General features: G+C 42.5%; 1 protein-coding gene across 1 annotated transcript; it reads right to left on the reverse strand.

Annotated features, from left to right (window-relative positions):
• Window positions 1-48,340: 48,340 nt before the first annotated feature.
• On the reverse strand, window positions 48,341-118,650 carry LOC309351638 (cadherin-related family member 4-like; the record flags this gene model as incomplete). Its single annotated transcript, XM_081879426.1, has 24 exons — window positions 48,341-48,615; window positions 51,224-51,260; window positions 52,683-52,752; window positions 54,069-54,161; window positions 56,036-56,166; window positions 62,285-62,538; window positions 63,909-64,050; window positions 78,159-78,304; window positions 81,874-82,089; window positions 87,782-87,887; window positions 88,886-89,036; window positions 91,063-91,243; window positions 92,812-92,957; window positions 96,110-96,222; window positions 98,457-98,570; window positions 103,053-103,144; window positions 104,438-104,623; window positions 105,044-105,189; window positions 106,483-106,586; window positions 107,778-107,900; window positions 108,171-108,265; window positions 109,043-109,207; window positions 118,261-118,428; window positions 118,605-118,650. The coding sequence occupies 24 exons, from the start codon at window positions 118,648-118,650 to the stop codon at window positions 48,539-48,541; spliced, it is 3,102 nt and encodes a 1,033-aa protein (XP_081735552.1). The 3' UTR covers window positions 48,341-48,538.
• Window positions 118,651-144,179: the final 25,529 nt, after the last annotated feature.

Genomic DNA, 144,179 nt, shown 5'->3' on the forward strand with positions numbered 1-144,179 from the left:
AAGGTCAAAGGTCAGGCCAAATGGTCAAATGGAGATGACAGCAATAGTCCACATGACGAATAATCCACACGCTGGTTCTCTGTAAACAAAGCCTTTTTTCCCTTTTCACCTTGACAGAAAGAAAAGTTACTTCACCCAGGGAAATATATTGATTTTCTCTTTATCGCAGTAAAAATGTTCTTATAGTTGTTAAACTTGGGTAGGGGCAAGGAAAGTTCAGACCAGTCCCATGCTGAGAAAGTTCTTTAACGCTTAAAAATATATGGTTGATGCCTAGTTCTTATTTTTTCAAAAAATAAAATGTGATCTGAGTATTCAAAATCCCAGAAATGGCAGAATAGTTATTCATGTCATCATAAATAACCAAACAGAAAGACAACCTACAGTATATATCATGCATGAGGAACTGAAAGAGTCTAAAATCTAAATGTTTCATCCTGATCGCACCAGATATGCAGGCACCTTTTAAGGACAGTTAAGTCTTGCCCCCTCTCTTCTTGGTGTTAAGGAATATCTGCCCTCCTGGAAAAGTGGCCAGATGGATGCCTCAAGGGAGCCCAAGAAACAGCAACCCGGCTGGGGTCCAGCCTGATGGACTTCTTCCTCAGAAGCACCCATCTTTTTGACCAGCTCCATGGCTCTGCCTGATGAATGGCAATTATTAGAAACATTGAAGTCAGCCTCTGTGTATTAGGAGTCTATGCCAGAGAAACACATTCCTTTATTTAATAAAAAGGGCTGACGATTTGCCCCAAATTAATAAAAACTGAACTAAAACAGCTGCAGTTATTGTGACTATGGAAAAGAGCATAATTACAGAAAGTCCGTTCTAAATATGTGGTCTTTGCCATTTAAACCTTAATGTACCAGTCCTTTGTTAAATGTTGACTTCCTCTCCCTGACGTCTTGCTTTGGCAAAGTCTAAAGCCTGCCCTGAAATCTACACAACTCTGCCCACCCCAACATAAACATCCCTATTGTCTCTACAAGGCTGGAACCAGAGGGAAGGGCTCAGTGTGAGAGCATCTGTTTTGCATGAAAGAGGTCCCAGTTGCAGTCCTTCACATCTCTGAGCTGGACAGAGAAGTTGTCTGTCCCAGTATAAGGCAGCACCATGTCTCCGTCTCCTAGCACTGCATAATAATAATAATAATAATAATAATAATAATAATAATAATTTATTATTTATACCCCGCCCATCTGGCTGGGTTTCCCCAGCCACTCTGGGCGGCTTCCATAGAAACCAAAGATACAGTAAAATCACACGTTAAAAACTTCCCTGAACAGAGCTGCCTTAAGATGTCTTCTGAAGGTCAGATAGTTGTTTCAGTGGCGTAGCGTGGGGGGTGCCAGGGGTGCCGGCCGCACCGGGCGCAACATCTGGGGGGGCGCGAGTCCAGAGGGAAGGGACAAGTTCCTTCCTCCGCCGGGCTCCCCGCCGCCACCGCCAGCCTTGCGCCCTAGCGCACGCGTGCCCCCCGCCGCCGCCGCTGCGGCAGCGCTCCACTCACTGCTCGCAGGAGGAGCAGCCGCTGCAGCAGCGCCGACGCCGCCACCAATGCCTGGCCGGGCACGGGCAGCCTCCGCACCCCGCCGCCGCCGCCATCCCCTCGGCCCAGCCACAGGCGGCGGCTGCTTCTGCCGACTGGGAGGGAGGAGAGCTCCGAGGGGCCTCGCCGCGCCCTGCGCTCCCCAAAACCCTCCGAGAGGAAGCCGGCGGGCGGGCGAAGGTCCCCCGGCGGGCGAGGGTCTCCCGCTGGCTCCGGCTCTCAGCGCAAGTCTCAGCCGCGGGGGGGGGGGTGTCGGGCGAGGACAGAGCGCGGCTGGAAGCCCCCGGACCAGGCCGGGGGGAGGAGAGGCGCTCGCCAAGCCCGAATCTGGAGCGCCTCGGAGCGCCACCTACAGCCCAAGGAGAGGAGGGGGCGGGGAGGCGCCCGAGGGGAGGGGGCTTCGGCTGCCTCGGCCCGCGGGGGCTCTGCAAATAATAAATTTAATAAATTCCTGCTGAGCCTTAAGGGGGGTCCTTGGCTCCTTCACTCGCCCCCAGCCCCAGTGGCGTAGCGTGGGGGTGCAGGGGGGGCCGGCCGCAACATCTGGGGGGGGCGCTCGCACTCGAGTGCTAAAATCCAGGGGTTAGGGGGCGCAAATTACTTGCCTTGCCCCAGGTGCTGACAACCCACGCTACGCCACTGAGTTGTTTATCGCTTTGACATCTGGTGGTAGGGCGTTCCAAAGGGCGGGCGCCACTACCGAGAAGGCCCTCTGCCTGGTTCCCTGTAGCTTTGCTTCTTGCAATGAGGGAACCGCCAGAAGGCCCTCGGCGCTGGACCTCAGCGTCCGGGCAGAATGATGGGGGTGGAGACGCTCCTTCAGGTATACTGGACCGAGGCCGTTTAGGGCTTTAAAGGTTAGCACCAACACTTTGAATTGTGCTCGGCAACGTACTAGGAGCCAATGTAGGTCTTTCAAGACCGGTGTTATATGGTCTCGGCGGCCGCCCCCAGTCACCAGTCTAGCTGCCGCATTCTGGATTAGTTGTAGTTTCCGAGTCACCTTCAAAGGTAGCCCCACATAGAGCGCATTGCAGTAGTCCAAGCGGGAGATAACCACACCACTACTTATTTTTCAAAGCATTTTTTAAAAAACTGGCCCTTCACCCACATTGTTCAGGGACATATTGGTCCCTATTTTCACCTCAAAGCGACCTTGTACCTGGAAGATGGTGGCTGGACTAGGCCATCCTGCAACCTTCATGGCTGAGTGACGGCTTGAATCTTGGCCTCGCCAGTCAAAGTCCCAATGTACTATATCCACTGCACCTCTGTGGCATGAGGTGACGTCATTGCACAGTGTTTTTCTCAGCAGCACCCCCCACAAAAAAAAAAAAAAAAAACCTCCTACACAAACCCATGTGGGATATGGCCTTTGCCAAACCTGTTGACCTCCAGACGTTCTGGACTACAAATCCCATCAGCCTGACTGCAAAAGGTGTGGCTGACGTTTGTCAAATCACACTTTTTGCAGTTCAAGACCAAGGATAAGGAACCTGTGGCCCTCCAGATATGGTTGGAGTTCAACCCCAGTCTTCCTTGAAATTGGCCATTCCGGCCAAGGCTGATGACAGTTGGAATCCAACAACATCTGGATGGCCATAAGTTCCCCAAGCCTGTTCCAGACATTACCAGGCAAGAGAGAAGAAGGGTATACAGGACCATTGCCTTCTATGGCAGCAACCCAGCTTCTCTAGCTTGAGTGTCTGTCTATTTCTTATATGTAAATTGGTAAATAAACAAAATAAAAAAAATTCCTTCCAGTAGCACCTTAGAGATCAACTAAGTTTGTTATTGTGCATGCACACGAAAGCTCATACCAATAACAAACTTAGTTGGTCTCCAAGGTGCTACTGGAAGGATTTTTTTAAATTTCGTTTTGACTACGGCAGACCAACACAACTACCTACCTGTAACTAGGTAAATAAACAGATATGACAAAGACACCAAAAGCCTCCAGGGAAGTTCCCTCACAAGGGAAAACGCCCTCTTGGTCCTTCCTTATGCTCTGGGAACACGAAACAATAAGTTCCTGCTGTGACTTCTTAGGAATGCTTTATGAACTTGTGTCTAACAGACAGATTTACTTCAACGATGTTGTCGTTCAATAAAATATTACTTTCTTCCTTCCTTCTTTTTTGTTACAAATGTTATGGTCAGACACATGACAATTGAAGAAGGTGTCTTCAGCTGTTGATATCTGGATGAAATACGGGTCCCACAGAACTTTCACTTGACATTAAAATGGGGGAGGGGGTTAACTGGTTTCCTGGTTATCAGCATCTGATGTTTTGAAATATACGCTTTGACAGGCTTTGAGGTGTTTGCCAAACCAGTCTGGGATATTCTTGGCTGTAAACGTATCTTTCTCAGGTATTTGGCTAGACGTTTCTGTCTGTGGAAAAATGGAAACAGGCTGACTTCAGTACTTCTAAAAATGAGAGGTGTGCCTTGCTTGCAATTGATTTTGCAGAAGTTTCTTAAAAATACAGATAGAATTTCCCATGTGTATTTCCTTTCTTTCCCTCCTGGTTCACTCTGCCCCACATTCCACTCTTCCTGAACTCCAGTTTAACTAGGATAATTTCTATAGTTTATTTCAGAATCAGAGCTTTCCATTCCTTCAGTTCATTCTCCATCCTATTTGCGGCCAGAGAAACTGAGGGGACCATATCTCTGAATTTCTTCAGAGAGAGGAGAAATTCCTCAAAAAGTTTATTGGGCAGGGGGTGGAATTCACCATCAGAAGTGATAGTGACAGCTTCTCTCTTTCGCCAAAGGATACTGCAGGTGGTAGCAGTAGCAACTGTGAGAAATCAGAGCTTCCACAAAGATGAAAAAAAGGTGGTGTATATTTAGAGAAAAGTTTATAAAGGGTCAGAAGAAGAGAAATCTCAGCAATTTTCCTTAAAAAAAAAAGTTTTCTGAAAAAATTCAGCTCAACAAAAGATGATCTAACTACCCATGTAGCTAGGTGCAGAGATGGAGCATAATAAGAGAGGGAATATTCTTGAGGTATCGCTTTAGCAGAAGGTCACAAATTATTTCCATTCCAGTTTTTGTGGGCTACCAAGGCCTTATGTGATTGCTGTATATGTAAGATGCCACTCAAATACATTGCAATGGCTCAGATCTTGGCACAGTCTTGACACGCAGCTCATAATGTTGTAAAACAATTCCTTAAACTGGTTTTTACCACTTAGGACTACAGGGTGGAGGGTTGCACAACTCTAGTACTAAAATATTTCAAAAAATGTGCAGAACTTTCCAACTTTTCCACTCAGCTGTGAAGTTTTCAGTTGAGAATGGAGGGGGAGGGTGTAACACACACACACATTTTGCCTCAGCCTTTGAAAGTTGAATGCTTTAGACACATGTTGGCATCTTCTGATTGTTTTGCCAGGCCTGAAATGTAAAAATCACATAAGCTAACCATTAAATGGCACTTATCAATGTTGCCAGATACCAAAAGCTACTGCATGTGAACAACTGAATACTGACAAGTGCTGCATACTATTGTATGTGAACTGTCAAATCCACACAACTTTGAAAAAACTATTTCTCTTCTACTGATAATTGTTGTCAGGCATGAAGACTGTTGCATGTCAGTTACTATAAACCATGTGCAGAGCAATCCTATGGGGATGTTGGTGAGAGAGAAGTAATTCAAGGTTCAGGAAAAAAATCAAATCTATTGTTCTGAGGATGGAGAGTCATATTTCCCCCTTTTCCATAAACTTCTTTTTTGTTTTGCCTGGGTGAATGGGAGACATCCTCCTTCACACATTTTCCCTTCATCGTTCGTGGCTCCAGAGCGGGTGTACCTCTGTGACGGAAAAGTTTGTTTTTGCTGGGGCAGGTGGGTCCCGAGGTATTTTATTTCTCTTTTCCCCATGCCAGAAAAGGGTTAATGTACAGCAGCCTCTGATTGACCGAGGTTCCAGGAGGGGGAGTTGAAAAGAGAGGATTTGGAGAGACAGGGAGTGAGTTTTGGAGGGAGTGTTAGGAGGAGGTTTTGGAGCAGGTTGGGATTGAGGTTGGAAGGATAGGTAGGAAGACAGGGAGTGAGAGTTGGTTCTGGGTAGAAATATCCACTCCGAGGAATATATCACATGCTAGAGAAAGGAGTCTCTGAGCTTAGTGTGAAGGACAGTGTTGTGTTGTGTTGTGTTGTGGTGTCCTGTAAGAGTAATTAGGCCAGGAATTTTCTGGGAGGCTGAGGTTGAGACAGGAGAAGGACTCTCCTCCCTGGAAGGGAGGGGAGTGGTTGTGGGCGGGAGCCTGAGCACCGCCCCTAGCAGGGGGCGACAGCCCCCTGCCTCCCTCCCTCACCTGGCTGGTGCCACGCCCCCCGGCAGGTACCCAACCAGGTGCCTCCGAGGGGGCGTTACAGCGGCCTATATGCTGCGGCGCCAGCCCCTCCTCGGCCTCAGTCTCCGCTTCGTCGTCCCGTCGCGAGTCACCCACCCTCCACTCCCTTTGAGCTCAGGGTCTTAGTTCCTTGGCCTTGCTATGGACCTTAGGTTGGTCGCCCTGGTTGTCCAGGGGGCCTGGTAGGAATTTTTCCATTTGGCATTAGGCTTTTTGGTTTTTTCGCCTACCTCGTAGCAATCGTCACAACTTTTGTGGTATTGGTGGGTAGGTTAGGCATTGGATAAATGTGTTGTGGAGTCGAAGAGCTAGGTGTGGCCATCGCCTATGCCTTCAATATTTTGGGTATTCCGTTAAAGGAATCTGGCGGTCGTGTATTCTGTCTGATGCCTGCTTGGCGGGAGGCCATGGCACGACCCTCGGTGACATCAGGGGAGAGCCTATAGTTGGGTGAGCATCAACAGGCTCCACCTACTGGTGAATAAACCCCCCTTTGTTTTGACATCCAATGCCTAAGCCAATACCTTTTCACTGCTGTAATCAATAAAGTTGTGGCCTTTTCTTGCCCATTAACCTTATATCTCGTGGCCTTGTGTATTCATTTCACATTGCGGGGGTTGGGTCCTCGAACCACAAGTAGAAGTGGTAAAGAGACAGTCTACTTAGGTCTCATTCCAGTCAGGAGGGGAGAGATTCTTCTAGTAAGAGAAGACTCCCAAACCAGAGATCCCTTGGGTGTGTTACCTGGATGTACTTCAGGAGTAGGGTTGTCTAAGGGGTGTGTCAAAACAAAATAAAAAAAATCCTTCCAGTAGCACCTTAAAGACCAACTGAGTTAGTTCTAGGTATGAGCTTTCGTGTGCATGCACACTTCTTCAGATACCTTCTTCTTCAGAAGTGTGCATGCACACGAAAGCTCATACCTAGAACTAACTCAGTTGGTCTTTAAGGTGCTACTGGAAGGATTTTTTTTATTTTGTTTTGACCATGGCAGACCAACACGGCTACCTATCTGTAAGGGGTGTGTAACTGACTTAAAGTACCACCCTGTTAAGAACCAAAGTATTAAGTGTGAAACAACTGAGAAAACCTTGAAGTGAAATAACATTGTAATCTGAAGTATCCTAAGTTTTATCCACCCATGTCATAAGCTTTCTTGTTAAATAAAACTGTTATTGTTAATTTGAACAAATCCCACCTGAGACTCCTAATTATTAAGTTTTACCTCACGCAAGTCCCCCACAAGATAATCTGAGGTAGTCTGTGGGAATCTGTGGGACTGGTGTTCTGTGAGTTGGGTGCACACTCTTTTTTTTTTTTTTTAAGTGAGAGGACAGGCCCAATGGCACCAGGGGAAAAAGTGCTCTTGTGCCATCGCAATCGCTCCCTCATTCCATGGGCGTGTCAAAAGAACCAAAGGTCCCTGGATCCAGAAGATCCCAAGCTTCTCCTGATCTGCCCTAGTACACCCTCTTTCTGCCATTACTGCTGCCAGAGCACCCATGGCAGAACAAAGGCTGATGGTGCTTTCTGCAACTGTAATAGGGAAGCTTCCTGTGGTCTCTGGAATGCCATCCCCAAGACCCTAGGATTGCATTCTTAACTGTTTACAGTTTATCAAATATTGAAAGCCAATATTGCATCTTTCTGCTAGGGAAAACTATGTTCAAAATTTAAAAATGAGCATGAAAATCCATATGAATATTCATGCAAAACTTTTTTGGAGGGTATGCATGGAATTATAATGGGATGAATCAAACATAAGATTGGGAAACTCAGAAATGAAGAGAAACTGAAATCAACAGATGCCCCCACCCCTACCTTGTATACAATGCCTTACAAGCTATCGCTCATATGTCTAACACTGCTAAAATCAGCACATTAGCAAACCCATGATGAAAATGTTTGACTAATCCTTTCCCATCCCTCCTACTATTTTTCCTTTGTTTTGTTGCTGTTGATTCTCATCTTCCATGTTATTGTTCTCTCCCCCCCGCCCCCACCCCCCATCTGTTCTCCTTTTCCCTTCCAGTAAGACTAGTGTCTGGAGCAGAAAAGTTGAGCCATAAATGTCAAAATGGAGGGACGCGGGTGGGGCTGTGGTCTGAAACACAGAGCCTAGGGCTTGCTGATCGGAAGGTCGATGGTTTGAATCCCCACGACGGGGTGAGCTCCCGTTGCTTGGTCCCTGCTCCTGCCAACCTAGCAGTTCGAAAGCACGTCAAAGTGCAAGTAGATAAATAGGTACCGCTCCGGCGGGAAGGTAAACGGCGTTTCCGTGCGCTGCTCTGGTTCGCCAGAAGCGGCTTAGTCATGCTGGCCACATGACCCGGAAGCTGTATGCCTGCTCCCTCGGCCAATAAAGTGAGATGAGCGCTGCAACCCCAGAGTCAGCCACGAGTGGACATAATGGACAGGGGTCCCTTTACCTTTAAATGTCAAAATACCTGCCCCCTTCCTACCCGTCCCCAATTCAACACTTTTCCTGATCCCGGGGCTGCATTTTTCAGATGCATACAGTGAAAACCAATAGGTTTAAAGGTTTAAGTTTGATGGGACTTGTTTCCAGGTAATTAATAATAATAATAATAATAATAATAAAAATAAAAATAAAAATAAAAATTATACCCTGCCCATCTGGCTGAGTTTCCCCAGCCACTCTGGGCAGCTCCCAATCGAGTGTTAAAAACAATACAGCATTAAATATTAAAAACTTCCTTAAATAGGGCTGCCTTCAGATGTCTTTTAAAAATAAGACAGCTGCTTATTTCCTTGACATCTGATGGGATGGTGTTCCACAGGGTGGGTGCCACTACCGAGAAGGCCCTCTGCCTGGTTCCTTCTCGCAATGAGGGAACTGCCAGAAGGCCCTCGGCGCTGGATCTCAGTTTCCGGGCTGAACAATGGGGGTGGAGACGCCCCTTCAGGTATATAGGACCGAGGTAAAGAATTAAAAAAGAAGTGCAGCCTGAAATTCTGTTGCAAAGGATGACTCAGGCAACAGCTGAACCATTTGAAATGGGAAAGAAGCACAACAATGAAACAAAATCTGGGAACACTCATCTTAAAACCAAATAGTTCACAATAGGTTTAGGGGAAAGAGGAAGCTGCTATTTTCTTTAATGGTCTGTAAACAAAATGTTTGTAATTTGAAAATCCCGCACTAAGGTGTAAATTACAGAATGACAAATCAGCCCCTTGAGGTATGCAAAGGTCGCCATCCTTTCATCTGAGATTTCTTTTTCATTAGGCGCTCCTATTCTATCAGGAGTTTTTAGGGATGACGTTCCGTCTGTACTTATTGGAATAACTTCTTTATAAATACAAAGCAGCATTGCATCACTGGTACTGGGAGCCAAAATGCGTCTGGGGCACAAAAGTGACTTTCCTTAATGCTTAATTGTTTTACTGTCCCTCATGAAGAAAACCAATGACAGATTACTAAGTATCACTTTTTCAACCGTTCCTGGGAACCGTTCCTGGGTCCTTCGTAATCACCATGAACAAAACATACCATACACACATGCACACATGTTTGGAGAGAGAGAAATTTATTTATTTATTTATTTATTTATTTATTTATTTATTTATTTATTTCTTGTGTCTATGTGTTTATTTATAATCTTTAAACTGAATTAGAGCTTAGCAGTAGGTGTTGTGTATGAAACTAAACGTAATGGTATCTGAGGATTCTGTTTCAACACTTGTATAAATCTTAAATCACTCTTAATTGAGTGTGCACATGATGCTGTATGGATCATATTTTATGACAGAATCTTTTTGATAAATCAATCCAGTTTACACTTGAAATGATATCAGTTTTCCTAGCAGGCAGCCTGAGAGACAAAAATATTTTATAACCACAAGACATTGTACTATGTTTGTGGCAGTGCGGTATCTGATACCAGGTTGCTTTTTTGTTATGTTCAACACCGCACACACGCATGCACGAGCACACACACAACCCAATGTGTGAATAAATGAATGTATGCAGTTTCATTATGCACACCTGGTGCAACACCTCCACCTGTGTACACTTTGGGACAGATCATCCAATTGACTTTTACGCTTGTAAAAATTGTTGCTTGATTTCTTGAAAATCAGTTTGGGATTCTGTGTGATTTCTGCACGTATCCGAAGCAGTCCTATCATCCATCCTCGTGTATACGCAGGTATGGGGAGCTGGGATGAGGGGGAGAAGCTTGTGCACTTCAGACATTGGACTGGTTAAGGGAGTAGATATCATCAGAACCAACTCACTGGTTGGCTGAGATGTTGCATGGTCTTCTCAGCCTAATGACAGAGGGCACAAAGCAATCAGCACAGTTCTGATTATGTGAGAAGGGGCAATTGTCAGTCTGGCTGGTGTTAAGCCTTCCTCCCATGAAGGAGAAGGCAATAGATTGATGGTGAGGGAAGAATCCCAGAAAGAAGGGAACCTATAAAGAGAAATCCCAGTGGAGGTGGGGGGAGGGTGAGAGAGAGAGAGAAGGTGCAGAGCATGCAACAAAATGATATACATGAAGCTGCGGAAAGACAGAGATATGAGGGGAAAGACTAATGGATTACAGGCAAGGAAGCAAAAACCAGGCCATTTTTCCTTAGCTCAAATTGTTTGTTTCCATATGTTGCCATACTTTAGCAAACAGGTCGTTAAGGTAAAATGCAAGCATTATCCTGACAAGAAACAAAGTACCTGTATACAATTTAGAAAAGAAGAAATAAAAAAAGGCACAGGCCTGCTAAGGTTAAGCACTTTGAACTCTAACCAACTGTAACTGGAAAAAGTACAGATGTGTGTAATTCTCCAAGTGAAAGCAGTGATTATTTTTTTTTTAAGTCTAGTAAAGCAGATCGGTAGTTGGGTGTCGATTGAGGGTATTTACTGAGCACCAACATGACAGCGATGGGGGATTGAGGATTGGAGTGATTGTTCTGTGGTATTATGGCAGTGGACAAGGCTATGGTGTAATTCTTGATTTTGTGGGGAACGTAATGTTGTTATTTGTTTTAATATTAAAAGAAAAGAAAAGAAAAGAAAAGAAAAGAAAAGAAAAGAAAAGAAAAGAAAAGAAAAGAAAAGAAAAGAAAAGAAAGCTTTAACTTTGGCAGAATCATGCGTCGAGTTTGAACAATGGGATGAAATAAATATGTGCCACACAGGAACTTTGGTCCAGGCTGTTTAGTGACTGAGGCTGGCTGTGTTTGAACAATAATTCACTGTGAAAAGTGAAGGATTTAATCCATTCTTGAAGATGCACTGTGGCGCCGGGACAAAGGTAAGCCAGAGCATTCTCTCTTGCATTGGACAATATTAGGAAAATACATCAGTAAGATGGATGTCTGTCCACTCACACCAATGAGCTACACAAAGGTGCAAGGGGGGGGGGTGGAATACGAGTGATTATATCAATAGCTGCAAATGAAAAAGGCCATCAGCAGAAGATTAATTGCTCCACACCCTCTACCCCTAATTGTCCCAAAAAGAAAAGAGAAGAGAGGAACTTCTGTTATTGGTGAAATGCCTGCTAAAGAGTGGGAAAGTTTGGATTCTGCAGCACAACCCAGCATGCCATTGTGAAACCAGGGATTTTCAAAGATGCAGCTAGGAAGAAAAGGGAGAAGACATCAGAATGCCACTTTGCTGTGTTTTGAGATACACTTTTCCCTGCTGCTGTTCCTACTGGGATTTAGCACTTGGAGTGCCTTTGCCCTGGAGAAAAGTCCATTACATTCCTGCCCCTCTCAACATTCTGATGTTACCTCTCCTGCCTGTTCCAACGGGACAATTCAGGAAGAGGTAGGTGCTCCCTGTTCACTTCAGTGAATGTTGCACTGGTGCATACCTTTGTGTGCATGGTGCCTGGGGAGGTTTTGATTGATCTTCAGATGAGTTGCTTACAAAGCCATCTCTGCAGCAGGCTCTTGTGTGCTGCCCATGCTGTGAGCTGGAAAGGAGGAATCAGGTCCTGGTAAAAGGTGGTACTTAGGCCTATCAGAGCCAATCGGGGACAGAGCCTGGCAGCAAAGGAAGAACTTTAGCTCTGTGCTCTCCTCCTAGGCTATAAGACTTCAGCACCCAGGTTGCTGGTGGGGCTGACAGATTACCCCACACGGCAGTGGACCTGTAAGCCTAGCAGCCCATCCTGGTGCCCAGCTTGTGGACTGGGGGTGAGACATCAGCTAGCAGGTGGGATGGCCAATAGCTGAGGTCCAGCGCCGAGGGCCTTCTGGCGGTTCCCTCATTGCGAGAAGCAAAGCTACGGGAACCAGGCATAGGGCCTTCTCGGTAGTGGCGCCCGCCCTGTGGAACGCCCTCCCATCAGATGTCAAAGAGATAAACAACTACCTGACATTCAGAAGACATCTGAAGGCAGCCCTTCAGGGAAGTTTTTAATGTATGACATATTAGTGTATTTTTGGTCTTGTGGAAGCCGCCCAGAGTGGCTGGGGAAACCCAGCCAGATGGGTGGGGTACAAATAAATATTTATTAATTAATAATAATAATAATAATAATAATTAATCATCATCATCATCATCATCATCATCATCATATCCTTGCACTGTGCCATGTCAGACTCTGCTATGCTGTACCCACACGTGGTCATATTCCTTTTGTAAACCACTTTGAGGTTTCATTCACAATCAAGCAGATATATACATTTTATGAAATAAAAGGAATGAATAAATATTTAACCCATCTCATGCCCTGGTGTGTCCACCACTCCTGAACTAGTCTCTCATTTATGTGCAGGGCAGAACACAGGGAGATAAATCAGTATCAATTCCTGTAAACAACCTGCAATTTAGTTTCTATTTTTTTTTTTAATAAATATTTATTAAAGTTTTTAAATATAAATGCACAAATAATAAACAGTCTTACTTCTATCACAGACATAATTTCATCACTTCTTTGGACTTCCTCACGTCTCCCGCTCCCATTTACATCGTTAAAAGTTTTTTCCAAACAAATTATCAACTTGTTTACAATCTCATGTCCACTCATTCAAATATAATCTAGCACTTCTTCCAAAAAATTTTATATTTTCTTTAGTCTCACTTATCATCAAATTTCAAATCTAATTTAGTGGTGGCCAGTTTTTTATAATCTAGCATCCTTCTTAGCATTCAACCAAATTACAATGTTTTTGTAGATACTTCTTGAATTTCTCCCAGTCTTCCTCCATCTTCTCTTCTCCCAGGTTACGGATTCTGCCTGTCATCTCGGCCAGTTGCATATAGTCCATCAGTTGCATCTGCCACTCTTCCAGTGTGGGTAGATCTTGAGTTTTCCAGTTTTTTGCGATGAGTATCCTTGCTGCCGTTGTTGCATACATAAAGAATGTTCGGTCCCTCTTTAACACCTTCTGGCCGACAATACCCAGAAGGAAGGCCTCTGGTTTCTTAGTGAAGGTATACTTAAATACCTTTTTCAGCTCATTATATATCATTTCCCAGAAGACCTTCACCTTAGGGCATGTCCACCAGAGGTGAAAGAATGTTCCTTCGTTTTCTTTACATTTCCATAGTTTCTAACAGCTATAAAGAAACCCTTTGTCTAGATCGATTAACATCTCTTCCGTTTATGCTTTGGAATCTCTGGAAGAGTACCAGTATATAAGATGTGACAAAGATTCTCTCTTAGTTTTCTTTACAGTGATCTAGTAGAATCATTTTTCCCAGTTTTATCTCTCTGCTTTATGCTCTTCTGAAGAGATGCTAATATCTATGTGGTCAGAATAATTATTGGGTTAAATCCTCCCCCTGCTGGTACATAGATGCAATTATCTAATAGCAGGCAGCATGGAAACAATGAAATGCCGAACACTCCAACTGTCCCTGTTTATCAGGGCAAGCCCCCGTTGCACAAGTGTCTCCATTTTCATCTATGAAATACTGGGAGGTATGAAATGCAAAAGGAAAATGAACTTTCTAAAGTATACTTATTTGTCCTTCGGTCATAATTCCTTACTTTTAAGAAGAATGCTGGCAGAGAGTGGGAGTTGGCAGTAGGAATCTTCCTCAGGTGGAGCAGAGATGGCTATGACATGTGCCATAGGAACAGGATAAGGCCCATGATTTATAGCTCACCTTTCAAACCCAGTGGCAGCTTGCATAAATACCTTCAACAACTTAACATCACTATATTTATTTAAAAGATTAAACTGTTTCATTAGGTTTTGTCTCAACCTTTATGTACTTCGTACCTTGCAAAATGAAAAGCAAAATGAAAAGCAGCACTAATCAAGTTTATCCATCCAAAGTCTTTCTTTGAAAGCATAATAACTGGCTTCTCCTAAAGTCAGAGAGAGGGGAAATGGCTGGGAGGAGCTCCATACCTCTACTGAGAACAAAGTGCTAAACCCAGCTGGGCAGCAGCAAAGCTTACCAGAGTGGTGAAGCCCCTACTGCATCCACAGCCACAGTCCTCACAATGGACAGGAAAAGCAGGTGATTTTGGTGTGGAAGTTCCATGTCTGACACAGCAAAGAGGCCCTGCTGCAGCTTGTGCATTGCTGGGCTGGCTTAGACTCCAGCGGATCCTTGGCAGCCCTGACTCTGTCCCCTCCCCACTTCCAAGATGGGGGTTTATACTAGCTGGTGGTGGTGATGGCTTCTGCACATCCATGCTTTCAAGGAGCACAGCAGGGATCTCAGTCCCCCTGCCTGCAGAGCCAGGTGCAATCAGGCAAAACTGGGAAGAAGGACCACTTCTTCTCATCCAAATTCCTGACAGTGTTTGGATTGCTTTGCTCTGTGAGTTCATAAGTCACCTGGGATTTGAACCATTGCTTCCTTCAATTCAAGGTCTTGGTTGAAAGACAGAGAAGCTAACATAGCAAAGAATATAAGAAGCTGCCTTATCCCAAGTTGGACCATTGGATTTTCTAGCTCAGTAGCGTCCACACTGACTTGCAGTGGCTCTCTGGGGTTTCAGAAAGGGATCTCTTCTAGACTTACCAGGAGATTCCAGGGATTGAACCTGGGACCTTCCACATGCCAAGCCAGGGCTCTACCACTGAGCCACAGCCCTTCCCCACAGCTTCCTTTTCACACTTGTGGAAGGTGACTATGGCAAAGGGGTCACTTATGGCTTTAACTTCCAATGGTGTTTACCCAGCAACGCTTCTCAGACACTTCGGCTGTAGCCACTCCCTTGATGAATATCCATCATCACCACACATTGCAAAGTGGAATTTGGCACAACCATGTAGATACATTTTACCCCATATTGAACATCAAAAAAGGAGCAGTGTGGGGGGACCACACAATGTGAAAGGGCCTTGGTTTCCCTCCCCCCTTCTCCACATTGTCCTTCGGGTTCTTTTGCCCATGCTCCCCTCCACAGACGGTTGTGCCTCTACAGTTGTGTGAAACATTACCACCCGGATTCTATGGGTCCCTGGTAAAAATGAGAAAGAACAGGAAAACATTCCCAAAGTGTTAGATAGCTGAGGAGAAATAGTGAGAAGGTGCAAAATGCGTAACAGGATTATAGCTCATAATGTGCAAATGCTACACATTCCAGCATGCTCATTAAACAACCTGCCTCAGAAAGTGGGTGGAAATTATCTTTCTGGGTCAACTCTCCAGTAGCAAGCTGTTGAAGCGGAGAGAGAGAGAGCACAGCCTGTGTGAGAATCACAATAATATATATTTATTGTTCATTTTTACAGGGAGAAAAACTTGCCTTGACTTGGAGAGCCCATTTGTTGACCACAGGAAGTGGTGGTTTTGTTGTGCAGGTTTGATGTATGAAAATGTGTGTGTTGGTGACATGGGGTTGAGGCAGGGAGAAGAGCGAGTTTTAGCTATTAAAGCACAACTTGGTATTTCAGTACCCTTTAATGATCCACAAGGGATGGAAGGAATAGTAAAGACTGAGGCAAGTGTTGACATAAATAAACAGAAAACATTAAAATGAATGGACTGTATTAAGAGACCTCAACATTTGCATGATCCTCCAAGGCAGATGATCTCCCAGTAACCCAATTCACTAGCCACAGTTCAGCATTTCAGGAGAATCCATCCATTAAGCAGAAGGCTTTCATATATGGCAGGAGCAGCCAACACAGAGCCCTCTAGATGCCAATGAACTACAACTCCCATCAACCCTGTCATGCAAGCTAAGACTGATGGAGGCTGGGGCCCAGAAGCTCTGGAGGTTGCCACATTGACTACCCCGATGTATAGTAAGGCTGTGCATTGGCTGTGTGTATCCTGAATAATGAAGAAAATTCTGTAGCTATAGAGCAGGCTTTCACATTCTAGAATCGGACTGTTAGCAAGGTGTGTTGAGGCAGACCAGGAAGTCCTCAGTCTTCAGAGTAACTCTGTTGCCTTGTTCCCCTTCCCCAAAAAGTTAAAAACCCAACCTGCCCCCCTTTTCTGAGAAATGAACCTAAGATGACTGAGATCAAGGGGGAAGGGCTGTAGAGTGGATAGATGGGGGATGGTGGTGATGATAATAATAATAATGATAATAATTTATACCCTGCCCATCTGGCTGGGTTTCCCGAGCCACTACGGGTGGCTCCCAACAGAATTAAAAGCACAATAGAATATCAAACATTAAAAGCTTCCCTAAAGAGGGCTGCCTTCAGATGTCTTCTAAAAGTCTGGTAGTTGTTCTTCTCTTTGACATCTGGTGGGAGGGCGTTCCACAGGGTGGGTGCCACTACCGAGAAGGCCCTCTGCCTGGTTCCCTGTAATTTGGCTTCTCGCAGTGAGGGAACCACCAGAAGGCCCTCGGCGCTGGACCTCAGTGTCTGGGTAGAACAATTGGGGTGGAGACACTCCTTCAGATATACTGAACCGCTGCCATTTAGGGCTTTAAAGGTCAGCACCAACACTTTGAATTGTGCTCGGAAATGTACTGGGAGCCAATGCACGTCTTTCAGGACCGGTGTTATGTGGTCTCGTTGGCCGCTCCCAGTCACCAGTCTAGCTGCCGCATTCTGAATTAGTTGTAGTTTCTGGGTCACCTTCAAAGGTAGCCCCACATAGAGCACATTGCAGTAGCCCAAGATTTGAAGCACAGGTCTACCTTTTAATATGAGTGAATTATTTTCCCAGTGCGATCCAATCACTGTGATTTGGAGGAGAGAATTTCAAGTAAATAAGCAGAGTTCTTCATGTGGATTATCATTCTCCTCCACGTTTTGGCTGCAAGAGCAGGGCATAAGTGGTAGTCAGACAATTGAGATGGTCTGCTTCTTTCCCAGCCATTATTTTCCCGAACAAACAGATCAAAGTCATGCCCCTCTTTCTTTTATATTCACAAAGGGTAATGGCAGCTGGTGAGGGGGGAAAGCTGACTTTTCCTCTCAATTTTTATAATGAAGGTAAAATAACCTAACACAATAGCACTTACTCCTATTTGTCTGAACTTTGCCAGATTTCTCACCCAGGGGCACCTCCTTCATGCCCTCAGGTTTCAAACTGATTGCCCAAAATATTAAAGGAGGGAATAGGATTTCTATTCACACAGAGAGAGGCACAGGTAATGTCTGCCCTTGAAGGAGAAATGCTATAGCTATCTTTCTGAAATTTAGAAGACTTCATCTTCTCAGAAGGGGTGACTATGGCTGCAATTTGTGTCCAATTCTGGTGGTGGCGGGGGGAAGGGGACAGAGACTCTTTCCTAAAAAAAAGATAAGATAAATGTCCCCTGCATGAAAATCCTTGGGTGATCTGCCAGAAATTTGGCAGTTTTAACCCACTCTTAAGGAATCCCTTTGCCTGCAAATTTCAACCACTAGCGTAAAAGGGGAAACAAAAGGCAGAGCCATCTTTACATGCCCATTATAGTCAATAGAGCTTCAGATTTAAGAAATCAGATGGAGACCCAGAAGAGTCAATTGACTCAGAGGAGATGTGAATGCCACAGATATAAAACAACTCTTGTGGTTGCTGCCTACTCATAATATATAGATAATTAACAGCATTTTTTAATTAGATATTGTAACTAAAAATGCCAATTAGGTATATATTACTTATTTTTAAGCATTCTCCATTCATTTCCTGCAATGGGATAAACTAGAGTTATCAAAACATAAGGCCCACAGCATTCATCAAAATACTGAGCCATCTTAAGGACTCAAAAAGTGATGCTCTTAGCAGGAGAAAGGGAACGATTCACCAAAGGCACCGACCTTGTGGTGTAACAGTTAATATCTAGAAATAAAATTGCTTAGGGTCAAACCCAGCTGGAATTTGCATCATTCCCTGATTTGAAAGCCCCTCCCTTGATCCCAGTATAATTGCAGAGATTAGTCAGTAGGGAACAAAACTGCAAAGTCCTCAAGACACACCAGTGCAATATGTGCATGTATGATTAAAAAACACTTCTGGAAGAATAGAAGAGCAGTGAAAGGGAGGTTCCAATGAAATGCAGCTTTTAAAATAAAATAAAATAAAATAAAATAAAAAAACACTTCTGGTTATCATGCATAAACCTCACTGGGTGTCAGTGCTCTGAGGTAGGCAACTAAGAGAGAACTCAGGGCCAGCTTTAGTATTAGGCAGCATGAAGCAACCACTCCAGGTGGCAGATTCTGGGGGCAGCAGCAGCAGCACCTTGACTGTATTATTCTTTGGGGGGGGGGACAGAGTTGTATGTCATGGGGCGCTCAACGCCATAAGTACCTGCTGCTGTCATATCCAGCGAAGGGCACTACCATACCACCAACATTAAAATAAGGTCCAGCTGCCATTCTGGTCAGCTTCTGCACCATGACTGGGGCTCCTTTTTGCCCTTCACCACACATGGAGTCATAACCCAAAGTTGTTGTGACCTTCAGTGAGAAAGAAGCTATGTACATTACCATATGTTCCTTGTAGGAAAGGCACAAAGACAAACAATTATACATTATGACATGCTTCATGCCACCTGTTCAATACATTAGGCATACAAATTCATTAAAAACATTTCCAGCCCATGCAGACTTTCGCCTTTTATGGATTTTCCAGCTGATGAGTTCTTGAGGGTGGGGGAAACAAATGGAAATGCTCATCTAACTTTAACAGTCTTGGGATGTTTAGCAATTGCTGGCAAAGTGATTTCCAAAATTGAAGGATTGCTATGTATGTACAACACCCCTTCGGTTTATGCTTTCCAACCATGCGGCTACAAGCTCAATTACAACTACAGTAGTAAAACACTGGGAGTGTCAATTAGCTAAGGCTTGTAACCACCAGGTCATGCATAATGTCATTTTTTTGGATGCATCAGGGGAGAACAAAACCATGCAAGTGCACCCACTTGTGGCAAATCTCATTAAGCCGAAAGATGGCTGGAATGAAGTTGCCATTGCCTCGGAAGTCTAACATATTTATTAATTCCTCCCCCTGTGCATAAGCGATGCTGACATTTCATGACCCTCTAATGACTTAAGTGAGTATTACGTTTCTATCACTTTTTAATTCTTATCCAGGAATGCTTCTGATATTGTTTTTGGGCTATTACAAAGCATTTGCCATTTGTGACTGGGTGGATTAATTTGTCTTTGTGCTTCCTTTGTTGCAGCTCTCCTTTCTCATTCAGAGATATATCCTGCATTTGAGAAAGTTAGGATCCTTGCCCCAGAAGCATAAGAACAGGAGTAATACCTTCCCGAAAAAGCCTAGGGACCAGAGGTGGATTTAGGGTAGTGTGACTGGTTCCTTGGTGCTGAGCTGAGGGAGGAGAGGACAGTGGTGAGCAGCCAGCCCTCCCGCTTGCCCCTGGGCTCTCCTGCACTGACCGGACCCTCCCCCAGAAAATCCCTTTTATTTGGGACATTTTGGATTGCTGAGCAGCAGATGGCACAGAGCATGCACCCCAATTTGCTTGCACCAATCAGCTTGTTCTGCCATCACTGGAGGAGAAGGCTGCCAGATTTTGTCCTTGCACATATTACCTAAGTCAGTGTTTCCCAACCTTGGGCCTCCAGCTGTTTTTGAACTACAATTCCCATCATCCCTGACCACTGATCTTGCTAGCTAGGGATGATGGGAGTTGTAGTCCAAAAACAGCTGGAGGCCCAAGGTTGGGAAACACTGACTTAAGTCTGTTCCTGTAGGCACCATCTAGTCCAGCATTCCACTGGGTTGCCAGCTACCTCTGAGCTAGGACAAGCAAGGCATGAAGATGGTGAGAAGGAAGCTGGTTTGTACGAAAAAGACCATTGAACCACCCAGCCTACCCTAGGAGGAGCCAAAATGGTGCTCTCCACATGCGACTGGATGTCAGCTCCCACCAGCACCAGCTCGCATGGCCAATGGGCAGGGATGTTGGGAGTTGTGGCCTGACACATCAGAGAGCACATCAGAGAGCAACCATGTTGGTGACCCCTGGTCTCTGCTGACTGACAACAGCTGTCTGAGGTTTCAGAAAGGGATGTCTCGCAATGCTACCTAGAGATTAATTGGTTTTATTACAATAGTTGCAGGCCACCTCTTAGAGCTTTCCCTCCCAAGGTGGAATCCAATGTATAAATTCACAATATAAAAATCAACAACAAATCTAAAACTATAAACCACCGTAAGGATACAATTCATGGACAAGAATCAGCAATGGCACTGATCACAGTCAACCCAGTAAGAACATTAAAACCAAATAAATAATTATAAACTACCTCAGCACTGCATTTACACAGCCACCCAATAAAATCCTGATTTAGGAAGAGGCCCTTGTAAACAAATGGGTCTTTAGGGTCCACTTAAAGGCCTGCAATGATGGGGTCAGGCATATTTCAAAGAAAATCACCCCTGCTCATAAGTTGTGATTTGACAAGGGAGGGAGGGAAGCCGCTGTTGGCACCAGGAATTGCTGCTGCTGCTGCTTTACTGCACAAACACACACACAATTTAAATGACAAAGAAATCATAAATGTTAAATGTATATACAGGCATTCAGTATATTATCTACTTTGCCTGTATACATAAACTTTGCAGTATGATGGTGCTGAAATATTAAGATTAATTAGGTAATTAATACCCTCCTGGTAGCTCTTCCTTTTCACCATAGTTCTTCTCCCTGAAGCTTTTCTTTAGTGCTGGGGCTGGGAATTCACTGGACTACGGCTTCCATCATCCCTGAACATTGTCTATGCAGACTGGGGCTGATGGGAGTTGGAGTCAAACAATACCTGGGTAAATATATTGCAGGGCTGTGCAGAGAGAAATAGTCTGGTACAGTGGTGGCCAAACTCAGCCCTCCAGATGTTTTGAGACTACAGTTCCCATCATCCCTGACCACTGGTTGTGTTAGCTAGGGGTGATGGGAGTTGTAGTCTCAAAACATCTGGAGTTTGGCCACCACTGGTTGAAAGGATAAAGAAAACTTAAGATTTATTATTCATGGCAAACAAAGCCATTCTGAATAAAGGTTTTGCAAGATGGAGTCAAGAAGTTAACACCACATGCTAACTTATACTGACTCTGGCTGAGCTTGGAGAAGCAGCAGGAAGGAAGTAAAGCCTGAAATGGCATGATCGACTTTACCACCAGGATGAAGAACAGGTTTCTTTTCTGTCTGTAGCCCCTACTGGTTCAGGTAGCTTATTGCAAACATTGTTGCTGTACTCCCAACTATCTGGAGGGCCACAGGTTCCTCACCCAAGCTTTAGTCCTTTCCTTCCCGCATGACCTGCCTAAGATTACAAGCTTAGGGCATTCACTCAAAATGCACACCTTCCTTGAATTTTTGTCCAATCAGATCTAGTTTCTTTCACTCTTTTGCTTCCACTATTCAAGGGGTTTTTCTTATCGTTTCAGAAGAAAAGTGACTACTTAATCTAGTGAAGTCTATCACAAGCCCAAATTATTTTCAGGGGCTTTTATATGATCTACTGATGTGGTGGTATTGCACTGTGAGAAGTCTTCTTCTGGTGCTTTTGCAAGAGTTTCTCAGAGCTGCAGGTAGCTAGTATTGAATTGTGGGGAGGGGGGATCTACAAGGTGGTTTGGACAATCCATTTCAGATGAATCGAGCTGTGTCAACTAATTTGAATGTTCTTGATGAGAAACATTCAAGCTGGCAGTTTTAAAAGATTATGGCAGACCATTTCAAAGGTCCTTGGGTGAGCGAAAAACCCTTTTCATGCAACAGTAACAGGAATCTATCATCCTGGAACTGTGTAAGGTATTTCCCCTGAGGAAAGGAGTCTAAATTATCTCCAGAGAGGGAGTCTTTCACTTTCAAAAATTATAGCCAAATGGGAAAGTTGACCAAGTTCAAGTAAAACATGGGAGAGGGTCTTGTCTCATCATGTTATCTTGCTTTGTAAAGGTAATGAAAGTTTGCTTGAAATATTTGGCATGCCTAATAGTTAACATGAAACAGAAAAACTGTCAGTTTTTGCTCTTTAAAAAAACCTGCTTTGAAGAACAAGTTTCAAGCACTGGATTCCACCTTACAGGGTTCTCATCATCGGTTTGTGGTGTCACCAAAATCATTTAAAAAGTTTTCACTTTGAAAGTACAGGTGCCATTACTCTAACAAAATTGCTGTTAACTAAGGAACGGATGGACCCACCTGTTTCTGTTCCATATCAGTTGTGCATGCATTCAAATACAGGCCTGTTCCATCCCATTTTGTAGATTTACAAGAGCAGTACACACTTGGGTTTCTAGTGTACAAAACAAGTATTAACGGGTTGGGGTGTATGGGATGTTAGGGGAGAAGTAGTACCTCTGGTGGGGGTCACGTTGTGCTCCTTCTGGGGTAGTTTGTTCTTTTCTGGTCCCATCCTGCACTCAATTCTCACCTGTGACTCCTAGAAGCTGGGTGGATCTGTCAATTTCAGCTTCTTTCAATTTCACATTTTGCCAATCCTGTTTCCTGATCATCTTTTGGGTCCTAAAGTATACCCAATCCAACTCTGGCTTTCCCCTCCTCCTGAGTACTAAAATCATCTAGCTATCAAGTCAATACATTTCTTTGGCTCTGGACGTCTTGCCAGGCTTAGCCCCACCTCCAGAGGAGCATCTGGTGGATTCTCTATGTGGGGTAATCAGAGGTGCCATGCAAGGTGTGTTTGGGGCTGGATACTTGGTGCTGTTTGACTATGACAGAGGGCTCCACAGTAGCAATGGAGATCTCTGTGGAGTCCGACACTTCTTCTTCAGATGAGGTTCCCCTGGAGTTATGGTTGGGTTAGTCTCTTGCATAGACTGAGGAGCAAAGTCCAGAGTCAGAAATTTTGTAAGACCGAACAGAATCCTCTTGACCCTTTATGTCCCCTGATCCCTACTGAACTGGTAGCTGCCGTACCACCTTCTAACCATCTGCAAAGGTGGCACTGAAGCATCACCGAGAGAAGGCCATGTATTCTTCCTTCCCACAAGCTGTTCAATAAGCACCCCTCAGCTAGGCTCCCCAGCTTAAGATCCGCTGCTACCCAAAAGGGGGCTTAACATATCTTTCTATTTTTCATCATTTGTATTTTAATTATCAGGATTTGCTGAACATATAAGCATGACTTTCTAATCAACTATCTCTCCCCTTCTTTGCCTCTATTTGTCATGCATAGGTACTTCATTTTGCTACTCACTGAGCTCATTTCTTAGCCCCTACGTGTATACTAAGGCTTAACTTGAACTTTAGAACCTTAGGAGTATTTATTAGCTTTAAGAAGCCATATGTTTTATAACCCCTTCTTGTTAGGTCATACTTTTCCCCCTTAGTACAGATTCTGAGCTGGCCCTCAGATTTAAGATTCCTTACAGCTATCAGATTGCACCCAGAGTGGAAAAAACCATGCAATTATTGGGTGTTACTCATTAATGGGAATTCAAATGGCGACTGTTAACAGTCTATAACACCAGGAAGTAGGGTGTGTGTTTTTCCATGAGTCATAAAAAGAAAGAGTCTCAGTTACCACACGACTTTCCTTTCACTTCCAGTGTGACAGTTTATGTCTGGGTCAGTTTATTATTGTAAGGAGAATCTGCATACTAGCTGCAAAGTGCTTGACCAAGAAGATTTAGAAAAGGGAAAAAAAAATAAACACTTGCAATTAAAAGATTCAGACCCATTAAAGAAGTCATGCTGCATTATGCATTTAAACAAACAAGCAAAAATGGTTTAAAAGCACTTCAGGGCAAGATTGTGTCCAGTGAAGGCTCTTAGTTCCATTTAAAATGACAGAACACACATGGATTAGTCCAGCATATAAAATCAGTGTTCATGGGTTGACTACAGGGAACTTGTTCTTTACCTATTTTAGCCTCCTAAAATGAATGACTTCTTGGATGTCCTTGTCCTCCCCCCCCCCCCCGCCCCAATGAATGAAAGCACCATTATAGGTTTCTCAAATGATTTTCATCAAAAAGCATCACAAAGTGCGGCACATGTATGGTGCTCATTATTCCTACAGCATATTTACCAGATGCTTCACAAACTTTATCTAGGGATGCATGAATCTGTAGATTTTGGCTTCTCTCAGTTTCTCATTTGGTCCATTCTTCAGTTCTCCAAATTTTCACAGGTTGTTCATTTTAACTATATACAAAATGATTCATGAAAAGTCATCAACCTTTTATGCATATTTTTGTATTTGCTTTTGCCTAATATACACATTATCTGCAAATCAGCTTTCCTAATATAGTGCGGTTTTGTATGTTATGTATTTTTATGTGTGCTTAACCCCCCTAGTGTTTGCATTTTTGTATACCTTACTTGACTGGAGAACTGCATTGCAAAGTCCAGAGAACTGTGGGTTTTGAAAGATGGCTGTGTTTTGGTTTGTGAAAGTGCAAACTTGGCAGGCTTGTCTTTAAAGGCAAACAGATTTTTCCCCTACACCTCTCCTTACCTCACAAACAATCCTGTGAAATAGGTAGCTGAAAATTCCATTTTAAAGACTGGACTTGATCACATCATTTGATTATGGTGACTGGCAAGCATCAGCCAGCCATCACATAGACATAACATATCAGAGATAAAACTTTCACATGAAGTATGCCAGTTTTTTCACTTCTGATCCTTAAAAAAACCTGCTTTGAGAAACAAGCTGCAAGCATTAGAATCCACCATATAGGGCTCTCATCGTCAATTTATGGTGCCACCAAAATCATTTTAAAGCAGTGGCAAAACGAAGGGGATTTAGCTGGGAATTTTGCCCCCGATGAAGTATCTGGTGGGCGCCACTGAAACTCTGAGCTTCCCAGCCAACCTAGGATGAGCCTGGATTGCCCAGCCATGCTGCTCCATAACTCCAAAGCAATTTGCTTTTGGCTTTCTCAGCTCCCTCATGTGCCTCTGCACTGCTTGGCTGCAGGCAGCTCCCTCTCTCCTTCCAGGTGTAGAGCCAGTGTGGTGTAGTGGTTAATAGCGGTAGTCTCGTAATCTGGGGAACCGGGTTCGCGTCTCTGCTCCTCCACATGCAGCTGCTGGGTGACCTTGGGCCAGTCACACTTCTCTGAAGTCTCTCAGCCCCACTCACCCCACAGAGTGTTTGTTGTGGGGGAGGAAGGGAAAGGAGAATGTTAGCTGCTTTGAGACTCCTTAAAGGGAGTGAAAGGCAGGATATCAAATCCAAACTCCTCCTCCTCCTCCTCCTCCTCCTCCTCCTCCTCCTCCTCCTCTTCTTCTTCTTCTTCTTCTTCTTCTTCTTCTTCTTCTTCTTCTTCTTCTTCTTCCAGGGCTCCTTAGCTGGGGCAGCTATTTCTCTCCCTGCACCCCAGGATTGGCACTACTTCAGACTAGTGACATGAATGTGCTAGCCTACTTTCATGGTGGATTAGACCAGGGGTAGGTAACCTAAGGCTTGGAGTTGCCTTCTCAATCTGGCCCATGGACGGTCTGGGAATCAGCATGTTTTTACATGAGTAGAATTTGTCCTTTTATTTAAAATGCATCTCTGGGTTATTTGTGGGGCATAGGAATTTGTTCATTGCCCCCCCCCCCAAAAATAGTCCAGCCCACCACATGGTCTGAGGGACGGTGAACCAGCCCATGGCTGAAAAAGGTTGCTGACCCCTGGATTAGACTATTGATCACTGCTGCAGTTGGTTTCATATTATCAGGAAAGGACTTAGGGATATGCTTAAATGGACTAGTGAATTGAGATCCTTTGGAGGGGAAGTCCTGATTTAACTGCTGCATAAATGAGGAAAGAACAGAATATGGTCTCCAAGAATCCACAAAGTTAGCCACAATATGTAATCTGTTTAGGAAACCCTGTAAATGGGCCCTGGTAAATCCCTTCCAAAGTATAACCAAACTCTTCTGAGTGCAATGGAGAGTGGGAAAATGTGTCGGACTTTTTCAGCTCTGCCAAAGAAACACTTAGAACTGCTTTAGAGTGTATTTACAAGCTAAGGTCAATAGCAAAACTTCCCCACTCTGCAGTGTATACAGACAGCATCATCTGGGCTGAGTTTATGTGTCAAGACAAGTGATGACAGATTGTTACAATTAAACACAAATGGTAGTTAGATGGAGGAGAAAGAAGAGAAAATAGTTGGCCAAATTCTGTAGAAGCAAGTAACTCCGCACGTGGGTGGTGGGTAGCGGCGTAGCGTGGGTTGTCAGCACCCGGGGCAAGGCAAGTAATTTGCGCCCCCTAAACTGGGGCAAGGCAAGTAATTTGCGCCCCCTATCCCGGGGCAAGGCAAGTAATTTGCGCCCCCTAACCCGGGGCAAGGCAAGTAATTTGCGCCCCTAACCCCTAACCTGCCGCCGCTGCCAGCTTCTTCTTGCTGCTGCCTGGGCTGGTCAGGTATGGTTCTCTCCCACGCTCAGCGCTGCGCTGGGCGGCCGCTGCATTGTCCCTCCTCCAGATAGTCCCTCCCTCACTCTCTCTCCGCTCCGCAATGCAACGCACGCCTGGCCCCCTCCCCCTCCACAGTGGTCGGCGACCCGGCAGCTCGGATCGGATTCGCACAGCCAGCACTGCAGTGAGAAAGAGTGAGTGAGCCAGGTAGGGGCAGAGAGCTGTGAGTGCGAGTGCGCACCCCCCCAAATGTTGCGCACAGTGCAGCTGGCCCCCCCCTGCACCCCCACGCTACGCCACTAGTGGTGGGTGTTGACACAATCACCCCTTGCTAAGATTCAGCTCTGCTTTCTATTGGTTTCCATTTTCATATCCACATTCTTCCCACCTCTGATTTGTAAGTGCTGAGGGCTGCATTTGCTTCTCAGCAACCTTCTAGGGAACACAAACCAATAATGGGCAGGACCAGATGGGAACATGGGTAAAGCAGCACATGTGAATTCTACATTTGTACAGTAGACTAGATTCAACACTCTCTTGGTCCTCCATCCAGGGAAGCAAGCAGCATTCGCAGAATTCAGGGACACTTTCCAACCAGGCAAAACCACTCCAAGAGGAGGCAACTGGGAAGGGGATGCAACCCAGGAGACTCTCAGGGGCCACAGAGAGAGGTTCCCCACATCTTTAAAAAACACACAAACACACCAAACGAATGCAAATCAGCCATCAATCCAGGACTATACACTGCACCAATTTCCTATTATTGTAAGCCAGGGGTTGGCAACCTAAGGCCCATAGGCCACAAGCGACCCACGGGGGCCATTTAACCGGCCCCTGAACTGCCCCCGAACCGAGCCGCCCACTTGGCAAGTCCCCGCACAGTGTGCTAAACCAGCACAGCGCAGCGCAATGCGGGGACTTCCTTCCACGGTGCCAGAAATCGCATCTGCGCAGACTACGGAAATCCAGCCCATGGAGGGATCTCCGCTGGAGTGACCCGGCCCAGGCGAGGTAAAACTTGCTGACCCCTGTCGTAAGCTGCTGATCATATCAGAAAGACTGTGAATTTGAGGAAGTCTAGAAAGGTAAAAGGCAGGAAAAGAAGATTTTTTTTCCCAAGGGACTGATCAAAGAGAGAAGATGATGTTTAAGACCTCACTACTGTGGAATGAAAACTTACAGCTAGAAACAGAATGAAATGTTGTTAAAACTGATGCTCAATCCACTGGGATTCAAATCAGAGGAAATCAATTGCTTTTTGTCAACTGCTATTCTCTTAACTATTGATTTCAGTGCAGTTTTCCCATGTACCACACAATAGAGTGTGATCTCACCAATCAAATTAAATGACTTCAAGTGCATCTAAGGGTTGGGACTTAAATGTTTTTGCATACTGAATCACTTTAAAAACTACCAGAACCAGAAGCCACAGAAATATTAGCATGCACTGCATAAATATTACACCTTTGTATACTGTGCAGGTATGAATGTACCTGCTTTTGAGCAGAAACTCTGTTATAAACCAAGGGCTATGTTCACAATTGGCCAACCTCCTTCTGCCCCATGCGCTCTTATGCACATGCAAATGCACAGAAAGAGGCAGGCAGACCCTTCTCTCTGGTTGGATCATTCTTCAATTTCAATTCAAACCTTTATTAGGCATTATGCAAATAAAACCATAAAAGAGAAAATAACATATAAAAACCTTGAAATGTATATAAAAAAGGCAGCAGATGGCTACATACATATATATATATATACATATAAAATCAGTGGTTTAATGGTTGGATCATTACCCTCTCTCACCCCTGCCTACTCTATTTATCTGTTTTGCTGCCACTGGAAGAATCAATAGGGTCTTGCAGTTGGTGGTGGTGGTTTCAGGGGTCTAATAATAATAATAATAATAATAATAATAATAATAATAATAATAATAATAATATTTTATTTATATCCCGCCCTCCCCAGCCAAAGCAGGGTTCAAAGCAGCTAACAACAGTAAAAATAGCACAGTTTACATAAAATCACACTCAATTAATTTAAATACATTCTAAAATCAATTCAGAATCAAATTAATGGCAACCATTGAGGTAGAGTTCTATGATGATTACAGAAGGAGGGGGTCAGACTGTGCCTTGGCCAGAGGCCTGGTGGAACAGCTCCGTCTTGCAGGCCCTGCAGAAAGATGTCAAGTCCCGCAGGGCCCTAGTCTCTTGTGACAGAGCGTTCCACCAGGTTGGAGCCACAGCCCCAAAAGCCCTGGCTCTAGTTGAGGCCAGCCTAACCTCCCTGTGGCCTGGGACCTTCAAGATGTTTTTATTTGAAGACCGTAAGTTCCTCTGTGGGACATACCAGGAGAGGCGGTCCCGTAGGTACGAGGGTTCTAGGCCCTATAGGGCTTTAAAGGTTAAAACCAGCACCTTAAACCTGATCCTGTACTCCACCGGGAGCCAGTGCAGCTGGTATAGCACCAGGAGAAGGTGATATATAAAGCCACTCTTGTTACAAACAGTCATTACACTTTTTCCACTGCATTGTTTTTCATATAATTAGCACACCATTGCTTTTCCTCTCATCTGGCTGGCCCAGATGAACTTCATGGCTGAATCCAGACCACATTGGTATGGAGCTAGGCTAGAGGGAAAGGGCCTGAAGCAGTAGCTTATGGGGAGAGGAGGTGTGGGATTATTCAGATCAGCTCACTTGTGCGCTCCTTTTGATATTAAAACCAATCCCTGCTTTATATCTGAACTAGACAAATTGTGTCTAGTTTTACCCTTAGCTATACTTTCAAAATTGGTTATGCTGGGAAATGATCTCTGTTATTCAAGGGCCCACTTGGACAGAGTGCTGAAGACAGGTCTCATTTTCTCCACCAACAGCTGCCAGTTGACTTAATCTAAACATTCTGACCTGGAAACACTGTGGGCAGCAAACCATAGAGACAGCAAGTGCAGATCTCACATAAATCATGATCAAAGTGGAGGACTCCATAATCTCTAGTTCTTGTGAATGCAGCATGCAAGATCTCATGCTCCCTTGCCTGAAAATGCAATAGTGGTAGAAGAGCAGTAACCCATCTTAAAGCTGACAGGATCTTTTCCCACAGAGGATCACAGGGGTTAAACTGCAACACACATGACTTTGTAGTGGGAAATGATGCTGGCCTTTCTACTGCGAAGAACATGACCTTTAAAGGTGTTTCAACATATTTGAAATAAAGAAATAATACTAAAAAGCAATATAATGGTATTTAAATAAACAATAAAATAAATTGTAATCCATTTTAATTTACACAAATTTTAATATAAATTAAATAATATGCTATGGGTAGCATTCAGCTAATATACACATTGAAATGAATAAAGATGACTTAGCTGCATTGATTTCAGTATATGAAATCGGTTGAATAACACCCTATAATTCCCTTGCCATGTCACTGAATATGGAAATCATATTCAGCAAAGGCTTCTGAGATTTCCCAAAGCATTGCCCTCCCTCTTTCAAGGATATGCTTCCAGCCATAAGAAATAGAAGCATGTTAAGTTCAAAACTGTGTCCCTGAGCAGCTAAGTTCTGCACCTCCTGGGACTCCATCTGTGCTTTTATAAACTCATGGTATACTTGTGCTGCCTAAAGATGCAGTACAATAAAGTATCCTTCATATGATTCCTTGTGGAAGATAGCTACTGGAATAGCATTCATACTGGCTTGCAATAGTTCCACAACAGGACAACTCCAAAGAATTAAGGCCTTCTGTTTAGGCCCTTTTCCAAGGAAACTTTTTTTTTTTACACTTCTATTCATATAAAGCGGCAATTCCACAATTTTTTTTCCCCTTTCCCAATCCTTTGCAGGCCCTCTTCCAAATGATTTCTTCCACCTGACCCTTCCCACTTCTATAATCAATGCAAAAAAAGTTTCTTTGACTCAACAGGCTTAATCAATTCCTGAAATGAATTTCAAATAAGCAGGAAGGATCATAGTTCAGCAATGCATTATGAACACTGAGCATTGTAGTCTGGCACTGTCTCCCTCGCTTCTCCACTTGAAGGGCCCAGTGGCACGCTAACCATCTATTTATAAAGAAGAATGCTTTGATATATTTGAACAGCTCAAGTTTTAACACAGTTTTGGCCCATATTCCCCATTAATATGAAATATACTTAGAAAATCTATCCTGACATTTTTATGAATGGAGCCTTTTGTTGAGTTTCAGCTCTGAGACATTATTTATGGATTTTGCTTAACGTTTCTGGGAAGCTGATTGAGCCAGGTATCATTTATTTATTTTTTATTTTTTTTAAAAAAGCATTCCTTGTGACCAGCAAGATTCCTGGAATGTGACAGTTTATAAATTACTTTCAGCTTTGTAGAACAAATGACATCTTAATTGGAAACAACACTTTTTATCCCAATATATTGTGACGGAATCCTATACATGTCTACTCATAAGTAATTGGATCTAAGTGCTTTAGGATTTAGGATTACAGCCTCAGTCTCTCTAAGTTTTCTGTTTAAATGTTAGACAATGGAAAATGGCCACATTGTGCCATTGAAAATACTAGATTATTCCCATAACCCCAAGAAAGAGATACACTGCCCCAAGAGAGGTTTAACAGCAGTGATCAGAAGATTTCATCTGTTTCTCTTTAACCCCACTACATATCTGAAGTCATAACCAAACTGAAAGGGATATGAAGTAGGAAGAAATCTAAGTCTCACACTCCATGCATAATGCTATGATCAGGAGACCTATTGTTCTATTGTTTTTCAATTCTCCCTCCCATTGTCTGTGTGATTTTAATTTAAAGGCTTCACTAAAAGGGCATTGGGGTCGCCTAGATCCCCCCCATTAAAGTGAATTAGGGGGGGGCAACGACAATGAACCCTGCACATTCAACTGTAATTTAATTCCACAACAAGTACTTTCTGTGAGTGAAGGAAGTCAAAATACGGGTGTGTTAATGATTGTTGTTGTAATTTAAAAAAATGTCTTGAGGTATTTTTCTAGGGGTGAAATTGTGGGTAAATATCAAGGTATATAAGACCCCCTAGGAATGAACATTAATAATGCTGATTCTGGTAGTCAGCCCTTCAAGGATGGGAGAGACAAAACTCATAAACTAATGAGAGAATTCTCTTAGGCTGCATCTGAACTTTTTGGATATTTAATGCAAAGTGGAAATGGTAGTATTGTGGGCTCTTTCCTGGTCTTGGACCCCTAGCAAAAACCCATCCTTTCTACCTTCTGACTGTCATGATTACATATCCCAGATACCATTTCTGTATAGTTGTAACCTGTGCTACAAAAATATACCATTATAAAACTTCTTAAAAATGAAAGATTAAATGGAGCTTTTGTCAAGTACACCTCATCAAAAGCACATTTCTTAAAACTTTAATTAAGGTCAGATTGGTTAAATTTGATTACAGTCAGATTAGCAAAATGCTTTTTTAAAAGCAAGTTTAGAAGGCTTAAGTTCTTGCATGTCATTGAATTTAGTTGTCAAGACAGTAGCCACCAAATGGTCCTGTCCTAATCTTGAAAAGTAGTCCACAGGGCAGCACCATGGAGAGTTCCAAGTGAACAGTTCACTGCCATTAATCCTAAAACTGAACTGAAGCACTGTATGCCTCCAGGGCCAGATCTCCCTTTTCAGGCTTAGCCCTTGCTCAAGGGATGGAAATCTAAAGGGACAGGACTCTGCCTTGGAGTCTATAACCCTCTGAACTCTTGGACAAGTCTCTCAAACACTTGCTGCCTGTGCTGACAAATGGAAAGTGCAGACTCTGAGGGCATGGACTTCTGAGGGTTCCAGTTCAAGAGTTCCTGGGTCAAGGGTACATGATCCAAAAGGCTTGGGTTCTGGTTCACACCTGGTCAAGGCGCTGGAGTCTGGGTTGGTTTTCAGAATCTCTGAATCTAGCCCATTGTTCGCACCAGCTGAGCATATGATATGTGCTATTGCTGATGTTCCCACTGGTGTTATGGATGCTCAACTCAAGCTGCTGGGTTGGCAGGCAGAAAGTGAATCCAAGGCCCCCATCTGCACACTCCAGTTGTGTTGCAGCCAGAGATAATGACTATGTCAGTTTCAGTTCTCTTGGTTTCCAATTTTCCAATCTTAAGTTCTGTTCTCCACAATTCAACTTCAGTTTGCAATTTTTTTAAAAAGGCACCATGAAAATTAATCAGCATTTTGGTGCAAATATATCTTAATATAAACATTTATGCATGCAATTTTGCCTAATATATGCACTTTTGCAAAGCAATTTCCTGTAATATAATGCATTTGTGTATGTTCTTATCACTAATACATGCATTTAAATGCACACTTTATTGTAGCATATGCTTTTTGTGCACATCACATCACTGGAAAAATGCACTGCAGAATTCAGAGAAGTGTGAATTTTGACGGATGGCTGTATTTCACTTCACATTGCTGCAGAAAGTATAAATTTGATAAAATGGCCTTTAAATGTGAACTGGATCAAATTTCTCCACCACCCCTACTTACAGCTAGGAATATGTGTATGGAAGCCAGCTTATTGGGACATGGTGAGGTTGCACGCCTGCAGTGCTGGAATAAACATTAGCTCAGTTGGCATGAGATTCTTAATCTCAGGGTGGTGGGTTCAAGGTCCACATTGGGCAAAAGAGGGTTGGACTAGATGACCATTGAGATCCCTTCCAATTCTATAATTCTATTATTCTAATACTCCCTGGGGTTGGAGAAAGATACTGAGTCAGGAAACATAAATGGCCATTAGTCCAGCAAACCAGCTTGGGAAACTCTTGACTATGGGCTGCAACTGACATTTTGGAGGAAATTTTGGAGGATATATATATATATATATATATATATATATATATATATAGTTGAAATATATTGTTCCTGGCAACCTTGAACTTATTAGCTACAATATAATAATAATAATAATAATAATAATAATAATAATAATAATAATGTTTGTGTGTGTGTATAAAAATGTGTGTATAAAAATGTATAGTTCGGCTTGTTTGTTGTTTTCCAGCCTGCACTTCCTTGGGAAGACTGGTGGGATATAACACTAACAAATAAATAAATATTTCTTGGAATATGCTGTGTCTTTAAATTTTTAAGGGAGAATTTAGTTGGGTGTGCATGAAAAGGGCTCAGAGTCAATCTGAAATGTCGAAGGGGGAGACACTCGGAATATCAAATTTGCTGCGATAAGATAACCTCGCTGTTCAGCTGTGTGAAAATATTTTTTTAAAATTCTGGCATTCACCCTTCAATCAGTCTATCTCTGCACACATTTTTATTTAATCATCCCCAGCTGGAAGATTGGCTGTTGCTCCTTGCCTTTCCCCTGCCTCTGCCATTCTCCCCCTGACAAAGACTTTCCTCATACAGTTTGTTATTTCAGTTTAAAATGGCAAGACAGTTAAGCACTTAGGGCCCATGTTCTGTTGACCTCACTCCCCGTGTGAGTTGTTCCATGGCTGTGATGTACAGGAACCTCCTAGGACTGGTCTCAGAGAACAGTGAGTGCTGAGGTTCAAGCCAGTCCTGTGGGGGGTTTTGTTTTCTGGAAGTAAAGGTAAAGGACCCTTGGATGTTTAAGTCCAGTCAGAGACTTAAGAATTATGGGGTTGCAGCACTCATCTCGCTTTAGGCTGAGGGAGCCAGGAAAGCACCACCTTCTGGGCCATTCAAATCCACATGATGGTGGTGAGCTCCAATCGCTCTGCCCCAACTTACCTTACCTGCAATGGGAAGGTAAATGGCATTTCCATGCGCACTGGTTTCCATCACAGTGTCCCATTGCACCAGAAGCAGTTTAGTTAGTTATGCTGGCCGCATGACATGGAAAGCTGTCTGTGGACAAACGCCGGCTCCCTCAGCCTGAAAGTGAGATGAGCGCCACATCCCCATAGACGCCTTTGACTGGACTTAACCATACAGGGGTCCTTTACCTTTCTCTTTTTTACCTACGCTTGTGAAACATGGACCAACACCATAAACACCATCTCCAACTCCTCGAAAGATTCCATCAATGTTGTCTCCAAAAAATTCTACATATCACTTGGGAAGACAGGATGTAGTATAAATGTAGTATAAACACAGACAATTGGGAAACACTGGCCTGCAAGCACTCCAACTGGAGAACAGCCGTTATCAAAGATGTCATGGGCTTCGAAGACACTCAAACTCAGGACAAAAGGGATAAACGTGCTAAGAGGAAGGCATGCTTGGCAAACCCTCACCATGATCAACTCCCGCCCGGAAACCTATGTCCCCACTGTACTGGATCCAGAATTGTGTGGATTGTGTGGATCCAGAATTGGCCTCCACAGTCACTTACAGACTCACTGTTTAGTTGATATGTTTCTTTCTTCTTCTTCTTTGTAGTAAAGCACACTGGTTTATTTAGTTGTGCAGACTCACTGTTAAGAAGACACTGTTCATTGAAGACAATCTTACTTGGCTATGAGTGTTAGAGGAGGAAGAAGAAGAAGAAGAAGAAGAAGAAGAAGAAGAAGAAGAAGAAGAAGGAGAGACACAATATAAATGGACAACCCCCAATACACAATTCAACTACCACACACAATTTATTGTTGCTTTTCTACAACTAGGAATGAAAATAAGGATGCTTGTACATTTTTTTTTCTGTTAAAGCTCCCCAAAGAAAGGTGTAAATTGCCTTGGGAGGTGAGATTGTCTCTTATCAAACTTATTTCTAAACCTATTGAAAGGCTCAGAGGTCAACATCACTCATCCAGAGAACAGAAAAGACTTTCAACTTTAATGTAGAACAACATTTCTGTTAAAAAATAATGGGGTGAACCCAAAGGGTGCATACATTTCTGGAACTAAGAGGTTCAGGAAGAAAAATAATTTGATGCTGTTAGCATCAAAGAAGCAGAGAAACAAAAATGTAACTAAATCATTCAGCAATCTGAATTTCATTGCCACAATGGGAACATATAAAGATTCTTTAATGATTCCCATTACCTTTTCTCTTCCCAATATACTACTGTTATTTCTCTAGGAATTATAGTAGCTGCTTAGATCTGACAGTACTAATAGATCTCAAGATAGAAAGCCTGTTTGCCTATGAGATTTGGGAGCCAAGCTCTGAAAGAAGTTTGGCAGTACTTTTCCGATTGACACAGTCTGGGGCTGGTTACAGCACACGTACCGAACAACAGCATTTAGCCGACAGCTACCACATTCTCCACTGAGTGCAACAATAAGGGAGCCAACTTGAACACTGTGACTGCAACCCGCGAAAATCAATACAGAGATTTCTTTCTCTGTGTGCTTCCACCCCCTGCAACACATGTGGCATGGATGAGATCACCTGCTGCTCGGGAGTGGGGGGTCTCTGCAGGAAATACAAGTCCAGTTGCCTTGTTTGTTTTCCCAGAGAAAGTCATCCTTTGGAATTACAACAAAGCCAGCACAGCGTGGCTTTTACAGCATGCGCCGCACGACACAATAAAAATGCCTGGGAATGTGATCTGCGGGAATAGGCTTGGAGCAGCTTGTGAAAAGCAGTTCAGAGCAGCTAGGCCAAGGGTTGCATTAGCAACCATGAAATGCCAACTTGGGAGGAAGAAAGTTGGAATGCATGCAAGAATGTTTATTCCCACGTTGTCATATCTTGGCAATGAAGAGCGGCAAAGGTCATTTCGTATCTCCTTTGCCCATCTGGCATTTTAGCACACTGCTGTGGGGCTTGGAACCTCGGTCACCAGCAATCGCTTCATATGTGTTGGGTAGATTCTGTTAAATACTTCTCGGATGCTCAAGCCCAACCTATACACTATGGGAGAAGTGTAGTGGAGCCCCTGCTCCAAACCACATCTCCTTGTGAGAGAAATGTATGACACGTAACATCACTGCAGTCAGCATTTTCCCATCTCATGGCGAGCGGCAGGCAATGAAGCTGTGTGGGAGAAGTAATGGAGTCTTTTCACACATCTTCTTCCAGTAGCTGAGGTGGAAGTGATTTAGAACAGAACTGTCAAGTCTTGGCTTGTTTTTCATGCATCCCTAGATGCAGGTACACGAAACGGAAGATTTCCTAAGGACAATGTACAGTATTCTAGAATCATAGAATCGTAGAACTGTAGAGTTGGAAGGGACCCCGAGGGTCATCTAGTCCAACCCCCTGCAATGCAGGAATCGCAGCTAAAGCAAGTAGTTTGGTGTTTGCCAACCTGGTGCCCTCCATCAGCTCCAATCAGTCCCAGCCCAAAATATCTGGGTAAAACAGGTTGGTGACAGCACAAGGCATTTGGGACTTGCTTTCAATGTGGTCAGCTGAGGAGTGCTGACTGCAGACCTCATTTGTCAGGGCGCTATGAGGAGCATGCCTTAAGGCTCCCAATTGTTTCTTTGCAGCCATGTTGTTCGGATGCCTGATTATCGTCTTCCAAAGGAACTACTCTATTCCCAAATCAAGAATGGAAAGCGAAATACTGGTGGACAACAAAGGAGGTTTAAAGATGATCTCAAATCTAAAAAGATGTAACATAAGCACTGATAAATGGGAAACACTGGCCTGTGAGTGCTCCAATTGGAGAACAGCCTCTGCCAAAGGTGTCATGGACTTTGAAGAAGCACAAACTCAGCACAAAAGGGAGAAATGTGCTATTAGGAAGGCACGTTTGACAAACCCTCACCATGATCAACTCCCGCCCGGAAATCTATGTCCCCACTGTGGAAGGACGTGTGGATCCAGAATTGGCCTCCACAGTCACTTATGGACTCACTGTTCAGATTGTGCTCATGGAAGACAATCTTACTTGGCTATGAGTGATCACCAAAGAAGAAGAACCGCTATGTGTATGTGCATAAGAAAAACCTGGATGCAATCATGCATACGCTGACATCAAGACTGCATTTTTTTTTAATGCATGTATGAGCAAAGGTAAATGTGGAAAGGGGAAAAGCTGAAAAAACTGAAAGCTGCATTACAACACTCAGAAATAAATACATAAATGTGTAAATACGTAGATGAAGATAAACAGCAGCAGAACACTAGAGAATTTGAATGAATCACTTCCACTGAAACAAGACAAAGTATATCAGTATTTCCAACTCTGGAGAGAATAACTGGGTAATGAGGACATAAAGTAAAGGTCCAACTGCCCTTCTAGCCAGTCTCCTGCTATGAATGTATTTAAACAGTATTTTCTTGCTGATATTGGTTTTAAACAATGCCCTCTTAAAAAAACAAAAACCTTTTTTCTTCCTGGTCAGGTTTAAGGTGCAGCTTTTGTCCTTTAAAGCCCCTATGTGGCCTAGGACCCTTGTACTTACGGGACCACCACTCCTGGTATGTCCCACAGAGGACCCAAAGGTCCATGAATAATAATAGCTTAAAGGTCCTGGGCCCTAAGGAAACCAGACTATCCTCCACCAGACCAGGGCTTTTGCAGTGACGGCTCCGACCTGGTGGCATGCTCTGTCCCATGAGACCAGGGCCCTGCAGGACTTGATCTCCTTCCACAGGGCCTGTAAGACAGAGCTATTCTGCCTGGCCTTCAGTTTGAATTAGCTTGATCCTCTATTCCCTTTTCCCTTTCCTCTTCTATGAAGAAACCCTTTCTGGGACTCCACATTTAAATTCTTATTCACACACCTCCTTGCTGGCCCTAGTAGGACCAACTTGGCCAGTTAGCCCTGGTGATCATTCGATGTCTACTGACTAGGTTTTTCCCCCAAAAAATGACCCCTGAATTTTTTAATTTTATTGATATTGATGCTGCATTTTATGTTGTATTCTATTCTGTTTTATGCTGTCTTTAAGTTGCATTTTAATCAATGTTTTATATTTGCTGTTAGCCGCCCTGAGCCCGGTTTTTAAACCGGGAAGGGTGGGGTATAAATAAAAATGTACTATCATCATCAGCATCATCATCATCATCATCATCATCATCATCCTGCATTTCTTTGGTCAACATTTGTGGGGGGGGGTTTCTTCTCAGTTGGACAAGACTTCCATCCATGCACAAGAGACTTAGGGAACCCCCAAGGGTCAAAGAAGCACAAAAAGTCTTTAGAAAAGCACAGAGTGAGAGGGAGACCCTCCAAACAGCCAGAGGAGGACTGTTGGAGGAGTAGAAAAGGGGAAAGGGGTGATGGACTATGCTGAATAGCAGCACTTCACACTGGAATATTATGTTGTACTTGTTTTGATAATTACAGTCCACTCTAATCCAAAACCTATCATTTCTCTTTTTAACATTTAAAATATTTCAAAACTGGCTTTACAAATTCACCACATCTGTTTTCCATCTGAGAAGAATCCATTATCCAAAGCACAGTAGTCTGATTTTTATGATGGTTTGTGGAAACTCTTAGCTAAGCTAATTTACTTTTCTATTTTATTTTCTACATTCCTATCCAACAATCTTCTAGCTCCCCCCTCTTAATATTGGTCCCCCACCCTCATTTGCTGTCCATTTACATCAGCAAATCTCACAGTTCAGAAAGATAATTGCATTTTTATCTGAAAGTCTTTGTCAGTCAAATATTTAAAAGTATTTTAAGATCACATGGGCATTATACCATTCTTTCTCATTTAGGAATAGAACAGGAATAGGAACAGAAATAGTAGAAAGAGAAATAATAGAAAGAGAAAGAAATAGAAATAACTACTGTAAACTCACTGTTCTGTGATGTTTACTGTATTATTGCTGTCTGCAGTAAACTGTACTACAGTAGAAAAAAATGAGAGGGGGGCAGAACTCTTTTTGTTTAAAAGTTACAAGATTTTAGTAGGTAGACATGGAACATGCCCTGCTTGGAAATGAAGCAGCATGTGTGTCCTGAAACTCTGAGCAGTGCAAACAGCACAGGAAGTGGGATCATGCATAACCACCTTGATGTCATCATGAGCACAAATAATCATGGATGAACAATACAAAGGGTGTCTGGAAGGGCCCTCTGAGCTCATGAAGAGCTCATGCAAATGTCAACAGTCGTGGGAAGAACGTACAGTATGTGGGAGGAATGTTGCCCTGATGCCACCATAAGCAGAAACCCTCATGTATGCACATTGAAAACGATATCTGGAGAGGCCCTAGGTTCTGCTGGTGAAAAATTGAAGCCTCTCAAGTTATTTTAAGGGGGAGGAGGAAGAGGGGAGAAATGAACAATCTGAAGCTTGTGAATTCTTCTACACAATAAGCAAGAGAAGTTGTCTCTTGCAATATTATTGTAACCTTATATATTTGTCTCCTGGAATTTTACCCTCCACAGCACTTCTCACTTTTTCAAAAAGGGAAATAGTAAACTCAGTAAGCGAGTGTTATTCTGGTAAGAGCTTGGCTTCTTCGGATAGTTTACTAGAGGGTGAATATACTGCAGATTTTCTATCTTTAGCATATATAGGACAAAGCAGGGACTGAATTTCTATCCAGAATAAACCAATAGTAGTTTTTCAATGTGCTACAGATTTTAATTCCATCTATCATTTACAATTCGAGGAAGATAAAACCAGGAAAGCTTTAACATATATATTCCCATGTAATTGCTAGGTTAACGAGATGTAATACTGAATTTAAATGGTAATAGCATATCTGCTGATGTGTTTGTCCTTCCTTTTTATTGGCTGGTCATTCCACATTAGATTATTGCATCACTGCAGGAGAACCCTGGCAAAGTTCTCCATGCTTGGGATTTGTTTAAAACTTGCCTCAAAGGAGACGTGTATTTTACAAGCCTTTAAATTATGTTCCAGGTCAGATGCAAATCTGACAAGAAATTTGGCCTTGCCTCCTTATGGATCCTCTCTGATACCCCAAACACCCCTCTTTCCCAGAAAGCTTTCTATTCTGGGTAGCGGACTTTATCCAATGAGAGGGGAAAGGGCATTCTGTGCCACCCTCCCATCCCCCATTGCTGCCCTGCTGTGCTCTGATGCCCAACCTGGTACCCATGAGAGTTGTATTATAGTGGCATCATTGCAGCTTTCAGTAGGAGAGCCAATGAGCCTACAATATCCAGTGCCCTGTCCCTGCAGTCAAAGAAAACGGCAGAAAAGCAGTTCATTGGTGGGCAAAATTACATGTGATATTAATCACATGGTTTGTCCTTGAGGCATTTGTCTTGTAAGAATAGGCTGTGTGGGGCAGGAATGAAGTGGGAATAAAGACCCCCCCCCTCTGATCCCAGTCTAGATCATTTGTTTTAGTTAATTTATATATTTCCATAATTCATAATTACAGCACTGCTATCAATACAAGACGGTTTCAGATTTTAGAGCAAATAATTTTTGTCACGGACAGCCGTCAGCTCAAAATGACCCTGAGGCTGAGTACCTGGTCCTTTAGGCGCACAGTTACCCTATGGAGAACCAGGGAATCCCCCACATTTGACCTCCCCCAGAAACAGTCCTTTTGTTTTGTCAGGATTCAACCTCAATCTGTTGGCCTCCATCCATGATCCATAAATATATTTGGCATCACATCTGGAATTAAGTTGGATAATTCTTCAACATCTCCAAAATCAGTCAGCTCTGCTTAATTTTCAAGTGAAGGTGAAGGGACCCCTGACCATTAGGTCCAGTCGTGACTGACTCTGGGGTGGCGGTGCTCATCTCGCTTTATTGGCCGAGGGAGCCGGCATACAGCTTCCGGGTCATGTGGCCAGCATGACTAAGCCGCTTCTGGCAAACCAGAGCAGCGCACGGAAACGCCGTTTACCTTCCCGCCGGAGCGGTACCTATTGATCTACTTGCACTTTGACGTGCTTTCGAACTGCTAGGTTGGCAGGAGCAGGGACTGAGCAATGGGAGCTCACCCCGTCACGGGGATTCGAACTGCCGACCTTCTGATCAGCAAGTCCTAGGCTCTGTGGTTTAACCCACAGCGCCACCCCCGTCCCCTAATTTTCAAGTAGGTAAGCACAATTTTAAAAAAAGTGAGACAACAGTCACATCTGAACTTTGTGATGTGAAAACAGAAGCTCTCAGTCAAAACAGCACAAATCGCCTCTGAATTTATGAAACTCTTTTGTGAATGGTAATGCTTATCTTATTCTTATGTAGACACAAGGAGAGAGGAACCTGTTCAGCTAGAACTGCCACAATCTCTGGCTGCGATTGGTGAGAACCGCATTCCAGATGTTGCTTCTATCTGCTAGAGAGAGAGAAAGGGAGATCCAGTATTCACTTAGGTTTCTAGAAAATAAATCAGCAAGCCTGAGCAATTGGCTGTTAAGATCAATACTTTAAATGTACTGAGAAAAAGCACCAGCTCAGCATTTTCACAATCAACTCATACCACATACTCAGTTGGTGTCACTCACAGGTCTGGCTACTTTTAGAATTGTTATTCTTTCAAATGCCAGAGGTCAGATTGAATTCTGGAAGCCTGGGGATTTGGTCATTGACAGGCACTTCTCCCGGAAAGCTAGAAATGCAAGGCAGGGCAAAGACAGGTTGAATCCCCTTGAGGACCATACCATAGCAACTGCAACCCAGAAGCACTGGGAGAGGTCAGTCAGGATCACACAACCTCTTCAGACATACTGCTGTCCAGTCCTCTTTGCTTCTCTGCCTCATTTTACTTGTGCTCGGTGCAATACACAGGCCAGAGGCTGCCTCAAGCCACAAATTTTCAATGCGAGCAGCATCTAGTTCTAAGAGGTTTTATGTGCCGTTTTTATGGAAACCACCATTTGCATTCCATAGAAAAATCCTAGAAAAAACATATATGGAATAGAAGCTAAAGTGTGTGTACATACATGCTAAAGTGATGAAATATTCAGCATTACTTTAATGAAAAATAAAATGTCTCAATCCTGAATATCATGAAATAATGAAGGAAGCTGGTTAATGTTCTACAAAAGTGGCTTATTATGGCATCACCTGAAAGAGAGAAATACTGCGAACATGTTATTAATATGGTCAATTATGTATTGTTGATACACGGATCACATCTAACCTTTGTGGGATTTGTGGGGATTTATGTGGCTTAAGCAACTGCACATTCTTTTTGATAACTGTAATAAAATTCAGGCACTGCATGAAACTCACGTTTGGTTTACTGGGGTTTCATATGATGGTTTGATAGATTCACTGCCTAAAGAAAACAGCATGCTCATTGCTTTGCTTATATAAAACAAAGGTATTTGAATAACGGCAGGACTTTGTCTTCTAAATATTATCTTTATAAAGAGGAGTTTTAAAAAGGCCCTAAGAAATGCACACATCATTTCCACCCAAAATTCCACGGCTGGAAAAGTTGTTTTTGGAAGCATCCTTACAACTCCCCAGTAAAACCTATGGGAGTTGCATACTTCTGTTTGAAAACAGAATGTGGCTGCTTCACTATCAGTTGTACGAAATGATCAAGGACAGATAGAATTTGCTCAAAATATGCACAATAACGTAGGTGGGGGGGGGATTTAACCACGCTGACCTCTCTCCATACCTGAAGTCCAAGAAAAACCTCTGCCTGCCTCCAACTGCAAAATAACTCATTCTTGGTAACGTAAGAGAATTACAGTAGATACTTAAAATAAAACCAGAATTCCTTCCAAAAGGAATAATAACCATGCATTTCAATTGTGTGTTCATAGAAACAGATCCAAAACAAGCTAGCAAACCTCTTAGCAGGGAGCAGTTTGAACTAGAGTTCACCACAAAACCTAGTTTCAGTATTGCAACTCCGGCTTGGAGATGCAGAACAGTAGTAGGTAAGCCCATAAAAGTTACCAAAACACCAAAAAATGAGCTCCAATACCCTTATTGCTTCCATTTAGATTATTATTACAATTATTATTACAGTTATTGTTTCCATTAATTCAGAGGCATAGCATGGGCAGGGCGAAGGGGAACGTTGCCCCGGGCACATTCTTATTTTATTTTTTGAGGGCACATTTTGCTTCTCATGCTGCCCTTGCCAGCCCTGCTCTGCTTTGTGAGTCTGATCCCATCTCCCAGGCTCGTGAAGCAGCGTGGGGCTGGCAGGGCACCAGGAGGAGGCAAAAGCTGATTGCAAGGGGGCCTGCCTGCCTTGCTGTGTCCTTCTCTCATTGCCCTCCCAGCCCGCACTGGCAGAGCACTGTGAGAAGGAGGCAACAGCCATGTGCCCTTTGATCCCAGCCTCACAAAGCCAGTCCGTGACAATAAATAAACCCAGGGAGCTACTGCTTGGTAAATCATGTGGAATGTAATCCACTGAGAGCAGTCAAATACCACATTCCTTGTTTTCCTAGAGTGGACATGCAAGGGGATGTTTGGTCCAGCCAGTTGAAACTTCCTGTTCCTCCTGGCCTGGAGCATCCTTCTTCTTGCATGCGACTAGTGGGTGGACGTGACCTTTCCAGACCTGGTCGAAGGCCAGGGCAGGCTGCCACACTCTCTCTTTTCGTCCTGTGAACTGCTGGACTGCTAGCCGGCAGTCACTAGGCAAATCTCCCTTATGGGGTAAATCTGTTTGTATATGTTTGAAACTTTAAGCCTAAAGCCTGTCTTCAGGGATCACACAGTGTTTGTTACTTTTGAATAAGACTGTGGTGTCTTTATTCTTTCAGGAGGGATTCAAGGGGTCTTACCTGGAAAATATTATAATACATTCAAATAGGGACAAGCCAGATTGAATTGCGTACAGTGGTACCTCGAGTTAAGTACTTAATTCGTTCCGGAGGTCTGTTCTTAACCTGAAACTGTTCTTAACCTGAAGCACCACTTTAGCTAATGGGACCTCCTGCTGTTGCCGCGCCGCCGGAGCACGATTTCTGTTCTCATCCTGAAGCAAAGTTCTTAACCTGAAGCATTATTTCTGGGTTAGAACCTGAAGCGTCTATAACCTGAAGCGTCTGTAACCCGAGGTACCACTGTATTGTCTTCAGAAACTCACACGAGTTTGCAACTAGTTTTCTGCTGTGTAAAGGGGAATGCACTCTGCTAAGTAAAGGAACTTGCTAGCACAAGTTAGGAAGGATATTAATAAACAATATATCCTCTCCTGCCACCCTGTACATTCCCACAAATCAGGGGTGAGGAGCCTCAGCCCATGGGGCCAAATGGGGCCCCCAAGGCCTCTCTGTCTGGACCAAAGGACTCTCCCCAGGGGGTGTCCTCCTCCACAGCACCCCCCTCACACCTCCTCCTTTGCAACCTCTTTGGGTGTTTCTGCCTATTTGGAATTTTGCCTCTTGCTTGGCCGCTTGCTTTTCCTGTTATTTGAATGTCACCGTTGCTTGTCCTATTATTTCAGAGCAAGTGAGAGACAAAAGAAAGATAAAGATTTTGTAGTGTTTGGCTCCCAGTAGAACACCCACTGTCATTCATCAAAATCATGCTGGTAAAATAATAATCTTTTGACAGGAATTTTCAAACTCATGAAATTAGAATTGGGGGCCAAGAACATCAGATAAATGTACAAACAGATGCTTGCTATTTTTGAGGTATTAATATCATGCATTTATCCATTTTCAAAAAAGAGAATTCACTCAAAGACAAACAGTATCAAACACTATTTCTTGGAAATATCACATCCTTTCTTTCTTAAGATTCAGCAACATGATAAATGATGTGTTGGATTAACCGAAGGTATGAAAATATAGCCATAGCCAAATGCAGATAGAGACAATTAACTATGCCAAGAAGCACACAGAAAAACTTTCATTGACCTTGAGTAACAGCAACATCTGTAGATATGCATCTCTCAGATATTTGCAGACACCCACTGGGTGAGATGTGGTGCCATACCTTGTGCTTCCAGTCTAGCACAGGGTGGTATACTGGAAGCAATGGGGAAGGGAGGTGGGTCTGGTTGTGGTCTATAAGCCACCAGCTGGCTTGATTAAATGAGAGCATGAAATATATGAAATTGGGAAGAGAAACATAATTGTTTTAAAGCAGCTGTGTACATATACCAAACGAGTTGGGTGGTTTGAAGGCACATGATGCTCCACCTTGCTGAAGCTAAGTGGGTCAGTGTCTGCTTCCACAAAACCCCAGGTAAGGTGCCCTGAGTGCCGTGATGTGCTCAATAAATCTCAACCTAGCAGAAGCCCCGGGGGCCACAATGTAATTTCCACAGTCCATTCCATCTCAGTTTGATGAACATCCTTTCCCCAAGTCCTCTTCCTTATGTCCACACTGGAGTATACCTTCAGAAGACACTGGGGAAGGAGAGAAACAAGCCATTGAAAGAGGATCTTCTTCCCAATCTCTGTCTGTAACAACGCAGAACTAGCCTTCAGTCTTTCAATTGTCTATGCTCATCTCCTCCATTTTACAGAATCCCACTTTTTTATCTCTGTTCTTGGCCAAGTGCTAATAAATGCATTTAAAAGGACAACATAGCATTTTCCTTAAATCTCTGATATGTGGAGACACCCCACACCTCAATTCCAGCCTTCTATCACATTTCAAAGAAGCAGTCGGCCTTTCCAAACAGAGAGTGGGTATTAAAACATTGTCATCCTGAACCCAAGCAGGCATCAAATTCCTGGCCCCACACAGATCTGTTGGACTTGTGTCTCTGACATCAGTGAAGCCAGGTTTTTCCACATGTGCCTTTAACTACAAGCTCTGGGAACTTCACTATTTCCATTATTTTCACCAGATGAATTAAGTCATCATGTCCAATTCCATTAATCACACTGCAGAATGACAACACACACACACATAACCAAATGAACAGCTGTGGACAAACATATTAATGGATGAGGGCAGGAATTTAAAACCTTAGGGTACATATGTGAGTTTTTTGGGTGGGGGGCTGTATGCCTGAGTCCTTTCTGATTCCTGGATCCAGCAAGGGTTAAAATCCAATGGATGATTCAATTGTTGGAACAGGCCAGGCCAGCCTCTTGGCAATGGCCCTACATATAGCCCGTTTGTATAATAAAGGAAGCTGTTCTGTGCCAGAGGGCAAATGGGTGCCCCGCCTCCCTCACCCGGCTGGTGGTGAGAAGACAAAGGTCAGAGGCGTGGGAGAGAGCTAGCCAAGAGGCAGGAGACCGAGAGTGGCTGTGCCTAGGGGAGAAGCAAGGCCTGCTGGGGTGCTAATGCTGTGAGCCCCTCCAGCATAGGCTCAGGTTGCATAGCTGTGTAAATAAGCCATAAAGAGGCTGCAGTCTCCGCTGCCCCTCATTCCAAGGAAACCAAACCTGGGTAAGTGCCCAGAAGATTGGAGTGGCTGCAACAATACTGGCTGTACCCTATTCTTGTGACTGTATTTTATTTTAACTGTCCTGGAACTTGCTGGTTAAGGGCAAGTCGTAAATTCTATTGTTGCTGTTGTTGTTGTGAATTATTGTTCACAATTTCTTTCTTTGAACCAATTGAAAACTGACCTGCTGAATCCTGCATTTGGGCCTTATTCATTTCTCCTTTCTGAAACATGTCCCAGGCAGTTGGGAAAAGTTTCCTACCATAATACATCATAGGAATGTGCAGGGGAAATGACAGGTAGGTCTTTTTCAATTAATTCGATAGATTGAAAAGCTGCAAATAAACAGAATGACATCTTTATAAAATATACAACCGGGTTGTGTTATGACATCGCCAGAAAGAAAAAGGCACCAGATCAGATAATAGAAAAAAGGCCAGGGTTTACCCCGTTAATCAGGCTTGTTCTTTTGCAGACCAGAATGTAAACAAGTCATGGGAGTGTGTGTTAGTGATATATGTTTATTATCATATCCTCTCAACCCAAGAACCATTTTGCATCTATAATAATGGATGGCTTGGTTGATTGCTTAAAAACAAAATCCCAACTGCACTCAAGTGTGCAAACATCACTCAACAATATTAAAAAGTTGTGCCCAGTTGATTTATCTTATTGTTTGTCTAAGCATCATGACCTTTGGTCCATGGCCAGCTTGTCATTAAAGGTAAAGCTCTGATTTCACTGGTGAGTAAATTATTATGGCATTTTAAATATATGCTCCATTGGTCTCTATTTACCAGGACCGTCCCTGCTTTCTGGTACTTGCCCCTAGTAAATCACCAATTTTTGCTTGGGAGAGCCTTTTTTCAAAGTATGTTAGTGAGAGTGACTGAAGTTACCATTCTCTTCTGTTTTCAGCCATTTCCTGAATCTTCTAGAAGTCAAATATCGGGGGGTTAAACATATCCCCGCCTCCAGCAAGACGCCTTTGGAATGATGATACATTATTTCCTAGCATTACTCCCATTGGGCCACTCTGTGGCAAATTAAAGATGGCGGCAGGCTGTTCTGCCATTGCAAACAGCCTTTGAACACTCCACCGCCTGCTTCCCCAAAATTCCCAGTATTGACCATAATGCCCCCAACCTCCTGGCTGGTGAAGGGCTATGCCCAGATGGTGGCGACTGCTATGCGCAGTGAAAAAGGTGGGATATAAATGGCAATAAATAAATGGAAAAGGGGAGCAACAACATCACAGGCTTGTTCCCAGTTCACCTGCATCCTATTAGGATGCAGGGGGGTGAACAGCTGTGTTAAATGTTATGAAAAGTAGTGATTTAATTTTTAGAGGTTTGGAGAAATAAAGAAGAAAAGCAAATAATAATAATAATAATAATAATAATAATAATAATAATAATAATGTCCCCCAATCCTATCAAAGGCACCAATGTTATTCTGGCCTTGGCAATTTATTGAACAAATCAAGGGGGAAACACTTCAAAAAAATCAAGGAAATAAATGAAATTGTATTTGGCAACAAAGTACAAGTATAACAACCACATAAGCCAGGTAAATAATTCTATGGAAACATTCAAAATGAGAACATTACTTTCAATGCCCAAATTCCATAAAGACTTCATTATTGACTATTAGATGGTCAGATAGTTTAATCAATAACTTCCCACTTCAGGTGAATTGTTTGAAAGCCATGTTGTCCATACATCTGGGGCTGTCAGACAGCAGAGATGTGAGAAGTGTTGGCATTAGCAGGAAGTAAACGTTACATAGTAGAGGTCTTCTGGTTTAGCCACTGGACTTCACCCGTTTTACTGTTAAAGAGGTACTGCAGTCCTGTTGCTAGAGAAGGGAAAAATGACTTGGTCTTAGTATTATTTTTATAAATAAATAAATAGCACTTTTTCAGCACATCCAAGTGTTCCAAGTATGTCCTATACATTATCTTCTTGTAATCTTTATAACACTATTGCAAGGCAAAGCAGTTTTCCCATACAGTTATACCGTGGAAGTCGAACGGACTCTGTTCCGGAAGTCCGTTCGACTTCCAAAGTGTTTGGAAACCTAAGCGTGACTTCTGATTGGCTGCAGGAAGCTCCTGCAGAAGCCCTGTCAGACGTTCGGCTTCCAAAAATAGTTTGCGAATCGAAACAGTCACTTCTGGGTTTTGATCATTTGGGAGTTGATTTGTTCAGGAGCCAAGGCATTTGAGATCCAACATATGACTGTACTGAATCACCTGTGATTCAGAATGCACTTTCCTCTTCACAGAATTATAGAATTGGAAAGTTGGAAGACATGCTGAGAGTCATCTAGTTGAAGCCCTGCAATGCAGGAATCTCAATTAAAGCATCCATGACAAATTGCCATCCAACCTGTGCTTAAAAACCTCCAGGAAAGGAGAGTCCAGCAGCTAGTCTGTTCCACTGCCAAACATCTCTTGCTGTTAGAAAGATCTTCCTTCCCCATTCTTTGGAACTGTTACAACCCTGTAGACAGGGTCTATAGCTGAATATAGTGGAATTATCGTGGAATCTAGCACAAGGTTAGCACTTATTTCCATATTATTTCCAAACATTTTCTTTTCTAGAAGGAAATAAGATGAAAATGAGCACCAAACATGCAACATATTCCACTATAGTTCCAGAAGTCGCTTCTACATTGCATGAATGCAGAATTTAACAATTAGAGAAAAGTCATGGAAATTGAATAATCTGCTGTGCATGGATGCAGCCCAAATCATATTAGAAGTGTTTGAAAAAGGTGGGCATGATTAGCCTGGAGAAGAAGAGATCAAAGAGAGACATAAGGACTATCACACAGAAGATGGGGCAGACTTGTTCACTGTAGTTCCAGGGGCAGCAGAACAACAACTGGGTAAGAACCTTCAAAGATGCAGATGCTGGCCAGGCTTTAGAAGAACATTCTTAACAGTGAGAACTCTTCAAAAAAAACCGGACTCTTAAAAAAAAACGGGAACAGTCTGTACACTGGGTGATTCATGGTACACTAGCGACACCATGTGGACAGGCTTAAAAGGTCTACTGTTTGGATTTGAGTAGTTTTCTCTCATTTTTATGGCTTCTCTCAATCAATATTCCGTTTTGTGCTTCCCATCACAAGAGCTGGAACCTTGATAGACCGATTGCTCTGGGAAACTGCATGTTTTGTTGTTAAATTTATTAAACAAAATGAATGTACATAGAATTTGAATTCCAAAATACACAGTGGAACAAAACCTTTATTGGAAGGAAGTGTTCAGAGTTTCCCAAAATGCCAAGTTAACAATATTACTTAACCGACATGAAGCTGATTCGATTTACAGATAAAGGTAAAGGTAAAGGGGCCCCTGACCATTAGGTCCAGTCGTGACCGACTCTGGGGTTGTGGCGCTCATATCGCTTTACTGACCGAGGGAGCCGGCGTACAGTCATGTGGCCAGCATGACTAAGCCACTTCTGGCGAACCAGAGCAGCGCACGGAAACGCCATTTACCTTCCTGCCGGAGCAGTACCTATTTATCTACTTGCACTTTGACTGCTAGGTTGGCAGGAGCAGGGACCAAGCAACAGGAGCTCACCCCGTTGCGGGGATTTGAACCGCCAACCTTTTGATCGGCAAGTCCTAGGCTCTGTGGTTTAACCCACAGCACCACCCGCACCCCCAATTTACAGATACCATGAAACAAAACCCCTGGTGTTGGAATCAGTAGTTCAGGAACACCTGAAGCAGCCTTAAAACAATTGGTTACTGCAGTTTGTTTCTTTAAGATTGCCAATAATGTGCACTTTTGTGAAGGAATAGGTGAGTGAGGAAATCTGAATTCTCTCCTAGGGAAAAACTGATGTGTCAGAATTTTAGTGTTAAACTATTGTGTGGGGATTCAGCTTCAATGCCTTCCGTTGTAGACTCTACATCGTCACCTCCATAATTAGGCAGATATTTTGAAGGCACCAGCTGAAGATGCATTTATTCCTTTGGGCTTTGGGGATCAATATGTTGTTGAAGTTCAAAAACTTAGGGTTTTTGTCTGCTGAGTTTTACTATTTTGCTTTTAGATATATAGTTTTAAATATTTTAATCTGGGGTTTTTTGAGAGTCGCTGAATTTAACAGGCTGTCAACCTGCCAGGGCTCTTTTGGGAGGAAAGACAATATATTAACACAGCAGATCATTGCCATCAGTACCACCACCATAGGGAGGGACGGATCCAGAAGAGGCTTGCTGGGGGGGGGGGGACAGAGCTGCCATGCTAGCCTCCTGGCATGTGGGTGACTGCTGCTTACTAGGAGAGGGGGGGCATGGAGCAAACACACCAATAGGCACACTTGATAGTTTCCCACATGTGACCTTTGAGAGTTTAAGCCAAATTGATCTCAAGGTGCATATTCTGTGAGATTCAACAAAAGTAAACTTGCAAGTGTATTTTAAAACCCATATTGATATTTACCTGGATCCATTGCACAACCGTCATAAATGATAGAGGGCTGAAAGGCAACATAAATCACTGTCGTTAACACACCTGTACTCTCAGTGCTTCTGGTCACCATTGACTTTTGAACTAACAGAAGGTATTTTTGTTTATTCTATAGATTTATATGCTGCTTTGCAGCTTGGGGCCATGAAAGCAGTCTACAACAATAGAATTATTATTTTCTAAACAAATTCTAAAAGCATTTATATGACATTCTAAAAACAATGAAACAATTCCTACAGCTGTACAATTAATATTCCACAAAATGACCGATTCACACTTCAGGGAAAGATTCTTAAACAAAAGCATTTTAGGTAGTGACTTAAACATCAAGATTCTAGCTACCTTTCCAACTGGTAATTGATTCCAGAGGGCTGGAGCTGCAAGACTAAAAGGCTGGCTTCTAGCACAAACTAAACCCCTGTTCTAACCACTATACCTTGACAATCTTTTCCACAGATATAGGCACACCTCAGCTAGTGCGGTACAGTGGTTAGAACAGGGGTGGGAACCCTTTTTTATTTTGAGGGCCACAGCCCCTTCTGGGCATCCTTTGGGGGGGGCACATGCCAGTGGTAGGTGGGACAAGAGGCAAAAGTGGGCAGAGCCATAAATGTGAATGCTCATAGACTCATAGAATGGTAGAGTTGGAAGGAACCACGAGGGTCATCTAGTCCAGCCCCCTGCAATCCACAAATCTTTTGCCCAACATGGGGCTTGAACCCACAACCCTGAGATTAAGAGTCTCCTTCTCTACTGACTGAGCTATCCCAGCTCAACAGGAGCCTTCAAAACTGCCAGAACTCTCTCTGGGACCTTGAAAAAAACCACACCTTTCTCTACACTCAGACATCCCTTTCTACCCTTTGCCCAGACAAGCAGGAAGCATTGCCAGAGTTCAAGGGCACATTCCAGCCAGGCAAAGGAACAGAAGGAGGGTGCAATGCAAGGCTGGCAAAGGGCTTCAGGAGGACGTGTCACTTGAGGAGAGTCTGAAGAGGAGAATTGCCTGGAGGGCCACATTTGGCCTCTGAGACCCCCAATCTCTGGCTTAGAGTATCAGGCCAGGGCGGCAAAGAGCCTGGCTCAGATTCCCAGTCAGTCATGCAGCACACTGGGTGACCTTGAGCCAGTTCCTATCTGTCAGCATGACCTACTTCACAGGGCTGTTGTGAGGATAAAATGGGGGCAGACCATACACACTGACTCAAGCTCCTTAGAAGAAGGATGGGAAATAAATGTAAAGAAAGATCCTTGCCCAGTCCAATGAAAAAGGGGTGAGAGAGGTTCTCTCTCTTGAAACGCAGCTACGTTCATGGCTGGCAGACAAAACGTGCAGCCTCAGACTTCTTCCCACAGCCACATGGGATTTTGATTGGTAGCACAATGAGCAGGGGTGTTTCCGCTTGCAAATAACAAGTGCAATTCCACTTACTTCGGAGCTCACAGACACTTTTCTGAATGTCACATCTGACTGGGGTAGATTCACCGTTGGATTCATTTTGCTGGTAGGGAGAAACAGGAAAAGCAGCATTAGACAAGTGTTCCCCAACTCAGCCACAGTGTGTGCAGGGGAGCCACTTGCGAAGCAGGATCAGGCCAGCTGTTAGGAAGCAGCATCTACTCCTATGCAGTGCCAGATGCTGCTCCTTTGTGACTCTTTGAAATACCTCCTAAATACCTCCCCCTCCCTCCTCTTCTGCTGCTGACAGGAGGCCAGATGTGTAGCATCCCCTCTTTCTGCCCGTCACTCCTGAGTGCAGCATCTGTGTTGCCATTTACACACCATCATTTGGCATTGTTCCAGAATGTGGAGAGTTATGGCACAAGTTTCACGGAAATCTTAGATGATAATATTCATATCTGAGTGGATTCCATCATCTTCTGTGCTCTAAAACAATAATAATCTATCATCATAAGGCTCAGAAGAACTCGTGGTTGTGGATGCAGTACTGCCTGTAACATCAGAAATCCCTTCACAGGAATATTGTCCCTGTAGGGATGCGGGTGGCGCTGTGGGTTAAACCACAGAGCCTAGGACTTGCCGATCAGAAGGTCGTGGTTCGAATCCCTGCGATGGGGTGAGCTCGGTCCCTGCTCCTGCCAACCTAGCAGTTCGAAAGCACGTCAAAGTGCAAGTCGGTACTGCTCCAACGGGAAGGTAAACAGCGTTTCCGTGTGCTGCTCTGGTTCACCAGAAGCAGCTTATTAATCCTTTCCACATGACCCGGAAGCTGTGCGCCAGCTCCCTCGTCCAATAAAGCAAGATGAGCGCCGCAACCCCAGAGTCGGTCACGAGTGGACCTAATGGTCAGGGGTCCCTTCACCTTTACCTTAGGTGTTCTACCAGGAGGCCTTACAAACAGCAGGGGAGAGAAGGCAAGCAAAATGCAAGGGAGATAGTGAAAGATACAGGAAATTGAATGCAGATTTCCAAAGAATAGCAAGGAGAGACAAGAGGGCCTTCTTCAACAAGCAATGCAAAGAAATAGAGGAAAACAATAGAATGGGAAAAACCAGAGATCTGTTCAAGAAAATTGGAGATATGAAAGGAACATTTCGTGAGGTGGCAAGAATGCACAGACAACCAACATAAAGAGGTACAAAGCAGCCTTGAATTCATGCCTATTAAAACATATGCTGCAAGAGATAAATGAAAATCTTGGAGGTTTCTGACCTCCAAGGTTTCTGTGACTCCAAACCACATGGAAGAAATGAGTGTCGTTTATATTTTCTGGCAATATTCCTAAAGTGGCTACACAATTTGTGCTAAAGTAGCCTGATGAGACACTATGCACACGAGACAGAAAAGGACCCTTACCTTGGAGAATTGGCATGTTTTTCAGTGTTCAGGACTGGCAGATGGTTTTGGTCAATACAGCACTGTGGAAAGAATCTTCCACATTTGGTAACACTGTTGAGGGTAAAAACGCCATCAACATTAGAATCACGGGGTGTGTATTGGGGAGCAACACATGGAGAGGTGGAAGTTTATTGGAAAGGGCTGGCACAAAATGTATTGTCAGTAATCTTTTGAGGTTGGGGCAAGGGAGATTGTGGGCAGAAGAACCTCCTCTCCTGGTCGTCTTGTCCTGGCCAGGGAAAATGGTGTGCAGGAGGCAGCAGCAGGAGAAATATACCGTATTTTTCGCTCCATAGGGCGCACCTGACCATAGGGCGCACCTAGTTTTTAGAGGAGGAAAATACGGAAAAAAATATTCTGAATAAAATGTTGCACTAAACTATTTAAAGCAGCAAAGCAGGCGGCTCCTGTCCACTTTGCTGCTTTAAATCGAGCCTCAGAGGAGGGTAGGAAGGGGAACCATGGCTTATCTAAGCCCAGTTAATAATGCTGAGCCAGACTTATGGCCATTGAGATTAGCCTGGCCGTCTCAGTGGAAATCTGGGGAGGCTGGGGTGGACTTTCAGTGGTCAAAGTGTGGTTGTGTCTTCCTGCCCGGCATCTATTTCCTGCCGTCTTTCCCCCCTGCACCCCCGCACCCGGCTTCGAGGGAAGGAAGCGGAGCCATGGATCCTCTGCTCGCAACTGCAGTGGATTCCCTCCACTTGGAAGCAGGAAAGTGGGAGAGGAGCTGCTTACACGAGTGTAAGCTGCTCCCCTCCCACATTGCCGCTTCAAAGGGAGCCCAGGAGGAGGGAATCTGCTGCAGCCGCAAGCAGTGGAGAATCCATGGTCCCTTTCCTTCCCTCCTCCGTGATTGCTTTGAAGCAGGAAAGTAGGAGGGGAGCTGCTTACACGAGTGTAAGCTGCTCCCCTCCCACATTGCCGCTTCAAAGGGAGCCCGGGAGGAGGGAATCTGCTGCAGCTTCCCTCACCTCCCGCAGAAGCCGCACGTTCTTTAAAGGGGCTGTGCGGCTTCTCTTGGCTTTTCTGGGAGGTGGGGGGATTCCCCCACCTCGTAGAAAAGCCCGCAGGAGCCGCTCAGCCTTTAAAGGGGGCGCCGCTCTTGGGGGCTTTTCCCCGAGGAGGGAGAAGGGACTGATGCGGCCAGTCAGTCCCTTCTCCCTCCTGGGGAAAAGCCTGCAAGAGCGCACAAAGCTTGTGTGCGGCTCTTGGGGGCTTTTCCGCCTGCCTCCCCCCTGCATTCGCTCCATAGGACGCACACACATTTTCCCTTGCTATTTAGGAGGGGGAAAGTGCGTCCTATGGTGCAAAAAATACGGTACACTCCAGGTGCATGTCACTCATACAGCCCCCTCCCCAATCCCAGGGATATATTGGGGAAAGACGAGGGCTTTGGATCCAGATCCTGCAATCTGCACCCCCTTTTGGGTCACTCACATCAGTGGAGTGGTAAGGTTAGGAGGCATTTCCACAACGGGAGGGTTTGTGAGGCCAGACCTTCTTCTCTACCTATGGGCTTCACTCTCTGCAGGAACGGAGGGAGATTCACTCTATTCCATAGCCGCTCAGACTCCCTTCCACAGACCAGGAGACTGAAACCTTAGCTCCTAAGAGAACTGAACAAGGGCATGCAGGAACATCCATGTTACCTACCACCTACAGAATTCTTGATACACACATTTGTGTTGCTGTAGTATATGAAATGTGGTGCTTATTTGTATCAAACACAATTCCCTCTTGATGAACAGCAAATCACTTTAAAAACTCCTCGAAGTCTCAGGATTGGTGTCTCATGAGACATGGGGAGAAATGGGAAACTTCTATTGCAGTGGGTGGAATATCTATCAACAGACTAGTCTAGGTGTACATTTTCATATTCATTGTCTCCTCTGAGCTGTCCCCAAAACTGAAGGTGTCCTTACTCTTTGAAGCAACCCCACACTGCCATATACAAGCACATCAGTAGGAGGGCTGCTGCTATAGTTAGGACAACAGGAAACCAGTTTTCGGGATGCCAATAATATAAAGTCTGAATCAGCACTGAGGTGGTAGCCTAGAAATAAACAAACAACAACAGACATTTGCAAAACAGAAATGGATATCCATTAGATTTTTCAAAATGCAATATAATCTGGAAAAGAAAATTCAAATTCAAAGTTAATTCCAATTAAACGTGAATATGATTGGGTCCAGAAGGGAAGCATCGTGGTTCATAGAACACCCTGAATAAAAGGCATGTGACATGCTTTTAAAGCTTTTTCATAAGCAAAAATGCTCTAAATAAATCTCAGATTCAGTTAGCTCGCTGTGCTAGTAGAAGCCATTACAAGACCTCTAGCTAGCAAAGCAGATGTGTGTGCTAATGAAATGATTGTATTAGTGCAGGCATAGGCAAACTCAGCCCTCCAGATGTTTTGGAACTACAATGCCCATCATCCCTGACCACTGGTCCTATGCCTGTATTAGCACACTGCTGAATCCCGCCACCCTCAGTCTGCATAATAGTGAAAACTATGAAAAACTTGTAGTATGGGTGGGGAACCTGTGGCCCTGCAACTATGGCTAGGTTCCAACTCCCAAATGGAGGATTGAGTCTAACAAAATCTGGGGAGGTCACAGGTTCCCCATCTCTGATCTACATGGTAATGGCGGGAAAGGGCCAAAGATTTCTGGGTGGTTCACAATATAAAAAACAAAAACACAAAATGCATAATAAAACAAGAACGGAACAAACCAATAACCCTCCTCCCACAAACACATTTAAAAGGCTGGAGAATGTTAATCCAACAAAGGTCTGGTTACAGAGAAACGTAACCAGAGAAACTTGGGGAGAGCATTCCACAAACAGGGAGTCACTGCAGGAAAGGCCCTCTCTCATGTTGTCACCCTCAGAAGATGATCTCCGGGTCTGAATAGGTTCATATGGGGAGAGAGATGGTCCTTGAGGTATTTAAAGCTTTATAGATCAAAATCAGTGCTTTGAATTGGACCTGGAACATAATTGTTTGCCAGTGCAGTCAGGCCAGATTGAAATATGGCCCTCAGCTTGAAAAAGTTCCCCCACGCCAGGATTATGCCCTCTTTTTCCAATTTTACACCCCCTCACTTGCTGTTAGTTTTTTTTTTTAATGTGAGAAATCCTAACCACAGTTTCCCCACATCCTGTCTTCCTCCATCCTAAACTCACATTAAAAAGAAAGTTTCGAAAAGGCTTAGAAATTAGATGAATTTGTACTAATGACAGGCCTATACTTTGTCCGGTAGGTGGCAGTGTTCCTATGTTAAAAGAACAATTGTGTATTGTAGAACATGAAACACTTATTGGAGGGGAAATGTGAAAACTTAAGTTTCGACATACTCTTGAGAAGTTGCAAAATAAAAGCAGAATATTGTCGTGGGTGTTTTATTTTTCTTTTAAATTTGTGAGCGGTGCAGCATTCTTAGTACCAGAAAAGAAAAGGAAAAACCTAGCTAACAGAAAATAGAAGACATTAATTTCAGATTTTAGAAGAGAGAGAAAATGCACTAATTATATAAAATTAAATACAAAAAAAGCATTCCCAGAAAACACCAGCAACTGGTGAGCCCCCTAAAAAATGTGTTACTGGCTGTTAAGTTGAGATTGTGGCAAATTCTACACATTGTGTAGACATTAAATAGACATTGGGTCTATTTAATCATTGTAAAATTATATTATATAAGTATTTTTATGAAAGTGTGACTTATATATTTTTATAAATAATTATTTTGCATGAAGACCATCTGGACTAAGTATATATGGGCAATATTGAGGGCTTCGTGCTCTTGGCTGAGTCATGAGATATGGAGCCCTCTCACCTTCCCTCAAGCAGGAAACAGTGTGCCTTGGATCTAGACGTGTATCAGCCTGGGGTCACAGAGGCTCCAAGATCTGCCACTATTTCTGCAACAGGGTCTCAGCAGGGTCCCTGTCTGCAGAATCCTAGAGCTGCCCCATCAGCATGAATGGGGAGTTTTAAGCCTCTGGGAAGACGTACTCTCATCTCCTGTACTGATCTGCAGCTAATCAGAGTAAAAGGAGGTGAATCAGCCACTGAGCTTTGGCTCCTGGGGTCACTCTGAAGAAAAGCACCAAAGAGGATTTGCTCTGGCTGCTCTTAAGCACCAAAAACACAACATGATTTCGTTTCAAGAGAATGGTGTGCAAGTTCTGTTACAAAGGAACTTCAAGGAAAGCACAACGTGAGTGACCCTGAAAGAAGACACTGGCGCTGTCCAAATCATTTGCACATGTGTGCACACAGAAAATAGGAGATGTGGCTAAAAGGCAAGACCTGCAGATCAGCACTGATGGTTGCAAGGCAACCCTAATTATTAATATTGTTTAAATGTAAGATTATTGTATAATATTAGAAGGGGGTGTGGTTATGAGGGGGCCTGGCTGTGACCCTGCACTTCTGAATTTGCCACTCCACTACTGTTCCCAATTATCTCCAGAGCAGAGTTAGGTGAGCATGATAATTCTGGAGAAGATCTGCCTAGCTCAACATCCTTATGTCAGTTCCCACCCGCCACCATTAATCTTTGAAGAGCTCTTCTGCCTACTTCTGAGGATTCCTGCCAGAAAACTGCAGCAAACTTAAGAGGCTGTTCCGCTGTGGCTGCTGAGGGTCACTCAGGTCTCTCTCCAACTGTTCTCTCCAGTGCTATCTTACTAGAAAAAGAGGAGCTGGAACCCGTGACGAACGCCTCCCTCATTCTCTCTTAGGATGGCAATGGTGCCCACCTGAGAGGTCCTGAGTTCCAATGAGTTCCAGCTCTAAAAAAAGCCCTGATTCTATTTTGACCATCTCCCTTCCTCCTGAACATTCTCTCTCTCATCTTCATAGCCCCCCTCCACCACATATGAGATTCACCGTAAAGGTTCAGCCCCTTTAGCACTACCACATGGCTTTGTTGAGGGGCGCGCTCCCACCATACTAATCATTATTTCAGATGAAGACAGTGTGGACCTGGGACATGCTTCGAAATTCAAGCCAGTGAAGTACTACTTCCCTTTCATTTTTAAAGCATATTTTAAGATACAGTTCATTAAATATCTCAGCTTTTCCCTTCTTCATTGACTCCCCTTCCCCAGAGATACCAGACAGATGAGCATGTGCAGATTGTCTTGTGTGATAAAACAGGCTGTCACCAGCCTACGATACAGATATTTTGGGGATATTGAAGTAAACTGGCTGCTATTGGTCAAGGCACTGAACAAACAAAGGATCTGAATACAGTTTGCATGAGTGTCCGATACTTATCTCAACATTATGTCACCATATGATGAAACTAAAGGCTTTAGACAGTTAACATCTGCTGTGTCTGTTTTGCCAGTGGACTCGGATGTAAAAGTTCCCTATGAGTGTGGCCAGTTAATTTGATTTCCTGGCTTAACATCTTAATGATTCAGCTGGCTATCTCGTTTTAGACTTACATTATTTATATGTATAGGCACAGGATATGCGTATCCATGAACGTGGCTTTCTGCCCCAGGGAAAAGATGCGAAATAGAAGATTCTGAGGGGGGCCTCACACCAAGCAATAGAGCTTAGCTATCAGACTAGATGCTGGGAATAACACACAAGGGATTGACCATCATAATCAACATGGGATTTCTACAGCAAGCCCATAACCATTTGGGGGGATATCCTCCAACAGAAAACCAGTAGGTCCCATGAGGAAGGTCCCCCCTGTCATGGCCACAACTGGCAGAAGACCCAGCAGACCAGCCCTGCCATGCACAACATACCACACACAGACCATACCACCTCTTCTTGCCACCAGACTGGAGTGGGGCAAAGCACCATTGTTGAATGAGAGCGACTCATCAGCTCTCACATGCACAGTGCTGTCTAACATAAAACCGCAGCTGGGGCATTGCATGTTGGGTAGTTTTATGATGGGCAGCCTCCATTCATGGAAGCTGACAATTCGCTCGCATTACAAAACACAGACACTGTGTGCCTTCACACCCACAGTGCTGACATTTCCATCCTGGCCCCAGATGCCGGATGAGCCAGAAAAGGACTGAGGAAGAGACACACAGCATGACGCAGAGAATCAGCTCCTTTCTGTAATGTAAGCAGGCCTTAATAATATTCCCCCCCCCAAAAAAAAAAATATCTGCACCAGTTTTTAACTTGAAAACCTCAAAGTAGATTTACTTGCCTTTAATAAAAATAGGTTGGTTTCCACCAAAAGAGCAAAACTTCCATTGTGTTATTGAGCATATATATAACAGAGTTGTACAAATTTCAAAAGCAAATGAAACCTCTTAGCAATAGAGGAGTCACAATCCAGATTATCATTAAAGTAGTGTTTTGAATTTTCAAAAAATACTACTGAAAGCTTTTAAAAATAACCTTATATCATTATTTAATCACGAACATCTACTTTAGTGACACAGAGGAATAAAGAAAAAGCTAAACAAGATATAAATTCAGTGGAGAGTCTTGTTCATTTTGTTTTATTCCATCTGTTACAGTAGCTGCACTTGTGTTTGGGTGATAAACTAGGGAAATTTTGTGTGTGGCATGATATTGGGAGAGAAAACCATGGGTGGGGATAACTTAATGGTATAGAAGAAATTAGCATATTGACAGTTAATTTAATAGGAATTTTACCTGAGTAATGAATCTTTGAGAAACTGATACAGGGCTGATCTTCCTATTTTGATAATAATAGTCATTGTAAACCTATTGTAAACCTATAAAATGTCTCCAACTGCCCAACACTTTACCTGTAACAGTGACCACCAAAATGCCATTGGGAATCCTAAAAGCAACAGAGCATGAGGGAAAGCGCATTCTCTTGCTGGTCCTCAGCAATTGCTAATCCAGAGAGAGAGAGGAGGGGGAAGAGAAGGTGTCCTGGATTGAGAAATGAACTCTGAGAAACAGAGAAGGCTGCGGATGGCTCTGTGTGTTGCCATCTCAGGATGTTATGTACTGTACCCACTCCCCCTTTGTAAAAGGGGTAAATGTCTTCTAAACTTAAAAAAAAAAAAAAAACAGAAAGCAAGCCCATATCGCCCATGTTACCCCACCCCTAGCATGTATTAGCTCTAAACCTCCCTCAAGCTTACCAGTGCCTCATTCGTGAGCATAGATGATGCTCTTTTGGCTATACAGGGAATGGCACTCACAGCCCGAACATCAGAAATAGAGCAAATAGGGCAGCAAGATTGTCACAAGAGCGCCTGGACTAAAATTGTCTATCAAGAACTTCACTCTTGTGGTTTATCACCACAACAGCTACTCACTCTGGGTTTTAGTAAAGCAAACAGCATGATTTGTCAGCCCCTAAATGATATTGAGCGTCAAAACAACTTGGCCACAATAAGGAAATTTTGCCCATGGCATGACTATTTTCCACCCTCCCATTTCAACTCTCTGGCACCTTATCTGCATAACCTAGCAATTCTAAAACATAGACACACTTTTACTCTTGCAAGATTGAATGTACTGCCTTTGGGTGTACTCAAGGGACGATTCCAACAGATTCCACACACAAAAATGCTTATGTCCCTGTGGAGATGGCAGTCCTGAATCAGTGGCGCATGCCCTTCTGGCTTGCCCTCTTTATAAAGACTTGAGGAATGAGATTATCACCCCTCTTTTATTGTCCATTCTGGGTCGCCCAGCCACTACCACAGTGTCCCTTCTCTTGGCAAATCAAGATGAGCAGGTGACAGCAAAGGTTGCAAGGTTTTTAGCTGGGGCAATCAGAATAAGATCCACCATTTGACTACTGATTCAAAACCCTAAAATGTATTTTATATAATTGACTTTTTATTTCTATTCTTTGTATATCATATTGTTGTTTTATTGCTATGTTTTATTCATTCAGAGCAAATAGTGAGGCACTCTACCTGAGGCAGAAGATTTTGGGGGAACCATTTAAGCAGTAGCCATCCGGCGGGTGTTCCAAGGGTGTGACGATGCTGACACAGTATAAACACACCAGCAGAGCCACTCCAGTTCTCCCTCCTGCGCATTTGCACCACAATGACCTGGCTGCCATCCTATCCCTCCCCTTCTCTGTAAGTCACAGAGATACCAGAAAGATTTTGAACTGTGCTCTCCTCTATCAACTGCCTCAGATGTCTCTTGACATCCTGAAAAAAAGAAGCATGCTTGGAAACTTACGGCAGTTGTGGTTGTTTTTGTGGTGGTTGAAGGCCTGGTTGTGCTCCAGGGAACCACATGCAGTATTACAGTTGCTGTTGTGGACAAGCGGTGAGCTAAACTGCCATGCAGTTCATCAGCCACTTCTATTAGTAGCTGAAATGTGGTGGGATCCTGAATTCCTCGAAACACATCATACTGGAAGTTCTGTGTCGTCATCAAAGAAGTTAAGCCAGAGCCTAATCTCTGAAGTTTGAACCGAGAATGGATATTGCCTAGAAAGAATGGGGTTTGAAGTACCATAAAAATAAAAATGGCATCCTATTACAATTCATATATAGCTCTCCAGCTTTTAGAATCTTGCACTTCAGGTGAATATGGCATCTCTTAATAAATGTTTGAATTGTGCTGGGATGAAGCAAAGAGCCTCTTAGGCACTGGTACAAGAGAACAGCAGCTTTTCTTCCCTTAAAGAAAGGAAGGAAGCAAAAGAGATTGCAGTTTAGAGCAGGTTCCTTTCCCAACGCCAGGCCACTGTTCAGAGAACAGAGGTGTCTCCCTCAAAGCACAGAAGGTGTATATTCATATGTAGCTTAGTTGGTTAGAATGTGGTACTGATAATGCCAAGGTTGCAGGTTCGATTCCCCATATGGGATGGCTGCATATTCCTGCAGTGCAGGGGGTTGGATTAGATGTTCCTCAGGGACCTTTCCAACTTATGATTCTATGATTTAAGGCCAGATGTGAGGAGCCTGAGGCCCTTCACATGCTGAGGGACTTCAATTCCCATCAGCCCCACCCAGCATGGCGAACAGTCTGGGATGATGGGACTTGTAGTCCAGGACCATCTAGAGGGTTCCTGTTATGTACAGTGGTGCCCCACAAGACAAATGCCTCGCAAGATGAAAAACTCGCTAGACGAAAGGGTTTTCCGTTTTTCGAGGTGCTTCGCAAGACGAATTTCCCTATGGGCTTGCTTCGCAAGATGAAAACGTCTTGCGAGTTTGCTTCCTTTTTCTTAAAGCCGTTAATACCCGGGGAATCCGCGCTCCGCAAGACGAAAAAATCGCAAGACGAAGCAACTCGCGGAACGAATTAATTTCGTCTTGCGAGGCACCACTGTACTGAAGTTCTCACCCTGGGCCAGCAGGGGGATGCTGTAGATTGTTATGCAAAAGAAGGATCGAAAGTGACGTTCAATGATTGGATTAGTTAGTTACAGAAAATGGTTACTGTTGCATTCCAGTGGAGCTCTATATAAGCAGGCTGACTGAGCTCCTCAGTGCAGTTCTGTTCCAGCTTACAAATAAAGAGCTGCTTTGGAAGAATCGCTGTGTCGTCTGATATGTTTGCCCACAACTTAACAGTTCCCTAGCCTTGATTTCAACAAAGCACTCTTGGTGTGTGCTCTTTAGCAACTGACCTACTCCAAGTTGCCATATTTCTATGGTTAGAACAATCTCTGGCTTGCTAATATTGTCATAAGGTGTGTGTTTTTTAGGTCCTAATTTCTGTGCAGTTCCCAAATGGCTCACCTTTGAAGGGGAATACACTTGAAGGTGCTTCCCCAATTCTATTCACACAAACAGAAAGAATGAAAACTAATGAATGGTCATTACAAAAACTAAGCTATATATAGTCTTACCTCCCACAATAGTGTAACTGAGCTGATGAGGGGGAGAATCTTTGTCTGAGCAATTCAACTGCAAGATGGGTGTTTTAATAGTAGAGTATATAGGTTTGCTATAATAGGGTGGCCTACAGACCGGAGGTTCATCGTTCACATTCTGCAAAAGAAGAAAATAGCAGGTCGCTTGAAAACCCTCTGACAAAAAGTTAGGAACAAGAACATTCCAGCAGGAAGAGCCGCAAGCTCCCAGCATTTTCCTACAATCATTACACAGCAACTTCACAAGTCAGTTTCTGCAGACACTGATACATTAAGCCTGATGGTGGCAGAAGCACTTTTCTGATTATTCAGATTATTCCTAGCTTTCTTCAGAAAGTTGTTATGTACATATGCACAAAGAATAAAAGTTTGTGTCTTGGGCAACAGGTTTACAGAGTCAATAATTACACAATTATTCAAACTGTGAACATGCATTGCTACATTAAAAATCTTTAGTTCCATACTACAGTGGTACCTCGGGTTAAGTACTTAATTCATTCCAGAGGTCCGTTCTTAACCTGAAACTGTTCTTAACCTGAAGCACCACTTTAGCTAATGGGGCCTCCTGCTGCCACCGCACCGCCGGAGCCCGATTTCTGTTCTTATCCTGAAGCAAAGTTCTTAACCTGAAGCACTATTTCTGGGTTAGCGGAGTGTGTAACCTGAAGCATATGTAACCTGAAGCGTATGTAACTTGAGGTACCACTGTATTGGAAAGCCGATTTGAAGTTCCCTCGTCACACCTCAGAGCAACCTCTGTTGTTGAAAGCTTTCTCTCAAAAAACCATGTGACCCTCCTTTCCCAGGTCCTAGGTATACTGTAAGCCAGGTGTGTAATAAAAACATGATGGCCTGCAAAGCAGCACAAGCAGAAGGCAATTTGGAGTGGGGAAGCTGTGGAGAAGTCCCAGTCACCCCCTCCCTACACTGCTTGGCAACAAAGAAACAGGGTATCAAGCTTTTAATAGATATATTGCCATGCAAGTGTGGTTAGACCTGAATGCTACTGCAGGACACCAGCAGTAGCAAGAGATGAGGGGCACAGATGTTTATGGTCTATGCTATGTGCCTTTAAGTGCTGCTGAGGCACTGCTTTTTTGTAATTAGCTGCAAGTGGGATTGAAGTGGAGGTTCTGCATCTTTATTTATTTAAAGCATTTTGACCCTGGTCTTCAGACACAAATGGCTCTCACAGTCCCTGCCCTCAGGTTTACAATCTAAAAGGCATGACACAAAAGGAAGGAGGATAGCAAACTAAGGCACTATACCTGTTAAACAGCAGCTGAAGAATTAGTGATGAATAGACTCTTAACAGTCCCTGACTGTTTCTGTTGGGGGGTGGCATTAATCACTAGTTTACTTGCATTGTCCCCCCCCCCCATTGTTATATCCAAATTTATTCATTTAAATGTTAAATCGGGTCCTCCCTTAAAGAGGGCACGTAGTGCGGTGAGCCCTGAAAAACTGACACCCTGTGTTGTGGGTGGGTACGATTGGTTGACCACAACACCCGATTGGTAGGTCCCTCGAAGCTGGGTGCAATCTGGCCAATGGGATGCAGTCCAAACGGTTCGAGGGACCTATTTATGCCCATGCACGTGACCCAGAGCTTCCTCTTTTGGCTCATGCATTCGGAACACCCGCCCACCTCTCCCCACTTTTAGGGCTTTGCCGTCGTGTGTCATCTGTCATTGGGACAGGGGCACAGCAGGAATTTTCCCCACTTGGCTGATTGGCTGTTGCCATTTGGGTTTCACCTACCACGTAGCAAATCATCACAACTTGTAAGGTTGTGGATAGGCTCTGGTTCAGGTGATAGGGATGGGAGAACGCTCTCGCCATCCCTATGTGAAGGGTAGTCTGTTAAAGGAATCCAGGGACTCGATGGTTTGGTCAACCCCTGAGAGGGGGTTGTGCCCGTGCCTGAGTCCAGGGGGACATTTGGGTGGCAGAGTTAGCCCGTTCCCGGCTTTTCGCCTTCCCAGGTGTTCACCCTTGGCTGACCTATGCTGGAACCCTGGGTCAGCGCTACCTGCAAGGCAGGGAGCTAGTCGAAGCAGAGCCTATGCAACCAGTCACTTTCTGTAATCAATAAAGTTGTGGCCTAAATTCTGCCAAAAACCAAAACCAAAATTTGAGTCAAGTGTGAATTTATTTGGGGGAGGTTTCTGGGTCTGAACATGCAAATAGTTTCTATCCCACATGGGCCCCCCAGTGATGACTGTTTTGCTACTTAAAATGAGAAGAAAGGAAAAAAGAGGACCAGCGATCCTCTGCTAGCATGGAGAAGGTACGCACAGCTTTGAGAAGTGCAAGTTTACCAGTTGCCTATGGAATTTCTTGCTTTACTCTTCTAAAGTGAGACAGCCAACACAACACCGGCTCTGTTTTCTGACAGAAAAACCATGCAATGCTTTATGGATATAGCATTTTATGCCACCACTCAGGGCTCAGCTGCAAATCTTATCAATCAGCATGAAGAAAACATGGCTTCTTTTATTGTCTGCTCTCAATTAAAGGAAAATCAATCAATCAGACAGGCTTTGCTCAACATTACATTACAAAGAGAAATGGCCCAGACTGTTTATCTGTTTAATTGCTCCATTAAATTATTTGATAAGGTATGTAAAGCTTCTGTACACTTCCCCTGAGAGTTATTTTCTTGGGTACAAAATAAATCCATATTTATTAAGTGGATTGACACAGCTCATAGAAAAGCAGGTGAACCATGAAGCCCTATTAGCTGCAGCAAACATGGTTTATTAGTGAACAAGACACAGAACTGAATGTATGACACACAAAAGGGCAGGGCTTTAGCGACTTCTTCATCATGTAGTGCCCTAGAGAAAAGGCTCCAAATCCAGAACATGGTAGCAGAATTGGGGCCTGGGCCCTCTGGGCTTCCATTTCAGACCTGGACATAATGAAATCACCCAGATCTAAAAGAGGTCCAATATGTTTGGAGGATTGCTACCCCCTGGCATGAGCTGATAATGTCACTAACATGCGTCAAGACCTGCAGCCTTAAGAACAGACTGAACAACAGGGATGAGGATATGAGCTGATCTCCTTTGCTTAGGTTATCACCTGCTCTCAGCATCATGGAAAATGTAGCTCCTGTTTAAAACACTTGCTTAAATCATATGTTTACCCAAAGTTTCCTGGACCTTTTTCATGTTTTGTACACTACTCAGATGAGGTTGTTGAATTTTTATTGGCTTTATGCAAGTTGATTAAAGATGTTTTTAATGATAATAAGCATAATTCAAGGGTTTAGCACAGGGATGGGAAGGTAAATATGTATCTTTCTGTCCTCTGTTCCACTCCGTCTTGCTCCATTACACGATACAGGGGGATGGAGATTTCCCAACCGCTTAGGGCTCTCCCTGCAATGCCTGACAGGCCCCTAACTTGTATTTATAGTTAATTTGAGCCTTGGTGCCTGAATTAAAACTGGAAGCATAATTTTAAACCCACACATTTGTACCTGATCATTTCATTCATGTTTTGTTGATAGAAGTTTTATTGCTAAGCCTCCATTCATCAAAATAAGTCCGATATCCATTTACATAGCTTCTATAAGGAAGGCCAGAATCTCAGAAGGTCTTTGCTCCCACTCAAAGCATTTTAATAATACTCTCTGATTTTCAAGCAAGCTAAGCATTCAGAACCTCCCATGATATGATATAAGACTTTTTGCAGTGTTATTAGCTGGGAGCTAAATTTACATCAAAGCACTATTGCTAAATGCCCACACTGGAAGGATCCACTTGAAATGTTGCTTCTAGAGGACTTCCGGGTTAGCGCGATCTGGAAATGGCGGATTCCCTCCGAGCTGCGGAGGGAATCGGCTTCATCGAGGACGGGTCTTGCCGCGCCGGCGACGCGGGGACCCTTAGAAACCGCAGGCGCTGAAGCCTGCGGACGGGAAGACTCGGTGGGCGCCTTAAGCACCCCCCCTGACCCTCGAAAAAGGGTACGGAGGGCGGTGTGGCACTGAGAGTCGATCGACACCTCGGTGGAGCGGAGCCGCGAGCCACGACCGGAGAGCGCTGACTTTCTCCCTGGAAATTTGGACTGAAAGAATTAACCCGTGAGTAAATGGAATTTGGCTTTAAGAAATTTTTCCTTTGAATTGGAGACGATCGGAGGGTGTGCTAAAAGGGAGTCCGCACCCCCCCTAACTACGGACAATTTTAAAGCAAAGCTCAGAGAACTAAGGCGGAAAAGATACACTTATACATTATAAAAGAAACTTCTTCCACGATTTAACAAAGGAAGTGTTGTGCTGGAGAGTGAGGAGAAAACCTTTTTTTTCCCTCTTTTTTTTCTTTTTTTTTTTGCGAAACCCCCCCTCCCCCCGGGACCAGGGAGAATCCCGTGTTTAAGTCTGGTGCAGAAAAACAAGCTGTCAAAAGAACTGTTAAATGGACAGATTGAAAATTTGTTAACTGATATCTCTCTGAACTAAAAGTTAAATTGTAACAAAGTGGTTGGAGACTCGATAGAAAGAAATAAAAAAGATTTGGACTGTTGGAAAAAGTTTACAAAGTAACCAGAATCCCTCTAGGGGGATTCCAAAGCTACTACAATGGCGGCAGATGGAAAACTACAGGCAGAGATAAACAGGATGTTTTATCTTGTGGGAATACTGCAAGAGCAGAGTCTGAGTATGAGCAAACAATTAATGACCTTGACTTCAGGAACAAGCAACTCTGCTGAAAGCATGAAGGAACTGACAGGAAAGGAATCTGCAGCCGAAACAGAAAAGATACATCAAGAATTGGAGGAAAGAGAGCAAGGAGAGGAGAAAGAACAATTGAAATATACCAACAAAAAGTCCATAATGGTGGAACGCAAGGGAAAAGACTATTGGATTATCTGGATTACAACACTGCAAAAGATGTTAAGGATGAAGGAGGGGGCCCCTGAAGTATCTGCAACACAGGAACTTGAAGGATATAAGAAATATGATTGGGGCTATCCTTTTGATTATGAAAGACTGGTTGACCTTTGGCAGCAGTTCCTATCAAGCATCTATGAGGGAAGAAAAATTGGAGTGATGGAGAATGGATTCTTTCGAGATTCGAGGACCGATATAAGAGACTTCCAACAGAATCGACGGAGAGGAACTGAAAGGGACTTAAAGGCTCTCGACGTGAGGAATCCGGGCTGAAAATGATGGTTGATTTTTATTTGAAAAGGGATCAGAACCTGGGAAGGGGGGAGGGGGAAATATCTTTATTATTGCTATTTAGTTACAGAAGGGTAAGAACGATGATAAATTTTGGGTTGGGTGAATAGGGTCTATATTTAAAAATGGGAAATCGAGGGAAGGGAATCTACGCCGACCTTAGGGAAAAATTTAAATGTTTATAAGAACTGGGGACAAGAGAAATCGGGCTAATTATGAAGAGATATATTTAAAAATATCAATTATAGGTTAAGAAGAAGAAACTAAAATTTGCTGAACGAATTATGGGAATAGGGATGTATGAAGAGGGGGTGGGGGGGAGTCCGGGGAACAAGGTTAAGAAAATAAGGTGTTGTGATGATATTTGTTTTGTTTTTGTTGTAATTTTTGTATCTGTGTTTTGTAACGTGTGTTTGTCTCTAAAAAATGTGAAAACCCAATAAAAATTATTATTTAAAAAATGAAATGTTGCTTCTATTACCGCCTTTATCTACATTGCCATTATTTGTATTTTCATATACACTTATGTCTGCATCTTCTTGGAAAAGCGGCGTTGCCCAAATGGAAATGAATTGTGGAGGAGCCTAATAGTTTGTCTTGTGTTTGCTATTTCAAGCCTTCATTTCAGGAACAAAAGTGGATGATTTAGGAAGTGGGGGTTTTGGAAAGTTTTAGGAATCACATGTTTGTTGCGGAAGCTGGAAGTTGGCAGGAGACTTTGGAGAGCTGGCTGGGAGAAAGTGTGAACTAGAGGACATGGCAAGGAGACCCACCACAGCAGGAACCACCACCACGCTCTCCAGGTGTTCTCAACTGTACTTCTGCTGTAGTGGGAAATCATAATTCTCCATAGTCAATAGCGGTTTGCAAACTGATGGGAACCACTGTTGGTGATCCATATGGAGACAATTTGGGACTTCTAGACTCCACAACGCAGCCCTCGAGTTTAAGGAACTCATTATCACCCCCGTGTCCAAAAAACGTGAGATGTGTCCCTCTGCACCGCTCATTCTCAGAGGTCACTCAGAGGTCACATGGGACATGACACAATGAGACTGAGGCTGCACTACGAAAGGTACATTGTCTCCAATCCAGATAGCTTATATTTAATTCTTTTCTGTTGTTCTATAATGTAATCATGATTACTTGAGTGAAAGTAGTTATTTGCTGATTGACTTTACTAGAAGTGTTTCAGAGCAGTCATTTGCAGCGCTAAAACATCTGCAGTAGCATTACAGAGCCTTGCCATATATGTTGACATCACTGGAGAATAATATCCAGTGGTTGATATAGCCAGTACTTTTTCTAGGGGGACGCATACCCCTAAACATTTTTTGAATCTTTGTACTTTTGTCCATTTACTGTATTTATTTTTCCCCATTTGAACTATAAAATGGTGGTTTTTCTTGAGTAAAAATAAGAGTACACCTAAACATTTAGGGACGCTGGTGGCGCTGTGGGTAAAACCGATCGCATGGTCGGTGGTGCGAATCCCCGCGGCGGGGTGCGCTCCCGTCGTTCGGTCCCAGCGCCTGCCAACCTAGCAGTTCGAAAGCACCCCCAGGTGCAAGTAGATAAATAGGGACCGCTTACCAGCGGGAAGGTAAACGGCGTTTCCGTGTGCTGCGCTGGCTCGCCAGATGCAGCTTGTCACGCGGGCCACGTGACCCGGAAGTGTCTGTGGACAGCGCTGGCTCCCAGCCTATAGAGTGAGATGAGCGCACAACCCTAGAGTCTGTCAAGACTGGCCCGTACGGGCAGGGGTACCTTTACCTTTACCTATACCTAAACATTTTTAGAGGAAAAAAAGCACTGGATATAGCCAAGGGCACCCTCACCATAGGTAACTCTCATTCCTCCATCTACATTACAGGCGCAGATTCCCAAAAGGTATCCGCAGTAACAATCAGGAAGCTCACATTTGGCTATCTCTGTGCAGATCTAAATTGGCTTAACTTCTAGCAACTCCACTGCAGTCCAGGAGTCTCAGACTATTTATAGAATACACTTCTATAAATTGGACATGCTTTGAAGGCTGACCTACAGAGAAAGATCGAGATAAGATTTTTCCATCTGAGAGGCATCTTCATTGTGCAAGTGAGCAGGATGATATCATTTTTCTTCTCAACAATTATTGTTTTCCTTCTTAAAATCTAATCAGCATTTTTCTTTTTAGAAAACAATTCCTCTTCCTAGTACATTTAACTACGTTTAGTGAAGAAGGCAAAGGTGTTGTTGTCATGACGTAATCCCAAACATGAGAGTTCCTGGATTTCTTCTATAATTACACGGTTTCCAACCTATAAATGCCTTTGTGTTGATTAATGACATCTGTTTACACAGATAATTAAATAATTTATGTGCCCTGCACCTTATCTTTAAGCAGAACAACACTTTGAGCATCATTTTAATTGTTCTTTGCGGGTTGTGTGATACATGTGGTTGCAATTAATGGAAATACAAACAAAGATAAATAATAGCTACTGTAGCTTTTTCTGAGAGGTCTCTCTTAACTTGATAAGGCTATCAATGACTACAAGCCATCATGGCTCCAGTATTGGAGGCAGTGTGCAGCTGTATGCCAGTTGCCACAAGCAATTTCCCCTAAGATTTTGTATGCTATTTTCACTAATGTGTGCATTTTATTCACACTTTCCCCTAATATACACATTTTTGTACATATGGATTGGACAACTGCATCACAAAATATGGAGAACTGTGAATTTCGAAGGATTATCATGTTTCAGTTTCCATATTGGTTTGAGAGGTGTGAATTAGCTATTTACTTATTAAAATGCAAACAAAATCAAAATTCTCTCCCATCCCTATTTGGGCATGAGGTAGGTTTACTCTGGGCAGGAAAAAATGCAATAATCATCAGCCTTCTAAAATCTGAAAGAAAGCCACATTTACAAGGGTGAGTCATCGCAGAGACAGATTAGGAGTGTGCATGTTTTGGATTTTTACTAGCAGGGCTTTGTTATTTAAAGCCATGTTTGGGTATCTGAAAATATTAAAACATAATCTCCAATGGCCACATAATGATAAGTGGATATAAGAAACCTTATTAGGGCTGTGGACATTACCCATTACACTAAGAATCCCATTGATGTGGTCTGTTTCATACTTAACGGCTTCTGCTAGAACATAACAAAAGGATCTATGGCTGGAGATTTTCTTCCCCCAGCCATTCCACCCCACAAATACGTCCAACCTGTGCCTGAGGCGCTAAGAACATCAATTCCACAGAGACCCTGAGTCAGCATGAGGAACGGCGGATGAGTCAGATTCAAAGTCTCACTAGGAGTACATCAGGCAATAAACAGTGCTTGTGGGTAACCTGCAAAAACCATTGTGTGACCCCACCAGGGCTGTTAGGCTTACTCCTTCGCTGAATAACTATAAACTCGATAGGCTCAAGGAAAACACTACAGCATTAGGAAAACATGACTGAGGTTGGAGCCTCTAACATTTGGAAGAACTATTGGGCTGGACTTTATGTGCCCTAATACTAAGTTGGCCTCCTAAACAAGACTATATACTTCAGCCTATTATAAGAAAGAAAAGAAATTTCTGGTGGCATTCAGCTGAGGGTGCATTCAGATATAGGGATTATTGGGTTAGTTTTCCTGGTTGTGGGTTAGTTTTCCTGGTTGCGTGTTGAGATCCCCAAGCCACCCCAATAACTCAAACATCACACATAATTTTTGTTTAAGGTTTTTTTGGCATAATTTTGGCCACAACTTTATTTAAATACATAACTGTGAGTGGTTGCTTAGGCATTGGTTCCGACTATCTGTCCCCCTGTCCAGGGACAGAACTGACTTCTGGATTCCAGCAGAAGCCAGTCAGGGAAAACAATATTGGGGGAAAATGAAGCTGCGCACCAGACCCTCACCTCTCCCCGCATGCTCCCAGAGGCTTGCGCAGCTCAAGCCCGATGCCAGGGACTTGGACGAAAGCATGGCAAGCCCCTGGATTCCTTTAATGTAATTCCCTTGCAACACCAGCATTGCAGGGGTAGGAACTTACCCCTCCACCAACCAATTTTTTTAACCAATGCCTAACCGCAAACCTTGGGATGCGGGTGACGCTGTGGGTAAAACCTCAGCGCCTAGGACTTGCCGATCGTATGGTCGGTGGTCGAATCCCCACGGCGGGGTGAGCTCCCGCCTTTCGGTCCCAGCTCCTGCCCACCTAGCAGTTCGAAAGCACCCCTAAGTGCAAGTAGATAAATAGGTACCGCTTTATAGTGGGAAGGTAAACGGCGTTTCTGTGTGCTTTGCTGGTGCTGGCTCACCAGAGCAGCTTCGTCACGCTGGCCACGTGACCCGGAAGTGTCTCCAGACAGCGCTGGCCCCCGGCCTCTTAAGTGAGATGGGCGCACAACCTTAGAGTCGGACACGACTGGCCCGTACGGGCAGGGGTACCTTTACCTTTACCTTTTAACCGCAAACCTTACAAGTTGTTATGATTTGCTACACAGTAGGCAAAAACCAAATGGCTCCAGCCAAATGGACAAAATTCCTACCAGGCCCCTGCCCCAAAAGCAGGTGACCCCATGACAGGCATAGCAAGGTCAAGGGCAAAATCCCCAGTTCAGGGAGGGTGGGCGGGTGATCAGGTGCACGCAGCAAAAGAGAAAGCCCAAAGCTGTGTGCCCAATATTTAAAACCTTTGAGCCCAACCCACAAATTGGTAACATCAAGATCTCCCCAGAAACACAAGTACCCAATCACAGTAGCCTGTGGCCATCCAAACAGATCTGTCCAGCAGTGGGGTGGCCTGCTAGACCCCAGCGCAACACATGCTCTCTATTAAGGAGAACACGCTTTATAAGGCTAGTGCTTCCTTTTGGGTTTCTAATGTTCTTTTTGCATTGCATTATCTCTTGCATTGTTGCATTGTATCTTTTTGATCAATATACTGCCATGCCACACTTTTATTCACACCAGAGGGCATAGGATGCTACATCAGCAGACCTCATTTGACATGTTGCCAGCCTTTATGTTCATGTGTTTTTCTGTTCCCCCAGGTGGGAAAGAACTGACTGGTGGAATACCACCCCAAATTTTGCAACACGGCATGATCTATGAAAGCAGTGGGAACATTATACAGTGGTGCCTCACAAGACGAAAAGAATCCGTTCCGCGATTCTCTTCGTCTAGCGGTTTTTTCATCTTGCGAAGCAAGCCCATTGACGGCTTAGCGGATTAGCGCTATTAGCGGCTTAGCGGCTTTTAGCGGCTTAGCGGCTTAGCGGATCAGCTGATAAGTGGCTTAGCGGCTTAGAAAAAGGGGGGGAAAGGGGGGGAAAGTCGGAAAAACTCGCAAGACATTTCGTCTTGCGAAGCAAGCCCATAGGGAAATTCGTTTTGCGAAGCGCCTCCAAAACGGAAAACCCTTTCGTCTAGCGGATTTTCCGTCTTGCGAGACGTTCGTCTTGCGGGGCACCACTGTACTGCAAAACTCCCATGGTTTGCTTAGTTGGCAAGGTTGCAAACAGATTTTTGCCTAAGATCCAGGACAAAGCGAAGCCTTTCAGAAATCCCGGTAATGTCCAGGGAAATCCAGACATATGGCAGTCCTAACCATGCCACAGACATCAAAATCAGCAATAAGATTCAGTGCATGGATCCACAACTCATGCCATACGTTTGTTCATAGTCAGTGATTTCACTGAAATCGCTGCTGGTTTACGTATGAATAAGTGGATTTGATTGCAATACTATGACTTTGAAATTGTTGACAATTTTTTTGATGTCCAGATTTTAAAGATGGGAACAACATGATGGTGAAGGAGGTTCTACTTTGTGCATCTGTATCTTTTTCTGCCAGTGTGTACAAGTGTGCAAGAGATCTTTGTTATAAAAGGTAGAATTCAAGCTTCATTCAAGTGACTGCAGTGACCTCAGCTAGAATCAGTTACTGTTCTCAGTTTTAGCCCTTAAATGTACATATGAAATGCAGCAGAGATAACTGTCTCAGGGGGCTGTTACAACCCACATGAAGTCATGCACTTTATATGAAATTCCTGTCATGTAAGATGTGTTTGGATCAAGTTCACTAAGAAACAACTCTTTGTTTTAAGAAAGATGAATCTATTACTTGAAACTAAACACTAAGAGAATGAGCAAATTACTAGGGTAGAAAATTGACACTAGAACACACTGTGGCATAATTAAGGATCCCATTTTATTGTAGGAAATTATTGATATATAAATGTATTTCTGTGCCACATTATAAAATATCAAGAAAACGTTCACTATGAAATATAAAACACTATTTTAAGGTTTTTTTAAAAAAAATACAGATGATCATTAAAGTGACTGGTTAATCAGGAACTAAATGGCTGGAAAGCCTGTCTTTGGGTGGATCTACACTCAGGAAAAAAACGCTATAAATAAGTCAGAAATTAAATCATTATAATAAAAGAAAAAAGCGCTATGTGACAATCACATAGAAAATGTTTTTGCTGTCTGGCACCATCTGGTGTTGTATGTTTATAATGCATCCAAAACATTGTGTGTGTGTTTTACTAATGTAGCTGAGTCCTTTAAGAGATGCCTGAAATTCGCAAGTGAGAATGTCTGCTGATTCTTTGCTGGAAGAGTGTTCCCCAGCATATAATCAGTGACTCTAAATGTCCAACTCATTTTTCTGTTCTCACCTAATTGCATATAATAATCCTTAAGGAATATAATGAAGAATGAACAAACAAGCAAATAAATGAAAAGAGGAGCTGAAGTTATTTGGTACAGGGGTGTTGCTTCAATTTGTCCTGTAATCAATTCAATCTAATTTGTGCCTTGTGTCTCTGCATAATACTTGGTTATAACTTTTAGGCAAAAGGTTACTTCAGCTGTCAGTTTAGAGTGAGCTGGGCTCCATATCCTCCTCTGACACTGATTTATATTGAGCCATTAACTTCAATTAAGGCGAAAGCTGACTTTAAGCAGACTGATTGTGTGAGCTTAAAAGCAAATCCTTTAACAATGCCATAATTTCCCCTAATGAATATTTCTTGTCTCTAAAATGCTGCTTTCTGTTAAAGGAACAAAGCACACACACCCCAAAGCCTCTGCCGGGTCACTGATGTAGTCTGACACAATAAATTGCCAGTCCCCAATTCCCATATTGTATAATGCAAAAGGAGACATGGTTATTGTCTGTTAAATAAACATTGTAGAATAAATACCCTGCCATATTGCTCACTCGTGCTACAATGACATCACTATGTCGGATTCAACATAAGTACAGTAATGCATTTTCTTAATAGTAGCTTTATTTGGGACATGCAGAAATGGCTACTGTTTTCTGTTATCGGGAGAAATGGCACCAGGCATGCAAGATAGGCCTTTTAAGGGCTAAAAGTCACAATAATTAAACTGAAACATTACATCCAGAGGTGATATATCTCTATGTATGAGATGCTGAGGACCAATTAAGAGAGGGGTAGCCATTGCTCTCGTATTGTGAGTTTCCTAGAGGCTATTTATTTACTATATTTTTAGCTCGCCCTTCAGCTATGCTGTCAGAATGGCTTATAATAAAATAAGAAAACCAACAATTTGAAAACAATCATCATTAAAACTGGGGGATAACCAGCATCATATAACTAACATGCTTACATCTAATTAATGCATGAAGGGGTTAACAGAGTAAGCTGTCCTCTTCCCATCACCTTGGAACTAGGTAATAATTTACTCTCTGTCTACCTGATGAACTCACAGGGCTGTCTTAAGCATATGGGGTGCAAAGATCTGCCCAGCGCCCCCCTAGGTTGCCCAGTCCCAGGCGCGCAGGAGGGTGGAGCCGGCCGGCTGCCTCAGCGTCTCGCTGGCTCGGTTGCCCCCAAACTTGCAGCGCAGAGCCACCCGCAGCAGAAGATCCCACCGTGGCACTCCAACTGATGGGCGGGCTCTTCCCCGGACTCAACTCTCGGGCCCTGGACTCTCGGCCTGGTTCCCCTGAAAGCCCGGCGCCTGGGTGCCCCGCACCCCTAGCGCCTATGGGTAAGACGGCCCTGTGAACTCAGCATGGGAAGAGGTTTCAGCTGGTTGCTCAAGCTTAGCCGTGTGGCTCTCACAAGTCATACTTGCGTCCCTATACCTACCATTTAGGAACTTTCACCATTGTGTAACCAACTAAGTTTTATTGCAGATGCAACTTTTCAGACTGACATACGGGGAAGCAGATGAACCAGACCTCTGAAGCATTTGTAAGCAAACCATTTTTAACCTACCAAACATGATATTTTTCTACGCTAGGGGAAGTGGGAAACTTTGGAAGGAAATTGGAAGGCTATATATTAACGGTCTAACAGCCTGTATTGCTGCACTTTACTCTACTGCATATTTTGTGATTTTAAATCTCTGCTGGGGTCCCTCACCAAAGACTACTTGCCAGAAACCTGGATCTTAGCATCCAGGGAATTCTCCTTTTTATATTATTCCCCCCCCCCCATAACAAACAAAAAACAGTAAATCACTATTTTAAAACCCACAATAAAGCAAGACACAGCAGAGAAATTAAAGAAGAAAAATCATAAGACACTTAACCTACTAACATAACCTGTAGCAGTGTTAGAGCTTTCATGTCCTAGTACCTAAGGAGGCTTCAGAGAGGCCTCAGGGAGCTTCTGGAAATTTGTTTGATAGGGGGCAGCCTGGTAAACAATGATTCTCTTACCTGGTGATGGTGAGTCTCTCAAATGGAGAGAGGGAGGGGCAAGAGAAGGGTATACTCTGTGGAGGTCAGGTCTCCCTTTCTCAAAGAGCCCAGGATCCAGGGTTGCTGGATCATGACCATCACAAGCATGCTGGCTGCGTGGGGGTGGGGAGGTGATCGTAGGTCACCACATTTTCTATCCCTGGTAGAATCCACTATTCTTCTCAGTCAATAATCTCATTTATTCTAGTTGCTGCTAGTTTACAAATAAGCCATGCTCAATATATTATTGTAACTGCTTTACAACAGATACATATAGAATCAAATGCTCCAAACTTCCCCAAAACAAACCCTTTACTTACCAGAATGTAGACTGTGACCATAGCAATGCTGGATCTCTGCCGGACGGGGTCTGGTTCAATATCATTGTCCAGGTCAATAGCTTTCACCCAGAGAAAATACTGAGACTCACTTTCTCTATCAAGCATATTCAAAACTTTTATAATACCTGGCATGGATACACACACCATTAAATCATTTTTAAAAAATACATTTCTATTTTTTTTAGTAGAAAAATACATTAATCAACCTTAGTGTACCAATAACGGTATCCTTTAAAACTTTGTTTTGTGAGAACAAAAGAGATGATGCTTGAGAGCTGCTTGAACAGCATCCTCAAATATCTCTTTTTTTAAAAAAAATAATAATAATAATATTTACTAAGGTTTTGAAGGTTACAAATAAAACAGAAAAACACCAAATTAAACAAAAAACAAAACAATGTATCACATTAAAAAAAGAAAAAAAAGAATATCATACAAATAAGAAAAAAAAGAGAAAAAAAGGTTAAAGAAAAACAAAAGCAAAAAACACATCAAACCTTCACATAGTATATCTTTCATTTGCTTGTTTCCTTGACCTCCTCCCACCTCCCCTTTTTGTATTCTAATTCAATTAAATATTTCAGCAAATCCTTTCCCTCTTTTTCTCCTTAAAATTAATATATCTATTTGAACTTAAACTCTTAAAACATTTCCACTAGGGTCATAAAAATTTCATTCCACGATGTTTCTCTCCCTCATTAAATTTTACAAAATTTCCAAATATAAACTTTAAATTCCCAATCTTCTTCCACCGTCTCCTCTCCCTGGTCTCGGCCTCTGCCATCCCTTCTGTCAACTCCAAAAAGTCCATCAACCTGGAGATCTTATATCCGAGGCTCTTAACTCTCCTTCATGTCCCTTCTGCCGGTCTTCTTCATAATCTTTAGTGCTAAAAAGCAGATCTCGGGGGAGCTCCATCCCAACAATGCCTTTATTCCTTCTTAACAGGGCAGCCAGATTTCCATAGTTAAAGCTAGGATCCATAAAGCGTTCCAAATCTTGTTTCAAAAATCCTCCAAATCCAAATGTCCCAAAGGCTCCAATCTCCTCCTGACCCAGCTCTATATCCCAAACGTCAATTGATCCCTGCATTAGGGAATGTCTCCAACTTTCCTTTTCCAGACCAGGCCAGGCTCCAATCTTCAAAATCTGGCTTTTTCTAGTTTCAGTCATAAAGGGCCTCAATTTGTAATCCTCAATTTGCATCTGCAAGGTCAAGGCTCCCCCCTGTATTACTCTAGGCTCGACCACAGCAACTTTCTCCTTCTCCTTCTCAACGATTTGTTCAGTCATGATAAATTCCTGTGCCGGATCCTTGACAACTTCTGTGTTGATACCCACTTTTGATCCCAGGATGACAACATTAGTGGCCATAGCATCTGTCTGTTTATGAAGCTTTTCCAGCAAATAATTTGTCTTATAAAGTGCAGACACTAAATCTTCCCTAGCCGACATCCTTGGGATGTTCAAGGTCAAATTCTGGTTTCTCACAGTCCTTATCTTACAGCTGGATGACTCCACTCCACTCTTGTAACAGTTTCAAAAACTCAGTCCTTTCCAACACAATTCCAAAGGTGAAAAATGGTATCAATTTTCAGTTACAGGTAGGTAGCCGTGTTGGTCTGCCATAGTCAAAACAAAATAAAAAAATTCCTTCCAGTAGCACCTTAAAGACCAACTAAGTTAGTTCTTGGTATGAGCTTTCGTGTGCATGCACACTTCTTCAGATACACTGAAACAGAAGTCACCAGACCCTTCTATATAGTGAGCCTCCCCACCTTCTCACTATATAGAAGGGTCTGGTGACTTCTGTTTCAGTGTATCTGAAGAAGTGTGCATGCACACGAAAGCTCATACCAAGAACTAACTTAGTTAGTCTTTAAGGTGCTACTGGAAGGAATTTTTTTATTTAATTTTCAGTTACTTTTTCTTCTTTTGAAACACAGAAGCGGACAATGGAAACAGTATCTTTCTCTTGTAGCTAGCTGTCAAATATGTACTGTTCACTGTCAATTGACTTTTTCCTTTTTTTTTTTCTTTTTGCAGCCCGTTCCCAGGTTCAGAGACGTGGTAGTTTAATTTTCCACTCTCTCCTGCAGGCACGCTTGGTCAAAATTTTCCCCCTCTTCCCCTGCTTCCAAGGGGGGTTTTATAGTTTCAATCAATGGAATTTGATCCCTTACGAATACTTTGCTTCAGTCTATTTACAAAAAGGGGAGGCGGACTTCCTGTTTTGAGCCTTCCCCGTTCGATGCCAAATTAAAGTATTTAGAAATCCAATTTTCCGTTTTACTCACGGGTTTTTGTTTAAAGTCCAATTGTCCACAGGAAAAAGTCAGCGCTCTCCAGCAGCAGCAATGCGGCTTCACTCCGTGAAAGAAGCGGTCGATTCAAAGCACCGCGCCGCTCACCCCACGTCGCTCTGGATTCCCGATACCGGGTCTCCCCATGAGTAGGGGGGCGCAAAAGGTGCCAGCCGAATCCCAAGTTCACAGGCTCTTCCGCCTGTGATTTCCAAGGGTCTCCGCCTTCGCCGTAGCGGTTCAGACCCTGCTTTCCACGGAGCAAGTTCCTCCCGATCGAAGGAGCTCCGCCATTGCCAGAGGCGCTAACCCGGAAGTAGCATCTTCAAATCTCAGTGGATTTTGCATAAGCTCACATATTGAAGATTCAAAGTCTTGTACTAATGTAAATTTCCATGAAGGCCTTTTTTATGAGGGGTGAGGGGGCTGGCAGGGCAAAGAGCAGAAGGGGGGGGCCTATGTGGCGCTGGATCCTTTGCCACATTTTAGGCAAGGGCATGGCAGGATTCAGCATCTCACTAAAGCAATAGGATGGCAAATCTCATTGACTGTGCTCAGAGATGAGGAATCTGTGGCTCTTCAGCTCCCATGTGGGAGTTGTAGTCCAACCACATCTGGAAAGCCACAGGATCCCCATCTCTTAAGTAGGTAGTGCCAGAAAATCCTGGATCAGATAAAATGGTGTTACAGCATCATAAACATTATGGAACAGCACACATGACGGATTTATTTTCACCCTGCCTTTTCTCCTGACAGGGCTCAAGGTGGCTTAATGATAAAAACAAGAATCACTAAAAACGAAGAAAAAAATCATTAAAATATGAAAAGTCAATAGAATTAAAACTATTTAATATATAAAATCTGTTTAAAACATACAAAGAATTCCAGTAAAAATAGCATGGCACCAGCCCCACATAGAGCACATTACAGTAATCCAAACATGATGTAACTGAACTGTGTGCCACTTGGCCAAGGAATGGGCGCAGCTGGCGCACTAGCTTTAACTGTGCAAATGCACGCCTTGCCACAGCAGAGACCTGGGCATCCCAAACTGCAGGAGCCCAAACTGCAAAGCTGTGTCTTCAGGGGGAGTGTTACCCCATCCAGCATGGGCTGAATCCCTATTCCCTGTTTTGGCTTCTGACTGACCAAGAGCACCTCTGTCTTATCTGGATTAAGTTTCACTTTGTTCACCCTTATCTAGTCCATTACTGATGACAGACACCAGTTTAGAACCAAGACCACTTTAGTAAGGTCCAGGACTGAATCTTGCCTAAAACCATGTTCTCTTCTTAACTCCAGTAAAATGCTGGATGAAAGCTAAGGCAAATTTTCTTCCTGTGGCATTCATTCTTCTTGAGCAGAGAAGCCTTTAAAATAATTGGCAGTACCTGTATCTGGTTCTATATAAAATTTAGGAGGATGTCCTGCACCATCGCCAACGAGTGTGTACTTCAAATTATTGAATGGCCAGTCTTCATCTGTAAAGGCGACTCTTCCAACCACAGTGCCAATGCTGCTATTTTCAAGCACGCGGAATATATTTGTGCCAGTATGAGGATCTATTTCATTAGTACGGGTTACTTTCACAATAACCCTAATTGTGCCTGAAAGGGGGTTTAAAAAAAATATAAGAGCAATAAACAAGTTTCAAAGAATGTTGTTGGAGAACTTTGCCTCATAGATTGTCTGCAGTGTATTGCTAAAGGATTATGATCTGACTGCCATGAAGGTGCCTAGGCTTGGACAGAAAAAGGGCTACTGGAATCAGAAGGATTAAAATTCAGCAGCCAGGTGTGTCAGCTAGGTCTTGCCTACCTAATGGGCCAGAGTGGCTGCTGAATGATTCCCCAAATCAGCTGGATCTTCCTTGAGGGCTTCAAAAGGGGTAGGTGTATACCTCCCTTCTCTTTTCCCATCTCCCATCTCGGTCCCTCTGCCCAGTCAACAGGAGAACAATAGAAGTTGCAGTTTTGCTGTGGACATCTAATCCTGCCAAGGCCTGTTAGTGGCCCTGGCTGGCATCTTAAAAAAACACATTGTGAAAAGCCTTCAGTGGTGATTGCACTGCTTAGTAGTCAGAAGGCTTATTTATACAGTCTTTGCACTTGTCGTCCTAGCTGTGAGCTGTCCCCCTCCTTTAATGTCCCTAGAACACAGACCCTTCTGTTTGTTAGAGCTGCTGCAAATGAAGAATCCCTGATCTGGACCTTGTGCAAAATAGAAATGAATTTGCTCTCCACCACAAGAATGAGTTTCAAAGCTTCGCTGCAAAACAGTCTTAACATATTTACAAATAAACATCACAAAATACAGAATAACACCTTGGTCTCAAACAAACAAGCAATGTGGTCCACTCTTCTTTTTAGCCCTTCATGCAAACCACAAAGCCTCCGTAGGTAGTCCTTCTATGAAATTCCCAACGTGACTGAGATTCCCATCCCTCTTGGATGTTCCCTTAGTGCTGTACAGCAGGTGTGGGGAGAAGAGTACAGGGGTTCCTCTGATTCTGCTAATTTGGGGAGGGGCATAAAGGCTTGCCATTGAGAGTGGAGAGGTGACTGAATTAGAACAAACATTTAATCATCTATGTTCCCATTACCAGCAAGGGTAGTGGTAGAAACAAAAATATTTGTTTTCATACTAATGATAGAATAATGAGAATTACACTCTGATTGAGATTGCATTTTTCTGATAACAAAAGTGCCAAGAGCTTTCAGTGGGGTATCATATTTTTTTATATTTCCTTTTTGGCTAGTATTGCTGCAACACTGGGGTTTTAGGGTGTGCCTGGCATACAGCGATGAAATTGGATCCTATGGTGTTGGAGAAGAGAGCAAGACTGGGATTCATGGGAGGGAAGAATATGGAAGGAAGAGAAATATAGTTGATGAAAGATGGTTTAGATGCCTACAGCCCTTCTCCAAAAATTCTGATCCCAGAGAAAGCCCTGTTTTCAGTCCACAAAACCTTCAACTGCTCTTTTATAAATGCCAGATCAGTGCTTCAAAAACAACTATTATTTTCTTGGCAATTGAAATTCAAACCCAAGGAGAAAAATTTTTGATTTTAGGAATTTATGCACCAAACGAGGGGAAATCGGAATTTTACAAGAAGTTGCATGAGACAATGTTGGACTATATGGACTATAATAATATCATTATGATGGGAGATATGAATTGAGTGGTATCTACGAACATGGACAAAGCACAAAGACAGATCGTGACAAAAGAGGGCAGACTACCCAAAACTTTTTTTGAACTGACTGACAATATGGATTTGATTGACATCTGGAGAACCAAAAACCCCCTAGGTAGAGAAGGGACGTTCTTTTCTGAAGCCAAAATGACATGGACTAGAATTGACCAAATATGGATAACTAGAGGACTGGCACCTAAGATAAAAAAGGTGGAAATTTGCCCAAAAACCTGCTCCGACCATAATGCCGTAAAGATGGAAATGAAACTGACACCCATCGGTTCCTTCAGATGGAAGATGAATGACACCTTATTAAGAGATCAAGAGATTGTTAAGAAGGCCCAAAAGACCTTGAGAGACTATTTTGAAGTAAATTTGGAAACTACGGTTGAAAAGAGAGTAATCTGGGACGCAAGCAAAGCGGTCATGAGAGGATTCTTCATACAACAGAATGCAATAAAAAAGAGATCTCAAAATGAGAAAAAAGATAAAATTTTGGAGAAAATAAAAGAAGGAGAGAAGAAATTAAGGTCGAAACCAAAGTCACAAGAGATTCTGAGAGAAATCAAGTTATATCAAGTACAGTATATGAAACTGATAAATCAGGAAGTAGAGTGGAAAATAAAACAGATGAGGCAAAAGACATTTGAATCGGCAAATAAATGTGGAAAACTGCTAGCTTGGCAGTTGAAAAAAGACAGAAGTTAAATACGATTACAAACCTTGAGATTGAAGGGAAAAATATCCAGAATCCGGTGGAGATTAGAAAGTGCTTCCAGAGATATTTCAAACAACTCTACACTCAAGGGCCATAGAAAGAGACTGATATAGATCAATTTTTAAGATCTAATGGATTACAAAGAATATCTCAAGAAAATAAGATAATGTTGAACTATAAAATTACAGAACAGGAGATTGAAGGTGCCATCCAGAATATGCAATTGGGCAAATCTCCAGGGCCAGATGGGCTAACCTCCAAATACTATAGGACTTTGAAAGACTATTTAATTAAACCACTAAAGGAGGTATGTAACAAAATCATGGAGGGGAAGAAGGCGCCGGAGACGTGGAAAGAAGCTTTCATCACACTTATACCGAAAACAGAATCTGAAAAGACACAACTTAAGAACTACCGTCCCATCTCCCTTTTAAACGTGGATTACAAAATATTGCAGATATTTTAGCTAATAGATTAAAAAGAGTGTTAATTGAAGTGATACATAAGGATCAGGCAGGCTTTCTACCAGGCAGACATTTGTCTGACAATACAAGGAACATAATTGATATTTTGGAGCTGTTGCAAACGAATATTAACACAAAAGCAGTATTAATTTTTATAGATGCGGAGAAGGCCTTTGATAATATTTCTTGGAATTTTATGAAGAAAAATCTTAAGGGAATGGGAGTGGGACAGGGGTTTGAAAATGGTATAGATGCAATCTATTCAGAACAAAAAGCAAAATTGATTGTTAACAATGTGGTGACTGAAGAATTTAAGATAGAAAAAGGAACACGTCAGGGCTGCCCTATCTCTCCATTATTATTCATTTCGGTCCTGGAGGTGCTGTTGAACATGATTAGAAGGGATCAGTTGATCAAAGGAATTCAGGTCGGAGCCAAACAATACAAATTGAAGGCCTTTGCAGATGACCTGGTTTTGACATTACAGGAGCCAGAATCTAGTACAAAAAGGGTTTTAGAATTGATTCAAGAGTTTGGTCATGTGGCAGGATTTAAATTAAACAAGCAGAAGACTAAGGTTTTGGAGAAAAATTTAACACAAATCGAAAAAGAAGGGTTTCAGAATGAGACAGGTTTAACTGTGGCTAATCCCTAAACCTAGGGATTAATATGACTGTAAAAAACTTGAATTTATTTAAAGATAATTATGAAAAATGTTGGTCAGAAGTTAAAAAAGATTTAGAAATCTGGTCAAAATTGAAGCTTTCCTTGTTGGGTCGAATTGCAGCTATAAAGATGAATGTACTGCCAAAAATGTTATTTTTGTTTCAAACTTTGCAGATTCTGGACAAGATGGATTGTTTCAAGAAGTGGCAGAGAGATATTTCTAAATTTGTCTGGCAGGGCAAAAAGCCCAGAATAAAATTTAAAATATTAACTGATGTGAAAGAAAGAGGGGGGTTTGCCCTGCCAGACTTTAAACTTTATTATGAATCAGCGGGTTTCTGCTGGTTGAAAGATTGGCTGCTTCTTGAGAACACTGACATTTTGGACTTAGAAGGTTTTAACAATGCGTTTGGATGGCATGCATATTTGTGGTACGACAAGGTTAAAGCACACAAAGTTTTTAAGCATCATATTGTCAGGAAAGCGTTATTTAATGTCTGGACAAGGTATAAAGATTTACTGGAAAGCAAGACCCCAAGGTGGCTGTCACCCATGGAGGCAAAGGCCCTGAAAAGACTCAATATGGAGGCCAAATGGCCGAAATATTGGGAGATACTAGAACAAGAAGGAGATAAATTGAAACTGCAGAGTTTTGAGAAATTAAAAGATAAAGTGCGAGATTGGCTTTATTACTATCAAATAAGAGAGGCCTATAATGCGGACAAAAAATTGGGCTTCCAGGTGGAAAAATCGAAACTGGAAACAGAATTGTTAGAACCTAAAACTAAGATTCTCTCAAGAATGTATAACTTGCTGTTGAAATGGAATACTCAGGATGAAACAGTTAAATCAGCTATGATTAAATGGGCACAGGACATAGGTCATAACATTTTGCTTGCTGACTGGGAAAAGTTGTGGACCACCGGTATGAAGTTTACGGCATGTAATGCCTTAAGAGAGAATATTATGAAAATGATTTATAGGTGGTACATGACCCCAGTCAAGCTAGCTAAAATTTATCACCTGCCTGATAATAAATGTTGGAAATGTAAAGAAACTGAGGGTACATTCTTTCACCTTTGGTGGACGTGCCCGAAGATTAAGGCTTTCTAGGAGATGATATATAATGAACTGAAAAAGGTATTTAAATATACCTTCCCTAAGAAACCAGAGGCCTTTCTCTTGGGCATAGTCGGCCAATTGGTGTTAAAGAACGATAGAACGTTTTTTATGTATGCGACAACAGCAGCAAGAATACTCATCACAAAGTACTGGAAGACACAAGATTTGCCCACCTTGGAAGAATGGTAGATGCAAGTAATAGACTACATGGAATTGGCAGAAATGACTGGCAGAATCCGAGACCTGGGAGAAGAAGCGGTAAAAGAGGACTGGAAGAAGTTTAAGAACTATCTGCAGAAACACTGTAAAGTGTACGAATGTTAAAATGATGTTGGATATGAAATAATATGGCATCAGTGGTACAGTGTTAAAAAATATGTAAAAAATGAAATAGAAAAAGGGTGGAAAAATAAGGTTATATTATGTCAAAGTAAACAATATGTTAAAGGTGTTTAATTATAAGGAGGAAAGATTGGAGACATAATAGAAGTGATTACAATAACCAGAAATGAGTTTTGAAGAAGGGAAGGATTTGCTGTATCTGATTGGACAAAGAGGAATACAAAAAAGGGAGGCGTGAGGAGGTCAAGAAAGAAAGTTTTGTAAACATGAGTCTGAAAACTGGAGTTTTTGTTTTTAATTTTTTCTTTTCTTTTTACTTTTTTATGTGGTGTACTGTTTTTGCTGTTTTGTGTTGTTTTGATGTTTCCTTGGTTTTTGGAAAAATAAATAAATATTTTTTTTAAAAAAAACAAAAACAACTATTATTGTGGGATTTTACTGAATGAGCCAGAATTAAAATGTGGGTGGCAAGAGCTACGCATCTTGTGGGGGGTTGACAGGTAGGGGGAATCTTTTATTTCAGTTTTTAATCACAGTGAATTGTTTTCCCAGGGCACTCCAATCCCAGTGATTTGGGAGAAGGATTGAAAACATTTCCTTTTCATGTGGCTTTATGCCTTTCTATGTCAGTGGAGATATTTCTATTGTATCCCCCCAAACCCATGGTGGGTAAGCAGAAGCCTGTCCAGCCCCAGATTCCTGGAGTAACAGGCTCTTTGTTGAGAAGGTGATCTTCCCTCACATGAATCTAGATAAATCTAGGTCTTCCACATGCTCAGGACAACTTACTTGTTTGTGGTGGCTCACCACCATCAGACACTTGGATCATCAGTGTATGCTTGAACTGCATTGCGGCAAACAGATCAGAATCACAGTTTAGGTGCTGAGGACCAACCTATAGGGAATATATATATATAATTTAATATTTTTAATGAAACATTAATTCATTTGTGAATTACTGGGAAGGAATTGTATATATCAGTTGTACACAGCTTTTGCTATTGGGCGAACTGAGCCCAAGGTAACAAAATGAATTCCAATAGAGAGAAATGTAAAGTTCTAAATTTAGGCAGGAAGTATCAGCTGTATAAATATAAAATGGGGAACCCCTGGCTTGCCAGTAGTACATGTGAAAAAGATCTAGGGGTCTTAGTAGACCACAAGCTTAACATGAATCAAGAGTGTGATGGAGCAGCAAAAAAAGTTAATGCTATTCTGGGCTGCAGGGGGTTGGACTTGATGGTCCCTTCCAACTCTACAATTCTATGATCTAGTACAGCACTCATTAAAATTGCTACAACAGGCAGAAAAAAACATTAATTGGTACATCAAGAACTACAGCAATTTTTAAGTGGTGCATGAGAAAAACCAGCTTAAGAACAACGAGACTAGGATATATACAAGTTGGGATATTGTGGTTTTCCTGCTTTGTCATTTGATGACTGAAGCAGCAAATTATTTCCACATAAGTGAAAACGTCATTACAGATCCAACACCATAGATGACAGCATCATGTCACCTCCAACCATTTACATTCCCCCCCCCCCCATGGAGATAGTTCACACATTCAATTTCCAAGTGTTATATAATAAAATGACAAGTGACCAAACTGTAGATGCATATCTGGGTCAGATGTTTTGGTGTTGATTTTCAAGAGCTGTTCAGCACAGAATTACTGTCCCAAACCACACCACCGTTATATCTTACTTCTGCGTAGTTAAGCACCTACACTTCTGTATTAATATCTATGTCAACACAAATTGTCTTTCAATTAACAATTGTAATTAACAATCAGACTGGAGTTATATTTTAAAAATGTGCATAGTTAAAAGCTACAATCTAGTTGGCTAACACACACCTGTGCACAGTAAATTGTTTTGTGATAGTACATACTTTGATTTCATTGCCAGCTAGCGTGAAAAAATTATTGGAATAACCATCCAGTGTGAAGGTGAGAACATTGTTGGGAGGTGTTCCATCTCCATCTCCACACTCTAAGGTGCACAAGGGAGTCCCAATAGCAATTGTTTCAGGCACTTCAATGCTATAAATGAGAAAATCCATAGAGAACATGCATGTAACTCTAATTGACATACCTATGATAAAAACAGGACATCATGCACAGAGGCATAGGAAGGTCAGGTGGTACCTGGTGCAGAAAATTTCTTGTCACACCCCCCCCCCACACATTGATTTATTTATTTTTTGCCTGCAAAAACGGCTTAACATTATTTCATATTTTCTTACAAAGGAATGTGGATTCTGGGCCTCTGATAACAAGTAGGCAACTATGGACAGATACTTAAATCTACAGGATGGATTGTATTTTGGCTTGTTATTTTATTTATATTTGTTGTTTATTTATTTCATAAAATTTATTTTTAAAAACCCGCAAAGTGGTTTACCAAAACAAAACAAAACAAAAAACCACAGCAGTAAAATCATGAAAAATCGGCTGTGTGCAGGGGGTGGGATGAAGGCAAGGCAAGGCCGAATCTACTCGGCCTCGTCTCATTTTCTTCACATAGGCTGACTTTCCAGGACCCAGGAAGCCCAGCGGAGGGTAGGGCAGTAGGGCGGTTCATAAAGAACTTTTTTTAAAAAATGCCTGTTTGAAAGGTCTTATCTTACTAAACTAGAGATTATATAGCTATATCGGAAACTTCATGCATATCAGTTAATATATTGACCCTGCTCCACTGAATTGAAATTTCAGCCTTCACCACATAGGAAAATGGCCAAGTAAACAGCTATTTTCATGGATGAGGGTCAAGATATTAACTGATATGCATGAAATTTCATATATAGCTATATAATCCCTAGTGTAGTAAGATAAGACCTTCGGAGCAGACATTTAAAAAAAATATAAAAAATGAACCACCCTAGTAGGGCAGTAATTGTTCCTTGATAATTTGTCACCCCCCTCCATGATGGCACCTGGGGCGGACCCCCCCCCCTTTCCTACGCCCCTGATCATGCTTTTTTTTGGGGGGGGTGAACATCCTACATTCAGAACTTTGGCTTCACTGAATACTCTTGGACTTGCTTTGATATTTGGGTTTTGCAGTGTCAGCTAGTAGTCAATACTGCTTCCCCCAAATGCCACGCTTGAAATTGGTTTGTAAGTGCCAGACAACACATTCAGATTGAAAAGGTTGAACATTTACAGTACATAAACCATTTTTTTCTGTGGCACCTTTTCTCCTTGGATTGTTCCTGCTTCCTCCTGTAAAGTGTCAGGGATTTTAAACCCGGATCTCTGCTCTCCACACCACTCTGGAAGCATGCATGTAGGAGCTTTAACCTGATTCCTTGAGTACTACACTAGTGCAGATGGTCGAAGGTAGTACTTCAGTGTGCAATCTACCAGAGATCAGGTCACGTAATGGATCCAGAAAAACACATCTGGCCTTATAATTCTGTTGGCTCCGGCTAAGATCTTTATTCTGGGGAGAAACAGCTTGATCTGCTTATAGACTTACTCCATTATTGATTCCTTAATGTACCACCCGACTTGCTTGCTTGTTTGCTTCCTTGATTTCCCATTGCGCCTTCTGGTCTGCCTCTTTGCTGAATCATTTGGCTGTTTCCCTCGACTTGGAAATCTCCCTTCTGGGTTAATCAACAAGGGTGATTACACTAACCGGACCTCCATGGTGAACAGGATGTCACAACTTTGCATGGCCAGGTCAGGCTGCATGCTGATGTTATGGGGGCAAGAAGGAACATTTGAGAGTAATCAAAATGAGCAAACATTTTAAACTTGGAATTTGCGAAGGGTGTCACATATTTTTTCTGCGCAGCTGAAAATGTACATGGAAAAAAAATGACCTCAGCCATGTTCACAACACCCAGATAAGTCAGAACTGAACGTCTGTTTACTAGATATGATAGGGTTGCCATATTTCAAACAGTGAAAATCCGTGTTGAGATTTTTTTGGCAAAGTTGTTGAGCTTTTTATGGAAAAACGCCACTGCCGATATTTACAGACATATGGCAACCCTTACAATTAAAATTGAGCACTTTTTTTTCTACTACTGAAAACAACGACTATAGAAAGTACACTTACATGTAAAGGTCTTGGGTGCAAAATGGAGGATTATCATTTACATCCTGCAGTGTGATAATCAGCAGAACAGTGGAAGAATGCAACCTATCATTGTCAAAAGCTCTGATTTCCAATGCCGTTTTATGGGGGAAAGTGAGGTCTTCATAGTCCAAACGATAGGTGGTTGTGATTTCACCAGTATCTAGGTACCAAAATATATATATATTGGGGGTAGGGGAGAGAAGGCCTTGATTGACACTGCAAAACATTTTAAAGTAATGGAAGCGGAAGCAAGATATAAGAGACCAGTTTAGAATGATAATAGAACACATTGGCTCCCTCAACAGGTATAAGTTTTCCTCTATAGGTGGGTAACTTTATTTTATAGGAATTGTGTTTGTATCAGATTGGATTCAAGTCCCATTGATCTGCTTATTTGAGCTAGGCATGCTGATAGCATTACTACACTGCTATCAATTAGGTATAAATAGTCCTAAAAGATGAGCATGAGTCAAATATGCATAATTGCCTTTCAGGTCACAAAGCTGTTTAGATTAAGTTTTAAATACATAAAAATATCAGTTTCAACATAATCATTAATTTTACATCAAAAGCAGCTAAACACGTTGTAGCACAGCATATTAATCAATCACTTGATTGTATTTTATAGTTTACATTAGTATTATATTATAAATAACATAGTTTATTATCATCTCCAAATAGTCTCTCAACATCTATTGAGAATGTCCTCTCACAGTATTAAATTAAATACCACAGACCTTTGATGTTTATATTCTTATCCCCTCTATTGTCCATCATCTAATCCTCCATGCTTAAAATTTCCAGAATTCATGATTAAGGGAACCAAATCTTTGCAGTAAGAAATTGACAATGAAATCCTTTCCACTATATTTGAGTCTATGGGCAGGTGCGTGGGAAAGGGAGCGTGGTCTGCCCTGGGTGACATATTGGCACAACACAGGGGCCTGCAGAGCGCCCAAGCCACGTGTCTGTCCTGGGAGTGATGTGCTGACTTAGCGCCCTGTGCTGTCCGAAATGGCAGCGTGGGGCTTGCTTCTGCCAGGCGGACTATGTGCGTGGATTGCCGTGCCACCTCCGTGTGTGGATCACCCCGCCCCCATGGGCAGATCGCCCCGCCCCACTGTTCCGGGTGCCGGAGCAGCTAGCTACGCCCCTGTCTATGGGGAGAGGCTGAAAGTGAGTGCTGGAGCACAAACATTGTAGGAAAATGTCCCAGGTTAAATCTCTGACATCTCCAGTTCAAAGAATCAGGCATCCAGGTTGGGAGATACCTCTGCCCTAGACTCTGCAGAGCTGCTCCTGGTCAGAATGGAGAACATTGGGCAAGATGGGCCAGTAATGTCACTTTTCTTCAAATATAAGGCTGCCAGTTGGGCAGGATGGGCCAATATTCTCACTTTTAAAAAAATATAAGGTAGCTTCCTGTATTCTTCCCACCCTCTTTCAAGACACTGGAGCCTTTTGTTGCAGACTTCAAAGTTAAATGAAACCAGCCATTTTTGGTGGCCGTCCAATGAGACATGATAAAACTCCTGGTTGTGCTGCTTGCTTGGAATGCAAGGTGGGGGTGGGCCCAGCACCATGTATGGATGCTGGAGTCTATTTGGCTTAGTGTACCACAGGTTGGTCTGGGCTGGGCTGGTTGAGTGGATGCCTTCTGCTGTTCTTCATAACTTAGATTTGGAAGCATTTTTCCCAGTTGTGAAATGTTTGATGATCCTACCTTACCAGAATCAATAGCAAAACCTCTGTGACTGCCCACAAATTCATAGTAGACTCTGTCGCCTATATCTCTGTCCACTGCAACCAGTCTTGCCACCGATGTCCCAAAAGGCAGATCTTCCAAAATAGTAATATGAATTACAGATGAATTCCTGTGGGAAAAGGAAAGACTGCTTCAAGCTTTGACCCAAATCATCAAGTTGGTTAAAATATGCACAATATGTAGAGGTGGCCAACGATAGCAGCACTACTGCTGCTTAGCTCAATGGGGTGGTGGTGAAGTCAAGGCTGCTGAGGTGCACCAATGGGAGTGCCAGATTGGTGGAAGTGATCCTGCTGGGACAACCATGTGGCCCTGAGCTTGCCACCTTACTGCAGCCCCATCAAGGTACACAGCAGTAGCGCAGATGCTGGAAAGGCAGCCATGCCTCATTATGTACCACTACCACATATAATGCAGAAACATGTACAATATACCATGCTGTTTTTGAGGCATGAAGTAGAGTTGCACAGTCCATAGAAGCTTTCAAATGGGGTGACCTTTGACCATCGTTTTCTCTTAGCCTAACCTTCCTCTTAGACTACCGACCTTAGCCTAGCCTAAAGTGACTGTTATGAGGATAAAAGGCAGGCCCATGTATTGTATGTCGCTCCTTAGAGCACGGGTTGCCAGCGTGGTACTCATGGGTGCCCATGAACCCTGGTGCCCACAGGGTCCTCTTTCTCACCCCTCCCCTGCTGCAACTAGGATTGAAAGAAGCCTTCTCTTAGCCAATGTGGTTTTTTTCCAAGCTTGATTGGCTTACAGAGGGGTTTTTTGGGTGGGGGTGTTACAGCTGTGACTTCTCTACAGAACACCCCCCACACACATTGGGTTTGAAAAGATTATCCCTTTGGTTCCTAGCTGAGACCTTCCTCACCACATTTGGCTCAAAAGAAGCCTTCCATGATAGCCAACAGATGGGGTAATTGGGGGTGGGAGTCAACTGGAGATCTGTGACCCCATCCAAAAAGAAAGAAATAGCTGTCCCTCCATTGTAATCAGGCTTGAAAATGGCTTTGTGTTGGCTCCAAGCCATATTGGTGGGTAGGAAGGGGGCGTGGAATGATCACTGTGCCCCTGGGGGAGGGAAGGTTAACTCTTGCCTCCTCAGCTGCACTTTCCAAGCCTAATTGCTTGTGGGGAGAATGAGTGTGTGGTGTTCATGGTGCCTGCAGCGGTTCCTATTGTTCATAAATGGTCCCATGAGCCCAGAAGGTTTTCCAGTGCCTGCCTGGGCAGAATGGAAATGCAATGCAATGTAGAAAAAACTCAAGGGCCTCATTTGGCCCCTGTTCTATATGACCTTCAGGGCTCTTAGCAGGCCATACCTGCTCTCTCCCTTTGCCATCTCTACTCTGCAGCTTCCCTGAGCATTTCTTGCTGCCTGGATTGTGTCCTTGAACTGCAATGATCCTTCTTGCTTTCCGAGATGGAGAGGACGTGTTTGTGTGCAAAGCTGGAATGTAGCCTACTGAGCCAAGGTATGTGCCATATCTATTGATCCACCCAATGCTTTTTTTCTGGGGGTATGCATATCCCTAAACATTTTGTGATTATAACAGGAAAAGAAACTAATTTTTTTAGTTTCTTCTCTAGCACAGTGAATCGTCAGTTCTTTTGCTACCCCCAATGGCGGCCTCACTTCCTTTCCCAGTGTTTCCTGAGTCTCAGACGGAAGTGAGCATTTAATGTGTGAATCAGTGTGGAATGTGGATGTGTGGTGTTTTACTGATGAAACCTCATGCCAATGTGGAAGTTATTGTGAACTGTCAGCTGTGTAATGCGTGTTCTTTGTATTTATTTTCCCCAATTTGAACTACAAAATGGTGATTTTCTTGAATCAAAAAGAAAGTACCCCTAAACATTTTTTAAAGAAAAAAAAAAGCACTGGATCCACCCACGTTTGCCTTTGGCTCTGCTCTCCATTGGTATGTAGTTCCAAAAGGTTTCTCATGAATCCCTGTTCTAGAACATACTGCAATCTGCATAACATCTTTCATCAATCCATAACAAAGTCTGAAATCTGACCTTATTGTATTTTGGACAAGGCATGGACCATTAAGGAAGGCAGCCATCTAAACATACTTACCTGGATATTATTAATCCAAGGTAACTGAAAACACACCATTCTGATATCAGAATCCCATATTTTCCCAATAAGAATACTGCATCAAAGAATACATTGTTAAAACAGTGGACGAAAGAATATTGCTTCTGAATGGTCCCTTAACATACGTTTGAGATGACAGTTAATCTATCTTGACATCTCTGTCTAGCTGCGAGCAAAATAAATTCTGTCTTTTTTCACTTTCAGAAGAGAGCTGATATCCAAGATGTCTCCCTTGACTCTTTTGTTTTGTTTCTAATGCATATTTTATTCATAACCTTCACTCACTTTCTTTTCCTTCAGTGACCCACCGGGATTGTAGATATTCAGAGGGGGATACTGAGGGAACCGCACGTTTATTCAAAGGGGCTTTGATGTTCTGGAAGGAGGGAAGTACCTCTGTTTTAAACAACTGTGACATTTTTTTTAAAAAAAATACTGGTTATTTAATTATTTTAAAAGCAATCATCATCCCTTTCCTACTCCAATTTTATCATTTAAGGAATACCACAGTAGTTCATATCTTTCAATGTACCACCAGGGGTATTTCCCACAAGATCAAACACCAAACCCAACCAAGTCTACATCACAAATGGTACACTTTGCCACCAAGGGTGCAACGGCAGACATCTTTGTTCTCTGGTGAGCGTTCTGGTATGATACTCGTGCTTTCAAATGCATTTGTCTTATTCATATGAACATTATTAGGTATAAAGGTAAAGGTAAAGGGACCCCTGACCATTAGGTCCAGTCGCGGATGACTCTGGGGTAGTGGCGCTCATCTCGCTTTATTGGCCGAGGGAGCCGGCATACAGCTTCCTGGTCATGTGGCCAGCATGACTAAGCTGCTTCTGGCGAACCAGAGCAGCTGACGGAAACGCCATTCACCTTCCCGCCGGAGCAGTTCCTATTTATCTACTTGCACTTTGACGTGTTTTCGAACTGCTAGGTTGGCAGGAGCAGGGACTGAGCAACGGGAGCTCACCCCATCGTGGGAATTCGAACCGCCGACCTTCTGATTGGTAAGCCCTAGGCTCTGTGGTTTAACGCATAGCGCCACCCGTATCCCATTATATACTTTCATAATTCTTACACCTCCAAATGTAACTATGAACTAATCAGAAGCCAAAGGAGACAGCTCAGAAAAGGCTTACCTAAAAACAGGAGCCTCGTCATTTTCATTCTGGATACTGATAGTTATGGTTCCAGTACATGACCCAGGGCTTGCTTTTTCTTTCTCTTTGGCAGCAACCACCATCCGGAAATGCTAAAATCAATGACATTCATAAATCCTTAGTATTCTGCATTTTACATCATTTGTTCCAATCTTTTGTCTTCCAAGTTAGGAAAAGCAGGCAGCTGGATACCTGAATATACACTGTACAAGTGTGATGTAGGATAGACAAAGTATTGAACTTGAGCCAGCCAGAACTGGATACAGATCCCTGCTTAGCAGATGTGAAAATCACAAAGTGACCTTTAGCTAATCAGACGTTTCAAGATTTCTGTTGCTCTCTTGGGTTGTTGAGAGACTGGTGCTGGATCACATATACCCTGCTTGGAGTTCGTGGGAACAATAGGTAATATGCAAATGTTATGAACAGTTGATGTGGAATGAATGAATTTCCCTGTTTCTGCAGGAAATGTATGGGTTGGATCCAGAAATCCCCATTCGTGATTAGAAAGACTCCTCCTCCTAGTAGAATGGAGTTTGACCCAGCACAGGCTCCCCCTGGGGAGGTGAATTTTACCAGTTCCCCTTCCTACTTTCCCCATGCCACCTCCTTCCAGAGGGGATTTTCAGGAGGATGTAGAAACAATCATTTTGTTTCTGTTTTGATTACGTTTTCTGTGTTTTTAGCGCCCTGAGACCTGTGGGTATAGGGCAGTATACAAATGTAATATATCACCATCATCATCAGTGAGAACCACCTCATTTCTCATCCCATGAGAGAAGTTCTGCTCACGTGAACCAAACCTTTGGGTTCTACTCCAATTGTTTCAAAGTAAAGCTTTGAGCTTTTTTTGTGATGCCTTCACAAAAAAAAGGGCATCCACCAGCACATTACGCTGAATGCAGATTTTTATCACTTAGTCCAGGCATCCCCAAACTCAGCCCTCCAGATGTTTTTGGGACTACAACTCCCATCATCCCTCGCTAACAGGACCAGTGGTCAGGAATGATGGGAATTGTAGTCCCAAAACATCTGGAGGGCCAAGTTTGGGGGTGCCTGACTTAGTCTATGGCTCAATAAAACTCCTGTTTGGGCTGCTGGTGCAGGACTAAAGACAGGAAGGGGAGAGCTGTCCAGCCTGTGTCCAACCACAGCATGTGGCTAGTCCATTGTGTGACTTGTCCATTGTGCTTGCTTCCATTCACAAGTTATGCAAGACAGTGCTAGGTGATATTCTTCTGGTTCTTTAGGAACATAGGAAGAGCCCTTATACCAGGCAATATGGTCCATGGACCGCCAATGGCTCATGAGTTTCATTCAGGTGGTCTGTGGCATGTCTGCATTAAATATTCATATTGATCCTTCATTGTATTTTTATGGCTACTTTTATTTCTGGCATTATATCTTATTGTATTGCAACTTGAATTCCATACACATTAAACTGTAATAAAATAAAATACATTATAATCAATAAAAAGCAATAAAATTAAAAATCATACAGCATCTAATGAAATTACTACAACAGGCAGAAAAATCAGTAAGTGGTCTGCCTCAGCAATTTTCCGGTGATCCATGGGGGACAGGTTTTGGGAACCATTGCCTTATACAAATCAGACTCATACCACATCTGTCCCAATAGTAAATACACAGCCTACCAGCAGTGACCCAATGCTTCAGACTGATTTTTCCCAGCCCTTTCTGGGGATGCCAAGGATTGGATTATAATGCAGGGATAGGCAGGCAGGCAGATGATAGACAGATGATAGACAGATAGATGATAGATAGATAGATAGATAGATAGATAGATAGATAGATAGATAGATAGATAGATGATAGATAGATGATAGATGATAGATGATAGATGATAGATGATAGATGATAGATGATAGATAGATAGATAGATGATAGATAGATGATAGATAGATAGATAGATAGATAGATAGAGAGAGATAGATGATAGATAGATAGATAGATAGATAGATAGATAGATAGATAGAGATGATAGATAGATAGATAGATAGATAGATAGATAGATAGATAGATATAGATATAGATAGATAGATGATAGATAGATAGATAGATGATAGATAGATAGATAGATAGATAGATAGATAGATAGATAGATGATAGAAGATAGATAGATAGATAGATGATAGATGATAGATTTTCCCCCCATATCACATAGATCAATCTATCTATGTATCTGAGCCAATTAGCACTGTACAATTCATTTGGGGGCAAAAGCTAAAATAGTGGAAAATACACCACCTTAGAACAAACGTCAGTTCTGAGCGTTATGAACGGATCTGTATCTGGGTAACCTTACTTTAGGGTCTGCTTCATAATCCAGAGCTGCTTCAGCTTTTCGATAAATCCCACCGTTTTCTGGATCCAGTGCAAAATAAGTTGTGGTGTTGGCTGAAGAAGAGATAATAGAAAACTGAGGAAGAAAGGGGGGAAACAGTTAAAAGGTAGAAAAGGACAAAGTAGCCTTGCGTGCTTTTTGTGTGTGACATTTTAAAGAGCACTCTGAAAAAAACACACTGCAAATTAACATTAATCTGATGAGCACAGTTTATGTAAACTAAGCCTTTCCACTCATCCTATTCCAAACATCAGATGAACTTCATGAGGGTTGTTAAGTCCTCAGTTGTAAGTTTCTAAATTATTTCTTTATACTATCCCATTCATTTTTAATAATGGGATTTATGTGCATAAGTCATAATATTTTTATGGCTCCCTAAATCCTCAGATTTATTAATAAGGAGAAAATCTGGATCATATTTGTGCCCTCTACCGTTTGAAATTAAATGCCAGTAGATTAAATCTGTTCCCCAGATTTTGAGGGGATGAGAGTTACTACACACCAGGGTCATCCTGGTTAGATGCCGCTGGTCCACAGAACAGAGAAACCTTGGCATGCCTCTTGGCTGTTATGGAACAACCATTGAGTGTTTGCTCTGAAATGGAAAGCGGATGTAATTATACACAGATGGGGGACCCATGTTTATAGTAGTATCACCTTTGTCGACTGCAGGATTAAAATTTCAGGAGCAGTCAAATGATTATATAACCCATTCCACCTGGCATTTGTCTCCCCTCACCTTGCAGAGGGTTCATGAGTCTGCTAGCAGAGAACATTCTTTGTCAGTGTGAAGAGATCAGGCTTTGATATAGGCCTTGATATAAAACTGGACCAGAAATTATCTCACTGCTGCCTGATTCATATAGTACATTTGCAGCATTGGTTTGTGGAATTAGGGAAACGAACAAGACATCTGAACAGTTTCCGCTGCAGCAACATGGATTACCCATTTTTTTCGGGGGGGGGGGAAGGATTGGAGGTGGATTTGGGATTTAAGACAGGAAGAACCCTCCATGGAATTTGAGGGGACCAAGCAACTCATATACAAAGTTCAATTTGTATCCCCTGAGTTTCCCATTGTACCACACATATATGCTTTAAGGACACTTGGGTGGAATCCAGACACACATAAAAAAACCCGCTGTGAAAATGCCTTTTTTTTAGTGTTTTGAAAACTATATTGAATTTGCCATGAGCTCACCATCTCCATCTAGTGTCACATTTGTATAATGCACTTAAAACACACTTAAAATGTTATATTTGCATCTGTATAGCCGAGCCCTTGGTTTTGGTTTGTGCCAAAGTTCCCATAGTTCAAGATTCAACATTAATTTAAAAGCTAAAAAGCTAGAAACTAGAATTAAAAAAACTAACAGCTGTACAGTTCCCAACAGCACTTCACAGCAGTGCTAAAGTACATTTGATGCCCTCGCCTCCTGCAACGGAGCCGAGACTCATTAAGGTTTTCCTATTATCTTTTATTGAGAGAGCGCTTTGGTACATCAGCCCCTCGAGGCATTCCAGGCATTACGCAAAGATTAGTCCCTATTCTGAAGTGTGTAGTAAAGAACAGGGGCTAATCAGTGTGTATTCCTAATCACCTCTTTTACTACTCTGATTACCAGGCTGTGGAGAGCAGGATGAAAGGGTTCAATCCTGATGGGTCCTGCTTCACCAATGTCTTCACTGTAGGAAACATGCTGGCAAGGCAGAACCTTCCTGCCACCGCCCCAGCTTTGACATCTGGTGTCTGGAGGGGGTGTAAAGATGTGGTCCAGCTGGCCAAAAGGGCTCCCCTCCCCTGTGTAAGGGGGGATAGACTAATGTTAAATATCTAGAAAGCCCTTGTAAACTCTCCTGTGTTCAATACACAACTTAATTTTGTACAGTCAGGACACATTGTCCAGACTGCAGTTTAGACTCACAAAGCATATTTGAAACACAAATACAAAAGTTCTTCATCACACCAGGTATTTCAGTTCTCAAGAGAGGCTTTAATTGGCTAGCCAGAGAATTTTATTCCTTTCCATTTTCAGGGCTTCTAAAGGAAGAATTTGCAAGAGAAGGAAGAGCACTTGAACAATTCTCCTTCAATTTTGTTTGCTGTTGAGTACTAATGGTTATGCTTATGTAATTAGTTGCAAAATGCAATATCAGTAGAATAACTGAAATCACTTCTTTTCCTTCTGTTTGCAAAACCAGAACTACTCTCCCCCCTCCCCAAATGCATACTTTCAGTTGTTTGAAACAAAAAGAGAGTGCCAAGGAATACTTGTGGTGCAAAAACAATGGCTAGGATGTTTATCTTACACCAACGCATAATTTGTTCCCTATCCTTTTACCCTCTCTTTCAAACACCCTTGACCTTCATGTGATAAAATATTGTGTTCTTAAGACAAATCAGCTTGTGAGAAAAGAGCTAAACAAATCCATTATCTCAGAATAAACAGTTAATTGCCAAACAAGAGGGCTTAATATGGCACATTATCCTAGAGTGACGGGTGGATGACAACGTCTTTCTATTCAGCTGACACTTTATATCTCAGAATTAGGCTTCTTATAGCCGATAGCACTGGAAAACCTGAGCATGTGAACACAAGGATATAGTCTGACTATAATCAACATTTCTCTCTCCTTTTCTTGGTGGTGGTGTGGCACTAGAAAGTCTCCAATCATAAGCAGTATGCTTCAGCAGGGATCCATGAAGTCGATTGTTTTGCAGCTTGTCTGCTAAGGTCCCTTGCCCTAAATCACAACACAGAAAGGGGAGGGAATGGGCTGTAAAAGTGAATTGGGGTTGCTGCTTTATCAGTGCAGGTGGAACTAAGGAAGAACGTGAGGAAAGCAGGCAGGAAGAATGACGCAGTGACCCAGAGGAGAAAGGCAATCGGAAGAATCAGAACACCAAGAGGAGGAGCGCAGAAGGAGCCCAGAAGGTGGGAGGTTCAGCAGACTGGTTTCATAAAAATAGCTTTAGCTAATTATTGACTCAGGCATTATTAGTAGCAAGCATTATTTGCAAAATCTCTACAAGTGCCCCAAAGCCCCATTTTGAATATGGGCAAATATTACCCTACAGGCCACTGTTGTGTTGTGTTCTCTTCTGAGACTCACAGCTTGTGCTTAGTGCGGTTTTTGTTCCCAAGGACTTTCAGTGATGTTTGGGAAATAGATCCTTAGTCAAATAATAATCCCATATATCAATATGAGAGTAGGTATAGGGTAACCACCTGTCTTATTTTACAGGTGAAAGTTCTCTTTTTGAAGGGCTCTCAGAGGTTAGTCTTCTGCTAGAGGACTACTTCAAATAAAAGGACTCTCCTGCCTACATCCAGTGTGTTGTAATGGTTATAGTATGAGACTAGGACCTGGGAGACTCAGCCATGAAGCTCACCCTGGGCCAGTCACCATCTCTCAGCAAAACCCACAGTACAGAATTGTTGTGAGGATAAAATGGGGAGAATCATGTGTGCCACCTTGAACATACTAAATATACCACCGAGGAGAATGCTAAATCATTGAAGCAGCTTCAAATGCCCAGAAGGCCACATAAAAAGTAAGAATGGCTATTTGGAGTAACAACAAAACAAAACAAAACCACCTGCATTTTAATGGGAATGTCTTGGAGTACAAGGCTGCAAACCACCTTACTTGGCCCAGGAATATTCCCTATTCTTCATGCCCTGTTTGCAAACTTCCAGAGGCATCTTGCTAGTTACTGCTGGAAAGAAAAGTACTGGGCTACCTGGACTGTTGGTCCAATCCAATACAGCTTTTCTTAGGACCAGTTCTTCTTTAACCCAAACCAAATGTTTGAAAAACTCAAGAAAAACTTTGAGATCGCTTCAAAAAATCCATGATTTTTGGGAAGTATTACTTTACTAGGGCTGTAATCATATACTCACCTATTTGTGACAAGGGATGGGCAAATATGACAATTTAAGTTTCTTGTTTCCCCAAATTTCTAAATCAGTTTGCAGTTTTAAAAAAAAGTTGTGAAAATTCACCAGCATTTTACAGTGTATTTATCCTACTATACACTTTTCTCCGTGCAATGTCACCTAATTTACACAGTTTTGCAAATAATGTTCCTTAATATAATGCATGTTGTATGTTGTTTTCATTAATGTATGCATTTATCTGAACATTTTCCCATAGTACATGCACTTTTGTACACATGACATGGCTGGAAAACTACAGTGCAAAATTCAGAGAAGTGCAAATTTCAAAGGTTAGCTGCATTTTGGTTCACAGATTGTTTTGGAAAATGCTGATTTGGCAAGTCCACCTTTAAATGTGAAGTGAATAGAATTTCACACATCCTCACCTGAGAGAAACCCATTAAAGCCAATGAGACTTACTTGTGAATAGTCATGTGCTGAACTTGGAAATTCCTTAAGCAAGAGGGGGGAAATTGCAATCTCAGGTTCTGCACTACGAACCCAGATATATAAAGTTGCATTTGTAGGGTATTGAGAGCTTAGTAGAGGCAAGTTCCTACTGTGGCATACTCTATCACTGACTAAAGCATTTCTGGAACACCCCTTATCCACATACTTCAATTTCTTCGCCTGGGTCTGGATCTCTTGCCAGAACTGTGTAGACAGCTGGGGCAGCTGGAAATGTTTCAGGAACTGAGACAGAAATGCCTGGGCAATAAGAATAACAAACCAGACCCATTAAAATAAGTCAGGCAAACAGAATTTGTGTAACAACCATAAATGGTTTATTTGGATGCAGAAATCGTCTATACCCATTTGCAATGGGGGAGCAGGAAAAACATAGATTCCTTGCAAATAATAGGCCCAGTCTAAGGCTCTGCTGTCCTTGTGTAGGTCAATAGCAGGTGAGGATCCCACTGACATAATAATAAATAAGGAATGTAGAAGCTCTGACTGAAAGGAAAATTGAACAGAGCTAGGCTATTCTCTAGTGAGACCAAGCTAAATCTCATTGTGAAGCCAGAACTTTAGCACTAAAATTCTACCTCACAAGATTTCCCAGCTAGCCAAGAAAAACAGATGTTTGTACACAGAGCAAGGCTTCAGCATTTTTGCACCCCAGGCAAAATAAAATGCTCCTCCTAACCTCCCATCTATACTAGGCCATGAAATGTCCTCTTCTTGGCAGTGATAGTTCAGCATCTTTATGGCTGCATTCAGAAATGAGGTTTATTACATTAGTTTCACTGACTATAAAGGCAGTCCTTTGGTCCCAATTTCTAACATTCTTTTCACACCGCAGTGTCTGTTGCATTATGGAATTGTGGCTTTTTGAATGATATACCAGCATGCGACCCTAAATTTCATTTACACCAATATAAGTGTTGTGACACAGCAACGAATGTCATTGGACAAGTCACTACCCCTCTTACCCATTCCTTACATCTCTGCCCCCATGATTCACCCATAAAAGAGCTGTATGCCCGTACACCATGTACCCAAATTCCATCACTTCCACAATTTTCTGGGTTAATGGGTTTGGAAATATTCTTTTCTGGAAGGAATCAAGGCAGAAATGAATGCTGAACTTTCACTAGATCTGCTTTTATTTTGTGTGAAAATATGCTGTCTGAATGCAGCCTACGTTGGATCACTACAGTCTCTTCTAAAACTAACCACTGTCCTCTCAATTGCTGATGAACTTTCCACTTCATATCATTTCTCTCTTTTTGTACAATTAGCTTAATGTTTCCACTGTGCTCAAAGACAGCATTAATGCCCAAAAACCCACCTTCTAATGTCAGTCGGATGAATGCAGAGCTAAAGGACATGTAAATCTACTGATTTTTTTCATAATATGTAATGTTCAAATTGCCCACATTAGTTTACATACTTTTAAGTCCCACTGTAGTCAAAGAAGATTAAAAGAGTTTAACTTTGCCCATTAATAACTGATTTTCAATGACTTTGAGTTAATAGACGCAGTCAACATCAACTTGCCTGTTCCTGTAGAAAAACTTGGATCACACACGGGTTGGTCATTCACATCTTCTACAAATACGATTAGAGTGTAAGAGGCAGTGTGAATGTTTCCATCGTCCCTTGCCTCAATTTCCAGTGGGTAAACTCTGACATGTTTAGTACTGACTGAATCCAAAGGCTCTAAAACAGTAATTGTGCCTCTTTCTGATTGTGGGGAAAAAGGAACAGAAATGAGGAAATTGCGATGGATAGATCATACCGCATGTCACTCTGAAATGTTCCTGCAAGAAAAGAGAGTACAGTGCAATAGACTAAGTTCTATCACTTGTAACCTTTAAGGTAATTTATTGGGACAAAAGGGACTAGTTCTTAGTGTACTCGCGGTGCTACACATAGTGAGGCCGTAGATGATTGCACAGTGCAGTGGCAGACATAGAAGCAAGCTGCATTAAGATCACCTGAACTGGTTGTGTAAATCATTGAGGCACAAAGAAGTACAGTAGTTAGACACTTTATAGGGAGATTTTGTGTGAATAAAAATTCTAGAAAGGGACACTGAGGAAATTAAACCATTTCACAATTCTTATGAGGCCTATGCTGAAAATGTGCAAAGATATCGCTTACTTTGGTCCAAGCCAAACAGTGCCTGTGGCTTTATGAATGCATAGGTAATGTTGCTGTTCTCATCTCGATCCACCGCTTTCACTGTGGCAATAATACTTCCCACTGGCACGTTTTCGGTCACATTCACAGAATCTGAAGGAAAGGGTCTAAATGCAGTGGCAAACATGAAAGTAAGATATATTTACTGGTGAAGCTGCGATCTCGTGATTTCTTATGCTTTGTTCAAAAACCTATGGCTCCATCATGTGCAACACTGGCAAGTAAATGCTTACAATACAGCAAAATGCCCTTCTGCACATTACAAAGCAGCAAACCCAAATATATCACCAATTGCCCAATTATTGGGAATCTTTCGTCAATCCCAACTCCCTGATGTGTGCATCCTTATTATTAACATTGGGTTGTTGCTCTTGTTACTATTTTTACTATTACTACTATATTAACAGCCCGTCACCCAATAAATGCACTCTACGTAGGGCTACCTTTGAAGGTGACCCGGAAACTACAACTAATCCAGAATGCGGCAGCTAGACTGGTGACTGGGAGCGGCCGCCAAGACCATATAACACCGGTCTTGAAAGACCTACATTGGCTCCCAGTACATTTCCGAGCACAATTCAAAGTGTTGGTGCTGACCTTTAAAGCCCTAAACGGCCTTGGTCCAGTATATCTGAAGGAGCGTCTCCTCCCCCATCGTTCTGCCCGGACACTGAGGTCCAGCTCCGAGGGCCTTCTGGCAGTTCCCTCACTGCGAGAGGCCAAGTTACAGGGAACCAGGCAGAGGGCCTTCTCGGTAGTGGCGCCCGTCCTGTGGAACGCCCTCCCATGAGATGTCAAAGCGATAAACATCTACCTGACATTCTGAAGGCAGCCCTGTTCAGGGAAGTTTTTAATATGTGACATTTTAGTGTATCTTTCGTCGTTGTTGGAAGCCGCCCAGAGTGGCTGGGGAAACCCAGCCAGATGGGCGGGGTACAAATAAATTATTATTATTATTATTATTATTATTATTATTATTATTATTATTATTATTACTAATTACAATTACAAAAAAATGCAATCACCAAGAATAGGGTGGGTTCTGAAACTATACATCTCAGGAATCAAATCAGGGCAAAGATTTGCATCCTCTGCATTCATTGAAAACTGTTCAATGAAGTGGGAAGACGGATCTCTGTGGGGAGGGAATTCCATGATTGTGGGCTATACTGCCTTAAACTGAAAATGGAGACACATCTAAAACCTCCATTTAACAAAACCAATTTTTATAGTCTTATTTAAGTCAAATGTCATCAAGCTTTGAGTAAAAGCCAAGACCATATAAGTCACAAGAGCATATTATCTTTCAAGCATTTATAAACATTTCTGTATTCAAGCAAACTTTGATAAAACAGTCCTTTTTTGTTTTATTCTTTGATAAAAAGAAACACATTTCTTACTCAAATTCAGGTTTTTCATCATTTAAGTCTTGAATATTCACGGTTAGTGTTCCTTGACAGAAGTTTCCTGTTGTATCTGTGGCTCTCATCAGGAACTGAAATTTCTAGGAGAAAATATTGGTGGAGCAGAACATCACATTTATTACAGCCATAATTACAACCATCTAAAATTTAAAAAATAACCGTCTAAAATTTACAATTACGAATATAGAACATTCATAGGAACAGCTATAGTGGACTAAATCAATCGGTTGTTGTTGTTGTTGTTGTTGTTGTTGTTGTTGTTGTTGTTGTTGATATTATTATTATTATTTACAAAGAAGGGTGACATTTTGGTTTGTCACTTAATTCAAAATGGTGGCTGGTGTTCAAATATTGATGAAGACCTCTGCCCCCACCTCAGGAACCCAACAGGCATATCTAAACCCATAGAGAACAGATGGACAAGCGAACCACTTTCAGAAATATATAGTAGATACGCATATTTATATACTTCCCTTCATCTTATGGTCACAGGGCAAGAATCCAACAAGTACAAACTTAATACTAAATATACTAAATATTTTATTCTTATTATTACTTAACTGATTTCTGAGCTATATTTTATAGTGAATACATTTCACCCTTTTGGGAAATTCCAATTTCTCTTCTGGTTTCACTCTACGTGAAATTTGGTGACAGGTCTAACTGAGCAATCTAACATCAGCAATCCCACTGAAGCATTTCACGGAGGAGCATTTTAAAAACAGCAACAGTTGTGTATGGGAGATATCCTGCACAGGGTAAACCTACTAAAATCAGTGGACACATTTAACTTCAGTCCCATGGGTGGTATCCAACAAAGTCATCTGGATATCACAAAGACTTCCACCAGCACAACAGGACTTCCTCTCCCTCTCCTCTCCTCATGGTTCCACCAACTCTCCAGGGCATCTATGGGAGAGGGACATGGGGAGAAGAAGTTCCATTGCACAAGCAGAAGTCCTTGGGCGAACATGACGACCTCATTAGATACAACTCATTGATTTTAGTGGGTCTACTCTAAACCAAACCAGATGCAACCATTTGTTCTGCTGGTGAAGGAGAGGCATGGTAGAGATTTTTTGCCACAACACATGCATAAGGTAGCAATCCTGGCACATCTAGTCATTTCTTTAGCTAACCTTACTTACACAACCCCTTTCCTCTCCCCCGCCCTGAGCTAGACTACAGAGCCATTTATTTTCAAAGAAATCATTTTCCTGCCACCCTTCAGCATTGCACAGTATTACATCGCAGTGACTCATCATTATTACATGATATCCTTGATCATAGTCCAGGGGCTGGTTTGCATTCCGTCTCAAAATACCAGTATCTGGATCCAGGATAAAGAACTCTCCCCCTTCCTTGGGTGCAGACAATGTTCTCTCCACAGTGAACTGCAAAACAGCATACCTATCATTTGCACGGTGTAGACATATCATAGGTACGGCTGAGATTCAGAAACAATTAATTCAAAAGACCAAATACTGTAGAAATTGCAGCAAGAAGAGACCTTTTGGTGACATAGCCAGCAAAATGCAGTCCCTCCCCAAAGAGGAAACTGGGGGCCATTTTTTTCCTGAAAACCTAGTAGCAGCACTTCAGCTTTTTAAAAACAACATCTATGGAATGTACTCTACTACAACAGGAAAAAGAGAACTACATACCGTTAAATGATCACCATTTATAAGATCCTCATCTACTGCTTCCATTCTGTAGACTGACGTAAATACTGGCAAGTTTTCATCAACAATTACATTAGCTGTGAAGTAAATGAATAAACAAAAACTAAAATGTGCTTTTACAAGTAGTTTACCTCAGAATACTGATACCAGCAGCAAGGCTCTACTGGTGAGATGCTAGAGGCATGGGATTGGCTGATTGTTAGGATTTACTTGCACCATGTGCAGAAGCCCCACGTGATGAAGTATGGAACTACTGGTGGAAACTTCTCAATGAAGAACCTTCTGGTCCTGAAATGACTTTGCCTACTCAGGTTGGCCATTGGATCTTCCTAGAAAGGAAGGAGTATAACAGGATTGAGGGACCTTTGGCATCTCCAGATGTTGCTGATCTACAACTCCCATCAGCCTCAGCAAGCATGGCCAGTACCCAAGGATGGTGGGGATTGTAATTCAGTAACATCTGGAGGATCCAAGGTTCCCCACCCCTGGAGTATAAGAATACTTCCTGTTCCAGTAGAGCATTGCTTGAGCAATGTGGCAGCTCTAATGTGTTCTTGTATCCTTGGCTGATTTTTTGCTCTATCTTCCTCTTTTTCCTCTGGTCTAGAATGGGCTTCTCCCACAATTTCTGGTTCCCAGCTCCTGGGTCACCTCAGACTGCTCTGCTGCTCACAGCTCAGCGCCAGCACTAACTTTGCAAGTGGGGTACTGGAATAGATGGAGCTAGCGTTGTTAAGATTAGCACTTTATGCATTCATTTATGGATGGGGTTTGTTGGGGAACTGAATGAGATTTTTTATTTTTCTGTTATATTTAGTACTGTACTGTATTGGATCAAATTTAGTATTTCTCACCTGTTCCTAAAACAAACTCAGGGTCTGTACAGTTGGGTTTTTCAGGAACATCATGAATGTTGATGATGAGAAGTTTCCTTTTTGTGAGAAGGCCCGACTTAATGAGCAGCTCATAATGTTTGTCATCTCTTTCAAAATTAAATACTTTCTTGTTTTTAATGATGCCTGAAACTTAGAAGAGAGATAGCTGCTTTACATTTTACCACTGTTGTTTTGTCTTTAGATTAAAACATACATGGACCAATAAACCAGAGCATTTGGGGTGTGGGCAAGCACATTTTATATATCAATTTGTATCAAGTGCATGCACTGCTGTGTGGTAACCTCTGTAGTTGCAACATTAATGGCTACTGTTGTGAATTCAATGATTCTAGCTACACCTAGCTACTAGCTACACCTGCCAAGGCTAAAATAAAGGGCCTTTCAGAAAGGGGTGACTTTGTCTGTGTCAGTGATACTGTTATGGTTAAAATAAGTTGGGGGGTTTAAAAAAAAGAAAATCACTTCTGCTTTTTTAGAAAAAAACCCCCCAAAAAACAGGTTTTGGAGGGTTGTACCTGAGCCTTGAATGAGCATCTTGTTAAATTTTACTGAACCTTGCCCGCCCCCCTGAAATGCTGATCCTGGGACCCTCAAGGAGGAGGCGCTGTGACCAATTTGCTAAGCACATGGCAGATAATATTGCTCCCATCTGGGTGCTGTTGTTGTGACAGAGCAGGAGATGGATGGGATCAGCACACCATGTAGCACTCACTATGAGAGTGGATATCTTCCCGCTTGTTTTGCATGACCTTGGAAACAAGCCACTTGAAGCAGTAAGGCTTATGACCTGCTTACTTGACTTTTGACCTTCGGAACTTTTGAGATGAGAAAGATCAGGTCCCAGATCAAAACACCGAGAAAAGCCCACTATCTAAAGCATCTAAGCAACTAAAATGGTCTCTGCCTGGTGCTGAAAATATATCAGGCTCTGTGCCAGGAGAGTCTCCCAAGGGAGGAAATTCCAAAGTCAATAGCCCCACAAAGAAAAAGGAACCAATAGATGGGCAAATCTGTGAAATTTGGCTTTTCTCAGTTTTTTCCAATCTTAAGTTCCATCAGTCACACTTCTATATTAGTTTGTGATTTATTTTATTTTTTTGGTTAAAGAGCAAGTACTCATGAAAATTCACAAATTTCTCCTGATATTCAGTTTTGTGTGCAATTTTGCCTAATAACCATATTTTTGCAAAACAATTTTCCTTTATATAATGCATTTTTTATTATTTTCACTAATGTGCAAATTTTTTTGCACACTTCATGCTTGTATATTTATTTTTGTACACATTGCTTAGCTGGAGAACTGAACTGCAGAATTCTTAAGAATAATTTTTTATTAACCGACCAATCACATCAAATCAAACCAAATTACATAAATTCCAAATTACACAGCCGAATTTTAAATTTTTGTTGGGGGTACCCATATTTCAAGTTCCGAAGGGGATCCAATCAACTTCTTGCTTCTTACTGCTGTTTTAATGTTCACAAATCTAACATTATGATGTTCACAGTACTATCCAGTCCTTTCTTATTGTTTTTCCACATCTCTTGTTGTTATTTTCATATATTTTTCCTTTCTCTTTGTGACCTCTGATAGTCTCTGCAAGCTGGTTAGAACAGTTTGTAATCCTGTGTGGATATTATTATTTTTATCCAGTAGTCATATCCAGACGTTTTCCATATAACATCACTTCCATACATCAAAACAGTCTTAGCGTCATTAATCTTCACCAATCTGCCTCCTTTCTCAAAACCTCTGAGGAGATTCACTAGGAATGCAGTCTGAAAACAAGTCCGTTCTTCCTCCCGGCTATAAATCCTTTGGCAAGATGGCGACTCCGAATTAATTGCTGCGCCATTCCCAAAAGCTCTTATTGCTTCTTGATCTCCATAAAGCATACTTTTGGTTAAAGTTTATCTCCACACAGACCTTAATCATCCTGCTTGGGTCAGTTCAACCGACGATTCTATTTTTATTTTTTTTAAAAAATAATGTTTATTACTTTTAAATCTTACAAAAAAAGAAGAAAAGAAGAAGAAAAGAAAAAAGAGGAAAAAAGGCAAAAGAAATACAACACAACATTAACACATTAAACTAAACATAAAAAAATTAAAAAAACATACATCATACCGTTTCAATGCCCTATCTTTCATTCCCTCGTTTCATCGACCTCCTCTCACCTCCCTTTTTGTATTCCACTTCTATTAATTATTTCAGCAATTCCTTTCCCTCTTTCTCTATTTTCTGTCATATAATTAACTTAACTTATTTTAACCTTATCTTCCATTAATACCATAATACTTATTTATACTTAACTCCTTATAACATTTCTACTAAAGCCATATAATTTCATTCCAACATTTTTCTAACACTCATTAATTTTACAATATTTCTATAAATAAACTTTAAACTTTTTCCAATCTTCTTCCACCGTCTCTTCTCCCTGGTTTCAGATTCTGCCAGTCCTTTCCATCTATTCCATATGGTCCATCAACCTGGTGATCTTCTGTCCGAGACTCTTAACTCTTTTCCAAGTCCCTTCTGCAGATCTTCTTCATATTTATACATGCACTTTATTTTGTCTTCTGTTGATCTTGTTCTTAGTTTCCTTCCTTTGATGCCGAGGAGTAGATCTCGGGGAAGGCTCCCACCTAGCAATATTTTTATTCTTTCTCGACAGGTCAGCCAAATCTCCGTAGTTAGCACTAAAGTCCAAAAGATGTTTCAGGACATGTTTCAAAATCCCTCCAAAACTGAAAGTCCCCACAACTTCAATCTCCTCCTGGCCCAAGTCCAAATCCCAAAGGTCAATACATCCCTGCATGAGGGAATCTATCCAACTTTCCTTCTCAAATCCAAGCAGGGTTCCAATCCTCAAAATCAACTGACGATTCTAATGAGGAGGGGATCTTGTAAATCACATAGAAGGAAAGTAAAAAAGGTTCCCCCCCCATTCAGTCCCATTGTCAACATACCCCGCCTTTGGTGTATCTTCATCGTAAAATATTCCTGTTTCTCCAACCCGTTGTCTTCTTTCGCGGAGGTCACTTAAATTAGCAGACTTCACTCCCCTTCTTCACTTGAAATATGTGCATTTGCTTCTTTTGTAATTAATTATTCCAAATTGCTGCAACTAGTGTGTGATCAGAGACAGCGTCCAGGACAGCTGAGGTCCACACGGGGGCATTCTGCCTAAGGCCCTCACCCCCTTCTTTCGAATTAGAGGGTGATTTATAGACACAGCAGGCAAGGGCAGTGTTCCCCATTTCCTTGGGGCAACAAGGGAGGCTGCCTACTCCCATAACAGCCTCTTAATTACCCCGTTTGGGTCGGAGAGATGGTATTGTCGGCCATCTTCCAATGCGCCCCCTAGTAGCCCCCCTGAACTGCAGAATTCAGAGGAGTGTGGATTTTAAAGGATGGCTGTATTTCAGTTCACTTATTGTTTGGGAAAGGACAAACGTGAGCCTCCATCCCCAATTGTACATCATCACTGGGCTCACTTCTTAAGGCAGGAGACTCCGAAGAAGAGCCAATGAAAGCGATGGGAGCATCTGGATCTCCAGGCATTATTGGACTATGACTTCCATCATCCTAACCATATGCAATCCTGCCTGGAGTGCTGTAGGTTCCCCATCTTTGGCCTTTCAGGAGAATCTGAATAGTCAGAAATTTATTTTTGCAGAGGATGCAGTTCTCAAGTTACTCTTGTCTCAAGCTGTTTGGGGTTATAAAGCTGCAATCCTAACTCATTTAACTAGGGAATAAGACCAACTGAACAAAGTGGAGCTTAGCCTCTGAGTAAATATGCAGAAGATTGTGCAGTAAAGGTTAAACCAGCACTCTGAATTGAGCCCAGAAACATTCCAGTAGCTGGTACAACTGCTTTAAGAATGGAGTGATATGGTCCATACATCTGGTCCAAAGCAGTAACCCACGTGCCTTATTAACTACTAACTAAAGCTTCTATTTTTTTATATAATATATTTTATTGGTTTTCAAATATAAAAACAAATTTGTACATTCCATACATCTTAATTTCATCTTACTTCTCTTATTTGACTTCCCTCAATTTATCTGAAATTCCTTCACTTTATTACTTTTTACACATTTCTACCATTTTAACCATTTCCCCTCACAGAGCTTCCTTAAAACTTACAAACGTAATTTGATTATCACTTAGTTTTTGCATGTATTGGGTAAACTTTTCCCAATCTTCTGTAAATCTTTGATCTCATCGATTCCGGATCCTTCCTGTCATTCTATCCAATTCTGCATAGTCCATCATTTTAGTTCTCCATTCTTCTATCGTAGGTAATTCTTCCTGTTTCCATTTCTGGGCCATAAAAATTCTTGCTGCTGTCACTGCATATAAAAATAACTTCTTTTCTTTCTTATTTATCTCATTACCTGTAATGCCTAGTAAAAATGCTTCTGGCTTCTTAACAAATGTATATTTCAATATTTTCTTCAATTCATTATAAATCATTTCCCAAAAGCATTTTACCTTCTTACATTCCCACCACATATGGTAAAAAGTACCTTCTTTTTCGTTACATTTCCAACATTTGTTACTTGTCTTATACATTTTTGCTAATTTCATAGGTGTTACATACCATCGATACATCATTTTCATAACATTTTCTTTTATGACTGTACATGCAGTGAATCTTAAACCTTCTTTCCAGAGTCTTTCCCAATCCTCCATTTGTATATTATGCCATATATCTTTGGCCCAGTCAATCATAACTGATTTTACCTCCTCATCCTTCATACACCATTCCAATAATATCTTATACATTTTTGCTAAAATCTTGTAATCGTTGTTCAGCATTTCTGTTTGAAATTTTGATTCTTTATCAGCGAAACCCCTCTGATTTAAATCTTTTCTAAACATCTCATTAATTTGAAAAAATGCAGCCAGTCATTCACATAATCCTTAACTTCTTCAAATGATCTCATTTTCCATTTTCCTTCACACACATTAACTCCTCCACACATTAACTTCTCATATGTCACCCAACCCCCTGTCATATTGACTTTCTTCACACTCATCGCCTCCAACGGCGACAACCAATATGGAGTTTTTTGTTCCAACAAATTTTTATATCTTTCCCACACTTCAATCAGAGACCTTCTTATAATATGATTTTCAAAACCTTTATGTACCCGTTTCTTGTCATACCACAAATACGCGTGCCACCCGAATCTATTATCAAAACCTTCCAGATCTAACACATCCGTGTCTTCTAATTTCATCCATTCCTTCAACCAACAGAGGCAAGATGCTTCATAATACAATTTCAAGTCTGGCAGGGCGAAGCCTCCTCTTTCTTTAGCATCTGTCAATATCTTAAATTTTATCCTCGGCTTCTTACCCTGCCAGATATACCTTGAAATTTCTCGTTCCCAATTTTTAAAAATCGCTGCCCCTTTGATTACTGGAATCGTTTGAAACAAAAATAACATCTTCGGTAACACATTCATTTTTATCGTTGCAATTCTTCCCCAAAATGACAATTTCATTCTTCCCCACACTTCTAGGTCCCTTTTAATCTTATTCCATGTTGGAATATAGTTATTCTGAAACAGGTCAATACTCCTGGGGGTTAACCAAACTCCTAAATATTTAACTTTCTTTACCACTTCTATTTCAGCTTGCTGCTGTAATCTGTTTACCATCTCCAAATCTATGTTTTTAGTAATTGCTTTAGTTTTTTTCTTATTCAAAATGAATCCTGCCAACTGACCAAACTGGTCCATTTCTTTCAACAATTCTGCTACCAAGTTCATGGGGTCTTCCAAAGTTAATACCAAGTCATCCGCAAAAGCTTTAACCTTAAATTCTTTTCTACCCACCGTTACCCCTTTTATCTGATCATTACTTCCGATTGCCCTTAAAAACACTTCCAGGACCGTGATAAATAACAGAGGTGATAGAGGACATCCTTGTCTTGTTCCCTTAGTTATCTTTATATTTTCCGCCGTCACATTGTTAACTATTAATTTAGCTCTTTGATCCATATATATAGCCTTAATACCATTTAAAAACGATTGATCCACCTCCATCATTTCAAATTTTTTTAACATAAATTCCCAATAAATATTATCAAAGGCCTTCTCTGCATCCACAAATATTAACATCGCTTGTTTATCATTCTTAGCACTCAGGTATTCTGAAATATTAATTATATTTCTAATATTGTCTTTCATTTGTCTACCAGGCAGAAAACCCGGCTGATCTTTATGTATTAACTCCTTCAATACTTTTTTCAACCTGTTTGCTAAAATGTTTGCAAATAATTTATAATCATTGTTCAAAAGCGAGATCGGCCTGTAATTTTTGACTTGATTTAGATCAGAATCTTGCTTGGGTATCAAAGTGATATACACTTCTTTCCAAGTTTCTGGTATTTCTCTGTTTAATAATATATTGTTCATAACTTCTTTTAATGGAACAAGTAGGATGTCCTTCAACTCTTTGTAATATCTTACACTTAGTCCGTCAGGTCCCGGTGTCTTTCCACTTTTTAATTCTTTTATTGCATTTCTAATCTCCTCTAGTTCTATCTTCTCATTTAATTTTCCTCTTTCTTTAGTCGGAATTTTCTGCACCCCTTTTATATCAAAAGCCAACAAAAGTAAGACAGCAAGATAGTTCCAGTTGCCAAACTGTCTCCGCTTGTTTTTTACTCACGGTTACGCTCCGCACTGATAATAGTCCTTATGTGTGCTTCGGAATTCAGACAAAGTTGACCTTCTTTTTACCCTTTGTCTGCATCGAATCAACAAATTTTAGTCCTTTCAGAACTTCCCAAACAATTTCTTTTAATTTGGAAAGCCAATCGCTCCAGTGGGCAGGCTCGGGGCTGCGCTCCTAGAGGCTGGCAATGGCGTCCCGCTGCAAGCCCTTCTACCCCGCCGCTCTCATCTCCTCTTTAAGGAAGATACCTGGCGGCCTGGGGAATCGCTACTCTGCAGCGCTGGGATCCTTACCCCCTGAATATCCTTTTGGGGGGCTAAGGCGCCCTTTTAGCACCCCCTTTTATCTTCTAGGAGCTGGCCTCCCTCTCCCAAGGGAAAACCCGCTTGCTTCCACTTTGCGATCCGACCGGAAGTCACTAACTAAAGCTTCTAAAGTACGCGGGTGGTGCTGTGGGTTAAACCACAGAGCCTAGGACTTGCCGATCAGAAGGTCGGCGGTTCAAATCCCTGTGACGGGGTGAGCTCCCGTTGCTCGGTCCCTGCTCCTGCCAACCTAGCAGTTCAAAAGCACGTCAAAGTGCAAGTAGATCAATAGGTACCACTCCAGCAGGAAGGTAAAAGGCGTTTTCATGCGCTGCTCTGGTTCGCCAGAAGTGGCTTAGTCATGCTGGCCACATGACTCAGAAGCTGAACGCCGGCTCCCTCGGCCAATAAAGTGAGATGAGTGCCGCAACCCCAGACTCGGCCACGACTGGACCTAATGGTCAAGGGTCCCTTTACCTTTACCTATAGCTTCTAAAGGGACGCAGGTGGCGTTGTGGTGTAAACCACTGAGCCTTGGGCCTGCCGATCAGAAGGTTGGCAGTTCGAATCCCCACAAGAGGGTGAGCTCCCATTGTTTGGTCCGAGTTCCTGCCAACCTAGCAGTTCGAAAGCATGTCAAAGTGCAAGTAGATAAATAGGTACCACCCTGACGGGAAGGTAAACAGAGTTTCTGTGTGTTGCTCTGGTTTCGCCAGAAGCTGCTTAGTCATGCTGGCCATATGACCCAGAAATACTGCGGACAAACGCCTCCTGTTCCCTTGGCCAGTAAAGCAAGATGAGCGTCGCAACCCCAGAGTCGTCCGCGACTGGACTTAACTGTCAGGGGTCCTTTACCTTTACCTTTATAGCTTTTAAACTTTCTTCAAGGGCAGCCCCACACACCAGATGTTGCAGAATGTTGCCAGAGATCTGCAGTGTGGGATGGCATGGTTTACCACATGGGCAGGCCTTTTTTTAAGCTAAAGAATGATAGTGAAGCATTCCTGAAGTTATGGTGCTCTCAGTGAGTTCAGTGTTAGGTCAGGCCCTTGTTGCGATTTTCGCTTTTGCCTTGTCTCTCACCTTCTGTAACCTGGACATTTTTAGCTGCTCTCAATAACACCATTGACACTTTCCCTTGCATGTACACACACAGAAGAACTCCAGTCTGCACTCTGCACTGCCGTGATCTCGTTCCTCCAGTGCCCCTGCCAAAAGCATATCCTGTATATTTGGCATACAGTGTGTATATTTTAATTTCATAATAAGAAATAATAATTCAGTGGCCCGTTCAGGAAATGGTTTTGGTTGCAAAAGATACTTTTGTTTACTGCAAAATTGATTTATGGGATGGGAGTACATTTGCAGGGAAGCACTGTAAAAAAAAAAAATTACCGTATTTTTTGCTCTATAAGACTCACTTTTTCCCTCCTAAAAAGTAAGGGGAAATGTGTGTGCGTCTTATGGAGTGAATGCAGGCTGCGCAGCTATCCCAGAAGCCAGAACAGCAAGAGGGATTGCTGTTTTTGCTGCGCAGTGATCCCTCGTGCTGTTCTGGCTTGTGAGATTCAGAATTTTTTTTTTTCTTGTTTTCCTCCTCCAGAAACTAGGTGCGTTTTGCGGTCTGGTGCGTCTTATAGAGTGAAAAATACGGTAAGTGAATTGTTCCCAAAGAGTAGACACCGTGTGGTAACCAATTAAGTTCTGCTCAGAGCAGACCCATTGAAATTAATGGATGAAAATTAATTGTATTCAAAAAATTCAGTGGGTCTACTCAGAGTAGGGATAGTAGTGCAAAGAACCCACTATGGTTCTTGACCTACCTGAAATATTTGCTTCCTTTTGCTAGTCTCCTTTAAATTCATTAGGGGGAGGGGGGCTGATACAACTTTGAAGGGGAAATTTGGGGCAAAACTATTTTAAAAACCGAAAGGATAAAGAGGCAACACTGCAAAATGAATTGGGAGGAAAGGCTCACCGTTGAGGCCAGGACAACCTCTTACGTCCTGCCCATTTTCTTTTATATTGTCTGTACTTATAAAAAATACTTTATAAAGCCACAAAGCAAACACTTGTGATTTCACCCTCTTGTTTTTCATTCATTCTTCATCCCAAAATTAAATTACGAAGATACTGAACATGCCCAAATGAAAAAGCATTGCATACTTACCTGGATCAATGCTAAATTTATCCAAGTGATCAACCGTCATGTAAGTATTTGTAGTGTCATTAACATCAGGGTCAGAAACTTGACTTAGCACCGTTCCTACAGGTGTTGACTCATTCAGATTGACCGGGTTGAAAGTAAATATGAGGTCAGCTGTCATCCTTGAAACTGCTAAAATAGGATAGGGAGAAAGGTCAAAGGAAGAAAATCTACTTCTTTCTCTTTGATTTGTCAGATTTCAGGTTTGAACTACAGATACTACTTACCAAGATCTTTATCTGAGAAAGTATATCTTAAGTACAATTTCTCTCAATATATTCACCTGCCTCTGTCTTAGTCCAACTTACCTGTACACATTAAAAGGGCAATAAGACTGTTTCTTGCTAATGCCATGACGCACAGATTCTAACATCCAAGATCCATAAAACCAACAGCTCATGGGGAAATGTATGTGCTGCTGCACTTGTGAGAAACTGAGTGCAGATTAAGGAAGCAGCAATCATGTTGTTACCAAGCACAAAAGATCGGCATTGTCTTGAGGGTGTGTTGCACGTTCCAAGTTCACATAACCGCTGATAATGTTAAGTTTGCTTCTCTGCCAAATTGCAACGGGCAGAACAAACTCAACCCAAATCCCATTCAAAGTCGTGGAGGCCTTTAAATCAGCCACAGTTGCTGAGGGCCAAGCTACATGTTACACTGATGTAGCATGTACTAATGTACTCAGGTTTGCCCCTGAGTACAAGACTTTTCTTTCAAAAGCAGCCACCATATCTCTAACACATCAGAGGACAGAGAGATGGAGCTCTTGATCCTCCATGCCAATGTCAGAATCCAAGTTGCTTCCCTCCTGACCCTCTCCTATATTGGCTATTGGAAAGAAAAATCTTTCACTGAAAGGCAAACTAGATGATTAATGTAGCATGCAATTTGGTCCTTAAAGACATTTGCACTATACTTTTAAAACAGTATCATGCCACTTTAAATTGCCATTGCTTCCCCTGAAGAAGCCTGGGAATTGTGGTTTGCTAAGCATGCTCAAAATTGTTGGCACACCCCTATTCCCCTCCTGGAGCTACAATTCCCAGAGCTCCCTGGGAAGGATTGCCATTTAAGCCGATCTGAGAGATATTTGGTTTTCAGTTCAGAAAACATGTCTAGAGTCTAGTCTTCCAAGGCCTTATGTTAGCTTTGTTCCATATAATGGTTCCAGAATGGAGGAAATAGCAGCAACACTCTCGAGTCCAAGTGAATTGGACATTGAAACAGCAAAGCCAGTAGCTTGAAGGAAATATATCTCACAGCAGGGGGAAGACACCAAGGATCAGCAGCAAATGGACACCCTTGAAGCAAAACTAGAAACCTCTGGGCTGCAAACTGAGGCCTCAGAGCAGCTTAATGAAGATCTCAGAGCCAGCTTGAGCAAATGCAGCAGTCTATGAAGTACATTGCCTAGTCAAAATTAACATCACTGCCCATCTATAAACAGGAAGACCACCATTTTCTAGAGAGACTACAGATTAATTCAACACACCTTAAGGTCAAAACTGGATCATCCCTTATTCCTTTGATGTTCACCTCTTTCTCCTGTTGTTTTCCCCATTGTCTACCTTTGATTGTAAGCTCCTTGTGGGTGGGGACCTGCATATCCTGCCTTTGTAACTCTGTAAGGCGTTATGTATGGAATCAGATTCTTTTGTATTTACTAAGACCTTTTTGACGACTCAGCAGCTGCGATAATAAAAGGGAACTTGCCCATTACATCCAGGTGGCTGTTATCTTTTATGCACACAGGCATACTGTAATTATTATGAACTAATGGCTTATCAACTGAACATCTGCTGCAACGTGTAGAAGTCAAAAATGTGAAAAAGCTATTAAACCATCAACTCATCTCCCAGCAAGGGAGGAGATCAGTTCCAGACAATGGATGAGATGCTCAATTAATGGGCTGGCAGTGGGATTTACAGACATAGAGAAGCACTGTTCATGGACTCTCTATCCTGTTGATGACCGAGTCTCAGTATTATCCAGGGATCAGTGTACGTTATTTGTTTTGTCATTCTGTTACTCCAGTCTCCTACTTCACCCAGACTTTCCTTATTTGTTTTGTTACCTGCAGAAGCTCCAGGTAACCATGTAAGTATAATGCCTAGATACAAAGGAATACATGACTCTCCCTCTCTCCCTCCCTCTGTGCTGGATCTGGTTTTGCAGGGATAAAGATACAAGAATTCATAAGCATCATGTTAGAACAGGATCTTCAAGATCTTCAAGGGGATCTTCCATCCCCCAGATCAATGCAGGATCTGCTGTAGAGAATGCAAAAAACAGCATGCCTGGTATTTAGCCATCCAATTGCTGCTTAAATAGCTATAGTGAAGGAGTGTCTGCCAACTCCTGATACAGTCTCCCAGATATCCAATGCCTTTCGCCATTAGGAAATTTAGCCCCATGGTGCTTTCCTACTCTTTCCACCCATTGGTCTTAGTCCTACCAGTCTGTTTCATTTTCTTGTGTGTCAGCACTTGAAGAGAGCCATCAAGCAAGCTCAAATATAAACACATGAAGCTGTCTTCCATCGATTGTCAGGCCATTGGTCCTTCTCTTCTAGTTGGCCATGCTCTATGGCCAAGAGCTTTTCTCAGGCCCACTACTAAGGATCTTTTTAATGACACTGGGCCCAGGATTGATTTACCAAATTACCAAAGACACAGTTTTAACACAAAGCCATGGCCCATATCCAGACCATCAATTCAAGGCCAAACCAGGCATGTACTCAGAAATGCACAACTTAAAAAAAGCAAAAAAACAAAACAAACCAAAAACAAAACCTGAAGGAAATTTGGATCAGGCTTGTGGCAAAGGAGGCGGCAAGTTTAACCCTGACATAATTTCCTGACATAAATTAAGCCCCATCTAGATCTGTTCCTAGTTACTCAGGAAAAAAACAGGCAGGCATCTGCATTGTCCCTTTATATATATATATCTTCCATAGCTAATAGGAGGTCAGGGAGCAACTGTCGTGATTTGGGGCTGGGGTTGGACCACAACCCTGATACCAATCAGCACACCCAAAGTTGCACACATAAAAGGCTAGTTGTAAGTAAGAAGGCAGACAGGTTGGGACTTGCTGAGGGAAGAATGAGATTGGTGGGTCATCCACTGCCAGCCAGCATGGACAGTGGAGACGAATGATTGGATCTAGGCTCCAACATCTGATCTACTGCCTGTGGTGCATGTTGGAGCTCCAAAACCCAGCCACCATTTTAATTATATGCTCAGTATCGAAGAAACAAGTGAAGGGCACCAGCAGCCAGCAGAAGATTTGGAGAAAGGCACGGTGCAGTGGAGATAAGGAGAAAAGAGACAGTCTTGGCAGGTCATCTGAGGAGCATTTTCTCTTTAGTGGTAAGCGGAGCTGGCTGCAGAAAATCCTATTAAAAGCAGATGTCCCACTATTTTGTGCAACTCCTCATGCCCCAAGTACTTCACTAGGCATTGTTCAAAAATGAACAATGAGCTCATTTTTGCTCATTGTTCATCCACACACTTGATTTGCATGGTTTCTATTTTGATGTTTTGCATGAGCTTTGTCCAGGTGCCCTGCCAAAGAATCAGCATCAAGATGTTCTAAAAGGAATGCAAAAGCAAAATAATAATAATTTTTGTGGGGACTTGTTTTATATGGGCCTGGACAGAACAGATGATTCTTTCAACCTTAGATATCTTCTAAATTTCACTCTCTTCAAGTATTGGCCCTTCCAAAAATTTCATGATGGATTGGATTTAAGATCTGCCTACAAATATAATATAAAGGTGTGATACTGTATAGACACAGGAAGCAGAGGGGTGTGGTCTCTCTTGCCACCTATATGACCTCTCTTGTCAGATTCTTGAATCTCACTTTTATCTAGGCACCAGTATGGGGCTCCCCTTGAGTATTTGGTGAAGAATATCAGCAGTAAGTGAGCATTTCTGAAAGGAAAGGAAAGCTGTCAAAGAGTTCTTAGAGTCCTGGTTGGAATGGAGATATGGGGAGAATGGGGTGTGGTCCATTTTAGCACCAATGTGAATCTCCTGATGGACTCATAATTCTCATTTTTCCTCAACTGCAGTTGTGCAGCTGGTCTTAAGTGTTTGGTAAAGCAGACTGGCTCTGCGTGAGTATTTATGTGTCAGCTGAATAGCATATAGTATTGAGGCAAGAGATCAGTTATAAAAGAAGTCTTAGGGTGCTGGGTGATGTGCCACCAGAGGAGTACAACTAGAAGGGTGAGCTCCTTTGGTGCGTACAAAGGTGAAGAACCATGGTCAGTTGAAGAAAAGACTGAGCAATTATTGTGCTCTGCCCTTTTTTTCCAAGAAACAGTTTAGTGTTGTGATATAATTAACAGAAAGAGAGAGAGAGAGAGAGAGAGAGAGAGAGAGAGAGATGTATTATGCTTAGACATTGTGCAATACTGAGTGTAGATATCTTTTACTGTAATATTATGTAAGGTGATAGGAATATAAATAAATTTGAAGAGGACTTGTGAATTATACAAACAGTGGTATAGTTCATTAATGCTCAAGTCTAGTGAAATCTATTCAGGGCTTAAGGGTAATTTAATAATGGGGTGGTGGAATGCATAATTAGTTGATAAAAATTGTGAATGTTCTAATGCAATTGATGAAGCGTATGTATATAAAATGTGCACACATATATATACATGGATAATAATAATAATAATAATAATAATAATAATAATAATAATAAATTTTATTTATATCCCGCCCTCCCCAGCTGAAGCCGGGCTCAGCGCGGCTAACAACAATAAAATATGAAAAGAATAATCATGAATATGTTTTGGAATATTAATACTGAAGCTTTTGAAAAAATAACACAATGCAAACTAATTTGAAAAAAGAAAGGCAGACTTAGAATTTTAAAAATTAAAACTTTCTGAGAAAGATTTGAAAATCTAACCAAGGGAAAATAAGAAAGGGATTACAAACAGCAGAGGAAGTACACAGAAAATCAAGACAAGTGGAAAAGACAGAATCCCTGACTTATCGATGTGATTAGCAAGATCAATGTTACAAAAGACAGATTAGTTAGAAAGTCATAAAGATATTATTGATGATAAAAAGAGTCGTGCTAGCATTAAGGTCAAAGGTATTAAAGAGAAAGAGAAAGCAAATGATTTAAAGATGTTTCTATAAGAGTTCTTTGTTATAATCCTAGGAAGAAATGCAGACAATGTGGTGATCAAATCAGTATGTAGAATTAACTCAGCCCTTTCATGAAAGAAAAAATTAGATAGAGACATCTTGATAGTCTTTTCTGACATTAATTCAAGAGCTATAGTAATGAGATCTGTTCAAGAAAACCCCAACATAGAAATTGATGAGGAAATTATCTGCTTTCTGGCAGATTTATTGCATATTATTTTATGGGAAGTAAAAAATATATCAAAGTATACAAAAGAAGAATATAATTTATAAACTGGGATTTCTTTTTAAGTTAACTTTTAAACTTAGACGAAATAAAATAAACAGTGTGAGAAAATAGAAATCAGAGTCTGTGAGGCAAAGAAAAATAACTATTTCTTGCCATTGCAGAGCTCCAGCCCTGCACCTCTGGTGTCTATACAGAGCCTCCAGAGAAGGAGCTTCATATGAGCAAGACCTTCAATGCACAAAAGAAGCTTCATATGAGCCAGGGTTAAGGCAAAAAAGATATATTAAAAAAATAAAGGGAACACTTCACAAAGATAATTGTCTTTTCGTGGAGACCTTTTTGTTCTCCAAGATCCATCATAGTTCCATTAAAAGTTCAATGTGGAACTTTCAACCCATCTCTAAATAGAACAGCAACAGAGCCAATTCGTTTACTGTATTTCCTTATGAGATCCTGGAAGACTGCTCAACTAAGGAATGGAGAACATGAAGCACACACTCAAAGCAGAATGAAAATATATGGAACAAAAAACCAGCCAGGTGTCTGGGGAAAGAAGAACTCACTTTAGTATGGAAACATCTTCCTAAATTATATTACTTTTTGTTTGTTTGCTCTGCAGTGTTTTTGGCCCCATGAAATACCCAGCATAAACTATGAGTTTCCTTTTTTTTTAACACACTCCAGAAATGTTTGTGCTCTTAGTGACTAATTTCATTTCCTTAATATGTCACAAGATCCTCTTGGCGAGGCTGACAAATGGCAGTGAAGTTACAATGCAACAAAATGTGTTAGAGATAATTGGATGTATAACAATCACAAGTCATTATCCAAAACGACATCCAACCATTTCCCCTTATTTTTAATACTACACCCTGACCTAGTGAAGTTGCAGCTAACCCCCCCCCCCATTGCATAATGAAGAACCATGACACAGAACATCTTGGTCCCGTGCACATGTTAAATCTCATGCTTACCTTGGCACTGCCTTCAAACAACTCAATGGCTTTGAACTAGCTTCACTGAAAAGCTATGACTATGAACTGCCACAGCAAGGAGGATCCAATAGAATTATGGAATTGTCAAGGCATCAACAGGTGATACAACTCTGAACATTATTTGGTTCCCATTATATGGGAATCGTAGTTTGTCAAGGGTGCTAAGAATTATTAGGTCACCATTGTTCTCATGGAGCTACAATTCTTAGAGCTTCCTGGGAAGAGGGATTGATTGTTAAGGAAAACTGGGAAATGTAAGATCTGTGAGGAGAATGGGGGATCTCCTCACACCTCTCAGCACCCTTCACAAACTTCAATTGCTAGGAGTCTTTGAGGGAAGTCATGACCATTTATAGTGGGGTCATAATGATCTAAATGTTTGCTGCAGACAAGACCTATATAAGAAAGACAGAAACAGAGCTTCATGTTGTGTACCTAGCAAATGTGTAGTTAAGAGTGCCATGAGGCGATTGATGGCTGTATGAAAAAATATCATCTAAACAGTCCATCCTAATCAGCTAAGATCTGAATGCAATTCCTAATGAAATGAAATGCAGTGCATTGTATTTTTTTATTATTTTAAGGAACCTGGAATCCATTTAATGTGTTGGCCCATGCTGGTAAATAGGTGACATCATTTCTTTTTGAACAACAAAACAGAAAAGAAATATAATTTCTTCCTGATGTTAGGTGTAGTAAGCGGTGAAGAAACGGGTTTTCTTCCTTTCACATTAAGCTTCCTCACCCACACAAGCAGACCATAGGGCTGTCTGTGAAGCAGGAAAGCAGAATGTGACCTTATTAGCTTCATCCTGTAGAAGAAGCTTGGGCAGAATGAGTAATAGCACAAGCAAATGTTTCACCAGGATGTTCCAGGACAAAAACAAAGCCACTGAGCGCTTTGTCATGTTCATAAAACTAGCCCATTAATGAGTTAAGATGCTAGACCATCCAGTTCATCCTAAATTGATGTTAGGATGGATCTCTGGTCCAATCCAGAAAGACGCTTTCCATCTTTTTAAAATTGGGTGTCATGGGCAAGGCTTCAACTCTGCTTTTTTTCTGACATGCTATTTTTCTACAATCCAATAGGTCTCTTTCATGGGGGAACATGGAAATATTAATCTCTATTCCCTCAAGTGGACAGTCCAGGAAGATAGTTAGGATTTGATTATGCTGTTTGTATAATCTGTGCCAAGGTTTGGTGGGGGGCTTGAGCTATTTTTTACAGGGGTAGCCACATATTTTTGGACCTCAGTTCTCATCAGCTGCAGCCAGCATGATTAGTGGTCAGAGATGGTGGGCTAGAGTCTGACAACAGCGAGAGGCTACCATGTTGGTTATCCCAGTTTGCTTAATAGGTACAGCTCTTGTACATAATTTGTATTATAGATGAACATGCTGCTTTCTGGCATGTGTGACCTCACAGCAGTTTATAGATAACAATCAAACAATATCAATACAAAACACAATCAAAGCATCAGTGATAAAATAATTGCATTCAATTCCACAGTGCAAAAGGAGAGTAAAGGCTAAAATGATTGACACGTGGCCATCAGAAGCTTTAGAAAAGAGAGGTAACTTTATCATGTGATAAAACCCCATCAAAGTTGCACCCATCCATGTGTTAGAATTCAGGCTCGGTCAGAGGTATGTGCCTATCTGTCGAGGCACCGGCTGAATTCCTTTGACCTCCCTCCGGCGACTCCCGGCAGGAAAAACACACGAGGTCCGTTCCGGCGATTTTCCTCAGGCTGTGAGAAAAACACACCAACTGCTTCTCCTCCTCCCTGCTCCCTGCATATCCCCAGGGAGGGGAATCAGACACAGACAGAAATGTATCTACATTGCTTTTATTCCTGTCTTTAGCAGTCATACAGTAAAAGATGTCTGCTCTCTTCAACAAACAGAGAGAAACTCCAAACTCCACCCATGTACATCCTGTACAGGTCATATGACACACACAGAGCTCACATCCTGTGCTCAATAAGGAGAATGGACTGCCCCTTAGTTTCCATGGCAACAGTCACATACATCCTGTCTGGCTTTGCAGCCACAAGCAGCTGACTGAGCTGCTAGAGCCTTTGCTTGCTGCAGCATTGCTGCTTTAGAATAACACCATGCCCCTCAGCCATCCATGCTCTATAATTGGGGGCCAGTACAAGAAAGGCCCTCCTCCAGGTCCCCACACGATGGGCTTCAGCTCTTGGTGGGGCTGTAAGCATCTCAGGGCTTGCGCTGCTTAGAATGGAAAGGGGTGACATGTGGAGAAGTGTTGGCCATGCAGCAGGATTTTTCTTTCTTTCACTTCAGCAGTGACGGTGGCAGTTGTGGCCACACCAGTGGCATTCAAGCCAGCCAGTGCCAGTTGGCCCCCACCATTTAACATACACTGCCCCCACCCCACCCTACCTAGTGCAATGATGTGATGTTGGTTGAGAGGAATTGGGGTGCACGGCAGATGCCAACCAGCCCTCATTGGCGAGAACACTGTTTCAGCAGTAGAAGGAGCGAGGAAAGACATCCTAACCCTGTTACACTTTCGCCATGATAGTGAAAAGGGGGCTCAGCTGGGGGTTGCTGGCCGAGACAAATCACCTTCCGGGAATAGGGTGGGCATTAGTCATTGGGCCTACCAGGGTACCAGGCTCTGGCAATGGCCTGAGGTTGCCCCCTATCACCACCCCTGCCTTTGAGCCCCTTCTTCTGTAGGAACCGCCTTTGGCAAATGCTTTCACCCATGTTTAAAACACCATGCTGATGACCTGGCTGCTGTTTTCCGATCAGGTGTATTACAAAACGTGGATGAGATGCTCCCTGCCTCCACTGGGCTGGTCTTCTTTAGCTTGTCTGTACAGAGATCTATCCCAATGGTTAGATCTGCTCCTTTACTATTTCTCTCAGCTATCTGAAGCATTCCCCTCACCCCCACTCCCCTGCTCACCCCCTCCCCTTTATCGCAGGAAAAATCCTAGACAAAAGAGATGACAGCTATAAAAAGTACAGATTGCTGTAACTTTTGGATGACAAATACGATGATGGAACAGGGGGGATTTCCAACAAAAATAAACCACATGTCAACTTGCAGCTATGATTTCAGCCCCTCTCTCGGCAAAGGAAAGCATGCCTCAGTTACAGATCATGGCGTAAACACTGGGCTACTTTTCTCCAAGCCATCGGTAGAGAAACAAACAGAAATATAAGAGCTAAAGCTAAGGAAAAGAATAAACAGAAGACAGTGCCAAGAGCAGGTCACCACATGCCTCTTTCCATTGTACCTCCCTGAAAGGAACAAACCAACATGTCTCCATGCCCTCGGCAAGGCTTAATTTGTTTACACCAACACCATAGATCTTCAGATTAGATTTTGCTTGGCTGCTCTGGCTCTTTTGCTACCACAATTGAGGCCACAATTGAGAGTTAGCATTCAACCGTGGTCTTTGTCACATCCAGAAATCCTTCCCCGTTTCAAGTACACTCACTGTTGGATCCATGCCAAAGTAGATGGAGGAATAAAACCTGGATGAAATGAACCAATTTATTATACAGAGATCAAGAGGGGATAAGCAGTTTGAAAACTGGCCCTTGTTACCCGGAAAGCTAGCTTGTAAGCAAAGATTTAGAGCCCTGTCCCCTGCAGATAAGAACCAGTACACAAGGATTAAACTAGCATTGCTGGTTTCACATGATTGCTAAATTAGAAAGTTAGCTTTCTTGAGAAGTATTTGAATGTTACATTAGATGACAAGTGCCCATAATTTGATACAATGAATACAAGTCTGCAAAATAATTAATGTGCTTTGCATTACCAAATTAACCAGAGCCCAAGACGTGGTAAATAACAGCATGTTATGGATTGGCACTGATCAAGAGTGATGTAGTGGTTTAAGTGTTGGACTATGACCTGGGAAACCCAGGTTCAAATCCCCACTAAACCATGAAGCTGATTCAGTGATATTGAGACGGCCACTTGCTCTCGGCCTCACTTACCTCACTGGGTTGTTGTGAAGATAAAATAAGGAGATCCATGCACACCAACTTATGCTCCTTGGAAGAAAGCTGCGTTATAAATCATAAAGTAAAATAAATAGCGGGTCCATATTTTGTCAGTGTTTTCAAAAGAGATGTTTTTTAAAAGGAGCATATTGGGGCAGAAGCGACTGTACGGACGTAAGACAAGCCTGCTGGATCAAACCAATGGCCCATCTAGTCCAGCGTCCTACTCTCACAGTGGCCAACCAGATGCCTATGGGAAGCCAAAATCTGTCTCATTCTTTTTAAACCCACCCACGTTGGTGAGCCATCACTGAGGGAGCAAGGTCCTCCGCCAGTTGTGAGGGGAAGAGATTGGAAGCTTCCATTTCCAGCTTTGAATGAACCACCGCTTTCTGCTAGATCTGAACTTTGTGGTTTATTCTAACTTTCTAAGCAAAGTTTATTCTCAACCAAAAGGAAGCTTTGGGTTATTCTCCTTGTGCACAAAGGAAAAGGAAAGAAGAGAGGGAAGTGGTTGAGGCTTCCCGACATCGCGCTAAACCATGATTTCATATTCTGTCTGAATGCTGTTATATCATTCCACACATCATTACATGAGGCGATCTATATTCAGGTCACTTTCTTTATTTTTTCACATGACTATTTGAAGTATTTCTCACTAGCTAACAAAAGAGGCCTTGAGATTCATGGTTGGTGGAGTACCATGATCAGGGACGCGGACTTATAAAAAATATTGGGGGGGCCCGGGAAAGCTCATGAATAATAAATAAGCTCATGAATATGCAAATAAAGTGGCGCCGCCTCCTCGTGAGCGAATAGGGGAGCGTGCTGCGCCTATTAATCAGCTCCAAAGGAAATTGGGTGGAGCTTTTGCTCGGGAGGGAGGGCAGGAGGCATGCAGCCCGCGCCTCCCTGTGCATTTTGGGCTGGGGGAGGGGCGGCGATGGCGCTCTGCTGGAGGGGCGCCGGAGATTATTGGGGGGGCGGAGCCCCCCCAAACGAATTTTTGAGGGGGCTCGGGCCCCCTCAAGCCCCATGGAGTCGGCGCCTATGACCATGATCCTAAAGAAAAGCTCACATCATTCTACACGTTTGTGTGTGAGAGCTGAATAAGTGAAGTGGGGAGGCTATTAAGGTGGGGGGGGGAGAGAAAGCCCTTGACACTCCTCTAATTCCAGCAAAATAAATGTGTCAATGAGAAAGAAAACAGGGTTTTCAAAGGCATTCCCCAGAAGCAATAAATAAGCACTCCCAGGCTGGTGCCTTAAAAAAAGGGGGGGGGGGAGAGAAGAAAACCCTTATGCTTTAGAAATATAAATGCAGTTAAGGTCCACATTAGCATGGCTCAGTTTTCTTTAGATGATTAACTCTGTTAACAGTTTTAGGCACCCACCACTTTTGCCCATATGCCCGCTTACTCATAGTGCTTTCCAGGAAGGTAGATGATTTAGATATACTTTTACATTTTAAGAGATGTTGTTTGGAATTCAAGATGCTCTATTGGTCCTTTAAAATCAACAACACACAACTAGCTCACTCCTTCTTCTTATTTGGATTACTCATGTTCTTTTTCTAGCCCCATTTTAGATACTCCTAAATATTTACATTGTGAATAGGATTGTGTACAAGCAAAGTATGCAGAAGGGAATGCCTCCATCCCAGAGTTCTTCGAGTTTTCTTTAATGATACTTGAATCCATGGTGCTATGAGTAATCACCTGTGGCGTCATCAGATGGACCGGGTTTAGGAAGCCTTCAGTTACACAAAACTTAAGTCTTCACAGTACTTCACAACAATTAGTCAATTTGCCTCCAGTGAGGATGTGTGGCTCATATCATTGGGAAGTACTGGTTGAGTCCACCACAGTGCAGCTGGCTGATGGGGCAGGGCAGCAAGATAAAAGAACTTGCTAGAATGTCCTTAGCTAGGAAGGGGGGATAAATTCAGTTTAGTTTGCATTTTAATGTGAACCTACCTAATTCTTGCTTTCTGAACTTTAAAACACAGGTATCCCTCCAAATATGTACAAAAGTGCATCTGTTAGGAGAATGTGGCTAAAATGCATATATTCATGGAAATAGCATATGGTGATGAATTTTTGTGAGGACTTCTCTTTAAAAAGAATCAGAAACTGATGTGGAAATGTAATGAACTGAACCTATGATTGGGAAAATGAGAAACTGAGAGGAACTGACATGGGCAGATTCACCCATCCTGCCTTTAGGGATTTCCCTGTGCACACAATGGGACAGGGTACACTGCTTCCCAAGGAAGCAGATTCACAGAAACCATTCGCTGGGTAAATGTAAATATCCTTTTATTTGTAAATAACAGCTTAGTAATAATTCACAAGTAGGAACAGAACCAAAGTTTCAGTTTAGAACTTCACTGGATCCTTGAAACCTCGTCCTGGATGAGCTGCCTTTCTTGTGTGGTAACTTGCTTTTCCTAAAACCGTATGGGGTAATGAGGAGAATAATGATGAATGTATTGACGGATGGCTTCCTGTTCTAAATGACTTTACGAACCTCCTGGGATTCCCTCCCCCTCCCTTTTTGTACATCTGGTAGATTGTGATTAATGCAGGATAATCAAATTAGAAATCATTCAGACAGCAAAAGGTCTAGTGACCACAGCATGGTCCACTGCTTACAATGAGATTAGAAGCCTGCATGTGTAAATCACAACCAATTCTAATAAAGTCCAGATGTATGAATTCAGATAGGTCATTTTGAGGAAGATGTTAGAAAAGATTAGCAAATAACCAAGTGGCTAGAAATAATGAAATATGATCTATCTTGGAGTGAAAATAACTACTCAAGGTTGTACGAATCCTGAATAATCTCAAATTGGACAATAAAAGTTTTCGGCTCATTAAAAAAGCAATAGAACATTGCTTTCCTAACACTTAGCAAAAACCCTACAATTATTCACTGCACTATTCAAACAATGACTGTCACAAATTGTGCGAAAGCTACAGGTGTAAAAAGCCTTCATATCTTCATTTTATTAGTCTGGATCAAATCCATAAGGGGCATGTGTGTATTTCTAATCTCTAGAAAATCCATGCTGCAGTCAGCACTTTTATGCTTGGGGAGGTGGTGTAGCCTAGTTACTAAGGCCAAACAATGTTACGTTAAATGTCCAGTTGTATTTAATGTATCTGCTTGCTTGCTTTATTTAGAAAAGGGTTTTTTTTGGGGGGGGCAAATCTAGCAACTGGAGCAGCAGATCAGCATTGGCCTGCATGGAGGTGGAATAGCCCTTTCCCAGATGTTGTAGTCCTGACAAAAAAATCACTGCCTGAGATGGAAGTTGCTGTTGAACTTTAAGGGTTCAGCTCAACTGCTTAACTGTGATCTTGTTGCTCCTGTTTTATTTGACTCTTTCGCACAGCTCTAGATAGTTCTGAATGTTGCTCTGCACAGGTTCACAAACCCAGCAGGAATGGGGGACATTTTTCCAGTCTAGGGGCCATATTGCCTTCTAGGCAATCTTTTGAGGGCCACTTGCCAGTGGGGGGTGATGGTGGGAGGAAAAAGTTGGCAGAGCAGAAAATGCAAATTTCACCTTTGGACAGTAGTCTTCTTCCTTCCCACTCACACGGCCCTCTATTCCAGTCAGGCAAAAAATCCAAGGAGGGGGCCAAGCAGGGCTAGTTATGGCTGTGCCCAGGGGCCATTTTGAGAGGGCTGCATTTGGCCCCAAGCCTGAGGTTTCTTATCCCTGTTGTACAGAGACCACAAAGAAGAAGAATTAGGGAGAAATCCGAAACTGCTATCAATGAAAACAAAATGTTATTATTAGGTTCAGCCAACTCTAGCACCATAGTTGAAGCTTCAACTTTCATTTAACTTTCTTTACTCTTTGGCTCACAATTAACAAGGGAGAGTCTCTTTATTTCAAGACTCATTCATGCATGTAAGTAGGCACAGGCTCAACAACCAGAACACTGGGAGGCCAACATCCAGCCTTCCTGTGTTTTAAATTTAATAAAAATCTCCTTATAAATAGTAAGTGAAGCCTTGTGAATATTTGTCCCTAAAGTTATTGCAGTCCATTCCACAATCCTATTGATTATACATCTGGAGAAGTTGTATTTCTGGCCAACAGGAGTTGTAATGATGTAGTGAATATGATTTTAAACAATTCAATGAGGGATAGATATGCATAGTGAAAGGTACAAATCTGTTTGCCTTCCACCCACCCAAAGAGGTTGACCCAAAGAGTGAAATATGCAGGAATGAAAGACAAACAGAATGAACCATGGAAGGAGAAAGAGGGAAGTCGCTGGATATTTAACAGCATGTAAAATGTTTATTCTGAGATGTATAATTGAAAACTTAATAAACATTATTATAAACAAAAAACAAAGAGGTGACTGTCCTATATTGCTGCAGCCATTATTGCATGAAAAACCATGAAAAATAAAAAAACACAATCAGGGCTTGTTTTGCAACAGTCCTCACCAGTATGGTGAACTCTGATCATGCTTCTCGCTTGTCTGGACAGAGGACAGAGATGAGTCTGTGAGTGTGAGTAGGAACTAGCCAACTGGATGCAGGTAACATGTTCATTGGTTGTGGAGCCCACTTTTTCCTTTGGCTACATCCACAACTCACATGTGGCCTTCAGAAGATTTTCCATCCCTGCTATGGATAAATGAATGCAAGGGGCCTAATTAAGGCCAATAAAGCAAGTTACTTAAAATAGCTGGCCATGATAATGAGTCACTATTGTGAGTCACATGGTATTTCTGCTTTCAGTAAAGACAGTAAAGTAAAGAAAAGTAAAGTAAAGTAGGTATGTGTGTTAGATTTCTGTAGTCTTGTGAAATGTTATCAGCAAGCATTCAAAAAATTGATGTTCTGCACCCCTAGTTTACAGCAACCCATATAGTGGGATTGGGCCACCCACAGTTGTCCACAGAACATGAATCCACAGTCTTGTAAATTCGCTCCCAAATGTTACATCGCCAACATTGTTTACTCCTCTGTATTTTACTCATAAGGGAGTCTAGTGGAGGGTGAAAACAGGTCCACTCTCTTTGCCAGCCCCTGTTTTGAGTAAAAAGCAATGTACTAAAAAAAAAAAAAAAAAGAATGACAGGCTAGAAATACAGCAGGGTGGTAGAGTAAGCAGTGAGTACTCCCTACCTCTTACCCCTTGGGAGGGATCCACACTGTACATTGAAGGCAGTCTTATATCACTTCAACAGTCATGGAGAATCCTGGAGACTGCAATTTGTTAAGGGTGCTAGCAGAGAGCAGGGAAGATAAAATTTAAGTCTGTTTTAGGTGTTGATAATGAAGGCCTTTCTGCCCATTTCAGCATTAATCTTCCTTAAAAGAAAAAATCCACATTCAAATTTCACTCAACATACTTAATTCTACAATGCATTTTGATAAGTTATTTGAGCCAAGAACTGGCCCATTCAGGAAGTGTGAAAGCAGGTGGAGAATGAAGACCCAAACCACACATCAGGCCAGCAGCTGTGGCTCAGATCAACTGATGCTGAAATTCACAAAGCTCAAGTTCTTCAAGTATCCCATTCCTAAGAACATAAGAGGAGTCTGCTGGATGAGGCCAATGGCCCATCTAGTCCAGCATCCTGTTCTCAAGGTGTCCATGGGAAACCTGGAAGCAGGATTCGAGCACAACAGCATTCTCCCCTCCTGTGGTTTCCAACACAGAAAGATTGCTGCCTCCCACTGTGGTTCCTATCAGGACGCTGTTTCTTTTCCAAAGCAAAGCAGCCTTGCGATTCTATAATAAGCCAAATATTGGCTTAGAGTACAAATACCTTCCCCCCAAAAAAACTTCTTTATCACTTTGAAACCTGTCAGGTGAGCTTATTTTTTATGTCCACTGAAACCAAAGGAAAGGACATGAGATATCTAAGAAAAACAAAAGATATCCCATAAACATTTCACTGTTCTTTTCATTCCCAGTCTAAGGATATTTCCCAGTTAGCACTCTAGAGAAATACACTAGACCAATAAAAAGAAATAAAGTTAATGTATTAATTTATAGCTTCTGTCTAACTCATTCCTACGCATCAGGTATTTTCAATAGCCCCAAATGACAAGAAAGTAAGTAACTCACATGATATACTGCAAAGTCCGGGATCAAAGCAACACCCCCTTAGCATGAATGTGCAGCTTGCTGAGAATTAACTAGATGGTTGCATAATAGTAGCTAGCATGATTTAGAAGGCTGCTGGAGAGCAACAATACAAATTGTGTAAAGAAATGCAAATATACAATTAAAACACAGCTGGCTATTGAGCTTTGGGTGGCAGTTTTGAATAGGATCAAGCGACTTTTATTTCTCCAACCACCATTTCAAAGATATAACCCCACATACACTGAGTAATGGAGAAAAGAACAAGAAAATTCTCAGTACGGGGTTGCCAAGAAGCGCAGGTCTGTGTCCCTCTTACTTGCCACATAACCTACCTGTGTTATGATATCACCACACTTTGCTTCTCCATTCCCAACCCACATGATTACCTGCTCCAACATGGGTATTTGTTTCTAAGCATTACATGATGGAAGAATTCAGGACCAAGCTTCGATTTTAGCAGTGGTTCCAGGCCAACTGTCACATTTATTTCTACACTGAGCATCGACCGTGCCTGAAATCTGAAACTGCCACCTTGATCTGATGTCCAGGGAGGGAAAGAAACAAGGAAAGAGGCTGCTGAAGGCTGTTTGCCTTAGGCAAAGGCTGACGCATTATGAGCGGCACCAAATTTGAGGCCTACCACTTTACATCCTGAAAATTAGGGTGGGCTATAAATCTAAATTACTATTCCAAATCTAATTTCCCATTGGATCAAGGCAAATTACAAAGTATTTTAAAACATACAAAAAAGCAAGATTCAAAGTGGGGGTAGAACCCCCCTCCCACCTCGTCCCCAAACGAATTACAAATAAAACATCAGTGGAATTCATCTGATGAGCCCTTAGAGGAAGATTTGCCACCCACAAAATGAATTACCATGCCAGACATAAATCCTGTAAGTTTCAATAACGGCAATTGCTTAACAAAAGCCTGATGTTTTCCGATGGAGTTTCTCCCAGCTAGTGTGTGAACCTACCAGATCCCAGAAGTTGACCCCTGTCTGAACAATGCAGTTCAGTTTTGCTGGTAGCGTGCTAGTGACCTGCACTAATCAGACGTGCCTGCTGATAAAACACCATTTGAAATGCGATGCCTGAAAATCACTAATAGGTCTGTTTTGCAGCTGTCACTGGACATCTGGAATTTCTCTGCTCTCCTAGTTTTTTTGGGGTGGTTAGCTGCTCTGCAACGACGTGTAACAGAAAGACTTCAGACTTCTTTCCTCTCACAAAACTCATATTCTATGTTCTCAGCAGGAGAAATGCAGGTACAATTGCATGCCTTCAGCATTTCTTTTCTGAATGTCCAAAAATCAGTCATTTGAGGTTGATAAAGCATAAAACACAGCCAGAATTGACTGCCTCATGGTGACTCTCCATGCCCTGTTCAAAAGCCAGCCCTAAGTCAGAGATCAGTTGTCCCGCCTAAGGCAGTATACGCTGATAACTACTGAAGGATAGCAAATGCTTAATTATTTTCATTTATTATTATATACAAGATCATTGTTTTCAATATTATTAGCAAGATACTGGGGATGGGGGCAGCAGACATGGGTGGTATAGGATGGGCAGCAATTCACTTCCAAAACATGTTCCCCTTCCCTAGCCAATGAACAGAAGTCCAACTGCTGTTGGGGCTGCATTGGAATTGGGGCAGAGTTCATATGCTGGAGCTCCTTGCTCTGTGACAAGCCCAAATGGCAATATAGTGTCTGTAGACGAGAATCAAGGACAAGAAGGGCATGTAGCAAAGAACTATCAAGGAAGCATTAATTCAACTTTGCAACAGCTAAAAGCAAAGGGATGCAGGTGGTGCTGTGGTCTAAACCACTGAGCCTAGGGCTTGCCGATCGGACCAGCGGGAAGGTAAACGGCGTTTCCGTGCGCTGCTCTGGTTTCGCCAGAAGAGGCTTAGCCATGCTGGCCACATGATCCGGAAAAACTGTCTGCGGACAAATGACGGCTCCCTCGGCCAGTAAAGCGAGATGAGCACCGCAACCCCAGAGTTCTTTGCGACTGGACTTAACCGTCAGGGGTCCTTTACCTTAAAAGCAAAGTAATAAAGTGTGCCAGATTGGCCTTTAGGAGTGGGAGGGGGCTGGCTTAGATATGTTTGGAAATAAATCAAGTCACTCTCCACTTTTGTGAAAACAGCATGGCTCATTTCTCAGCCAATTTGACATGAGCATCTCTAAAAAGAATTTAAAACCAGACAGATTTGAACCAGAATTTCTGTAGATAGCGGCTGTTTTTCCTGCAGCAAAGTTCTGAAACTAAAGCACAGCACTGTTTATGTAAAATTGACAACTCCTAATTCACTGTATCTGCTCCATCCATTCGATTTCACCAAGGAGGAAAAGGTGAAGGGAGTCTTGCCATGCCTTGGAAAGCTTTCAACCGCAGAATTGTTTACTACAGTCCAATTAGATGGATCTGTTCAAATTCATCTCATGGATCAGGCTGAGTCTACTGGGATGAAAATTAGAAAAAGGTTCTTGTTTAAAACATGAAATACTTAAAATGTATTGAGCTGCTACGCTAGACATATTTACCTATGAGCAAGTCCCACTGAATTCAGTGGGCTTACTTCTGTGTAACCGTACAAAAGTATTAAAGCATTTTAAATTAAAAGGAAGTCACCTAAAATTTGACCATGTTAATTTATTCTTGTTTTTTTAAATCATTAACAAATATTTGCATTGTTACAGAATGTGGGCATGAAGAAAAAACTTGATATTCTGATTGTATACTATAAAAATCAAATAAGTTTCTTTCCTTACAGTTGCACAACAGCAGGCTATATTATTTAAAAGGGGATCAGAAATAGATGGCATCTTTAGGAGGTTCAGAAATATGATTGGTCTGATCTTGCAAGGTATATCTCACAATTCTGGTGTCCTTTACCACTTAGACAGCAAATACTCCATCCTAAGTCATCTCTACACCTGCAGCAATCTCTCAGACTTCTGCACTCCATGGGTAGGAGTTACCCACATTTTGATTTTATTTAATATTGGTATTCTGCTTTTCCAACAACAAAGCAGCTTACAATTAAAATGAGATTTAAAATGAGCAGACATTACAGTCACTATAATCATATGAAAAGCACAAGGCAGAAAATGAAGAAATTCACTCAACAATTAATGTAACAGTACCAACCCATTAGGGACGCGGGTGGCGCTGTGGGTTAAACCACAGAGCCTAGGACTTGCCGATCAGAAAGTCGGCAGTTCGAATCCCCGCAACGGGGTGAGTTCCCGTTGCTCGGTCCCTGCTCCTGCCAACCTAGCAGTTCGAAAGCACGTAAAAGTGCAAGTAGATAAATAGGTACCGCTCTGGCGGGAAGGTAAATGGCATTTCCATGCGCTGCTCTGGTTCGCCAGAAGCGGCTTAGTCATGCTGGCCACATGACCCAGAAGCTGAACGCCAGCTCCCTCGGCCAATAAAGCGAGATGAGTGCCGCAACCCCAGTGTCGGCCACGACTGGACCTAATAGTCAGGGGTCCCTTTACCTTTACCAACCCATTGTGATTCAAGGTATCAGAAATAGCTGCTGGCAGCGGCGCTGACTTGGGCCCCAGACTGTGGGGGCCCAGCGCAGCACCGTGTAGTGACATCATGACAGCGATGTGCGCCATGACGGTGTGGTGGCGGGTGTGTGCATGTTCCGGCACCACAGTGACGACTCATCCGGAGCCTGCGCCTCCGCCATGGGGGCTCTGTCTGGGAGAGGCAGCTGCGCTTGCACCCCAGAAGCACATCCTTGACTGCAATGGGCCCCAACAGAGGCCCTGCTGTGGAGGCCCTGGCCCAGTTGCTGCTGGTGTGAGAGCGCCAGAGGCAAGGAGGTGGCCAGTGGCAGCGGACAATGGAGGCTGGGCACCCACACCAATTTGTGTGTGTGTGTGTCTCCAGGCCCCTGGGGCCCCCTGGAGTTGGCGCCACCGGCTGCTGAGTGTCACCCCTGTGTTAGCTGACACACACTATCTGGAATGTATACAGGATTAGTTATTTAAATACATATTTAAAAGTGATTTTGTGTGTGTATGTATGTGTGCAGATTAATGCAAAAACAAGACATTGTGGATTTAAGAATTCATGTATGTGAAAGTGACATGGATTAGATATAGACTGATGCGACTTGGGATGTTGTAATGGAGCAACAATTTGTCCACCCAGTTCTATGTACATTTTGTTTTATACTGGAAACTACAAGATTATGTTGTTTGATTTAGTATTATCAAGCTAAATGCAATAACTAAACTGGAAAGCCTTCAAAAATGCATTTCATTTTTGCATTACAAGCCTGATAATCAAGCCAAGTTGACTAAAAAGGTTCACTCTGTTGGACTCTATTTCAAGAAAAATCTGGCTGGCTTTAAGTGGAAATGAATTAAGGCTCAGTCACAAATTTTTCATCAAATTAGATCCAATATATGACTTTGGATAGAATCTTCAGTTTGTACACAGCATCATTTAACAGGAAATCCTTGGTTGAATGTTCACATGTTATTTGCCACTGTGGGGAACTTGAAAAATCAGTAAGCAGCATTCTGTTTCTCCTTAGTGTGTGTCATGTCATTTCCTTACATTCAAATTATTCCATTTGCTTCAATAGAGGCCATCTGCCCAGATATGGGGAAGATGAACTAAAACAACAACAACATGGCCCAAATACAAGGAATCTGAAAATGTATCATTGATTCATCATTGATTTGGTTAGATTTTCTGCCCTTTACTCTCAATTGGCATCAGTCCATTGCAAGCTGTGCAGTACTCAAACCAATGTAGGTTGTTCTGTGACAACCAAATTCATGTCATACAGTCCCAGTCAGTAATGCAGTGGGGGCTGCCGGTGCCCAGGGCCACACAGAGGGAGGGTGGGAGCAAGGGAAACAGACAGAGGACACATGCATATGCAACTACCCTGCTGAGAGCCTGAGGGCCCCGTTCCTCCCTCTCTCCACCTGGCCCAGGTGAAGAGGCCTGACTGGCCTCATAAGGACTGCTGCTGCTGCCCAGCAAGGCCTGGGGTATTTTAGAGGAAGTTTTGTTGGGAGATTTTGCTGTTATTGTTATTAATTTCTTTATTTTAATGTGGAAATTGTTCAATTTGGTTGTGTAGATTTTGGTGCGTTTTATTTATTTTTATGACTGTTTTGCTATGTAAATATTGTAAGCTGCCTTGAGCATTGTTTTAACTGTGGAAAGGCAGCATAAAAATAAAATGATGATGATGATGATGACGATGATGATGACAATGACAATGACAATGACGAACTGCCTAATGGCACCCACGTTACCCAGGAGATTGCAGCCACAGAGATAAGAAGAATCATTCCATTGCGTGGAGACATCACTTCCTGGTTCTCATGGAGAAGCCCAGCAAAGAAAGCTCACAGCTTGCACCCCTAACAATTTTGCACCCAGGGCGACCATCCTTGTCTCCCCCAATCACACACACACACTACGCCACTGGCCCCATCTACCTTTGTGGAATGTTATAGGTAATTAGCCATGCACATTTCACCAATAAAATTAACATGCCTTGCATGTTGAACCAAAATGGGTTGCCTCATCCACCTAAACATTAGGAAGAACTTCCTGACAGTAAGAGCTGTTCGACAGTGGAATTTGCTGCCAAGGAGTGTGGTGGAGTCTCCTTCTTTGGAGGTCTTTAAGCAGAGGCTTGACAACCATATGTCAGGAGTGCTCTGATGGTGTTTCCTGCTTGGCAGGGGGTTGGACTCGATGGCCCTTGTGGTCTCTTCCAACTCTATGATTCTATGATTCTATGATTCTATGATTTTCAGTGATGAGAGAGTGTTATCTATTTTCTGAAATGTTCTGAACATATTTATATTTCAGAAATTAGTGTTTCCATGTTGCTATACCCCTTTGAATGTCATTTTCTTCCTCCTTTGTCATTGTCCTTGGTCTCCTTTACCAACAATGCCAGATTGTTGCCATGATCCACACAACTTTGTTGATGGTCTCATGGCACTATATTTGATATGATATCATGGGTTATGTGTTATGTTGTTTTAAAAAATCACCTTAGGCAACTGTATATGAAGAAATATGGATTAAGCTTTGAAAATTCTGTCTGGATTTTGGTGGCCTTGAGCTTTGAAAGTCTATCTCAAATTCAGGTGAGGATGGCCTTTGAATTGGAGGAGGTGATTTACCAGAGCTCCCTCACAACTTTGTTGGGCTTCCCCCCACCAAACACCGTAGACTGGGGGTTGCCATAATGGGCCAGGGAGGGATAGCAGCCACAAACCCAACAGAGCTGTGAGGGAACCGGTGCAATATTTGTCAATCCCTCCCAAATATTCCCAGCTCCTGTCCCCAAAGCCAACCCCCCCCCCCCTTATTTGGGTCCTATGAATGGGGCTGCAAAAACAGACCATTCCCCCCCCCCTGGACTGAGCAGTGGTATGCAGACAAAATAGATGGAAAATGATGCTGAAAAGAGCAGCCAAATGAGTACAAGATTGCCAAACAGGATTTAAACAATGTGAAGTGAGTATTTTTGATGGCTACTTTTTCAGCGGTTTGGAAGGTGCAACTTTTCAAGCAAATAGAGGGTGATACCCAATGTTAATCATACTCAGAGTAGATTTATGGAAATAAATGTATTGAAGTAACTTAAGTTCACTGATTTCTACTCTGATCTAGTCTGAGGATGAATAACACTTGATATAACCCATAGGAATTACAGAATACTCTGTAGCTCTGTAACCTTTGCCCTGCACAGTTTTGCTACATTTATGAAGTACCCCTTCTTTAAGTCAGCTTAAGCACTCCATAGATATGAGGCATAATTAGGAATGTGCTGTTTTGCATTACTCAGAGTCAAAATTCAGTGAAGCCTATTTTACAAAATGGAGATGTTCAGTGGCCTGGTCTTTTCAGCAATAGCTCAGTGCTGTTCCTAATACCAAACTTTTCAGCCTTCTCATTGGGAACAAGAAGAAGCAATAGCAAACCACTCAGCATTTATATGGGGACAATGACAGCATAGCGAACACTCAGGTTGTGAACACACAATCGACCATAACATCCTTCTGGACCATCTAGAGGGGCTGGGAGCTGGGGGCACTGTTATACAGTGGTTTCGCTCCTTCCTCCTGGGCCATGTCCAGAAAGTGGTGGGGGGGGATGAGTGCTCAGACCCCTGGGCCCTCACTTGTGGGGTGCCTCAGGGTTCCGTCCTCTCCCCCATGCTTTTTAACATCTATATGAAGCCGCTGGGAGAGATCATCAGGGGGTTTGGACTGGGTGTCCATCAGTATGCAGATGATACCCAGCTCTACCTCTCTTTCAAATCAGAACCAGTGAAGGCGGTGAAGGTCCTGTGTGAGTGCCTGGAGGTGGTTGGAGGATGGATGGCGGCTAATGGATTGAAGTTGAATCCTGACAAGACAGAAGTACTGTTTTTGGGGGACAGGGGGCAGGCTGGTGTGGAGGACTCCCTGGTCCTGAATAGGGTAACTGTGCCCTTGAAGGACCAGGTGTGCAGCCTGGGAGTCATTTTGGACTCACAGCTGTCCATGGAGGCACAGGTCAATTCTGTATCCAGGGCAGCTGTCTACCAGCTCCACCTGGTATGCAGGCTGAGACCCTACAGGCCCGCGAACTGTCTCGCCAGAGTAGTGCATGCTCTAGTTATCTCCCACTTGGACTACTGCAATGCGCTCTACGTGGGGCTACCTTTGAAGGTGACTCGGAAACTACAACTAATCCAGAATGCGGCAGCTAGACTGGTGACTGGGAGCGGCCGCCGAGACCATATAACACCGGTCTTGAAAGACCTACATTGGCTCCCAGTACGTTTTCAAGCACAATTCAAAGTGTTGGTGCTGACCTTTAAAGCCCTAAACGGCCTCGGTCCAGTATACCTGAAGGAGTGTCTCCACCCCCATCATTCTGCCCGGACGCTGAGGTCCAGCGCCGAGGGCCTTCTGGCGGTTCCCTCATTGCGAGAAGCAAAGCTACAGGGAACCAGGCAGAGGGCCTTCTCGGTAGTGGCGCCCGCCCTGTGGAACGCCCTTCCATCAGATGTCAAAGCGATAAACAACTACCTGACATTCAGAAGACATCTTAAGGCAGCCCTGTTCAGGGAAGTTTTTAATGTGTGATATTTTAGTGTATTTTTGGTTTCTATGGAAGCCGCCCAGAGTGGCTGGGGAATTTTTGGTTTCTATGGAAGCCGCCCAGATGGGTGGGGTACAAATAATAAATTATTATTATTATTATCAGGTCTAAAACCGGGAACAAGGGCAGGTCATAACAAACTGGCCAGCAGAAGTTTGAACGGGGAATGATGCAAACTTACAGAAGAGCACTAGCATGCAAACTAAGCATTTAGAAAATTCTAGCCTTGAAAAGCAAATCTCTTTATTTGTAAACCAGTGTCCTTCAGTTGCAATCAGGGGCGCCGACTTATAAAAAATATTGGGGGGGCGGGGGCCCATACCGACTTATAAAAAATATTGGGGGGGCCCAAGACCTCCAAACCGCTGCTGCTGGGGGAACGAAAGGGGCGAGCCCCGGGCTGCCCCGACCTTAAGTGAACCTGTGAGGGCCCGCCCTTTGCGGCAGCCGATTGGCTGCCGCCGTGGGTGGTGAATATTAATGAGCTAGGGGGAATCCCCGCTTCTCGCGGGGCTGACGCCAGCCCCGCGAGATTGTTGATGGGTCGAGAGCCCGCAACCCCACCCCCTCTCTAGATCGGGAGTGGCTTTGTTTTAACTCATTACTGAATGTATTTTAAAAGGTAACTATCGTCAAACAAGGAAAATAAAAAATACCAACATAATTTTGTGATTTTACAAAGCATAATATAACTAATAATTTTCTTAAATTATTGGGGGGGGCAGAGCCCCCCCAAATTAATTTTTGAGGGGGCTCGGGCCCCCTCAGGCCCCATGGAGTCGGCGCCTATGGTTGCAATGTCACTTTTTGGACAAGGCTGGCTAAAATATCAACTAATATCAACAATAAGCAAGCTCTTGCACAGCCCTAGCAGAAAAGCATACAGAACAAACTCAGAAACAAAGGCTTATTTGTTCTTACTTCATAAATGCATTTAGGCACCTGGTCCATCCACACATCAAAGCAGAAACGTTATTTGTTTGTGCCAGGTACAAACCCGTCACTCAAGGGCTCTGCCTCTGCCCTGACTGTCCAGGTGTTGTTTCACTCCAGCTCCACCCAGCATGACCAATGATTGGGGATTATGGGAGTTGTTGTCCAAATGTCCTACCTTTGACCTGCGCACCATGGAGACTAGAGGCCTAATTCATCAACTCTCTCATCTATGGCATGGGTCCTATAGATCCTGCCTGGTTCTTTGAG

The sequence above is a fragment of the Podarcis erhardii genome (genome assembly GCF_964252035.2).
Source record: "Podarcis erhardii genome assembly, chromosome: 10".
In the NCBI taxonomy this organism is placed as follows: domain Eukaryota; kingdom Metazoa; phylum Chordata; class Lepidosauria; order Squamata; family Lacertidae; genus Podarcis; species Podarcis erhardii.